The sequence below is a fragment of the Pelodiscus sinensis genome, chromosome 6 (genome assembly GCF_049634645.1).
Source record: "Pelodiscus sinensis isolate JC-2024 chromosome 6, ASM4963464v1, whole genome shotgun sequence".
Classification (NCBI taxonomy): domain Eukaryota; kingdom Metazoa; phylum Chordata; order Testudines; family Trionychidae; genus Pelodiscus; species Pelodiscus sinensis.
Window position 1 is genome coordinate 88,425,539 of NC_134716.1, and position 144,179 is coordinate 88,569,717.

Sequence of the window (144,179 nt, forward strand, 5' to 3'; positions counted from 1 at the left end):
CTGATGTCATGCTAGGAATCTACTACAGGCCACCTACCCAGGTGGAAGAAGTGGATGAGGCTTTTTTTAAACAACTAACAATATCATCCAAAGCCCAAGATTTGGTGATGATGGGGGACTTCAACTCTCCAGATATAAGTTGGGAAAATAACACAGTGGGGCACAGACTATTGAATACGTTTTTGGACAGCATTGGAGACAACTTTTTATTTCAGAAGGTTGAAAAAGCTACCAGGGGGGAAACTGTTCTAGATTTGATCCTAACAAATAGGGAGGAACTGGTTGAAAATTTGAAAGTGGAAGGCAGCTTGGGTGAAAGTGATCATGAAATCATAGAGTTCACAATTCTAAGGAAGGGTAGAAGGGAGAACAGCAAAATAGAGACAATGGATTTCAGGAAGGTGGATTTTGGTAAGCTCAGAAAGCTGATAGGTAAGGTCCCATGGGAATCGAGACTGAGGGAAAAAACAACTGAGGAGAGTTGGCAGAGAGTAGGTTAGATAAATGTCTATCAGGGATGGTCTAGAGTATTTGGTCCTGCCATGAGGGCAGGGGGCTGGACTCTATGACCTCTCGAGGTCCCTTCCAGTCCTAGTATTCTATGATTCTATGAAGAGCTGTGTTTTTGTTGTGTCAACCACAAATGCATTACAATTCTGCAAACTCTTAAATATGTTCAATAAGGAGTTCCATGAGACTCCTCAGAGGTAGATAAGTATGTGCACAAATGCCTGCAAGATTGGGGACATCTTTATAAAATGTGGATGTAGCAATGACAGACTTTGGTCATCAGTGCCAGGATCAAACTTGGAACCTGTGGAGTTTAATGCATGAGATGCAAGTGTGTGAGCTAAAAGACAGCTTTCCATTAGCCAAGGTTGTAGAAAACTCATCAATCACTAGCTGGTCTAGATGCCATTAGGAGGGTAGAGTGCCCCACCAAGCAGGAATGGGTTTAATGGACTCAGTACAACCCCAGAATTACTTATGGTATATGAGCTCACTGAAGTACCATGCTCTCACTGTAGGAGCTACTAGCAATGTCTCAGTTCTCAGAGTGGTGCAAGCTTTAAACAGCACAGTAGAAAGGCTCAGCAGAGAGCCTACTGGATTCCACAACTAACTAGCTTTCTCCATGGTCTGGGAAACAGGACCACATAGACACCTGAGTACCTACCAGTGCTGAAAAATGGAACACTCCAATGATGGGTGGTGGCAGGAGTCTAAGACCCGTTAGAAAGGGTTGTAGAATAGAGGGAAAGATCTGTTACTGTCAGAAGACTGTGTGGAGAAGGATATTTTGAAATTTTCAGAAAACAAAGCAAACATGTAGAATTTTGCTTATCCCTAATCCTAAAGCATCAAAAATGACCCTCAAGCAAATATCACAAACCCTTCTTGAATACAAGCAGGATACTGAATATTTGGCACATACAACCATGTACAGTACTATAAAGGCAACATAATAGGGAAGGGAGGAATGTTCAGATACAACCATGTCCCATACAAGTAACAAGTCCTTCCTCCAAAGAAGTTACAGTCTAAATGCGATAACTTATGATTATTCAAATATCACGATATTCTCTTGAACTATATGTCTCATTGGGGAAAGGGAACCTCTCTTATTAGGAAAAGATAAGTAATAGCAATGGGGGAATGCATTATTATATAGCTGGCTGGGTATGTGATGACTTGGGATTACTACATGTCTGCTAGGTGCAAAGGTTGCAGACCTCCAGAGACATCTAGATAGATGTATGTGCAGTGTTGGGGAGAAGCCATTGGTTGTGGTTTGTGGAGATAACAATGACAGAGGAAGAAAGATAAGTCCCAGAGGACAAATGTAGGATGCTAGTCAAGATATTAAAGTCCAGAAGCTCCTTTTTCTGATAAGCTTCCAGTTCCACAGAGAGTTAGAAAACCATGCCTACAGGGTCTCAATGTGTGGACGAGACAATGGTGTTCAGAGTAGGCATCTAAGTTTATTAGGAAATGGGAAACATTCTGCAAAAGGAGGAGCCTTTATAGGAAGGAAGAAGAATTCCACTTAAACCAAAAATGGAACCAGATTGCTGGATGTAAAATTAAACAGGTTGTAGAGGATTTTTTAAAGTAAGAGCTAGGGGAAAGCTAACATATTTAAAGAAGCACACAGTTTGAACAGAGACGCCCCTTACGGGAGGATTTATTAATGGGGATACTCTATATCATAGTAAAGAGAAGAGCATAGAAGTTGTTAATGTACACGTAGGAACCGAAGAGAAACAGTCAAAGGAAAGAGCACCCCATACAACCATATCACATGAAGGGAGAGAACTAGATCTTGACAAATTTTATACATGTTTGATAAGAATGCAACTATATAAGTAAATGATATGTCCCCACCTTGAATACAGCATGCAGTTCTGGTCACCCCAGCTCAAGATATATTTGAATTAAAAAAAGTACAAACAAGGGCAAAAATGATATATAGAGTATGGAACAGCTTTCGTATGAGGAGATACTAAGAAGGATAGGAAAGTTCAGCTTAGAAAAGAGATGCCTTAGGCCACATCTATACTTATCTGGAAGTTCAAATTAAGATACGCAAATCAAGCTATGTTATTTGTGTATTTGCAGTCGACATACCTTAATTTGATGGTTTGCATCAGCTTCACAATGCTCCCATCAACTTCCCTGCCTCCTCATGAGGAGTAGGAGTTCCAGCATCGATGGTTGAACCCTCTGAATTCAATTTAGTGAGTCTTTACTAGATCCCCTAATTCAAATACCAGAAAATTAATTGCTGTAGTGCTAATCTTCTTGCTAGTATAGATATGGCCTTATTTATGGGGTTATGAGAGAGGTCTATAAAATCATGACTAGTGTGTAAAAAGTAAATAAGGAAGTGTTGTTTACCCCGTCATATAACACAAGAATCAGGGATGACCCAATGACAATAATAGGCAGCAGGCTTAAAATTATCATAAGGAAGTATTTCTTCACACATCTCGCAGTCAATCTGTGGAACTTGTTACTAGGAGCTATTGTGACGGTCAAAAGCATAACTGGGTAAAAAAAAAAACCCTGGATAAATTCATGGAGGATAGCTCAGCACCAAGGATGGCTTAACTGTTAAGCTAATAAGACTATAGCCTTCGGCTTTTCCATTGTTAGGCCCCATTGGCACAGGATACTGGGTAAAGGGAACATTAATCTGAGTCAGTACGGCCATTTTTATGTTCTTCTTCCAAAAACGTAGGTATCCACAGCACATGTGTTCTTACTGCTTGAGAAGGTAAGAGTGAAGTGATGGGTAAAGGAACTCAAACACTAGTTTTATTTAGGTGATAACTTGAATGTACCTCCTGTTTATGAAGCAATAACTGTATCTTGTATTAAGTAAAAGGCTGAATATGGAGGAACATATTATTTATGTTGGACATGCATCCAAAAACCTATGGGGATAGTTAGTGGTCTATGAATGGTGCTCTGTGGACTGCTGCTGTTCCAATGAGCATGTAATAATATTCAGAGACCGGCAGGACAAAGGAGGCATGGTGCTCCAGAGAGAAGGGGGGCAGATTAAATGAAAGAAAGCACAATAGTGGGGTTAACTTTTTTCCCCAGAAAGCATAAATTCACCTCTCCCATTAAAAGATAGTTAAAATACATTTCCTAATCTTACTTTTCCATTTGAGCAAATGTAATCATTGCTACTGGGATGTTATGGTATCACGTATAAAAGCAAAGGTGGCCCCCTGACACTGAGAACACAAAAGCAATAGATGAGGTGAAATGGATACTTCACCTCAAGCTTCATTTTCTTTTTTTAAGTTAAATTTATGGCAGATGCCATCTCAAGATGTTACTGAACTGAAGTGTCTCACATTTTTTGAGTCAGATAATTTAGAATGGGACTTTTTTTCCTCTTCTAGATGAAATGTGAAGTGGAAGTGCCATCTTGTCTGCAGATGATGCATTCTGAGCACAGTGAAGTCACAAAATCCTGGGAATTATATACGGAAGACTTACTGAAAACTACCCTCAGTTGAGGCACTAATGGGATAGCATCCCTGTGCTTGGACTGTGACTTGAGTTAGCTACTAGCAGAGACATAACTGAAGAAGTACATGCAGTCCCCGAGTTACGCGGATCCGACTTATGTCGGATCCGCACTTACGAACGGAGCTTTCTCGCCCCGGAGCTTGCAGGCAGCGGGACCGCCCAGAGCGCAGCGGTCCTGCCACCTCGACCTCCAGGGTGAGAAAAGCTGCTCTGGGTGCCCCTGGTCTGCTGGGGACCGTCTCCAGCAGACCAGGAACACCTGGAGCAAAGCCGGGGAGGCGGAGTGGTCCCGCGCCTCTGAGGCTTTGCCAGAGCAAAGCTGGGGAGGCGCGGGACCCCTCCGTCTCCCCGGCTTTGCTCCGGGTGTCCCTGGTCTGCTGGGAACCGTCTGCTGAGAGCAAAACCTCAGAGGCGCGGCACCCCGCCGCCGCTGCCGCTTTGCTCTCGGTGCCCCTGGTCTGCTGGGGACCGTCTCCAGCAGACCAGGGACACCCGGAGCAAAGCCGCAGCGGCGGTGGGGTCCCGCGCCTCTGAGGCTTTGCCAGAGCAAAGCCTCAGAGGTGCGGGAACCCACCAGCGCTGCGGCTTTGCTTCCCGTGTCCCTGGTCTGCTGGGGGGGGGGCAGCTAGTGCGCCCCCCCCCCCCAGCAGACTAGGCTTTTGTTGTGGACCCTGGGGTAGAGCAGCTGGGGTGCTGCCGGGTTGGTCCTGCAGGGACCTACCTGGCAGCCCAGCTGTTCTGTCCCAGGCTCGAGATTCAGCCGCTGTTGAAACTGATCAGTGGCTGATTCCAGGAAGCTGGGGGCAGAGCAATTCTGCCTCCAGCTTCCTGTAGTCAGCCCCTGGTCAGTTTCAGCAGCAGCGGCTGAATCTGGAGCCAGTTCCGACTTACATACAAATTCAACTTAAGAACAAACCTATAGTCCTTATCTTGTACGTAACCCGGGGACTGCCTGTATACCATACTCCACATTTTCTGTTAGGGACAGATCCTGACAGGTGCTGAGCACCTCCTGGAAAATCACGATCACTCATTTCCCGCTGAAGCCAATGGGATCTGAAAGCTGCTCAGCATCCTTCAGAAGTAGTCTGGCACTTTGTAAGACCAAGTCCTCAATCTGCATGGCATAACTTACCAAAGACTAAACAGGGAACCATCTAAATGGTTTCCACTGACTGCAGTGGAAACCTTGAAACTGAAGCTTACACACCACTTCAAAATAGAGTGACTTTTCATTTTATTTATCTACCTGAACGGCCATCAAGCTATATTTTTAGTAAGTGTTTTGCTTTGTTTTTTGCAAGTATGAGACAGGAGGTTAGGATTGGCATCCCTAGAACTGGAGAGGAGAGTGTAAGCATATAGCATTCACAGCAGGACCCTGCCACAGTATATACAGCCTGTGTATGATTAAATTCAGAGATTTCCCATTATGATTTTTCTTAAACAACACCACAAAATAATCCTTAGCTTACTCCTGATTGTGTGTAGAGTTTTTCCCTGCAGCATCCCTCTGTCTCTGTATCTGACAGCATCCCTGTGCCTTAGAGGCCCTGTCTTAACAGGGAAAAGTTCTGAGTCCTGAGTCATGTTAGCTCAAGTGAATTAGCTGGCTGTGACTGAAAAGCCCCCAATCAAGGTATAAGCAGGCCAACATGTTCAAAGGGATATTAGCTGTGAGTTCACGTAGTGGTGTGTTCACTTAGTGGTAAGTCTAGGCTTTAACACCACTAGCTAACATGCCCCTTGAAATGTATCTTTGTTCTCTACACAACATTAATATACAAGGAATGTACATAAACTTTGTTGGGGTCCAAATAATGTTCACTAACTATATATAAATATACAAGGCCTAGCTCCCTATAGACAGGGTTACAGCTTCTCTCCAGTTTTCTGGTGCCTTCTGAAGTAGAAGATTAAGGAGCCCACTAGAGATCTCTGCTCCCAAGCTACTGAAAGCAATACTGTCCGATTCCTATGTACTACCTGTGTGTGCTGACTGTGTCTGGGGAATCTTCCATCATGCTAAACTGAACTAAGATGACCAACAAGTGCGTTGTTTTCACCCACTGAAAGAGGATTACTGACACTCATTCCACCCCCTTTGGTGACCTGGACTAGTCTAGCAGAATAGCTCTGTGTAAGTTGAATGTGTGTGCGGAAGGAATGCATCTCCCTATTATTCCATGTGTTCAGTACATTGCTGTTTGCCACAATTAACTATGTGCAAGCTCCTATCCCCAGATATTCTATTACAAGATTCTAAGTACTGGTTCAGATCTACTTCAGATTTTCAGAAGGTAGGGTTGACATACAGCAACTTTCTAAATCAGATCGTGGTTTCTTTGAAGTACAAGTGTATTTAGATATTGATTGTACTGCCAGCCCATCTCTACTTCCCATGCCTAAAGCAGAATGGTGTTTTTTTGGTTTTTTTTGCTTCTTCAACCTCTTAGGCAGGGGAGAGGATTCCATGCTCCCCTTCTCCACCTGTGGTTTAATTTTCATCTGCAGCAAAGTGCAATGTATGTCAGTAATGCAAATAATATTGGACTGAAGCAAGAGAGATCCCAATTCCAGCCTGTGAGTTACCCTTTCCAGCTTAAGATGTTACCATTTTGTTGACACTCACTGCTTCCAATGTTTGAGCCTGTTGTTTGTCCTTATTATACCTAGTACCCTGTGATGCCTCCCTTGGCAACAAGGAATCTTATCAAATGCTTTATAAAAATCTAGCTACAGAACATCCTCTACATTCCCCATGTCTCCCATAGCACTCACTTAAAAAAAAAAGCCAAACAATTTAGTTCAAGCCAGTCCATCTCATAATTTCATGTTTTTAATCAAGTTATGCTTCAGCTGGCTTTCTTTCAGTAATCCTTGCAAAATTGTTTCTTAGCTAAGCTGATTTGTAACAAATTCTCCTCCATGGGATCAGTTCTGGGGCCAGAGCACTCGGACCTTCCACTCCAATTCTGGGTTTTTGACCATCTCAACCCCTTCCTTGTGACAGGGCAGGGGAAGGCATGTGACCAACATTAGACAGGCGTTAGTTGTGCCATGTTACTAAGTAAGTCCATCTGTGAAACCTACTTCATGCGGTTTTGTTGTCAGCTTTACAATAGTACTTGGTTTTTATTTGATTCCGAAGGTCCCCAGTAAGTAACAAGTCAGGCCTTCCCTGTCTGGGACTGAATACGTGGCTGCCACATAGCCCAGGGAACAAGGGACCAGAAATAAGATTCAAATCCAGGTCTCCATATGGTACTACAGAACACTGTCATTTGGGTGATGCAATGGTCTTCGCTTTGTGGGTTTTTTTTTAATGGTTCCTTCAGTCAAGGCAAAGGAAGGGATCACCATGCCTGATTGAGGTGGGGTTTGGCAGTATGGTGGTTTGCTGAGCTTTGCAGTCATGGCTGCTGCTCTGCTGTTCTTCTACAAGTGCCGTAATTCTGGGCATGCCCCTCTTGACTCTTGGGACCCCTCTAGCTGAAGCTGATGTTTTAGAATCATCGGAGTCTGTAGGAGCCGCTCCCACTAACTTCCTTGTTCTCAGTTTCCCATTATGTGCAGACGGAGCATTTCCCTCCTCAAATCAGCCTGTGGCAGTGAGCTGAGGAGATAAGACTTTGCTGAGACGGCAAAAAAGAAGGCATGTGACCAATTGCACTGGGTGATTTATCAGATGAATTCCCTGCCCACAGCACTAGGCAGCTGTTGCAGCTGTTCTTGAACCCACAGAAAAATTCTGGGGATGGAAAAACCCTTCAGTAGCCTCAAGTTTCTATACAACAAACAAAAATAGGCCAAATTCACCACAGCTGTAAGCAGACCCAACTCCATTCTGCAGATGAATTGTGTCCAGTTTTGCCAGTGGTGAATTTATTCCAGGATTTGTGTCAAAATGAGTTGTAGGTATCTCCCTTTTGGTCAGTCTGGACATGACTGTTCAAATTATTATATTAAGCCCAGGAGCATGCCCAGTGTAAAAAATGTTTTCTAGAAATACATGAAGAATTCTCAGTTCTCAGATGTTTAACAAAATGTCTGCACCGTCTCATTAATTAACACTCTTGAGTCATTATCAAATATTATATCAACTATTTTCTCGCTCTTCAAAATTGTTTCCTAGCTAAGCTGATTTGTAACAAATTCTCCTCCATGGGATCAGTTCTGGGGCAAAATGGTTTGAGATTGTCAAATAAAATTCAGATATCAGAGTGGAATATGGAGTTTATCAAATGAAATTAAATTGAAACACTCCCTTTTGGACAGTCTCAGCTGATAGCTTGAATTAGCTGCTGCTTCTGCTCTCCCCATTCACCATTAAGTGGACCCTGAAATATTTTATGTAGGATTTGTCCACACAAGCATTTTATTAGCTGCCACCCTGATTTGAAATGGGACTAGATTAAAGCAAACAATCAAAACTATTAACACATCAGCAGAGTGCACATGGACAGGTAGCTCACAACAGACTATGGAGTAAATTCACACCTCAGTTTGCCATGAACTAAATGTTTGTGTAGACCCTTAGAAATTACCCAAAATGGTTTTGATTGGGTCTGGAGTGTATTCAGTTTATGCCCAATTCAAGTCTGAAACAAACGATTAGGTAATGCCTAGAAGCTCCAGCACAGCATGAGCCTAGTAAGTGAGCTAGGTGCTGGATGCCTAGTAAGACACAGCCCATGCCCCAAAGACCTTAACATCTGAAGACAAGACAGAAAAAGGATGGGAGAAAGTAGTTTGCAGATGAAGAAATGAAATTCAGGGGATTAAATGATTTGCTCCCTAATATCTAGCAGGAAATTTGAGACAGAACTGAGCTCTGTCTGCATCCAATGGTCTAACCGCCAAATTAAACTTCCATCAATGCCAGTCATTTTTCAAGAGGACCACTACCCTCTTTTCTGTTCCCTCCAGATAGTAATTTGTGCTCTTCTTGAATTAAAAGGACGATCCTCTTGAAGTCACTGGAGCTTTAAGGACTGCAGGCTCAGGACTATAATAATTTTGAGAGACTGTGAGTTCCTTCCATTTTGAGCCTTGCATACATGGGTAGACAATTACCCGTCTATTATAGGCTTCCACAGACTGGATGACAGTTACTGAACTTTTGGCTTCAGATTGTTTAGATAGAGCAATACCTTAATTCTTCTCCCCCATTCTGTTAATGGGAAGAACAGCAGCTGGGAGGAACATTTGCTGTGGGTAGTGTGTAGGCTGCAATAGGGATCAAGCATTTAAGCACACCATTTCAACATTTGATGCAGAACCCATTTAGATTTCAGCTGTGAACAAGTTTAATCTTGTTTAAAACTGAGCCTCTGAGAATGCAGCTGCAAAAGCTGAGAAATACAAGAAATTAAGCTTGCCTTTACCTTTGAAACAAAAGGTCACTGAAACTCAGTAAAAAAACCAAAAACCTTGTCTGTTTTTGTTGACTAACAGTGCATTCCCAGCGTGGATAGCTATGGTTGAGTTGGTACTTTTATTGTATACTCTTGCTCTCAAAAACTTGTATTTTCCAGGAAAAAAAAAGAGATTGAAATTGCTCATGAGCCAGAGATGGAATTTAGCCAAATAAAAAAAGTGTATTTTTAATTTTATTTATTTGTTTCTTTTGTTTGTTTTATTGAAAGAATGAAAGAATGATGGGTTTGAACCTATATTCTAAAACAAACAAAACCCAAACAAACAAACTCTGGAGCTTTCAAAGTCTAATAAAAACATGGATTTGAGCTGATCCTACACACAGAATGGACAGAACCCAAAATCCACTGGACTCAGAACTCGTTCAAAATCTAGGTGTGAATTTTGCTGCTTAGATTCACCTCTAGTTTGCCAGAAGCTAGAAGTATACAGCAGAGAATGGATCACCTGACAATTGCCTGCTCTGTTCATTCCCTGTGAAGCTCCTGGCATTGGCCACTGTCAGAAGACAGGATACTAGAGTAGACAGACTAATGGTTTACCCAGTGTGGCTGTTCTTCTGTTGTTAGTTGTCACCAAGTAGTCCTGTGGTACCTTAGGGTATGTCTACACTACCAACCTAGTTCGAACTAGGGTGGTTAATGTAGGCAACCGGAGTTGCAAATGAAGCCCGGGATTTGAATTTCCCAGGCTTCATTTGCATGTTGCCAGGCGCCGCCATTTTTAAATGTCCGCTAGTTCAGACTCCGTGCCCACGGCTACACGCGGCACGAACTAGGTAGTTTGGATTAGGCTTCCTATTCCGAACTACCGTTACTCCTCATGGAACGAGGTGTACAGATAGTTCGGAATAGAAAGCCTAATCCGAACTACCTAGTTCGTGCCGTGTGTAGCCGCGGGCACAGAGTCCGAACTAGTGGACATTTAAAAATGGCGGCGCCCGGCAACATGCAAATGAAGCCGGGAAATTCAAATCCCGGGCTTCATTTGCAACTCTGGTTGCCTACATTAACCACCCTAGTTCGAACTAGGGTGGTAGTGTAGACATACCCTTAGAGACTAACAAATATATTGCTCATTAAAGCTCTAAGGTGCCACAAGACTACTCATTTTTAGTTAGGGTATGTCTATATTTGCTCCCTAGTTCGGTCTAGGGATGCAAATGTAGCCAACCGAAATTGCTAATGAAGTGGGGATTTAAATATCCCACGCTTCATTAGCATAATCTCTCCTGTGCACTATTCCAATAACCAGCTGATTCGAACCAGGAAGTGCGCTCACGGACACATTAGTTCGAATCAAACCCCTTGGTTCGCACTGAAGTTACTCCTCATTTTTTGATGTCAAACCAAGGGGTTTGATTCAAACTAATGCGTCCCAGAGCGCACTTCCTGGTTAGGATCAGCTGTTGAGCAGAATAACGTGCTGGCGAGATTATGCTAATGAAGCGCAGGATATTTAAATCCCCGCTTCATTAGCACTTTCGGTCGCCTACATTTGGATCCCTAGTTCGAACTAGGGAGCAAGTGTATATGTACCCTTACAGACTAACACTGCTACCCCTCTGAAACTTAAGTTGTCGCCAGTTATGTGTTTTATTTTTAAACTACCTATGAACTTAACTTTCAATGAGCACAAGGGCCTTAGTTATATTTGAAGATGTTTGAAACCCCTGAAAAATCTTAGTAGCTTCTGAACCAAACTGGGTACCACCTATACGCACACACTTCGGGGCTAGGAACAGGTTTTGGTTTTGATAAAACAAACCCAGCAAGCCTGCTTTTCAGATCCTTGGAGGCTGTGAAGCAGTGACTATGCAATTTTAAGTATTTCTATATACAAAATAGATGTTCAGCTGCATGGATTTCAATTATTTATTGACTTATAAAATACATCCTAGCTACATGAAAGAATCTACAATTTGCTCCTTTTCAAGGAAATGGAGACCTCTCTCTGCCCTGACTATCAACAAACCACTTCCTCTACCCATGTGATTCCTCTAGAAAGAGAGAACCTTCAGTTGGGAGAAACATCAGCCAACCTTGATTCCTTTAGGAAAATATAATTTGGTCACATGGCAGTAGGGCACATAAATTTAAAAACATGCATTGAATTAATACTGAATAGTGCACGTGAGAAAGAAACATAAATAACATTTGAATGAGCCCCATAAGTTACATTTCCTTACTTCCATTCATGTGAAATTTCAAATATAGAGTATGAATACATTAACTAGAGCTAGCTGAAATACAGAAACACTTGAAAGCTTGTCTCTCAACAACAGAAGTTGGTTCAGTAAAAGATATTACCTCATCCACCTTGACTGTACAATACAGAATATGTGTCTTTTGAATTAAATTCAACACTTTACACTTAAACTTGAATAAAGACTCTAATTATCTTACCAATTACAAAGATAGCTTCCCCAATTATCACCTCTAATATCATTAGCTCACAGACATTTACCTCCCCCTCCCCATCCCCCTTCTGTTCTGAAATTTGATTTGTCCTTTTCATATGTGTTCATTTTTTTAATTGTATCCTTTGGTATATATGGTTGTGACAATTTTCTTCCACTATTTGATCTGAGGAAGTGGGTCTGGCCCATGAAAGCTCATCACCTAATAAACCATCTTGTTAGTCTTTAAAGTGCTACATAGTCCTGTTTTTTGTTGAATTAATATTATTGTTACTTGGCAAATACTTTTGTTGTGTGAATAGTGTTTGAACAGCTGTTGTTAAAATATACTAAAAAAAGTATTAACTGAATAAAGCATTAATCTAAAAATTCATCCACTGAACACTTTATCCAACAAATACTCTTCAAACAATTCAACCATCAACACAGGTTTCTGCATTTACAGTTTCCATTCAAACAAATGTGAATCGGATTGAGCTCTTAACATACTGTATATTTCTTTAAGCCTAGAAGGAAAATTGTTGGTTTCTATTACTTACCAATTAAAAATTGAAAATGACAAGCAAAAAACAAAACAAAAATAAAAACCCAGAAACCAACAGTAAATATATTTACCCAGCAAGTAGTCAGGTAGATAAATCACTTTATTTTAATAATAAAAACCTTTTGAAACCTGGCTGACATCCAGCCTGCACTATTGGGACTGAAAATAACTCTTATTAGATTGTTGTACAGGGATTAAGGTGGATGAAATAATCCCAGAGCAATTCCCAGCTCTCTCTCCCTCCACTTATAATGCATATTAATCCATTGCCAGAGCATATGTTCATACCAGTGCATATATGATGGGGCAGTAGGAATTTGGCATTTTGAGTATTCCAACTAGCACCACTAAAGGACTTTTGTTTTTAGTCCTGGCATCCTTAAATCAGTTTACTACAATCATGTTTCCACACCACAAAATCCACAATTCCTGGAGCCACACAGACCGGCAGGATGGTTCAGAGGCTAGGGTGCCAACTTAGGCCTGTTTATTCAGTGGCCTGTTTATTACTGCTGAATTCACATGCTTTTTATTTCTGATCTAAGAAATCTAGATTCATAGAATCATAGGTCTGGAAGAGACCTCAGGAGGTCATCAAGTCCAGCCTCCTTCCCAATGCAGGACCAATCCCAATTAAATCAACCCAGCCAGGGCTTTGTCAAGCTGAGACTTAAAAACCTCTAGGGATGGAGATTTCACCACCTCCCTAGGTAACCCATTTCAGTGCTTCACCACCCTCCTAGTGAAATAGTTTTTCCTAATATCCAACCTAGACCTCCCCCACTGCAACTTGAGACCACTGCTCCTTGTTCTGCCATCTGTCACTACTGAGAAAAGCCTCTCTCCATCCTCTCTGGAACCTCCCTTCAGGAAGTTGAAGGCTGCTATCAAATCCGCCCTCACTCTTCTCTTCTGCAGACTAAACAAACCCAAATCCCTCAGTCTCTCCTCATAGGCCATGCGCTCCAGCCCCCTAATCATTTTGGTTGGCCCTCTCCAATGCGTCCACATCCTTTCTAAAGCCGGGGGCCCAGAACTGGACACAGTATTCCAGATGTGGCCTCACCAGAGCCGAATAAAGGGGAATAATCACTTATCTAGATCTGCTACCAATGCTCCTCCTAATGCAACCTGATATGCCATTAGCCGTCTTGGCTACAAGGGTACAATGTTGACTCTCATCCAGCTTCTCATCTACTGTAATCCCCAGGTCTTTTCCTGCAGAACTGCTACTTAGCCATTTGGACCCCAGCCTGTAACAATGTTTGGGATTCTTCCATCCCAAGTGCAGGACTCTACACTTGTCCTTGTAGAACCTCATCAGATTGCTTTTGGCCCAATCCTCTAATCTGTCTAGGTAACTCTGGATCCTATCCCCCTATCTTAGTGTCATCTGCAAACTTGCTGAGAGTGCAGTACATCCCTTCATCCAGGTCATTAATAAAGATGTTGAACAAAACCGGTCCTAGAACAGATTCTTGGGGCACTCCTCTAGAAACTGACAGCCAACCTGACATTGAGCCATTGATCACTACCTTTTGGGCCCAACAGTCTAGCCAGCTTTCTATCCATCTTATAGTCCATTTATCCAATCCATACTCCCTTAACTTGCTGGCAAGAATATTTTGGGAGACCGTATCAAAAGCTTTGCTAAAGTCAAGGTATATCACATCCACTGACTTTCCCATATCCTCAGACAGGGGTGGATGAGAATTTTGCGGGGCCCAGAGCAGCACAATTTTGCAGACCCCCCCCCCCCCCCTTTGGAGAAAAAATAGAAAAAAGGCATCAAATGAGCAAATTGAAGGCTATTTTCATATTAAATGTGAATTGGGTAAATTTGATAGAAACTTAATTTAGTTGGATCATTTTTATTTTAACTATTTTGTAAGTCATTCAAACAAAATTCTGCATTAATAATTAAAATTTTTCATTCGTATTTAAGTCTATTATAGCTGTCTAGCTCTTTGGACAGCACATTCTTCAATTATGTCATTAAAGTCCATTTCTTTAAACAGATCATTTTCAATTGATATAATTGAAAGACCTACAAAACGCTCCTGGCTCATAGTAGATCTTAAGTAATTCTTTATTAGTTTCAATTTTTCCGTAGTACCTTTTAGACTGAGATTACATTCTTCAGGTTTTCTTTTTTTCTTTAATTTCTGGCTTCCCGACAAATATTTTCTACCTGTGTCTCTCGCTCTGCTAGTCATTTTATAATTTGGAGTTGTCGGCGAATTTACACTTATAAAATTGTTATTTATCTGTAAAAAATGGAGCGAGTGACATGGCGCATGCACCTTGGCCACAGCTGACAGGTAGTAGTGCATGTGCAAATCAGTTTCAATCCGTCGCCCATTACATATTCACATTACTTCATTACACATTTCACATATCAATATTGGGTGTTTGTTATTAGAAAAACTAGCCAATAGCCCGTCATAATATGGGATTTTCAGGTCTCTCCTCCATTTCTGTCTCTCTCTCTCTCTCTCTCTCCTCCTCCTCCTACTGTCTCCCCCCTCTCTCTCTCAGTTCTCCTCCGCCTCCTGCCTCGCTCTCCATCTCTCTCTTTCTCTTCTCCCCCTCCTGCCTCTCACACTCTCTTTCTCTGCATTGGAGAGGGTCCAGCGGAGGGCAACCAAAATGATTAGGGGGCTGGAGCATATGACTTATGAGGAGAGGCTGAGGGACTTGGGTCTGTTTAGTCTGCAGAAGCGAAGAGTGAGGGGGGATTTGATAGCAGCCTTCAACTTCCTGAAGGGAGGTTCCAAAGAGGATGGAGAGAGGCTGTTTTCAGTAGTGACAGATGGCAGAACAAGGAGCAGAACTATTTCACTAGGAGGGTGGTGAAGCACTGGAATGGGTTACCTAGGGAAGTAGTGGAGTCTCCATCCCTAGAGGTGTTTAAGTCTCGGCTTGACAAAGCCCTGGCCGGGTTGATTTAGTTGGAATTGGTCCTGCCTAGAGCAGGGGGCTGGACTTGATGACCTTCTGAGGTCTCTTCCAGTTCTATGATTCTCCTCCTGCCTCACTCTCTCTTTCTCTTCTCCTCCCCCTCCTGCCTCTCACTCACAGAGCCCAAACAGCCATTTGCACCACTTGCTCTTGTGCGGCGGTCCAGCTGAATGGCACAGAACTCAGCCGAGCACCACGGCGGGAGGCGAAGGGGGGCAGGGTGGTGACATACATGGCCAGGGGGTGGGACCTAGATCCTCTGTCCCTAGATCCTAGAGCTCACCAAATGTGTCCTTCCTCATTCTGAAGTTCTGGAGCCATTTCTGGTCTCCCAATCACTCCATGACAATCCAATCCCACCCGTCTGTATTGGTGTCCAGACACCAGAGATGGCGGGGCATGGTGAATGGGGGGGGGGGGAGAGGGACGGGGTAGAGGAGGCAGGATCCAGATGCATGAGCTGAGCCCATGGAGATCCAAGGAGGGCCTCCCAGAAGAGCTTGGGGTTGGGTTCCTGCGGAGCATGGGAGGCAGCATGCAGAAACTGAGGCATGACTTGCAGCACAAGCTGCAATAGCTGAAGACTGTCCAGAGGCAGCCCTAGCTCCATAGTAGAGAGTGCTGCAGTGTCCAGAAGAAGGGAAACCAAAGCACACAGTGGAAATGCTTTGTTGTCCCTCAGAGAGATTGGAAGGAAGCAGAAAAACCTGAGAAACGGCTATCCAGGGGGGTCCCTTTAAGCACACATCTCAGATAGCCTCAAGAAGCAGCCACACAAAGTAACTATTGACCTGATGCCCTGCCTGACCTGGTTCTGGGTGGCCTTAAATGTGATTCACATCCAATCAGTATAATCGCTCTATTTTGAAATAGCTAAGCGTAATTTTGATGCACATTTTGTGTGTAGACGCGCTATTTCGAAATAAACTATTCTGGAAAATCTCTTTCAGAACAGCTCATTCTGAAATAAATGTTCAGTGTAGACATACCCTTCTAGTCCTATCTTTCTATGACTTATGAAATAGAAAGTACCAAGCAAGCATTGGAAAGTTAACTAGATTGTTTAAGTATTTTCAGTTCTAATAACATAAGGTGTTATTAATAACATAGCTCTGGACATTTAAAGTGTCAACACAATGTAGCATTCCACTTATTAAGCCAATCTGGATTCTTTTCCTGTTTACCCTGGCTTCCTCTAACACTTCCCCCTCCATGACTTGCCCCCACAGAGTTTTTTGAATTTATCCACCTGTTGTTCTCTTGTCCTATACAGTGTGTAAACTTCTAGCACAAAAGACTGGTAGCTCTAGGCACTACTGTAATAAAAATAAAAACCTGACTTTTGGAGTCCCTCTTTTTATTTTTTTTAAACCATAGTATAGTCTCTTTTCAATGTTCAAGTATCTTCTAGGATATAGGATTGCTTTTATTTCAAAATGTACATGTTGCCTAGCACAAAACAATGGCAAATACCACAATTCAAGGATCTTCCACTTCAGAGAGTTCAATTTTTTTCCTGCATATACTACCTCCTTATGGCTGTGTCTAGACTGGCCAGTTTTCCCGGAAAATCAGCCATTTTTCTGGAAAAACTTGCCAGCTGTCTACACTGGCCGCTTGAATTTCCGCAAAAGCACTGACTTCCTACTGTAAGAAATCAGTGCTTCTTGCGGAAATACTATTCTGCTCCCTTTCAGGCAAAAGTCCCTTTGTTTTCTGCATAAAAGCCCCATTCGCGAAAAGCAAAAAGTGCTTTTGTGGAAAAGCGTCCATGCCAATCTAGATGCTCTATTCCGAAAATGCTTTTAACGGAAAACTTTTCCGTTAAAAGCATTTCTGGAAAATCATGCCACTCTAGACTCAGCCTATCAGTATAAGCAACGGATGTGTGTGAAATAGGAAGGCTTATGACAAACAGGCCAAAGCTAAGGATCTTCATAGAGTTTTTGCAGGTACCACCCCAGACCTGTAATTCACTATACCTGCACAACAGTCTGTTGAAGTAAATGAGGCACTACATGGCCACAACAGTTAATTTCAGGACTGGGGACTTAGCTTTCATTTAACCAGCAGTTTCTTGCACAGTGACGCTCTTGAATAATGCAGCTGAAAGAGTTTTCTCTTATAGAGTCCTGCAGTGGGACTGGGATCTTGTGGGTCTTGCAGGACCCACTGTCGTAATTAAAAATAGCTCTGTGCAGGACTTTGCTACAAAGTTCACTATAATGGTAGAATGTGTGCAGGGCCATATTCAGAAAATGCTACAGGACCTCCTGTATTCTTGCATCTTCTGGGTAATGGGTGCATGGGGAATCTCACATGATCCCCACCAAAAAGCATGCAGGGCCCAAGGCGGCTTGCTGAGCCACACAGCTTCTGGCCAGGTGGGCGGGGCCGGGAGCTGGGCAGCGTGGTGCTCTGAATGCACAGGGCCCAAGGCAAAAGCCTTGCTTGCCTTGCCCAAAGGCCAGGCTTTGATCTCACGTAATCTTGCTGTCCAAACTAGAGAACAATCAGAACAGATGTAGTGAGTAGCAAACTGACTTAACTAGAGAAATTCAGCAGTGCATTGTGTCATTCCACCATCTTTTCTTGGCTGACCAGTAATCTCATGATTTGGGAAGAGGCTGTATTATTACTTACAGATAGGCGTGGAAGGATTAGCTGTTTAATCAGTAATTGTTACTAAATGTCAATTTCACTGTACACACACACACACACACAAATATTTCCATTGTTAATAACTGAATTTTGCTTGAGTACTTAGTTTGACTGAAGGCTACTTCCTTTAGATGTTTTGCCATATCACATTGACAATTTGTGTTTTGGCAGTTATAAAGCTTTTAACTTTTTTAATTTCAATGTCTACTGTTATAAAATGTCAAACTCCCCAGATTACCTCCCCCAACCATCATTTCCGATAACTATGAAAATTTCAATTAAAAAATTTAAACATGTTTAAAATACGTATATAGTATCCATCAGTTATAAAGATACAATTGAATTCCACGAAGCCTATTTATAGGGCACCACAGATGTGCATGTACACTACACAATGGACAATGATAGAATCACTGCACCTAAAAATGTAAAGTCCAAAGCCCTGATCAGACATGCCCCAGTTAATTCCCTGCTTGTTTTGGAATCAAGAATAGAAACAGAGCAGCAAATTCTCCCCTTACTGTTTATCTCCATTAACTTTAATGGAGTCACAGAGACAGAACTAGGAGAAAAGTGTGGTCTTGAAAGTTTCAGTAATTATCTCCTTCCTCATTGAAAAACATAAGAAACAATATGACAAGAAATGGGCTGACCTTCATGTCACAAACAAACAATGTTTTATGCTATATTCTTTAATATATTCTATATTCTTTATTTATAATGATATCAAACAACATTTGAGAGAGTTAGAAAGAAGTTAGTTTGCTCTCCATCACCTATGTGCCTGAAATTATCCAAGTCAACTGTCTTATTGAAACAAGAGAGGGGGAGAAATTTGTAGAAGATTAGATGAACATGACGGCATTTAATTCAGACTTTACATACGCAGGTGTTTAATACCCCATGTGGCTTTAAGAAGGAACCATTACTAACCATTATAATAAACAATCTTAATTTGCATTTGCATTTTCATCTGAGGACCTGTATGTTTTTTATAATCATTAAGCCTCATAGAATCATAGAATACTAGGACTGGAAGGGACCTCGAGAGGTCATCGAGTCCAGTCCCCTGCTCTCATGGCAGGACCAAATACTGTCTAGACCATCCCTGATAGACACTTATCTAACCTACTCTTAAATATCTCCAGAGATGGAGATTCCACAACCTCCCTGGGCAATTTATTCCAGTGTTTGACTACCCTGACAGTTCGGAACTTTTTCCTAATGTCCACCCTAAACCTCCCTTGCTGCAGTTTAAGCCCATTGCTTCTTGTTCTATTCTGAGGCCAAGATGAACAAGTTTTCTCCTTTCTCCTTATGACACCCTTTTAGATATCTGAAAACTGCTATCATGTCCCCCCTCAATCTTCTCTTTTCTAAACTAAACAAACCTAATTCCTTCAGCCTTCCCTCATAGGTCATGTTCTCTAGACCTTTAACCATTCTTGTTGCTCTTCTCTGGATCCTCTCCAATTTCTCCACATCATTCTTGAAATGCGGTGCCCAGAACGGAACACAATACTCCAATTGAGGCCTAACTAGTGCAGAGTAGAGCAGAAGAATGACTTCTCATGTCTTGCTCACAACACACCTGTTAATGCATCCCAGAATCATGTTTGCTTTCTTTGCAACGGCATCACACTGCTGACTCATATTCAACTTATGGTCCACTATAACCCCTAGATCCCTTTCTGCCATGCTCCTTCCCGGACATTAGCTTCCCATTCTGTAGGAGTGAAACTGATTGTTCCTGCCTAAGTGGAGCACTTTGCATTTGCCTTTATTAAACTTCATCCTATTTACCACAGACAATTTCTCCAGTTTGTCCAGCTTATTTTGAATTATGACCAGATCCTCCAGATTAGTCGCAGCCCCTCCCAGCTTGGTATCATCTGCAAATTTAATAAGCGTACTTTCCATACCAATATCTAAATCATTGATGAAGATATTAAACAGAGCCGGTCCCAAAACAGACCCCTGCGGAACCCCATTTGTTATGCCTTTCCAGCAGGATTGTGAACCATTAATAACTACTCTCTGAGTACGGTTATCCAGCCAGTTATGCACCCACCTTATAGTAGCCCCATCTAAGTTGTATTTACCTTGTTTATTGATAAGAATATCATGCGAGAGCGTATTAAATGCCTTACTAAAGTCTAGGTATACCACATCCATCGCTTCTCCCTTATCCACAAGACTCGTTATCCTATCAAAGAAAGCTATCAGATTGGTTTGACATGATTTGTTCTTTACAAATCCATGCTGGCTGTTCCCTATCACCTTTCCACTTTCCAAGTGTTTACAGACGATTTCCTTAATTACTTGCTCCATTATCTTCCCTGGCACAGAAGTTAAACTAACTGGTCTATAGTTTCCTGGGTTGTTCTTATTTCCTTTTTTATAGATGGGCACTATATTTGCCCTTTTCCAGTCCTCTGGAATCTCTCCTGTCTCCCATGATTTTCCAAAGATGATAGCTAGAGGCTCAGATACCTCCTCTATCAGCTCCTTGAGTAATCTAGGATGCATTTCATCAGGCCCTGGTGACTCGCAGGCATCTAAGTTTTCTAGGTGATTTTTCACTTTTTTTTTTATTTTACCTTCTAAAACTATCCCCTTCCCACTAGCATTCACTATGTTAGGCATTCCTTCAGACTTCTCAGTGAAGACCAAAACAAAGAAGTCAATTGTCCATCTCTGCCATTTCCAAGTTTCCGGTTGATAGAAATGTAGCCGTGTTAGTCTGGTGTAGCTGAAACAAAATATAGGACTATGTTGCACTTTAAAGACTAACAAGATGGTTTATTAGATGATGAGCTTTCGTGGGCCAGACCCACTTCCTCAGATCAAATAGTGGAAGAAAATAGTCACAGCCATATATACCAAAGGATACAATTAAAAAAATGAACACATATGAAAAGGACAAATCACATTTCAGAACAGAAGGGGGATGCAGGGCAGGGGGCGGAAGGAAGGTAAATGTCTGTGAGTTAATGATATTAGAGGTGGGGAAAGGTTGATGTCTGTGAGCTAATGGTATTAGAGGTGATAATTGGGGAAGCTATCTTTGTAATGGGTAAGGTAGTTGGTGTCTTTGTTGAGCCCCCCGCGGTGAGTGTCAAATTTTAGCATGAATGACAGTTCAGAGGATTCCCTTTCAAGTGCAGATTTGAAAGTCTTCTGGAGTAGGAAGCAGGTGATTAGGTCGTTGAAACAGTGTCCTTTCTGGTTGAAATGGCAAGAAACTGTTTTTTCTTTGTGATCCTGTCTAATATCTGTTTTGTGGGCATTGATCCTTTGGCGAAGTGTCTGAGATGTTTCTCCAATGTACATAGCAGACGGACACTTTCAGCACATGATAGCATAAATTATATTTCTGGATGCGCAGGATCTTATAACTCACTTGGTTAGGCCCAATAATGGTATCAGCAGAGTGAATATGTGGACAAAGCTGGCAACGGGGTTTGTTGCAAGGGAAAGTACTAGGGTTGGTATTAGTGTGGTATGTTCTGTGGTTGTTGGTAAGAATCATCTTGAGGTTAGGTGGTTGTCTATAGGAGACTATGGGTCTGTCTCCCAGATGGACATCATACCCAAAGGACTGAAAGTGAACAATCCATTAAGATCAACATACTATACTGACTACAGTGAAAGACTCTGCCTCACACTATCCAAGAAATTAAGGAATCACCTGATAAGTATTTTATACAAGAAACAGAAAAACATCAAGATTGACATTTCTAACTTAGAGAGTCTCATCTCAAGACAAACATTCACACCGACTAACACCTTGCAAGACTTCTGTTCCACCAGACAAGAAATCTACTATACACACTTCTATTCCCTACAACAAAGAAAAGACAATAAATTTTCCAAACTGCTCCACACCATAGGCTACAACAGCAACAACCTCAACCCACCGGATAATATTGTTAACCTCTCCACCTACAAACTCAATCCAGCAGAAGAATCTGTCTTATCCCGGGGTCTCTCTTTCTGCCCCACGTCCCCCCCAAACTGGATACAATTTTGTGGTGACCTTGAAGCCTTTTTTCGCCGCCTCCGCCTCCAAGAATATTTCCAAACCACCAATGAACATCAATCTGACCTACCAGATCCCCCCTATCAACACAAAAGGAAGAATAATTCTATATGGACTCCCCCTGACGGTCGGAATTACAATCTGGATTTCTATATACAAAGCTTCCGCAACAACGCACAGACTGACATTATTTGCAAACAACAACAAGCGACACACAATCTCAGCCACGCTGAACACCATGCCATCCATAGTCTGAAAAACAACCTGGACATTATAATCAAACCAGCTGACAAAGGTGGTGCTGTGATCATTATGAATAAGGCCGACTATAATCAAGAGGCAACCAGACAACTCTCCAACACCACAATTTACAAACCTCTCTCCTCTGATCCCACGTTGGAATACCAAAAGAAATTACTCTGTCTCCTTAAAAGCCTCCCTACAGCTACTCGGGAACAAATCCACACAGAAACACCTTCTGACCCCCGACCAGGATTGTTCTATCTGCTTCCCAAGATCCATAAACCTGGACACCCCGGACGCCCCTTGGAAAGGGTTCAGAAAAGGGCAACTAAAATGATTAGGGGTTTGGAATGGGTCCCATATGAGGAGAGGTTAAAGCGACTGGGACTTTTCAGTTTAGAAAAGAGGAGACTGAGGGGGGATATGATAGAGGTATATAAAATCATGAGTGGTGTGGAGAGGGCCGATAAAGAAAAGTTATTTATTAGTTCCCTAAACAGAAGAACTAGAGGACACCAAATGAAATTAATGGGTAGCAGGTTTAAAACTAATACAAGAAAGTTCTTCTTCACACAACGTGTCGTCAACCTGTGGAACTCCTTGTCAGAGGAGGCTGTGAAGGCTAGAACTATAACCGGGTATGTCTACACTACCACCCTAGTTCGAACTAGGGTGGTAATGTAGGCATACCGCACTTGCAAATGAAGCCCAGGATTTGAATTTCCCGGGCTTCATTTGCATAAGCCGGCTGGCGCCATTTTTAAATGCCGGCTCGTTCGAACCCCGTGCCGCGCGGCTACACGCGGCACGGGCTAGATAGTTCGAACTAGCAAGCCATTCCGCCTCGTTCCATGATGTCCATAAAAGGCTATTAGCCAGGGGATAGAAATAGTGTCCTTGGCCTATGTTTGGCAGAGGCTGGAGAGGGATGGCAGGAGACAAATTGCTTGATCATTGTCTTCGGTCCACCCTCTGACCCAGTACGGCCGTTCTTATGTTCTTATGGTACGGGGCTTCTCCTTCTCTAGTAGGGGGTGATTGCTTATCTCCTGTATAAAGAAGATCATAACGGTTTCCTAGTACCATGGTGGGAGGGTTTGGAGCAGGGGTAGAGCAGTGCCTGCTGCCAGAAGTAACCAGCTGCCACTGTCCACCCTGAGCCGTCTCCTCCTCCATCAGTGGTGTGTCCACAGTCCTGTGTACTGGGACAGCTACCTCAGGTGTCTCCTCATGAACACGGTCCAGGAATTTCTCATGGATGTGGGTGCTCCTCAACCTAGCCACCACCTCCTGTAGCTCTTCCACCTGCTGCCTGAGAGATTCCACCAGCAGGCACCTTTCGCATTGGATGATCTCCCCAGCCTGGATATCAATAAGTGGGAATTGCAAGCCACAGTCCCTGCAAAACCACACCAGGGCTGTGTCTAGACTACATGCCTCTGTCGGCAGAGGCATGTAGATTAGACAGATAGGCAAAGGCAAATGAAGCCGCGATTTAAATGATCACGGCTTCATTTACATTTACATGGCTGCCGCGCTGAGCCGACAAACAGCTGATCAGCTGTTTGTCGGCTCGCGCGCTAGTCTGGACGTTCCCCCTGTCGACATCAAAGCCCTTTGTCGGCAGACCCGTTATTCCTCGTGAAATGAGGATTACCGGGGCTGCCGACAAAGGGCTTTGATGTCGACAGGGGGAACGTCCAGACTAGTGCGCGAGCCGACAAACAGCTGATCAGCTGTTTGTCGGCTCAGCGTGGCAGCCATGTAAATGTAAATGAAGCCGCGATCATTTAAATCGCGGCTTCATTTGCCTTTGCTGAACAAACAAATCTACATGCCTCTGCCGACAGAGGCATGTAGTTTAGACGTACCCCAGGATCTGGGTCGAGGCATCCATACTCAGGTGCTCTGTCTGGTTACAGGTGCTGGTGGAGGAGACAGAAGCAGTGCTGGCACAGATGTTGCGGGTCTTCCTGACCATCGTAGGCCTCCCTCTGTCAAACTCCCCTGTCTGCAGCTCCTGTCCGCTTCACTCCCTGGTCACTCTGCCTCTGACTTTTAAAGCCTGCTTGCCTAGGCTAGGCCTGCCCCATCGTGAGTCACACAGGGGAAGGCTCACCAGATGCAATCAAGGGAACAAAAGGTCAGGCACTCAGTCCCAACTGCCACAGCAGCTGAAACTGAAACTGCTGGACTTTATGGCAGTTGAGTGTTGCTATATGCTTCTTTAGCTGGATAATAGTTAGGCCTCTATGATGTGTGACATGTCCAAGATCACGCAGCAACTCAGTATTTTTAGTCAGGTACAGACTCCGAGAAGGCCTGATTTCTCATTTCTTGCTTTGACTGTTAAACATTACTCCCTTCGGACATGTGACTGAAACACATGATTCTTCAATGATTGAGTTGCACTATTTTCACATGACTTCAGCTGCAAAAAATATTGGAGGGCTTGTATTGCAAAATATATCTTGACAGATGTGATGAACAAACACAAAGTTTACTGCTGTCAGGATCATGACAAGGGCCATCAGGAGTAAGAGTCAGAAAAGGGTTAAACCTGAGACAGAGTAGCAGAGTCAAGCTCCAAGCTGGGGTTGATTCCAAGGATCTAAGTTTGAGTTAAGATTCAGAGCCCAGGAGAGGAGCAAGCTCAAAGTCAGGCTTTAAAGAGCAGAAATAATTCTTCTGAATGCTAGATAACATCTGTGCTGTGGCCTGGACATCTCCTGGAGCACCCATTGGATATATATATAGATCAGAGAGCCAATCAGAAGCCATGAGGTTGCTGCATAACAAACCCATTGAGGAAGGCCAGTCTGCAATTTGTGTTTGCAGCAGATAATGGAAAGTGGAGCACAAGCTAATTACAGTGGCTGCTGGGCAGCAGCATGCAACTGTTTGCTGCCTACCTATGTTATAGAACCAGGTTTGAGTTTCCCCAATCCTTATAGTTACTGTCCTTTCCTGAGCTCCCGTTATTGATCTGGGCTTGCCTAGATAGATGACTGTCATAAAATCATCAAGGCCATAGACTTTGAACAGTCGGTCCCAGGATCACTTTCCTGAGCCATATCCTACAAGGTACCAGAGGGAGGTATTTTTGAGTCCAGCATCTTATAGACCTCATAGTTGTCAAGTTCTTGGATCCACATTGGAGGGGGCAGTGGCTGAGCCTAATGAGCAAATGGTTTCAGCAAAGATATATGGAACAATATGTGGATTTGGAGGGATCTGAAAAATTAATCCCTATAACGTGTTGATTACCAGGCTAATGAAACATGGCCCAAGGTATCGGTAATACAGTTTACAGCACAGCCAGCTGATGCAGAGGTGTTTGGCTGAGAGCCACACTTTGCTCAATAGTGAATGCCTTGTCTTCTCAGCACTGGCAATCAACAGGCTGCTTGTAATTTCCCTTGGCCGTGTTCAGCTGTGCTTTGAGTTCTTCTTGGACCTCATGGATCTGGTGCACCTAGTTGGTGGCCAAGGATTGGTGGAGTTCACAGGTACAGATAGGTGGAGTTGGAGGTGGAAGCCAGAGCTTGAACGGAACAGGCTCTGCTTGGTGCACAATCAGTGTAATTAGCAAACTTTGCATGGGGAAGGACTCGACCTGATGGAAATTCATGAAGCAGCGTGAGTATTTTCTAACACTCAATTTACTTATTTGTATTAAGAATCAGTTTGTGGCTAAGCACGGACCCTGAGCAATTGTAAGGATTTTGCATGAACACTGTAACAAACTGCAGACCCCAATCAGTTATGATTCACTTTAGGAATCAATGGAAACACCAGCAGCTGTAGGTGCACACTGGGGACAAAATGGGCCATTTCTGTCAATTAATTTGATCATAGCGAGGACTATAATGTGCCTGTTACACAGGGGGCTTGATTATAAAGTCCAGGATATTGACTCACCAGGGTCCGGATGGAGACTCAGAAGGCATTAGGATACTGAGGGGTTTTGAGAACAACATCTTGGTGCAGACACATGTCTCACGGGAACCAGCATAGGAGTGGACTGCTGTGCACAGTCAGGGCCACCAGAAGGAGCAGGTGGTGACATGGAGGGTCCTGAGGTGACCCAGATATCCTACTAATGGTGAGTCGTGACAGAGCCAAAGGATCTTTAACTGAGGGGGTCCTGTCAGAACATACAAACAGCCCTTGACAAAATCACCCTGGGTGTTGGGCCTGTCTTGCTGACTCAAGTGCCTTGGGAGGCTGCTCCGTCTCTGTAGCTGAGCAGATCAGGGACATGAGGTCTTGCGTAATCACAGCAGGGAGTTCCAGGACTTAAGAATGCCTGGGGGCTCAGCATGTCTTGGCTGGAGAAGCATTTCCCCTGGTTCAGTGCCTTGGCTCGATGGAGGCATTTCATTTTTGTGATCCATGCAAACCTGTGCTGGGTACCAAGCACCCTGCAAATAGTGGCACTGGTGGTGCCATTCTCAAAGACTACACTGATAGCTAGAAAATGAGGAATTAAAGGGGCGTTATCTTGTGGCCAGCCCCTACTAGGCCTGAGTTTGGTTTCTTCCTGAATTGAGTCATGCCAGAGCTCATGATGGGAAGTTGGTGAGAGTGTGGCTAGATACACCACAGTCTGTGGCAACCACATTGCTCTTTGTCCTCAGGAGTCACACACCAGTGGGCAACATCCAGGTTCATCGATTCAAGATCCAGGTCAGAGATGGGACCCAAGAGGCACCAACCAGGCGATGGCCTGGACATATTCCATTCTGCACATCACTCATGGTGGGTCAGAACCTTCACATGCATTAGCTCATTCTTAATCTCCTTGTGGAGTTCCTACCGGAACTTGCTGAGTAGGGCTACTTTGTTCCATTCAGTATCAAAGACTAATTGCTGAAAGTAGATGGTGTAGGAGGAGGATGGTCCCTGACTGGCTAGAATTTGCTCAGGGTTGTTTCTGCTGTGTTGGCATGGGGAGAGAGTCATCAAACATGGCACAAAAACGGCTGGAGGAAGTCATCCCAGTCAGAGAGAATCTGGCTCCCTCATTTGAGGCGGGGCAAGGCCCAGTCCAATTCACTTCTTCTTAGGAGGCTAGTACTGAGTACTACTTTTGCTTTGTCGGTGGGATAGGACTTGGAATTGGAGCAGAAACAATTGAAAGCTTTGGTTAATAACCCCCTGAATTTTTGGCAGTCTCTCATAAAACATTCTTGGAGGGGGCTGGATCTTAGACCAGATAGGCTACGTCTAGACTGCAGGTTTTTGTCAGAAAAAGATACGCAAATTGTGAACTGTAACTTGCGTATTTTTTTCCACTTTTTTTTTCTGAAGAGGCTTTTCTGAAATTTGGCATCTCTACACAGGGACAAATTTTGGAAAAACCTCCTCTTTCAGACCATCCCTTATTCCTCTCACTGAGAGGAATACGGGGATCCCGAAAGAACACCCCCGCTTTTTCGGAAACTGTTCCAAAAAAGCGGACGTGTTCCCTGGAACCGCTGGTATCCCAGAAAAACTCTGCAATCTAGACATAACCATAGTTGCAGTGTGTGCCGATTGCAGTGCTCTTATTCAGCAGCTGGGCCACCTGCTCTCCTAGTGCCAGGTTATTTGCTGCATACTGTGCCAGTTGAGCCCACAGGCCCACCTTTTTATCATGGAGCTGGATGGACTGCCAGCAAAGAGCCTGGTTTTTTGTTATGAGTGGCAATACTTGGGCTGAAAAAGTGGGGAGCTCCTCCTGGGAACAGTCAGCCTTTCACGTATCTCCAGTAGGCCTCTGGGGCATGCTGGGCAGGGAGTGGCCCACTGCCTCCCTGGTCTTCACTGTAGGCTAGGTGAATGGTCAGGAGCCTGACAGGGGCAGTCAGGACCAAAGAGAAAGCTTAGGCTGAGAGTAGCAGGGGAGTTCATAGTCAGGCTAGGGCCAATACCCAGGATGTAAAGTCCAAGTGAGGAGATTAGGAGCAGGAATGGTCACAACAGGTACAGGAGAATCATAGTGTTACCTGGACACTTGCTCAAACCTCTCTTGGATTTATAGATGCTGCTGCCTATCAGCCCCTTGAGGTGGGACTTCCTGTGGTCTATGGCTACGTCTATACTGGCAGGTTCTTGCGCAAGAACCCACAGAGCGTCCAAACTGCCTGCTCGCTCTTGCGCAAGAAGATTTATAGTATGGTGTCGGAAGACAGGGCTTCTTGCGCAAGAGCTACACTCTTTTCTAACAAGTGTAAGCACTCGTGTGCAAGAGTGCAGCATGGACACGTGGCAGGGGTTTCTTGCGCAAGAAAGCCCTAAGGCTAAAATGGCCATCAGAGTATTCTTGCGCAAGAGAGCGTCCACACTGTCATGGATGCTCTTGTGCAAAAGCACATGGCAGTGTTGACGTGTTCTTGCGCAAGAGTTCTTGCACAAGAACCCGCCAGTGTAGACATAGTCTAAGTGTGTAGTGGGTCATGAGTAGTGGAGAGGGAGCATCTTTTAGAGCTGTCTAAGAAAGAGCAGCAGGCAGGTGTTTGCTACCTGCTAGCTCTGTAGGCCTGTGTTTGAGACCTGCTCAATTTTCCAGCTGCCCTGGAACTAGAAACCTGTCAAGAGCACAGCTTTTGTAGTGGGAGCAGAATGATCAGGGAAAAGAAAGTTTCTGGATAAAATAGGGGGACCAGCTGGTTGATATTTGACCAACCTGGGCAGTTTTTACGAGTTTTCCAGTTGCCAGAAATATAATTTAATCTGCTTGTTTTTTTCATGCGAGTTCAAAGATTTGGATTATCATCACAATACTCTGGGATAGCTAATACTAACAGTTTCTGTGTCCAGCGAAAGATGCTGCAGCCTTCCCATGTTTGCAGTTTAAGTTATAACAGTTGAAAATGCAACAGCTGTCTGCCCTCCATCATGCAAGTGTGCCATGCACATGTGAGAGGATTTGAGTCATGTGAGTGAGGAGCATTGCAATGCTATCAATCTCATCTATGTGTTATCTCTCTAGATACTAGAAGTGGCTGTTGAAGGGGGTGTTGCAGAGTTATCTTGTGGTTGGGGGGTTGGGATTGTGATGGGTTTGCCCTCTGGTTAGGGGTCCTGTTTTTTTTTTTTTTTGCATTTCAAAAGTAGTAATCCTAAAAGAAAACAATAGGCATTTTATCAGCTTTTAATACGTTATCTGTTTTTTTCCCCATGATCCTGCAGTTTCAGACTAAAATTATTGCTAGGAAAAGGTACATATTCTAATTAAACCTCTCATTTTAATTAGCTGAATTGATGTCCCTTATTGTCATTAGCTGGTGAGTATATGTTCAAATGACTAAGGGGCAGGCGGTTTTAGCGTGCTGCTGTGTGTTATCTATCAGGTCTTTCTTCTGTAACTATTTGCATGTGCTTAAATTAGTGGCCTAAATTCCATCTTAACTAATAGGACAGCTGTCAGCTCTCCAAAATATCAGGAATGAGTGGTAAGGAGTTGGAGGTTCACATAGTGCTATTCTGAAATAGACATGGCTGGGCACAGGCATGGTTAATATTACTAATTTTTCACAGAAACCTCTGTGCCTTTCTGATCAGCTGGTTGATGACATCAATACCCACTAGGAGGTTAAAGTGCTAGTTTCCACAAAGATAATCCAAAGTTTGAATAGTGGCTGATCAATCACTACAGGTGTTTACATACTGTAAGATGTGCCCCTGCACAGCTTCCTTTTTTTGGCACTTCACATATCTGAGGGCATAGGTCCTTTCAAAGATCAAAATACAGGACTTTTCTATTCAAGAATGTTATCCTCATCAGAACTCAATGAATTTTTTTCTGTGTGTCGTTAGACAGGTCTCACTTCTCTCGTGTGTTTCAAGTTGGATCAGGACCATGATTAAACTTGTTCTCCTTAATCTGAGGGAATGGATATTTATTGTCTTACTTTTAGCCAAGGAACCAGACAGCACCTTCTTGTATTTACTGACTTCCTTTTCTAGTACTGTATCTGAGATTCTAAGTAAGCCTCATTTTTGGATGGGCTGGTGGCTATGGCAGAGCACTGAAAATCAGGACAGGTGATTCTAGTTCTGGCTGCATCACTGACATCTCCCCAGCCTTAGGGAAAGCATCCAGCATCAGAGATTTAAATTCACTCTGTTCAGTAAAGCAGCTGTTTGGCTTTAAGGCAACATCTACACTAGGAGATTAGTCCAAAATTTTAAGTTTGACTTCTGGCACCCGATTTACAAATTAGAAGTTCCATGTTCTCACGCCAGGGAAGAACTGACTGTAGTCCAAGGCAGGCTCCATTAATGGGGACACGCTACCTTGGATTCAGAGACCCAGGAAGCACTCTGGGGAGCTGTAGGAGGCCACCTGGAGGCCAATAATTTCAAATTAGCAGCATCAGAGCATTCACACTGTTATTTTGGCCTTACAAGTTCGGGAATAGCATTTCTCGTGAAAAGCAGGACTACAGAGTTCATATTCCACAGCCCCTTATTCTGGAATAATGGGCTTGGTAGTGTGGACGTATTGCTTGCAAAGTCAAGCTTGGTGGGGCTAATTTTGGACAAAGGACCTAATGTAGACCAGGCCTATAAAGATTTTATATTAGGATGTACTAGCATACTGTACTGTAGAAGGGATCATTTTGATAGTAGTCTGAAGATCCGTGAATCCTGTAAAGGAAAGCCCTGCAGTATGGCAAACAATCCTAATCCTCACAAAATAGAGGGACCAGGGCAAAAGAGAAAAAGTAAAGCAGTATCTCTGGCTAGGACAACTATTTGGCAGCTGCAGCTGTATGACTGGCAGCTGCAGTTGAGCTTCCTTAGGGTTGTTCAGTTTAGAACCAGGTAGCTCTGGCTGTAGGTTTAACCAGCAGTGACTCGAAGAACCAAAACAATCAGGGAGCTAGAAAGATGAGGCAGATTAGCCACAGAAAGAATGAAATTACTGTTAAAGTTGAGCAAGAGACTCTTTTCTAACGGGCAAGGAGAGCACAGTCAGTGCCTCAGTCCACCTCATTTTAGTGAACTGTGTCTTGACAAGTGTTTAAAACTGCTCAAAAAATAGAGCAATAGCATAAAACGCAAGCTGCCACTGCTGCTATCTTTTATTGCTTCCTAGCCATTGATTTCACATCACCAGTTGGCAGCAGCGTGAGAATGAGTCATACTTACCTTCAGTCTGGGGGCTGGATGACTGACCAGGTCAGACTGACTGGTGATTACTATTCTTGAGGAAAGGTGGTTGAGGCTTGCTGTTGTGCACATGTAGTACACCCACACTTTCTCACGTAGTTTCTACCTCTTCTTTGGTGCTTTGGATCCTGTTGCTTAGTGTGAAGTGTTGGTATTTATCTGCTCCTTGTCTAGTTGCACAGACTGCATGATGCCTACCAATGACATGGTGCATAATGTCCAACTAATGTTGGCACTTATTGGCCCTCTGATTTTATTGACTTAGAGAAATGTACTCCAGTCCCCTGATTTTATGAACATTGGTGGCAGGAAAATGGCTCATTCAACTAGTCTTCATAAGATCAGTCACCTTTCTTCCATTTAAGTGACTTCAGTCCTCCAGCCAACATTCAAACAGTTGTACAGGTTTGAAAAGAGAGAGATTTAACAACAAAGAAAAGATGCAGGCAGATTATATATAACTTTGTTACCATTTGCTATGTACACTTCCACTGAACTATAAATTAATGACTGCATACATCTATTGTAATTCTGAACAGTTTAATTTTATGATTTTTTTTTATTTTATGAAGTCCTCAATCCCCAATTGGTTCCTATACAGATGTTCTACTGTCTAGATGGCAAATGAAATGTTTACCATTTCTGTCTTTTCTGGGTTCATAAACTCAGGTAAAGAGACTTGGTCATGTACCATATGTTGCACAAGTTAGATTTATTTTGTAGGGAAGATGGGGTTGGAATTACACTAAAATGCATGTGGGTGTGTGAGAGAGAGATATCAAAATGAAACAGCACTAATTTTGTAAATATCTATTGTCTGCCAAGGACCACATCTACATAAATATAATGCAGTCCAGAAATATGTTTAACCAAAGTAATTCCAGTGGCTGACAATAAAATATTCTGTGGTGCAAGATCACACCATTTACGGTCTTATCTTTAAGCTGTATCTGGTGGATCTTAGAAGAGACGCTTGTGTTAACATGTTCTGACAGAAGACATTAGAGAAGTTTGCTATCGTCCGTTTTAGCAGAAGTGAACTGCAGTGTGCATAAACAATCTAAAGACCCAACCAGACAATATTAGGTGGGATAATACTTTAATAGTAGCCCATAGTTAATATTTTAAATAAGAATTTCCGATACATGTTTGCAATGATTTGGGGAATCCATCTAGATAAAGTGTAGATTTCCCATTGATTTTATTATGCTGTATAACTAACTGCTTCACTGGATGGAGAATCAACCATATGATGCTGTAACTTCCCACCCAGACCAAAGATAATGGAGATTCATTAACATGAATAGTTTCCATTTAAATGAGAGCACCCTAGGATATTGGGATGGACACAACTTAAGTGAAATATTTTTATTTTATTTTTTTTTTTACTGACAGCAAAGTTCAGGTTTAAAAGAGTGGAAAATCCCCAACCAATGAGAAAATCCCCAACTCCGGTCATCTGAAGAAGTGGGCTGTGCCCACGAAAGCTCATGATACCATCTACATGTTTTATTAGTCTTCAAAGTGTTACCAGACCATTTGTTGCTTTTTTCATGAGAATAAAAGGAGGACGGTGGCAGAGCAGTGGTTTAAAAAAGTCTAAGGAGTCTTGGGGCAAAGGAGAGGATGGAGAAGCATGACTTTGTCCTGATGGTAAGACCAGCTGAGAGAAGGAAACTGGCTGTAGGAAAGTGACAGAGTCCCTAATTCAGAGGAGAAACAATGTGTGAGATGGGGATCCTGAATACTCTAGGGGACTCTGATTAAATCCCAAATAACATTCAAGTGTGGGAAGGTAATTGGGGCAGGAGATGGCATAGAGGTGTTTTATTATTTTGTCTAGAGCTTCTGCTAACAAAGTGTGTGTTAGAAACCCTCTACAAATCCAGTGTGTTATATGCTTCAACTATTATGTCGCTGGAGAAACTGTTAACGAGAGTGCCCACAAGGTTGGAGCTCTGTTTTAGATAATGGGAGTGTTTTGGGGACATCATCTTTGGTCCTCAGTGCCATGGGCAAGCTGTGAGTTCAGCAGAGGAGTAGCAGTGTCCATGCCCAGGCAGTATTCCAGAGAGGCCAAAGAAAGAGATGGTTTGAGTAGGCTCTAGGACTAAGGGAAGGTTAGGAACACATGGTTCCATCACCAGGGGACCCAAACCCAGTGGCCTGGTTGGTAAGTGTCCAGCAAGGGGCACTCTACTAGGACTGTGAAGAGTAAGTACTTACTATTTTCATGCTGTGATTTCTGTGGGCACCAGTACACAATTACCATTTGCACTATTAGTGCAAATTCTGGAATGGAACATTTTCTATGGATAGAACTGTTACCTCACCTTCCCAGACTCTGGCTTTTGTTCTTGTCAATAGGGGAGATAGAAAGGGAAATCTTGATCACTTTTCCCAAGTCTACCCTCTTTTACCAAGTGGAGACAATAAGACGTTCCCCTGATTCCCCACTAGCAATGTCTGGAAGAAAACAATTTTGCCTTTTTTTATCCCCTTTTCTCGTCATTGTTTTTTGCAGATGATTGTGTCCACGCTGCTAAGTTAAATTTGGATAGAGAGTGACATACTGGCCCCACTGAAATCAATGGCAAAACTCCCATTGATATCTGTGGAGCCAGGATTACAACCTGGAGTCTGAAGGTATTAGGGAACAGGCTTATAACTCATTTAACATTACATTGATTTTGCAGTGTTTACTGATTTAAGACAACTACCATTCTCAATGTCATTATGTGTATGAGACTTCTTCAGAGCTCTTCAGTGGCAACTGTCACTAGACTAAGTTAAAAGAATAACTAAGAATGAGTACAAATCACAAGTTAACTACTGGTAGCTCCCTTGACCAATATGCACCTTCAATTTTCGTTTATAAAGTAGAGAACAAACCCATTGTAGGAGTCAGCAATGTAACTTCTCAAAGTCCTTATTGAGGCCTCGACAAGTAAAATGCAATTTCAAAACAACCTTTATTCTGTTTGAAGACCTAGTACAATTTTTAAAGCAACTTAAAAACAAGACACAGCTCCATCAAATCTATAGCTTGAACAAAATTTCAAGGAGGCACATTTTTATTATTGCCCTGTAAAGGCAATTTACAACCCATCCTATCCTCCATCTCCTCCAAGACGAGTTTTAAAACAAAGCAATTTTAATGTTTTAAAAGACATTTAACAGAACAGAGCTTAATTTTTTAAAAACAAGAATACAAAAAATAGCAGCATCTTGGGCAGCTAATGCAGTCTCATAGGGACAAGTGCAATGTAACTATCAACTCACATAGCCAGTCCAGTTTAGTCTTCCATGCTATTAGCAGATGAGATCCGTCGATTGACGGCTCAGTCTATAAAGTTCATTAATTTTGTACAGAATGTTGCATTTTGGAACCTTGTCCCATGGGAGGCATTGTGCGTCGAGCTGCCCATTTCTAAAGCGACCCCGAAGAGAAACAATATCAGGATTCACTTTCCCAACTGAATACCATGCATAGCAAAAGCACTGTGTTATAACTGGCAGAAGTTTCCCAATTAAAAGCACTGGAAGGCTTTCCCAAGCATTATAGTTCATTGCCAGTTACAAGATAAAGCCACTCCTTTTCTACAGAACAGCTGGCATTAAACAGAAGGTTTGGCTTTACAGATTTTTGATAGTTAAGTGAACCATTCAGATGATTTGTTTCTAAAAACAGAACTACACAATCTTCTCACTTTATTTAGAAACAACTTTCATCGAAAAAGATAGGTATGGATGAGTGTGTGTGTGTGCGTATTTATTTTTAAACAAAGAAATGAGTGAGAGCATGTGCTTCATTGGTGTTTGGTGAAAGATGCACCTGGATTATGATTCATTCACACACACAAACACACCCCAAATCAAAGCTTCAGTTTAAAGAAACAATAAATTGCTTTCTCTCACTTTTCTTATGGTCACGCATACAGCTACCTTTCAGCAGCCTTGTAAAAAGTACTGCTGCTACTCAGAGACTTAAGTATTCAAAACACTTTAATCATAGTAGATGCAAAAATTACAGCTGAGTAGAAATGACATTAAAAGCACCGTATTTTGTCAGTTATATCCACATACCTTTGTTTCATGTTCATATGAAGTTTGAGTTTCCAGAGATATTAAAGCTGGCTTAGTTCAAGGTCATACAATATATGAAGGGCATAAAACTCAGGAATAAAAAATGTTTTTTGGCAAAGCTGCAGTACTGTACCATTCACTAAGGAGAGAGCCCACATATAATCTAAGCACTACATGAAACCAACTAAAGCCGTATTTTGTGGGTTTAAATGACCTTTAAGTAGTGCATAGACCTTGTGTAAGCTAAATTTCACTTTAAGATGCCTCAATGAAAAAAAATCTCAGCTTTGCGCTTGTTTGCCCTTGTTTGTGCAAGCAAAGCCAGGGCCCTGATTCTCACATAAACTAGCTTTTCTCCAGGATAAGCACAGGTCCTCAGGTGGTGTAAATCGACCTAGCATCACCAATGGCAATAGTAGAACAACACAATGTATCCCAGCTGAGAACTGAGCCCATTGACTTCTGTGGAAATCAGGGGAAAGTCAGGTCCCGGATTTGTAACCACTACATGCTTCCTGAAAATGTGACACTTCAATTCAGGCTGTACACATTTTGCCCAAAGAAAATAAATGTAATATTTTTCCTTCACTATGATTAACACATTATTTTAATTTTTGTTTATACTTAGAAGCATATTTTGATATACTATGAAGGTTGCTTAATTGCTGTTTACCAGATTAATTTGAAATTTGAGCTCTGCTAATGACTTAAAACCATAATAATTGGGAACAAATTCAGATGGTCTCACTTGCCACTGTAGGCTTGTGTAACTGGAAAAAAGTTCAACATGCTTTTGAAAGTGATAATTGTCCTCATACATTAATGATGATTGAGCTTTGCTCCCTGATATGTAAAAAATTAGGTTCTGGTAGGAGAAAATATATTCCACAGAAAAGCAGAATCAACAGCCTGAAAAACAACCCCCCCCCCCCCCCAAAAAAAAACTTCTCAGCATCAGAAATGAAGAGGTAATATAGAAATAAACCACAGGTGGCAAACTAATTGCCTAACAAAGTACTTAATACTTCATTTTAAGAGTGAGAAATTTCAGAAGGGGGGATAATCAGGGGATTCAATGGGACTTATTTCTTCCATGGTGAATGCAACTAACTCTCTTTAACAATAAAGGGTGTTCCACTTGTACTTCAAGGGAAAAACAATTAAAATCTTCACCTGGACTAAAAAAATCTTCAAGATTTCTCTGACATCATTGCCCTATTAATCTGTAAAATGTGAAATAGCAGCATGAATTTATCTGATGCTGGGAGTGGATAACCATTCCAGAAACCCATAGTAAATAACCCTTTACAATTTTGGTAAACAGGACACTGTCTTCCTTTGTTTCTTTAACTAAATTTAACAGAAATCTTCTAACTGTTTGGTACCTGAAATTTTAAATTTGCTCTTTTAGGTGACATTATATTTCAGTAAGTAAATTTATGAAATAACAAAAGTTAGTTATGGACATTCTAATGTTAAAAAGCAAGGTTTTACCATCTAAATTTACTTTATCTTGTACCTGATTCATCAGAAAACAACAAACAAACCTCAGGGGCCTTTTTCTAGTAACACAGAAAAACAAGCACACATTTTAGATAAATTGCCTTCATATGAAATGAAAGGTATCTTGACATGCTGACAAAACATCTACTATGGTAGGTCAAGATGCTGGATTTATTTTTTACTATGAAAAGTCTATATGGATTAAGCTTGAAATCCAAACTGACTATTCTAGTATCCAGTTTTCATTTGTTCTTCCACAGCAACACTCCGAAGGGGATGCACATTTTTTTCTTTTTCCAAATACAAAGACAATCGGGACAGAAGTCCAAAATGCTTTAAGAAGCAAATATAGTGTGGTACCATATTCTAACGTTATCCTTGAAACAATATTGTTAGACTCAGTGATACTTTGTAATGCTCATATATTTTTTATTGAATAAAGCAGCTTTGAAGCTTATCAGGCACTGCCCAACAAAATATTTAGTCTAAAAAAAAAAGGAACCTTTAAACCTTCTATACAAGGACAACTGTAAAATGTTCATAGTTTTAATTCTGAAGCCAACTTTTACTGGCATCCTGTACATTTCTTAAAAAACAAAACAAAACAAAAATCCCCGAACAACAAAATTAATATTAACAAAAATAATACTCAGGAAAAACATTTTCAGGCAACACAAAACAGAAAAAAAGCTTATCCCGTGGGTATACCTGAAAGAGAAATACAACCAAAAGAAAATTCAGTATTGCATAGCACTGTGTAAGGAATCAGCTTTCAGCAAACAGAAAAGAGAAAATAGAAGCAGTTTGGTATTGATAGTTTCCACTGATGATAGTTAGTCATCCGTTATGTACATTTTTATATACTGTATGCCATTGACAGTCCCATGTTCTTCAGTCTTAAATATGTTCTTAACATGGGATTTTAAATGTCTGAACAAAACACTTCCTGGCACTTTGCTACTACCTCATTTCCTCTGAACAACATACTGTAACCGAAGTCTTTTTAAAGTGTCTCTTATAAGTGAAAGTGCCATTCTGCTACATATCATTCATCAGGAAACGAAAATCCACAATGCTCTGTGTCTGGATCCACTGAGTACAGCAACACCAAATCTGAAACTTGTCATGACAGAGAAATTCCATTAACAGAATTAACACAGACCTGTTGCACCTTGGGTCTGCAGAATCCCACATTCTAGCTGGTAAAGCTTCAAAGAGATCGTAAACAAGCACCATGGTTAAAGGCCTCCATGTCCCTGCAGGGAGATATAGGTATAGCATTTCTCTCTCTCGTGTTTTCCTTTTCTCAAAAAAAAAAAAAAAAGTACTTTAGATTAGAAACTGACATTCACAGCTTAATACTGCGATCTCTCCCACTGCAGTTGTTAAGAAAGCTCTAGTCCCCATCAGAAGACAAGACAGTTTTGATACTGCAGCTGAAATTCACGAGTCAGGCTGAAAGGAACCTTCTCTCTCCAGAGGCCTCAGTATAGTTGGTTTTTTTTTGTTTTAAAACAAAGAATTAAGGTCTTCATCGCCTCTGCTGTGCATATACTGGGTAGGCTAGTGTGACATTGAGAGAGTCATTGTGCTGCACGAGTGATGTGTGTTGGTAATGTAGCACCAGTTCTTTAAGTGAGCTGTACAAGTTATATGGCTCTGCAAATCCATACCCAGTGGGGGTTTTGTTTATGACACAGTGCTTTACTTCTCCATCCACCCTAAAGGGGGAAAAAATAAAAAGGTTTTCAATTGGCAAAGTTTTCATTTTAAAAAGCAGACTAGAGAATATTAAAATGTTGATATTACACAGAATAGCAGTATTCTATATCAGAATAATTCAATACATCTGACATCTAACCAGAATTCTCAACAAGTCATGCTTTATACCCTGCTTTAACAGGGAGAAGGTACAAAGATTTTAGAGAATCCACAGCTAGTGTTCTATGCTGTTTTAAGTGGAAACTTCCCAGGAGGGAAGTTTCCCATTTTGCAGGAGGGAAAAAAAGAAGCAAGAAGGGTAGCTGATCATATGCATGACAGCCCAATACAAAGCCTGCTAAAGTCAATGGCATCAGGCCCATATCTGCTCATCACCCAGTAAAACTGCTTATTAGCAATGATTTTTCTAATTCATTGTAACCTCTATTCTTTAAAATATCTGGATACATACACAACAGAGCAGGCATAGCAGCCCTGTTTGCTGCTCTCCCGAACAAGGAATGTTCCATCCCGTTTTCCCCGCAGAAGATTTTCAGCTTGGCTTCTGTTGATATTTCCCACATTCCACGTTCTCTCATCATGATGGGGCAAGTCTTCATCATCTTCCACCATAGAGTATTGGCTGCACAAATTTGAAAAGGATAATAATAGAAATGTAGCACTCATAGGGACCAGTTACCAAGTCCAGCCCTCAATCACAACCTTTGCAAGGGCTTATCAAATATTTTTTTGAACCTGGGATCTCTCACTCCCCAAGCAAGAATAATAAACCTACAAAGACAAGCCACATTCATCAGTGTGACAGAGAAGCAACTAGGTATTTGAAAAGACAACTAGTAGGAAGGTGAGTTCAAGGGCCCAAACTATATAATTCTTCTAACTTTTCATGTAAAAATGTTATTTCTATTAATATTGTGCAGATACCTTTATAAATATGAAAGAAATGGAGTCTTCAGAGACTGTTTTCAGGGCTTCTAATTTTGGCAAGCAACAGGCCCAGTAATCTAAACTGCCCTCTGGGTCAGTTTCATTGCTGATCGTTAGAACTCTATGGTAAAATGGTCAAGAATTATGTCCATTTTATGCGGCTGATATGCATAACTGAATTACTAACTTTGGGAAAGCGATCTTAAAAATAAAAGGTGTATAGAAAGGACAGATTAATAGACTTCTCTCTCTTCTCTGCTGCAGAGTGGGTTATAAGGAAGGTAAGGGACAGATGTTCTTCCCTCCCTATGCCTTTCTGCTACTCAGATACAGAAAGCCCTTCTCTTGTCCATCATCCACATGAGATGAAATTTTATAGTTATTCAAAATACTCTGCCTCAAACCAGGCTCACAGGCAAGCACCTTGATAGAAAACAAGCAGCTGGAGACTATGGAAAAGTGGAATAGAGTACTCTCCCTCCCCCACACACCAAGATGTGGCTGACAGCCTGCACTAATAGGTGCCTCCCAATCTTTCTATAAGTAAGATTTTGGCTAGTTGCCTTCTGGCTAGCAGGTACCTGGCCAGGCACTGAGTAAATATGGCTTCCCATTCATCCCTGTGCAACAGTGTCCACTATTGAAAGTCAATTTCTTTGAAAGATTCTGTTTTCTCTCACAAATAAACACCAGCTACCATCCTTATCCCGCAACACCTCATTGCTCTTCTTTGTACTCCTACAACCCTAACTCAAGCCATCTCCTCAACAGGGATCCCAGTTGTCTATGCTCATTTTCAATGTTAAGTTTGGCTACATTATAACGTCAGTAAACAAACAACCTGAATGGTGTCAATATAAATCTGAGCAGAAATCAGATGGCTCATTAGCAAGGAAAGACACAAAAGGAAAAATAAGAAAAGCTATTTTTTAAAAGTTTTATTTACTATTTTGGATCCTATGCTCCCTCACCTGCAGCCTTGGCTACACTAGCGTTATTGGCTCTAGCACTGAGAATAAAATCCTAGAACCATAGGGTAAGAAGGAACTGCAAGGGTCCTCTTATCTAACCTCTGCGAAGATGCAGTACTTGTTGTGTCTAAATCATCCAGGATAGATGGTCTTCTAGCCTCTTCTTGAAAACCTCCAGTGACAGAGCTTCCATGAGTTCCCTAGTTCCATTTTCCAACTGTTCTTACATTTCAGGAGTATATCCCGAGATTTAACCGACATCTGCTTGCTATACTGCAGTTTGATCCCACTGCCTCTTGTCCAGCCCTTTGGTGCAAGAGAACATCTTCTCCATCTTTTTTTTATGACAGCCTTTCAAGTTTTTGAAGACCTCTCCTTTTCCAAAACATACCCAATTCCTTTACCCTTTGCCCATATAGCTTGCATTCCACCATTTGACCACTTTGTCACTTGCATCTGGATCATTTCCAGTTTCTTGACATCCCTTCTACAGTATATAGCAGTGACCAATACTGGACACAGTACTTCAGCTGAGGCCTAACTAGCATCAAGCAGCACTATTACCTCCAGTGATGTGCATTCTATGTTTCTGTTAATGCAACTCAACACTTCATTTGCTTTTTTTTTTTTTTTTTTAATAATTTCATGTTGTTGTCTAAAGCCCAGTTCTCCAATTTAAAGAGATCCCTTTGAATTCTAATTACCTGTGGAACCCCACTTGAGCCCTCCCTCCAATCTGACATCATTCCATTCACAGTTTCGCTTTGTTTATGGTTGTTTAAACCTATTACACTTCAGTGCAGAATTCTCATCACAGCAATGATATGAAGGCTAATGGAAACTAGCTGCTTATATTTTTACTGCCTCATCTGCCTCAACTGCACTCAACAAAGTAAAACAACGGGATTATAAAAATGCATGTGCCTGGTCTATTCAATACTTCCACAATTGCCAATGCCAGTGGAGCTCCATCAGTTTTAGAGCAATAGAAGACAACTAAGAAAGCCAAACCGCTATTTTGGACAAAGCTAGAGTGCAACCATACAAAACACACACACATAGAATCATAGAATAATAGGACTGGAAGGGACCTCGAGAGGTCATCGAGTCCAGCCCCCCGCCCTCAAGGCAGGATCAAGCTCCGTCTACACCATCCCTGACAGATGTCTATCTAACCTGTTCTTAAATATCTCCAGAGAGGGAAATTCCACCACCTCCCTTGGCAATTTATTCCAATATTTGACCACCCTGACAGTTAGGAATTTTTTCCTAATGTCCAATCTAAACCTCCCCTGCTGCACTTTAAGCCCATTACTCCTTGTCCTGTCCTCAGAAACCAAGAGGAACAAATTTTCTCCTTCCTCCTTGTGACACCCTTTTAGATATTTGAAAACCGCTATCATGTCCCCCCTTAATCTTCTTTTTTCCAAACTAAACAAGCCCAGTTCATGAAGCCTGGCTTCATAGGTCATGTTCTCTAAACCTTTAATCATTCTTGTCGCTCTTCTCTGTACCCTTTCCAATTTCTCCACATCTTTCTTGAAATGTGGCGCCCAGAACTGGACACAGTACTCCAGCTGAGGCCTAACTAGTGCAGAGTAGAGCGGCAGAATGACTTCACGAGTTTTGCTTACAACACACCTGTTGATACAACACTAACCCTGCTGCTACCATTGACCAAGAAAGGCAAGGACAGGAAGCAATACAAGTTGATATTGTAGACAAGAGACAAATTCCACTGACTCCCCTTTTCATATTTGTTTTTTTCTTGTAAACTATTGATTCGTGAAGGTATTCTTTGCATTCTTCTATTGCTTAGTTTTGACTTAAAGGGGAAACTAGAATCCCTCACTATATCCACCTCATGTAGCCTGGAATATTCAGCAGTTACATGATCAACACTTTTCACCCATGGTCTATGTACGATATTCCAATGGCGAAAACAAATTAAAAATCTGGTCCAAACTAATTTGCTTTAATGCCAGAACAGTACCTTCCTCCACTCAGAAAAGTCATATACTGGAATATGAAGACAGAGCAGATCCAGCCTTTGGATGAACTATTCCGTTCTGTCCAACTCTGCTGGTGGTTGATTCTATACTACCAATATTTTGCGCTTTAAAGGAACCTGTCATCAGAAATTCTCAGTGTTTTATAAATGTTGATTCAGATATATAATGCCCCTCTGAGGTAGTTATATTGCATGATCCCCATTTTATAGACAGGAAGAGCAAGGTTAGAGGTTAAGTAGCATATGAAAGTTCAAGTCTCTAAAAAGGTTAGTGATGGGCAAGGCTCGACAAGTTATACAATATACTCGCCCGTGGCGAGTAGATTGTAACCCGGAAGAGCCGGGTTTGGGCGATCTGCGCATGCACAGAACAATCTGCGCATGCGCAGATCCCTGGACAGCACGGCTGGCGAGCAGGGCTCGCCGCGGTTCGGCGAGCCCTGGTGATGGGAGTCATGAGAAGAACCCAGAATCCTCTCTATAACTGATTGACTATATACCTCTCTGAGACGTTTCTAGAAGAGCAAAGGATAAGACTGGTGCTCTTGCTAATATTCTCAGTAAAACAGGTTGTCACATCCAAACCAGTGTCAGCTATGTCCAGATAGACAGTATTGTGCCTAAGAGTATTCCTACAGTCATTGAACTACACGTGCTTAAACTCATTACTGTGTAAAATTATTTGATTTCAGGAATATTCATTTCCTTAAATACTTACTCTTCTGTATTTTCATTGCCCAGCCATTCATTTAATTTCTTTTGCCGAACACCTTTTTGAGTCAACCACCTGGAAAATAATTAAGAACAGGTTTATACATTTTTTTAACTGGCAAAAGTTGGACATTGTGGGAAAACGAATTTTTTTGTAATTCATACATGAACTCACATCAAATACTGGTCTCTTGTCTTTCTCAGCTGTATAAGGTCTGGTTTAATGCTATTCATACGTTTGTCAATCTCTCTATATTCGGCTGCTTGCTTCTTTAAATCCTCTTCTAGTCTACGTCTGCTGTCCACAATTTCACTTATTCGAGACTTCAGCTTCTCATAGTTGTGCATAATTCTAAAGAAAAGAATTAGGCTTATTATACTTGTTAGAACCTGATACATAATCCAGGTTTCCTATTTTCACTTGTATACATCTAAGACAAGATTTATTTCTTATGATTTAATTGCAAAATTTGCAAGCTTTCACCCACTTCATTACAGATTTATTCCATTGATGTTCTCTCTTACGTAATGACTTTGTATTTTTTTATATTTTCTATGGTACCAACCTTTGAATTTCTTTTTCATTTCCTTCCCGTTTAAACTTTTCAATATATTCTTTGCTGTATCTTTCTTGTGTCTGGCACTGTTCTTCAAATATTTTTATTGTTTCATTAAATGCTTCAATAGCCGTTCTTTTCATTTGTATTTCCTGAAAAAAAAGTAATCATCATTACAGTCCCTTTAAAACAGAAGGGATAGTTTAGTCACCTAGATCTCTGGAAAGGTTTGTTATCTTGTAGCAAAATAATTGTACTTCTATATCCCTGAAGCAACATGTGTATTTTCTGTAGATTCTTACAATATATGAAAATCAACCCTTGTTCCACTTGCTGCTTTCCAGGAAAGGCAATGACCACACATAGAATTATCTACTATGTTTGTTTTATATATGACTTTTATTTTTGCACTGGTAGCCTTTTGACACTGCCCTCACTATACCCTGAGTACTCCTAGAGATATAGTTGGGACTCTCAAGATACTAAGTCAGGCCTGGGCAAAATACAGTCACTGGATCTAGCCTGCAGACACTGCAGGAAGTCCCAACCAGGTTCCCCACTTGCCTCGCCCCTCCCTCACGCCGCTTAGAAACTTCTCTGCAGAGTGATTTTTCTTTAAAAACTGTGAGTTTGGAAGGGCAGGGGAAGCTTTAGGAGCGGTTCCCACCCCCAGCACAATCCCACTGGCTAGCTTCTACTCATAAACTGGCCAATGGGAATGCCTATTTCAAAACAGGCAGCCATGAAGCACAAGGGACTTCAGAGCACATGGCTGCTGCCTGTGCAGGGACAGGGCAGACATCAATGTTCCCTCCATTAATACCATGGAAGAGTGCGGCCCTCAACCACATTCCAAATTTTATAGTGCCCCCCCCATCAAAAATTACTGTCCACCTCTGTACTAAGTTGATTTGAGTGATTACTTGAGGTTTCACCCACACCTCCAGAAGGCTTCAAAATTCCTATCTTTTAGGTATATTTCCTGCAGGTACAAGAAGGCACAATATTCATTCTGCAACTATAAAACAGTACCAATTTCCCTGGCAGTCCCAGCTAAGCTAATTACCGGTTAATATGAAGGAGTGGGTTGCTGTTCATTCCTGCACTTTATCTAGTTGTCACACCCACACGCCATGCATTTTGTACATGATACCTTACTCTGGAAAAAGAAAATCTAAGGTATTGTGGTAGTTTGCATTTGCACATACAAGGGATGGGTGGGCACTACAAATGGTCAGTATATAGACTTGCAGCCAAGCCAACAGGAATTCTGCATATGGAATGTTTGTTGAGAGTGGGTCCCAACCTATGGTTACGTTATATGGAAGGTAACAGCTCATATATGAGTAAATTATTCTAACTTACTGAACTATCACATCAAGCACTGTTTGTCTTTTAAAAGAAGAAAAGAAAAAAGTACCTCAAAATCAACATTAGCAATTTATATCTTTGTTCTTCTAAAACCAAATAAGTTGTCTTGAAAGCTAGAAGCCCTGCCTCAAAGATAACTCACCTGAGATGTTCTGGTGTAATCTTCATAGAGTCTGTCATATTCTCGACTCTTTTCTTGGAACTGAGTGTTATATTCATGTAATTTCTTTCCCACTGCTTCAATACTGTCTTCCTTCACAACTTGATCCTGGGAGGATAAGCAGAAAGAAATATATCCAATAAAGAAACAAATTTTTGAAATAAAAAGGGTTAAGAAAAAAATGACAATCATAGAGAAATGTATTATAACGTTACCATGAAATACCCTCCCCTGGGATATTCATCTGGCGCCAATGCAGACATTGTTTTAGCACCAGGCTAAAGCAACCCTTTCCACCCATGCTTTTACTGGTGTTTGAGTTTGTGTGTGTGCATGTGTGTGTGTTGCCCTTCTTAATAGGTTTTATGCCTCCCTCTTGGGGTCTTTTATTCTACTTTTTAATATATTGCATTTTAAAATTTTGAAAGCTACCTCAAATATTTTAAATGCAGAGGTGGGGTAAAAAAATAGATAAATAAATAAATAAATATGAAGGAGAAATGAACTGAAGGCACATAATATGCATATCAGAAATGAAATTATGCACAAAAGACAATTTTGCACTGCAAGCATGCAGCAGTAAGATGAAAATGATATATTTCATCATTAACATTATCTTATTTAATCTGGGGAATTTATTCCCTAATGTGTTGTTTACAGTATTTAAGGTTTGTATTATTTAATGTGCAATTTTATGGATTGCTTTTTATTTAAAAAAAACAACAACTTTAGATCCACTTTATTCTTATCTCAAATATTAACTGAGATGAGTTTCTCCATATTGAATTTGTCTCCCTCTAATAACTTTTCTGTACATAAGCAGAATAAAAAGAAAATAAAAAATGTTACCTGCTGGTACTTGGATACTGGATAAAGTAATTTTACATCCAGTTTAGGATTATACTGGGCTAGCGACTCATTCCGGTAGTGGTTTATTAGCTCAACCACAGAGTTGAAAGTTAATGGGTCAGAAAAGCCATACTTTCCATCTCGGTGAAATATTTTGATTAATTTGTTATTTCCTCCTTTCCTGTAAATAACATTTGGAAGATAGTCAACCATATTTCAGATGCTTTTGCCTAAAGAAAGTAGCATTTTAAAATGTAGCTCTGTAAGAATACATTTCAGTATCAGAATCTAGCTGAGTATTTTACCTTAGTGTAAGTGTATAGTCTCCATGCTGTTTGGTAGAAGCATCTCGTACCAAAAAGGTACCATCAGCAGTGTCACGAAGTTTCTCATTTACTTCTTCCCTGATATGAAAGCAAAAGTAACCCATGACAATCCCTTACTCATATCCTCACTATAATCTATCATTTCTCCCTCTATCTTTCTAAAAACAGAAATGCATCTTTTCTTTTTTCATTGGCCTTCTCTATCTTCAGAAGAACTTTACATTCATTTCATAGTTTTACTGGTGAACAAATGGAATATAAAAATGCTGTACCCAATACCCTCCCACTGCTGGAACAGATTTATATGTATGCAAAGTTATTCCTACTTGTTCATACAAGTCTACACAACTAGAGCATCAAGTGACACTCTGCTGTACTCATATATAGTAGGGTTAAAATTTTTGCTTATATTCAGCATTTTGCCTCAGAATTCTGGTCTTGGAAGCAAGGAGGGGGAAATGATGGTTCTCAGTGTTGTCCTTTCATGCTAGTGTTTCATATAGAGGTCTTAAAATAATATAACAGCTTTCAAAGAATGATATTTGTGGACATACTGCATTCTAACTGACTGTCATGTTTTAATTACCTTTGGAACAAAGCCGTGTATGCTATACTTGTGTTGGAAAATGTTCTAAACAGCTCTTACAACTATAATAGTACTATTATAATAATTTTTTTGTAGTTAAGTAGAATGGGAAGAGAATATAGCAAATAAACACATGCCTTTTGCTGTCTTACCTTGAGATATCTCCCCAATACCATTCAGCATCTTGTAAAGACATGTTGTTATTCATACCGTTGTTAATTACAGTATTAGGTTTTGGTGGCTTAGGAGGCAGTGCTGCAGAGAAGAGGGAAAAAGTTGTTTGTAGCAAATTAAACAGAACATGCCTCATAATTCTAATTTATGCCATCAATCATTACGTCAAAGGAAAATGAAAATGATTACAAAATACAGGTTTCCGTTATTGGCAATCACTGTAAGATAACAAACAAGTCTAGATATTTTTTCTGGAAACAAACTTAATTATACCATAAGGGTTTACTATTCCAAAAGATGTATGTTAGTTGTTGAAGAATACATTTCAAGGAAAACACAACCAAAAAAAGGAGTTTGGGGCAAAAGTATCTATACTAAAGTTTGTTTTCACCTTATGCCACCTTCTACAGAAAATCTCCATCTTGAGATCATTACAAATTACAAAGCATGTCAAGTTTCATTTTTATTTTTCCTCCCAATTAATTGTCCAGGAGGAATTTTGTCCCTTCTTGTATAAGAGGTGCTGTGGGTAATAAAATCAGCAAACCACAGCAATACTATATGTTTTAGGAGAAGGAATTGAGTTTCTCTGATCCTCAGCATTTTGTACAATGATCTGCCAAAAACCACTTTAAGGAACCCATCTGTGACCCAAATATCCCTAGTGTTAATCTTAGTACTTGACAGGATAAATTGTGTTCCAAATGCCAAGACTGATTAAAAACCACATCCCCTTTTCTCAATGTCAAAGCTGCATACGTACACCAATGAGTGCCAAAAAACATACTGCAGTATTTTTGTCTAACTAGCTAGGAGGACAACGTTGGAATCAGGATTAAAAATGAAAAAAGGTTTGAGTTTTATAATACATTTTAAATTGTCTATGTACATGGTTGTTTGTATAATATATGTCTGGCTGCAAAAGACAATGTTTTTATAATAATAGTGGTGTCCAGATCTCATGACAATTCCAAGATCATATGACTAACTGATACAAAGTCAGGAATTAAGCTATTTCTAGATTTTAACATGTTTTCTCCAAGACTATTATGCATACTGATGTGTAATCACTGTATCAGGAAATACAAGTGTTTTTATAATATCTTGTCAGGCATAACGTAGAGCAGAAATAGCAAAAATAAAAATAAAAAATGATGCAACATTTTAGTATACACTATCCAAAACTAGGATTACACGAGAATAAAATCAAAACTAAAACACCTGAATTCAATTCTAATTAAAGAACAAACAAAGCATTTACTTCAGGCTATGATTCTAATTGCTACTTCTATGCATGACTACCACGGGTTAATTTCTATTTCTGAAAAAATAAATTTGCATCAACAACAAAGTAAATAAATCCTACACATTGAATGAGGATTTTGCAGCAGCTATCATCAAGACAAAAATGAAGTAGGCTTGTACAATAAGACTGCAGTATTACCTGGTGGGTCCATTTCTATGTAAAACATCAAATCTGTGCCACAATTTATATCTGTTTTAGGATATTCTATATCCAATTCTTCCATATTCCAAACAGTGTTGTGCATTTGTATGAGTTTCACTGAGTAAAGCTCAGTTAGAAGAAAAAAGAATCAGGCTCTCTTTGTAATGGTGTCTTGGAATTCATTTTAAAACCTATAAGGGGCTGCACTGTAACCTATTACATCATAATCCTCAGCCAATCATGTCAAAATCATGTCACCAGACCACTCCTGTTTTATCATTTTGTTCTATACTAACCTTAACACAATTTCTGTTTCCGAAACAATCTACATTTAAACAGAATTGCAATATAGGAATGTTATACACAAGCAGATTGAGTATGATGCTCTTATGCTGATTTTTCCATTTTATTTTTCTGACTCTTTGCAGCATGGTACATTCCACTGCTGGCAGGTTGACAAAGGCTGATATGCTGCAGCCCACAGCTTTTTTCTTAAAAAAATATCTATCTATCTATCTATCTTTCTATCTAGGATCTGGGTTTATGGATAGGCAGGTAATTCCAGTTTTAACAGCCCACTCAGCTATCTCAAGATTACAATTAAAGATCCCTTTAAAGCCTTTTCTATGCAGTTTACATATAAAAAAAGGAGTGTGTGGGGGGGGGGGGGGGGAGGGGAGGAGAGAATCATGCATTCCAAGTATGTATGAAATAAAAACTGCTTTTCTAAACAGTCCAGAGTTTTAAACTTTTAAATAGCCACAATGCCCTGATACATTTTATATAATATCAAGTATATTTACAGGAATACCTGTTTCCTTATTCTGTAGTGCAATACAAATCACTAAACATTTTCACTTCACTTGGAAAGCTGGAAATAAGGTATTGCAATCTTATTCTAATGATATTAATGAGTTTTTTAAACCAGTGCAGTGAACCAAACTAAGCAAAATCTTGAAAAATGTCTCTTCTGAACATGTGGAGTTCTGCCACACTACATAATTCAGCTCTCCTTCTCCCATTGTTTCTCTACCCTGTTTTCATCATTTACCGTGCTCATTATTTTCTGAAAGCAAGAGCCACTGTCGTTTTCTTTTTTATATATTCTGACTTTATATCAGCAGAAACCTCCTGCTATTGTGAAATATACCATCTGAATCAAACTGAACATGGAAAAAGATTCTTTGACTATTACTCTCTCAGCCTCCTCTAAAGAATACAATTAACCCAGCAGTAGATTTCTATGCACAGTACTTATGAATACTTTAATATAACTACCCTCCTCTTAGGCAGAAAACTAGATATAAAAAATGTAAGTAACTGGAGCAATTAGCAATGTAGTCATCTTAAGTAATACTTTTGACTGTATTGCTAAAATCTGCACATATTACACAAATGCTTGTTATATACTTTCCTGACCCCAATTATGCAGTTTTAGTTTTAAACTTTTAGACAAGTATTAACATGTGAGGCTATGGCTACACTACAAACATCATCAATAGTTGTATATGTTGGTTTGCCTACACATGATCTTGTCTATGCTCCTCTTGGAGTGCCTTCCTCTCTTCACCATTTAGGAACACTAGACAAGCACCAAAAATTCATTCCATTTGCATAGGCTAACAGGATATTTGAGATGCTCCCAGACACGAGTCTAAGCACTGAACTTGAGGGTTTAGCACACCTGCTACTCCAACATTTAAGATGCCACAGTATATTACTTAAATTAGTTATGAGAGATTTTATACAAAGAAGATATTGCTGCATTTAGTCCGGTTAGTCTGATTTTTAATTTTTAAAACTTCCATCAAAGACTGCTGTCAGAAAAATATTTCTTTCCACTTTTTTTTTTACACAACTGGCCAAATTCTAGACAGCCACACTTGTACAATCAGGTTCCTGCTCAGCCCAAACTAGTCTAGCTTGCTGTGATACCATATGGCAAACCAGAACAGGCAGGATACACACAGACAGGTGATTTTCCACTGCCCCTGCTTAACCCACATAGGTATTGACTTTTAGGCACATTCTGATTAGTGATCACTTATAATAAAGTACTGAAAATACATACACCCGTATTTCTGTAAAGACTTGGGGGAAATGTGTACACATTCAAAACCACTTACTTTGTAAATTATGCATCGCAAATGCTTGCCTCTGTAACACTTGTATCCAAGAATCTGAAAAGTTCAGATAGTAATTCTTTCACATAGAAAGTTTTTTTTTTAAAGAAATCCCTTTGTTAGGACAATTCTCTGAAGGAATTAGGTGAACAGTTCTAAAAAGATACTCTGTTCTTTCCAATTAGCACTCCATAAAATCCATTCGCAAGAGTTGTAATGTGAAGTCAGAAAGTCCAAACCCTCTTTTCCTTTCTAAAGGAATTAAACTTCTTTGCAGTGCAACGAGTATCCACACATTTCTGGTTCATCATTAAAAAGTGAACAGGATTTTAGCACCGTAAAAGAAAAACCTCAGTAGCTTGCACGGCTCTCTCAGATAAAGATCTCAGTTTCATGATTAACTTGGGCAGGTTCAAATATTTGCTGAGCTAGGGATTTCACACAGGGGCGGGGGAGAGTGGGGGCAGCCAGAGTCAAAGTAAAAGTTGTCATCAGCTAACAAATGGCCAATGCAGGAGTAACTTTCTCATTTTGCCAAGTAAATGAGAAGACTATTGTAACTGGCTTTAAAATAGACTCTGCAACAGGCTGTTCAATGCAGTATTAAAGTAAGCGAATGTCAAGAAAAGCACTAAGAGCAGCCAAATACAGGAAGTGGCTGAGCTAGTTCAGAAAACAAAAAATAGAATCAAAGGCTTCTTGTAAAGTTCTGTATCTTTCAGAGCAGCCTAGCGCAAAAGTAGCTTGTTTGCATGCACTACACCACCTCCTACATTACTTACAGGACCACAACTACAGGTGTTGCTTGAAGACCCTTTGAATGAAGTTCTAAACTGTTTAGTTAGAATAAGAGAGACATGGTGGGCGAGTTAATATATTTTATTGGACCAACTTTTGTTGGTGAGACACTCTCAAGCTCTGTGCAAGCTCAAAAACTTTTCTCTCTTAACAGAAGTTGGTCCAATAAAAGACATTACCTTACCCAGCTTGCATCTTCAATATCTTGGGGCCAGCATGGCTACAACAACACTGCATAGTCAGATTAGTATCAATGTAAGCACTAGACACAAGGAATATTGATTTGTTCCAGTCACCTTCCTGCACCATGTGTCCATGAGCCATCTTTGTATCACCAAATAATGAAGAGAACACATGTCCATAACTGGAAACAACTATGGACATAGACATGTACCTACGTGTTTATGTCCATAGTTGTTTCCAATACTGGACATGTGTTCTCTTCATTACTTGTTGATACAAAGGTGGCTCATGGACACATGGTGCAGGAAGGTGACTGGAACAAATCAATATTCCTTGTTTTAGTGTCAGATGAAGTATGCATGCTTGATGTGGGAAGGGACAGGGAATTAAAGGGTCAGTTTCCCCCTTCACCTACATGGATTCACTGCTATACCTTTAACGTGAAGACAATTAAGTAACCACTTTAGTTGTTACACTGAAGGAAATCCGGAGTAAGTGAAAGAGAAACAGGCCTGAAGAGATGGGGCTTAAAACTTACTGTTTCCTTTTCCATGCCATAACTAATATTTCTTCTAATTAACTGAATTCCTTGTCATCAATTTGGGTTCCTCTTAGTTTGTAAAAAATGCTATTGCAAACCCAACTCGTCCCCCAAAGCAAAATTAAAAAACATACACATATACCCAAACATAGAAAAAACATCCTATAGGTGATTATCCAATTAAGTTGTTTCACCTACAATAGTTCTTTGCTTTTGTTGTTTTTCCCCCTTTGCCTATTAAACAATTGCCATTTTTTACTCGCCCTTTGAAGCAGTCCTGTTTGGAAATAACACAGCATATTTCACACTTGAAATATGGAAGGAGGTGTACCAGTAGTTCGAATTAGAGAGCCTAATTCAAACTACCTACTCCGTGCTGCGTGTAGCCGCGGGCACGGAGTCCGCACTAAGGGGGATTTAAAAATGGCGGTGCCCGGCAAGATGCAAATGAAGCCCGAGAGATTTAAATCCTGGGCTTCATTTGCAACTTCGAATGCCTACATTAGCCACCCTAGTTCGAACTAGGGTGGCAGTGTAGACATACCCTGATTTATTAAACAGTGCTGTGGAAGGCTCAGTCATCAGAGAAATCCTGATATTAGAGCTGGCACAGACTGTATACCTGCTGGAGATGACACTTTTCCTTTTCAAGAGGGGAAGGTACAACATGCACGCACAACCCTCACCAACCAGCCACAGTACACTATGGTATTCCCACAGGAGATCTGAGGGGGAGGAACAACAGTCAAACCAGCACTGTAATTAACATACAACCAAGACATGACTGTTGACATATCACTGCAGAAAGACATTACTAAGTCCCATGTTTGTTTAGGCTCTAAGGACCTGTGCAGAAATGAATTCCCACACATCACATTCAGGTATGTGAGTGTCAACATGAATATGTTTACATATATGCATTTGAGCACTACTGCTGCATCTGAGACATTACTTAGCTTTACAAGTTATATCACCTCCACTGATGTGTGTTTTTTGTCAACAAACCTATAGCTTATACAGCTGTTGAAAGATCAGATTTTATACTAATGCTTATTACACTATGGCTGCAACTGAAAAGTGGTTTGCATCTAAGACATACAATGTAGGAACCAGGATGTAAAATTGGGCATGCAGCTGAATGGTGTATAGTTAATTTCTATATACTTATTATAGTCCAATACCTGTGATTTTACCAATACTTACAAGGCACTGAGAAACCTAAGCTCCGCATACTGTCAAAATTGAAACAGGACAATCTTGTGTTGCTGAGGCTAGAGATTAGGTTACAGTGTACTTTGATTGTTAAGTAGTTTTGAGTGTAAACTGATTTTTATTCGCTTAGAAGGGGAGCCCTCTGCTGGATGGAAAAATGAATGTACAACAGTTCTATGAAAAGTCAAAACATTTTTCGCATAGGCCACAATGTTCACAGGGCATTGACAAAATAGAGTTTAATTATGAGAAACATTTAGACTAAATCTATGACTATGCATGTAAAGTCCTGACAACTGATAATAATCTTACTGTTTTTTTTTTTGTTGTACTACAACACGCTGCAATAAAATTATGAACTAAGGGACAGATTCTGCACCAGTGAAGTCAGTGGGAGCTTGGACACATATTTCAATGAGAACAGGAGTAAGCCATATATTTTCCTGCTCTGTTACTTCACTAAACTCATCTGAAACAACTAGAATCAGTTACAGACTGTATATTTCATGACATTTAAACTGGAAAGCTCTCTAACGCATTTACAGCTAAAAAAAGAAACCCATTTGTCTTTCACCTTGGCCACTGACATTTATGACTATACCACCAAAGATTTCAACAAGTGACAGTTTGTGTAAGATAATCGTATCACTTCATATATAACCTTTGACCCACAAAAACTGTAAAATCTGACATTTCATACCAAAGTTTGTAACATTTATCACAAATGTTATTTACAAGCCTGGAACAAATTGGCATAGCAGCCTGTACAGAAAAGCCAATGTCACTGGCAAAGTAATATCTTTTATTGGATGAAAATTTCCTCACCTGCCTTGTCTTTTTTAATATCCTGGGAGCACCATGACCATGCTATACTGAGAACATCACTCATGACCTGAACAATTAGCTGGCTTCTTACACCTGGAGGAGCTTATTGCCTCAATTCCCAAATACTCTTTTAAAATATATTCATGTAAAAGGGCATGCACTTTGATTTTTAATCTGTAATATAGTTACTTTTCTATTTGCACTTTATTTCACATGGTATTAACATTCCCTATAAAATTTTTCCATCCATGTGCATAATACATTTTGTTATGTGCACAGAGACATGTGTGGACGTGCCCATGCTGCTGGCTGTGGGCAACTGTGGGCGCTCTGATAATCAGCTGGGTGGCATTTGAATCTCTCTTGGGTGGGCTCCTAAGTGCACAGTTTATAGGGAATACTGCATGGCATATATAAAGAACACCCACTTTCTTGCCACCTATCAATTTAATGTCAAAATTTCCAGTGACTTGAACAGGATTAGAAGAAATCTCTTACACCCTTACCTGTTCCACACCTTTATATTTTTATTTAGCTGATCAAGTTTGGAAGTAAAAAAAAATAGACTGACAAAATCTGACTTATGTACTAATTCCAGTCAAAAGACTGAATAGTTATACAGAACTAGCAAGGAACAAAGTAATACTGAAAATGGAATTGGTTAATCATTATTTCATACACCAGCGTAGGCCTTGGGACAAGCTCTATTTTTGCCTTAGAGTACTCATTATATGAATACAGCTGAAAAGCTGCACATGGCTCTATTTAACATACAGGGGCCTATTTTTCTCACTTCCTATGGCTACATGGAGAGAAAAAAATGTGGATTAAAAAAACCTAATCCACGCAATTAAAACATCTCTATCCTGTATATGATACCACTAAAATTCATACACAACTCATATTAGACAAACATATTTCTTTCCAGATTAAAGGGTAACTGGAAAAAAAGACAAACACAAAGGCAAAAAGAAATAACTTTATTAAGAAGTCTTAATCAAGAAGTCTTAATCTAAGTCCTTCCATTTCTCATCTTTGACATTCCTTTTAATCGGAGTTGTCAAAGACTGCTCAAGTCCAGAAAAAGATCGCTGAAAGTTACCTTTCACTTTTTTAGGAAACTTACTTTATTCTAGTATCTGGCAACATCCCTGACTGAAGGTCAAGCCAGAGTTGTCAAAGAGCCTGATTAACAACATTTCAGCACATGAATATTCTGCAGCATACCAGATATAAGAAATTAATTTTGTCAGTGAATTTTGCATAGGCTTAAGGGTGTGCTATTTTTAGACTTTCAGGGTATGTCTAGACTACAAGCCTCTTTTGAAAGAGGCTTTTGTCAAATAATCTTTCGAAAAAGCCTCTTTTGAAAGAGAGAGTCTAGACTGCAACCACTTCTTTCGAAAAAGCATGCCACTTTTTCAAAAGAGAGCACCCAGGCAGTTTGGGTACTCTTTTTCAAAAAAGCCCTGTTTGCGTTCAATAGCGCTTTTTTTCGAAAAAGCACTTTCAAAAAAAGGCGTTATTCCTTGTAAAATTAGGTTTTCTGCTGTCGAACAAACTGCCACATTCTTTCGATTTAATTTCGAAAGAACGCGGCAGAAGTCTAGACGCAGGTGAAGTTTTTTGGAAAAAAGCCCACTTTAAAAAAACAAACTGTAGTCTAGACACACCCTCAGTTATGGTGCAATATACCTCTGAACTATCTAGAAATGACAGATTTTCCATTCAGAAGGGAAAATGTTCAGCAAATTAAAGCCATACAAGAGAAGGAGACACTTTCTTAGAGACAGTCAGAAGCCCACTGATGCATTTTTGTGTCATCTTAAAATATAACATACACAAACCACAGTTTATTGTACTTTTGTCTGATAGAACATTTACATTGTGTGTGGTTTATAGGGCATTGGGAGACAGCTTTGCATCCCTGCCTTCGTAAATTGCAAATTTCTCTTCCCTATTCATAGCTATTACAATTCAGTTAGGATTGTAAAGCAATAAAGTCAAAAGTTCTAGTTTAGCTACCTAAATGATATGAGGGGGCAAATTTTCATGAGAGCACAATTTCCATTTAGGAACAGTAAGGAGCTGCTGGTGGCTGAACACTTTTAAAAATGTGTCCTTAAATCTTCTATGGGAGCTATGGCAACTCTGTCCTTCTAAATAAATGACTTAGTTTCTCAGGAGAGCAAGCAGAAATTTGGATCCTAAACCTGCAAAGATTTACTCACATGCTCAACTTGTCAAAAAAAATATATATATTCAGGCATGCAAAGTTAAGCACAAGCAAAAGTCTTTTCAGAAGCAGGATTGAAAGGAAGTAATCAGAGGCTGCCAAGTTTGACATTTTGGCCGAAACCTTCTGGCTTACACGTTAATGGATGTGAAGATGTTATACTGAACTGAAAAATTATGTATAGTATGGCAATTACTACACAGAATGCCCTTTTGCCATGTATGCATTTTGAAATATATTGATAACAGTGGAAATTTTTATAACAGATCCTATCAAAATGCAGAGTTAAACCTAGTAGTCAGGACTGGATTAACACAGAGGCCAAATAGGCATGTGCCTAGGGCTCTCAGTCACGGGGAAACCCAAAATCATAGCCCACAGTCCTCCTCCTGTTTGTCCTACCAAGGGCATGCAGAGTCCCTGCAAAGCGCACACTGCCCTGGCACTGCAATCATGGACCAGAGTTGAAAGGAAACACAGGAAGGATGTTAGAAAGCAAGCCCGTCCCATTTTCACCCTGCTGCAGAAGCTCCTGCACCTGGGGGCTCAGCTGGCTCCCCACTCCTGGCATGTAGGGTCACAGCATGGCTTCAGTTTGGCCTGGCTGCCCCTCAAGCATAAAGGTACTATGACACTCTGTGCTAGGTTGCAACATCATAAATCAACTAGTGATGGGCCAAACTCAACAGGCACTATGGCTTTGTCTGCTAGGCCACAGCAAGTGGAGTGGGGAGCTGGGTGAAGACCCATGGAACAGAAGCTGCCACTGTGAGGCGAGTTCTTCATTCCTCTCCCAGCCTCCCTTCTTCAATGGCCCTGGAACAGTGCATATCTGTCTAAGGTCCAGTGATAGGTTAAAACGGCCGTGCAAGTAGAATCTCCAAAATGTGTATATCCATCCCAAAGTTACCTCAAAAGAATTTGTAAAAAATAACTATCTAGTAATTCAATGAAAATCATTGTAGCATCAATTCCTCAGAGTATGGCAGACACACCTGTGCTCTGTCCTAACCTAAATATACGATTATTTCAGAATAATTGGTTTCCACATCCCCAGTCTGTTCTCCTAGCATTGACACCTTTTCTATCAACATTTTCGAGAGCATCATAGCTAATCACTCAGTGCAGCAAAGTGGTCTGAATAACTGCCATTTAAGATACTTCCACTAGCATATTGAACATCCACCAACCTTCCAGTCTCTGGAGCTGCATAAGTTTCAATTTCTAAATTGTGTGCACAACTATTAACCTTTTCGTGCCAATCCATGCTATCTGCACTTACAATTCTTTGCAATACCATGGGATTTAATGTTTATTTTAATTTTCAAAGCTAATAACATATGGCAAGAACAAAAATGTTCTTTAATCCATTATGTGCAAGTTACATACAGATGTTCAATGCAATATGAAAAGCCATTCTTATATTTTTGATCCCTTCCACTTGAAGAACCTTTTTCTCTACTCAATTGAGGACTCAGTTTCTTCTAAATGTACCCCCCTGGCTTCTCCAAACACATTTTTATAAGACGCTATGGAAAAATGTACAGTAGCTTTGGAAGATATTTTGTTCCAATGCCTTAAGAAGTCTGCACTAGTTCTTCCAATTCTTACCCAATCCTTCAAGACCTTACTGCAGTGATCTCTTTACAGTATTTTGGAAGCAGAGAGGGAGGAACATAAAAACAAAGTTCTGTTCATGTTGGCCATTTCTTTGTTAAAGTACCTTTTGCTAATATGTAGTAAAGTGAATTACTGTAAGCCATCGCTTTCAGCTTCTCTAGATTAAAATGTGCTTGCTTTTCTGAAGTGAGAAAGTCGCGTTACACAGCAACAAGTTTCTTTGCAGATGTTTAGCACCACTGCCTCACCCATTCTAAGAAAAAGAGGAACACTTGATTCCAAATACAATCTATTACATAAAGTAGCACTAACCTTTGCTTGCATGAACTGAGTGCTAGCACATACAGTGAAAATGTGTCAACTAGCTATCCTGAACCACTTTTGATTGTAAGTGCCCTAATAAGAACGTAGGTTTTGACAGAAAAATCCTTCCACACATGGGGGTTGAAAAATACACATAGCTAAACAGAGGACCAAATATGAGTTCTTTAATTAATCCTCACTGGGCACATTTCTTTTGAAGAAATATGCTTAGAAAGGCGTGAGCAAAAGCTGACTTCAGAATTTGTCCGCTTTTAATAGCAAGGAATATAAAAAGTACATGCTTCACATGTATCTCACATTCTTGATTTTTCATACTGTGTTCAATAATAAACAATACAAATTCTACAGCTATGAAATAATCTGCACAAATTATTCAGTGAAAAACTATTTCAGAGTAAAAGACAGTTCCTTGAAAACAAAAGTTAACTTCTATTGCATATCAGCTTACACCCATAATTTTATTACTTTAAATGCATTTTACATTGAATTTACTTAATTTGAAGAAAATAATAATGAATCTATAATGGCCACCAAACTGCTTTCTGAACATTTTAAATATCATCCATGGATAATTACTTTTTAAAATGCAAACTATGATTTTTTTTTTTTACCTGGTACAGGCTGTCTCTCATTCCATTCACTTGTGATTAAAACTTCTAGGATTTTTATGAAGTGTTCAGCATTATCAGAGCTGAAAGACATTGATTACATAATAAGAGTAGAAAAATATAAACGCTTACATTAATGCTTTTAAAAAGTCATAACAGCATGAGCACTACTCCTACACATTAACTTATTCACTATTCTGTAAAACAAAGCCACATTATCATGTTTACAAATTAATTAAGATGTCTCACATACCTTCCTAACTGGAATTTGAATAGCAGAGGGCTGAAAATTTCAGCTAAGGATCTTGCATTCAAGAGGCTTTTGCTGGAGGTTTGACAAAGTCTGAAGAAATGCTTGAGTAAATATTGAAGAGTGAGCCAATACTGGTGAGGTATATTTGGAGACCTGACAAGTTTCTTCAGCAATTGAGCATATTCGTCTGAGCTCGGAACTTCTGCAAGCAAATAGACAAAAGTCTTTTGATATCAGAGCAGCAACATTCAACAAGTAAACTGAAACCTTTACATAGTCCCCTGGGGTAAATATCAATTTTACAGAAAAAAATAGTCTGTCTTTCACTAGAACCTGGACTCTTTGTTTCTTCTTCTGCAAAAGTGAAAAACTCAAGTAACAGAAGAAAACAACTATATAAAAGTAAAATGGAAACAGAACATTTGTTTGGTAAAAACCACAATATGTGCAGTGCATACTGGTAGAAGTCTGTCTTGTGTTTAGTGTAATACGTGATTGGGTAATTCTGAGATGCAGTAGATAAGAATCCACAGGTGCTTTCCTAATTTTGAAGGTTACCAGCCACAATGTCCTGCCCCTAGCACATGTGATAGGCCCACATACTGAGAGTTATCAACTGTACTCTCTGAAATGACCATTACTGAAGATGAACCTTATATTCACATACTTATTGGTTTGTATTCCATAACTGCCAATGGACTTCAGAACACTGTGTTCTCTAATACATTTACTTTGCCAGCACTGATAAAAGGTTAACAATTAGCTCTTTCTGCACACAGAAAGTCCTTCTGCACACAAGTCCTTGATTTTTTTTAACCAGTGCATGCACAGTTATTCTTACTTACTGAACACAGCAAACATTATAGTAGCTTACAATTTTCATTATATTTATTATTAAGTAATTTCAGAAGATTTTATCAAAACATATAGTATGTGATTAAAAGACATTTTGTTTCTTTTATGAGCACCACTTATTGTGGTGTGCAAAAATCTTCTGCAATATAGGCCAAGACAGTATCAGCCACTTTATGCTGGCTACTAATGACCCCAACATACTTTTTTTCCCCCTGTGAGTGGAAATACTTTCACATTCCTACCTTGAGCTCCTGAAATCATTTCACTGTAAACAGATGCTGGAATGACAGGATTTGGCAGGTCCAGGAGATACCTCTTGAGAGCATCTGATAAGATCTGTACATCAGTTTGCTCAAAATCCACTGACGCATCTGAAGAAAAATTCCAGACATATACAATTTAAAAATTTCAGAAGACCTTACAATTGTCATTTCATATTAAACCAGCACAGAAAACCTAACTCTGATTTATGCAGAACAATTTGTAAGAAATTTCTGAAGGCATCTAAATGAGTCTTTGCTGAAAAGTATTAAAGATTGGACCATTCTGGCCCGGCACCATTGGGACCTGAAAGAGGGAGTTTGCCAGACTAGGGGAGATCAATTGCCACCCCTCTCCAGAGCTCTGGGCTCTGCTGGGAGACCAACAGCCTCCCTGCTGACGTCCCATCCTGGCTGCTGCCCCCTGACACCAGACAGGCTCCACTCCTGGCCCAGGCCATATTCACAGCTCCCCCTAGCCACTGGACTGGCTCTGCTCTCTGCTCCAGTTGGGCTCCGGATGCCAACTCCTTGCTGCTCGCCCCACCGCCTGGTTCTGTTCCTGGCCATTGGCCCCCAGTCACTGGACTAGCTCTGCTCCCATCCCCAGCTGGGCTCCTGGCAGCCAGACTGGCTCTGCTTCCAGTCAAACTCCCATATGACTTCCACTCCCAGCCGCCAGAGCTCTCTGGTCCAGCCCACAGATGTTGCCAGATCAGAGAGTCCCAGATCAGAGGTGCTCAGTCTGTATTTACAACGTACAGTGAATTCTCACAGCAGATACCAAAATTGTTCAATATACTGTATTAAGTGACAGGGTTCGGCGCCTTCAATCATTAAGAGATTCTGACTAATAAATGATAAGTTGTAAACGATGCACAGGAGTTAATATCCAATGCAGGAAAATATCCATGTAAATGGTATAAGAACACATAGTAAATGGTATAAAAATACCATGAAAATGGTATAAGAACACAAATTCTCCTACTGAAGAAATGGTTTTGTAACATGCTGTCTCATGTCCCCTCTACAGGTAATCTACACAGAGACTGGCAATGTACTCTATCTGCTACCTGATAGAATTACTACTGAAAGTGGTAGTGCTATATGTACTGGCAATGAAGGTCCTGAATTCAAATTCTGCAGATGGCCCATAGTGAAGGTTATTATACCCTCACTGGTATTATTTCTGAAGTAAGTACAGTGTTTAAAAACACCTTATTTTCTTTATAAACCAATCTTTTAAATTATATAAAGAAGACCTGGGGTCTACCTACTTTTCAAATGTTACTACAAAAAGTTACAAATGATGCTTGTGGCAATATTTGTAATATATAGGGCTGCAAGTTATTAAGACACCAGGATATTTTTAATGGGTCTGTTTTACATGTAAATATTTTGTGTAAACACTACTATAGTAAGAAGGAATCCACAGTTAGGGATGGGTCCAGATACAGTATTTTTATTGGTAGCTTGATTAGTGAATCAAGTTCCGAACCTACAAACACTTATGTGAATAAACTGAAGCATGTATAGATATATTTGAAGAACTGAGTGCTTGGTTTCATGATCAGCTATCTGAATTTGCACAGTTTCAATGGCTTGTGGTGTGTTAGTGTAATTACGACTTGGGATAAAGGTCAAGAAGTCAAAATCATCATATTACAATTTTAGAAGTGTTTTTACAAGCCTGACAGATTTCCTGTCTGACCTGAAGCTCTCACAAATGTTCCTAAATCCAAAAAGTTCTAAAGGGCCCAATAATTTGGGTTGGAGAATAGGGGACAACAGGGAAATAATTCTTTAAAAAGCACCTTTATTTGATGCAAAAACTCACACTACACTAATCACTAATAATAGCTTTAATTATCTATGCTGGATCAAGCTGGATCAAGTCTGGGTTCCATTGGACATTGGTCCAGCGTCTCTAAGAAATATCGCAGACTACTGAAACTAGAGAATTAGTGAGAAAGGGACCTATTTGATGTAGAGCAAGCTATTTGTTGTTGCTGTTGTTGTGAGCTTAATTTTTTGATCACCTTTACTGGTTTACTGGAATAATGTCAGCACTGTTCAAGAAGAATGAAGGACAATCAGTTCCTCAAAGGTTAAAGCCACATTTTTCAGTTTTCCAACCCAATTAAATTTTGAACTTCCGATGTTAAGCAGTGAGTAAATCATTAACTGTGTAGTTGACAAAAATTTGTCGACTACAGGATTAATCGATAAGGGTTAGCACTGCAAGGACTCAGTCCTGGCTTGAGCGGAGTCCCAGCAATAACCCCCACTGCAGCTCTGCATTATTACTGGGAGCCGGCATGTGGGCAGGCTGTCTCAGTTCCACTCGCACTGGATGCCAACAGCAACCCCCACTGAGGCTGTGCATTAGACACACTTTAAGAGCCGGCACATGAGCAGGCTGCCTGAATCCTGGCTCGAGGTGGGTCCCGGCAAATACACCCATTGAGGCTCTGTACTAAAAGCACTTTAGGAGCTCAGTTCCCTAATAACGCAGAACTGTAGCAGGGGTAGTTGCCAGGACCCGGCTTGAGCTGGAACTGAGCCATCCTGCCTGTGCACTGACTCTCCAGTCCCCTAATAATGCAGGGACCGCAGAAGGGATTGATGCTAGGACCAGTGTAAGCTGGGAGTGAGCCAACCTGTTGGCCAGCCTTCTAAAATATTTACTTGCAGAGCTGAGGGGGGAGGGAGTGGAAATTTTTTATGTTCTTATGTTCTTATGAATTGCATGTAGCCAGTAAAGTTAACAGATAATCACCCGCTTAATTGACTACTCTATTACATCCCTATTTGACCAAGAATATAGATAAATCCCAGATTTACAGTGGTCTCAGGACGCAGGTGGATTTTTCCTAAAAGTATATTTCATATGTGAGATGCTATATGGATTTTCAATAAATTAAGAGTTTCAAGTATTTGTGGTTTGGAAAGTCAGTATTTAATCTGCGCTGAAGAACAGAACTTCTATTACTAACCCCACAATTGCATACTTTTCTCTCCCATCACTCAAGATGATGCCAGCTAGATTTAAAACATAGTGAACTAAAAAATAATTTCCTCCTCAATTTTTAACCTTTAACTACTTGTAAATTACTAAAATTGAAAGAGTAGAGAAATTACTTCCCTTTTTAGAGTTTGCCAATTTTGTGCCTTTGACACTACCATGTGTGATCAGTTTCACTTCTTAGCCTCATGCGGTGACATGATGCCTTGCACCCTCATGTTCTGCTCTGAAAGGGGACATTTATATGCATGCTCTCTCCCACAGCTCGCAGAAGCCCGGATAATGCTCAAAAAGCTCTTTCACAATTTGACAGGATGTGGCTCTTCTCCATTAGAGAATTAGGTTTTATATTTTTAACAATCACAATTTACCAGTGCTAAAGGAGATAGAGGCACAGGGGTGCTAGAACAATTTGTATGAGGAGGTGCTGAGAGCCACTGAAAAACTGTAAACCCTGAATATCATGGAAACCACTTCATGCCAAGGAGTGCTGCAGCACCCCTAATTCTAGTACCCATGACTGGAGGTGAGAGGACAAATAGCCACATGGGTATCTGCCCACCCCACTAGGGCTACTGCAGGGGCCAGAGAAGAGAGATACCAGGTGCATGTCCCAGGATTTCATTACAGAGAAGGTGGAAAGAGACACAGGAATTGGGGGCACATTTTGTACATGTGAGGTGGAGGAATTCTACTGCGTAAATCCCTGCTCATTTTAGCATCATCATGTAGGTCCTCTTCCTTCAGCAACACCACAGAACCAGGCAGAGAACATGCAACAGAGCCAGAAGCATCTCCTTCAACTCCTTCCCCCAAGTCAAGTGAAGCAGCAGGCTGACTCTATTAATGTATGCACAAAACTGTATGCAGCTGTACATGTATAAATAAAATTTAGCCCACAGCATTATTGGGACAGTGCATCTTTATCTTGCTGCTGAATGCAACTCCTTTCCTCTCCCAGAGCCCTGTTTTGTTTTGTTTTTGTCCTCAAAGAGTTAAGTTACTAATATACATTAAAGTGATTATTCTCAGATAAAATACCGGTATAATGAGGGACCTGGAGAAAAATATTTATTCCATGAGACTAGACAAATTAATATTATGGCAAATGCATGAGGTTCAACTTCAAAGCTATTTTTTCAATAATGGAATAAAAACCATACCAACTACATATCAAAATTATAAAGCTTGAATGGAGGGCACAGAAAAAATGTTCAATTTAAATACAAAATCTATTTTTAAGAACAATTGTACCTACCACACTCAAACATTTGTCTTAATTCTGCAATACTGCTTGACCCTTGTATTCTGTACAGCGTTGAACATTCCAGACCTTAAAAACACAATAGATTGGATAAATGAAACAACCTATTTCTATTGTCCTTATTTACACTATAAGTTAGTATAATTCTTATATATTATGACAAAGAACTGCATGCTATTGTTTTATAGGGCAATAACATACCAAACAGGAAAATATCTCATTCCTGGCATGCATGCCAGCAAACTACTGGGACAGCAGAAACTGCCAGCCAAGAAACAGCAGAAATCCAGCCAATCCCTAACTCTCTCACCCACCCTCAAACAAGTCACCAAGCTCTAGCTTTAGGAGTCTAACACCAGCAGAAGGAGGAGTGGGTACTAGCCAAGGTAAAGGTCTGCCTGCAGTGGAGCAGAGCTCAGTTCAGTAGTAAACACCTAGACTTTCCCTGCCACTTTACACACCTTTACAGCTAAGGAACAGCTGGCCTAAGCCCTCTAGGAAATACTGCTCCCTTGTGTGTGTCCTATTGCTCCTGTCTCTCCCAAGTGCCTTCATAAAATGAGAAGAGACGGGATGCAAGGAGGAGGCAGAGAAAATGAAGTAGAAGCAAGTGTCCCACCAAAAGGAAGGGGATGTTCAGGGCCTGCCACCCTAGAAATACAACTTGAGCAAGATGACAATACTGTCTGCCTCAAAGGGAAAGGAACAGTTGAAAAACTGTTTGGAAATACATAATTCATTAAACTATGACAGAGCATGTTACCCAAAGCTGAAGGAGCTATTTTTCCTTTGGGGGGATACTTTACTGTTCTTACCCAAAACCAATCAGTAACTGTTTTCTACATATTCACTTTATTGACTACAGAGATACTGATCACATACTCGTACACGCAGTACACAAGTTGTCAGTGTTAGGGGTTGTTGCAGTTATGTTTTAGCAGTTGCCCTGTATTTGCCCCATTTCAGTGGGGGAGGGAGTGACCCCTATGTATACTTTGTAAAATGCAGACATCCTTCCAAATGAAAGGATAAAATGTAAGATTTAATTAAATGAAATAAAATGTATGATTTTTTCCTCCATATTTTAAATTAAAGAGCATGCCAAGGGATACAGGCTTCATCCAGCGAGGCCTCCTAGAAACAGTGACTGAGGATGTTGCCTACCATTAGTCTATGGCTCTCAGTACTGGCATCAGCAGCCCCAATCCATCCGTTAAACTTTTGTGCCTTCCCAATCCTCAAAGTGTTGATGCTGATTAATAGCCAGCCCACAAATCTTGTGTTGTCCAGCTACGTGGCCTCTAAGAGAGCAGGATACAGTGGGTATCACCTGACCACCTAAGGTTGATGAAGGTGACATCAGGAGAGAAGCTCGAGAAAGATGAGGGTAAGAAGGCAAGAGATGGATAAAGTGTTACTTAAACAGGTGAGGAACAAGAGACTGAGAAGCCAGTAGAAGGGGAGAATGGTATAGGGAAGAAGGTACCAGGGCAGAGAGGGACATCTAGGAGTATGGAAAGGGAGAAAAGTCAAAGGGCATAAAACAAATACTGGCTGATTGAACAGACAGTAGCAACAAAGGACTGTCTCTTCGAGAGGAAATTGCACCTCCCAAAACTTAGTGTTTTGAGCTGTTTTTCTCTGTTCTCTCATAGCAAAGCGTTTCTGCAATTACTCTTGTTGTGTTGGATACTTATAGTATATTATTCAAAACCTGAAATGTTGGGATAATCTCTGTTTTAGCTCTGTGGCAGGTTACTAGGTGTCAAGTGGTGTAAGCTGCATTATTCCTGTGTAACCCAAGTAAATTTTGTTGAGCACATATCTTGACAAGATAAGGCTATGACTAGATTTGCTTGAACACCAACTGAGCAATGTGATACATCACAAACCCTTGGTAGGGAAGTTTACAAACTCTAGACCTGATCCTGTGATTCCTGTTCATAAACATAATTAAAACACTAGGAGACTATTCAGCAGCATACCTTTATTTTCAATAGCCTCCACTATCTTGATAAGGATTGGTGGAGCAACGTCAGGAGGCAAAAACTGTTCGGTAAGATCTGGAAGTGTAAAAGCTGTTAAAAAAAATCAGATAAAAAACAGTTAAATACAATTTCAGTTTATGAAAGTCATGCAATATAATGCAACTAGTTAATTTTTAAACACTGAACAAATTCATTTTATCAGCTATGAAAGTCTATGTAGACATTTTGCTCATCAGTTCTACATCCAAGGTAGAACACTACACAACTACCTAATTTTTAAAAAAACCTAACCTAAATATCATTGCTATATTTAAACTAAAGATAAACCTCCAGTACATAATTAGCACAATATTAATAAATATTCCCCTAAATTATCTTATTTTATTTTTTTCTTCTTTTTTAATTAAGCACAGCCATCCACTTCATGCCATATTGTTCCTCCACGTATTCCAGACCACCACTTCTTGTACTTACATAAATCCATTTTCCAAGATTGAAAAGTGATGATAAACAGTGAAGAAAATACATTTTATGGCACCTTCATTCAGAGAATATCAAAAGGGTTTATAAATCATTAATGAATTTTAAAAATTCCTGGAAAGTAAAATAAAGTATAGAATTCGTACAGAAGCCATATACAATTCTCAATGGTGGATAAAAAATAACACTTTTTTGGAAGTAAAATGTTTTCTCCTATGGTGCACCAGATGAGGGAGCTATATATATGTCCTTGGAAATGCTAATCTACTGAATGAAATAGCTTTCTATTTGTATGCCCTCTCTGCAGGAACAATCAACATGTCACATTAATGTGAAAGCTCAAAAACAGTTGCAGTTTAATTTTTATAGGTTCACAATAATGACAACACATGTCCCTTGATGCAGAGACCCTCCTGTTTTGTACAATGATCAATAAACAAAGAAAAATAAGATACTCTAAAAGGAAGCCTTTGCAAAGTGAAGCAAAGCTGCAAACTGATTTATTTAAAGTTAGTTCACACACAATGCAATTTCTTTACTGTAAGAACAAACTGGATAAAAGAATATTCTAGCTCTGTGATAACTGCATTATTGTTTGCCAAAAAGAGTAATTTCAAAGTTTAAAAACAATTTTGTTTAATTTTTTGAAAGCAAGGACGTTTACAGAAAGATATTCAAACTAAACAGCTGCCAGCAACATCTGGCATGATTGACAGATTATGACGGATAAAGACAAATTACTCAGTGGACTGGAAGTTTGAGGTTGCATAGGAACCAGTAATCATGACTTTCTTACATTCAATACTGGCAAACAGAGAACAGTCCCACACACAGTAATATACAAACCTGGTTCTCAAAAAGGGCTACTTTTACACTGCTGAAGAATATTATGAACAAAACTTATTGGGAAGAAATATGTAGACAGAATGTGAATGAATGTTAAGAATTGTTTCTGAAGAGTTTATTAGATGGCTAAAAAGCCACAATTCTCCAATCAAGGAAAGAACTATTTTGGCAAAAAGCTCATCCTGGTTCAGTGGAGAAGTGAAGACAGCAATTAGAATTAAATAATAATATATAACAAACGGAGAAAGGGAAAACAGATATCCATTGATAGAAATTAGATGTTATGTAGTGTAGAAAATTGATATGAGAGGCTAAAGGCATCAGAGAAAAATTCATGGTTGGAGGGCTAAAGAAATTGGAAGGATTTTTTTAACATATATTAGGAATAAATATCCTAGCAATGGCATAGGCATGAAACAAGGCTCAGTGCTCAAGTTCCAGTCCAGAAGCTCCTTTTTAGGCCAATTAAGAAGGTGGGGCATCATGTGGGGAGCTATAACAGGCCCGGTGAGAAAGAGACCCAGACGAGATAGGTTCAGTCAGGAACAGCAAGAAATATATGAGAGAGAGAGAGATTCCTGAGAGAGGGCAGCAGAGCAGCAAGATGGTTTTGCTGGCTGGTGTCAGAGAGCCAGGGCTGGATGGTTGTAGCCAGGAGAATTAGGAGAGGGAGATATCTGCTGGCTCTCCACTGGGGCCAAGGGACAGCAAGGGCTGAAGGAGAGGGGAATAGCAGAGGGCTTACCTGCTGGCATCGCCTTACTGGAGAACTGCATCCCAGAGGAACCTTGAAAGGTTCAGGGATAATGTTCCTCTGACAAGGATTCTCCCAGCAGAGAGGCTGTGGGAATTCCCACTGGGAAAAGCAGGACTGCACCCTAGAAGGAAAGGCTGTATTGCTGTCCTGACAGTGGGACAGAGCTCTGATGAAGAGTCCAGGTGTGGCAGAAGACAGAAGGGGCATGTGTGAGGAGGCAACTTGTTTACACGGCCCAATGCTAGATGGAAATAGTTAAAATGTTAATAACGATTCAGAGAAAGTGGCAATGTTTACTAATTGGCTGTATTATGTATTTAGAAAAAAAATATGATGATATGTTTGAATCACATGAGGATGATGATGTACTTTCCAGTCCAGGATGTTAAGACATCATCTAGGAGGGATAAACATTTTTAAATTAGGAAGCCTAACTAGCTTGCACCCAAAGTCTTCGAAGAGTTGTCTGAAGTTATCTCAAGCTTGCTAATGTTAATTTTTAATTAATCTTAGACTACCAAGGAATTCCAGAAGACTAAAGTTGTATCACAATTCAAGAAGGCAAGCAGAAAACTAAAGTCCAGTTACTTTGACATCCATCCCAGGCAAAATAATGAAAAAGCTAATAATAGAATCAGCTGATACATGAGGTCCCATTGTGTTGCTATGGCATAAAGAGCCAACACAGTCCTTAGATATACACAAACTGTAGGAATAGTGGATAGAAGGGAGGTAGTTTAACTACTGTTCTTTACAATGCTGGAGGTAGTTCTGGTAGCTACATTTTAAAAAAATGTTGAAAAACTGGGAAAAGTGGGAAAAAAAGCCATAACAATGATTTGAAGGCTGGAGAAAATGACATATGAAGAGACTTAAAGAGTTTCCTCTGTTGAGCTTATCAAGAAGACGATAGAGACATGGTGGCTTGATTGCAGTGGTGCAAGTACCTTCACAGGAAGAAAATACCAGGTACTAATATGATGTTTAATGCAGTAGAAAAAGGCACGTAGGAACCAGATTAGAAACTAGGCACAACTTTTAACAGTGAGAGCAGATAAACGCTGCAACAAACTACCAAAGGAAGTGGTGGAATCTCCATTTCTTGATATCTTCATATCAAGATTGCATATCTTTTTGGAAAATGTTATTTAGCCAGACAAGTAACTGGGCTGAGTGCAGGGGTGGGTGAGTAAAATGTAATGATCTGTATATAGCAGAAGTCAGACGATGATCTAATGGTCACGTCTGGCCTTATAATTTATGTATCTGCCATAATGTATATTTATTCAAAGAATATGACAGTGTCAAACCAAAGGCTCTGCCAAGAAAATCCTCAAATTACAAAATATCAATTGCAAGATATAATTTAACACTACTACGCCTATTAATAAACCTCATTCTGATGTTTGGAAAGGCAAAGGCATAAAATCCCTCTGAACATCAAGGTGAGAATATGTTTTAAAAATAGAAAGTACCTTTTCCCATGACACAAGTAACCTTTTGCTTGGTTAGGCAGTTAATTGCATTAATTACTCTCCCACTTTCCACCTGCCAAGTCACAAAATGGCATGTGTTTTGAGCAGAGATGCTCACCTCATTCTTTGAATTAAAGGCAAGATGCAGAGCTATGACAAAACTGAAAGGGGAAGGCAGGGTTAAATGACATCCAGGATGATAGAGGGTTGGAGAGAAAGCAGGAGAGGGAGGGTCCAGATACTGATCTTAATTCACTGTATCCTCTTTGGTTCATACAATAGAAGGAACTTGAGAGCTACACTAGGTCACATTAAGTGAGCAGTGCCTAGAGATGGGGTAGGAAAATATGGCCCACGGGCTGCATCTGGCCAGTGGGAGTCGCTCCCAGAAGTGGCCAGCTGCTGTTAGGAAGCGTGTTTCTACCTGCCTTTTGGGGCAGGGAGAGGCAGTGGTACTCAGTGCACTGCACCTGCCCCCAGTGCCATCTTCACAATTTCCATTGTCTGGAAACTGACCAATAGGAGCTGCAGGGACAGTGCTTGCAGACATGGGCAATGTGTAGCAGCCCACTTTCCCCCTCTCCCCAAGAAGTACACCCATGCAAGCAGGCAGCCTGCTTGCCTGAGTGCTCTCCTGCACCGCCAGCTAGGAGCTGCCTATGATAAGCACCCTCCAGATAGGGCCAGAGCCTGCGCCTGGCACCTTAGCCTCCTGTCCCGGTCAGCACCCATTCCTGGATGCAAACTCCCTCCCAGACTCTGCACCCTCTCCTGCACCCCAATCTCTACTCAGAGCTCCCTCCTGCACACACATTTCATTTCAGACCCCAGAACCCCCTCATTAATATAAAAGAAAAGTTCAGCCCATGACCACTTACCAAAATTTTGGAGCAGCCCCCATGCAAAAATGATTGCCCACCCTGGCCTAGATATTCTGATAACGGACACATTGCAAATGCCTACTTAGAAAAATTAAACTGTCTCTAGGAAAAGGGATATCCTTCAACTAATTTCTAACTTGACTTTTATTTGTAAGTTCAATAAAATACTTTGTGTAGTCCAGGCAGACCAAAAATGAAAAAATATGCTTCTGGTGTCTCCAAAGGATTCATGTAATTGGAGGAAGCCACGAGGAAGGCAGAGAAGAATCTCTGAAGACATGTTTTCTTCTCAAAAGGGCAAAGATAGAGGGACACAAATAGCATCTGCTCTACTCCAATACGGAAAGCTTATTTTCCTTTGCTTTTCATATATATTTTAAACAGGATAAGCAACTGTGAGGAAAAAAACAAAATGCAAATAGATTCTTCGTCATGTCATGCTTCTGGAAACAGAAGCAGAAGTTAGCTCTAGGACCCTGTGATGCTAAAGACTATATGTCAATGTTGTAAAAACCCACCTAAGCACAGAACCACTCTTCTTTAAAAAAAAAAAAAACAGTCACCCCTCTTCCGTGCCCTGTCTTTTGACCCTGAAATCTGTCCTGCTAGAACAGAGATGATTTTTCGATGGGACTTATGTTCCCAACTCATTTAGACACTTTTGAAAATTCCACCCAAAACCGTGGACATACAAATCCATCTTTAGTCACTTATGTAGCCAATTTTTCTTCCTTAGGTCCTAGCAGCTGGTGTTCTTCTCAATCAATGAGAAGTGTTGGTGCCTAACACTTTTCAAAACTAGGCCATGTTTTTAAAAAATGAACTCTAGGGAGCCACGTTTAAAAATGTCACTCACTCATACCACTCTCATACACGCCGATGCCTAATTTAAAAGCTATTTAACCTGTGCACGAATCCTCTTTTGACATATCAGTCTTGGATTATAAAGGCTTTAGTGAAAAGAAAGCACTCTCTGAAGTATATATTTGCATATAAATATACACAGAGCACTTTAATCTTGTTTTAAAAAATTAACCCCTCCTTTACTGTTTCTCAAAAGAAAAAGTTTGTTTCAGAGGGAAAAAAAAGAGAGTTGGAGAATTTTGGTTTCATTTTTTCTCCACAGCCACAAATAACATTATTCCATCAAAGAAATTATTATTTTTGCAAGTATTTAGAATGCTTTTGAAACCACAATAATATTGTTTTATAATTCCATAAGTGATAAAATATTGTGGAATTCGTGACTATTTGGGCTATAAATCTCCATTTCACAATAATACACAACAGAAATAAAGAGTTTACAAGGGCTATAAAATTTTTACAAAAAGATTTTTACAAAACAAAATAATCTTTTAATATGCTAATAAAAGGACAATGCAACTGAATAACATAGATGCACAAAATTGACTAAATGTCACAATGTAAGTTTAGGTGATACTATTTAAAAATCAATTTTTTAAACAATTCTACAATTTTCTATTCTCTGCTGGTACTTACACTATTCAACATATTTCCTTTATAAAATTCCCATAGCATTATACAGTCAATGGGAGTTTAGAGCATAAACTTTCCACCTTTGGCAAAGTCTGAAAATTATAGACATTTCAAGATGAAAGACCTCAGAAAACACATGTCTGCCAGAATAGAGACTATACGCTGCTCTTAGAACTAAATGCCAGTTCATAACATTTACACAGAAGAAAGCCAGATTTTGCACAGTGCCCTTCACTTTTAAAGTACTGAAAGGAAATGGCAGCAACTGAATTGGAAAAAGTATGACCAACTCTGGAAAAAGTCTCTGTTTTAACTTCTGAAGCTGTAAAACAAGTACATCCTGCACACGGATTAGATGTTCTAGAGCAAAAGACAGCATACATCAGGAGAGCTTCTGTGGGAAGGAAAAAACCCCTTTAAAGCATGCCATTTTTAGTGAAAGCACAAAGAATCAAACCCTACATGCAGCCTGCATTAAGTACCTGATTTTAAAATTATCTTTTGCTTTGAAGCATGCTGTAGCACAGCACACAGGTTTGGAGAACCAAATCCATTCTTAAGAATCTGAGCAACTTTGTAGATTCCTTTGCTACAATCCAGAATCAGTTTTTCACTTAAAGTAATCATTTCACTTTTTCACAAAACAAATTCTGAAACTTTTTTTGAAAAAAATCCAACTGTCTCCAAACTATGAAAATTCTGAGTTGTTAGATGCTACTAATGCCTTCTGTGCCAGTCATTATGCCTGGGAGTAGTATGTATCTCAGATAGTAGAAAGCCATCTGATGACACATCATAAATGCTGAATTTTCCACTACTTCTATTTTTACCTTGCCACAGTGGTAACCAATCAGATGAAACAGAAGTCAGGATTCCCTCCAATCTGAGAGCTCTTCTCTCACTAATACAGGCAGGCCTGAACAGCTCTAAGGCAACAGCAATGGGTGGGAGACCACAGCATACCTTATGTTTAAGCGCTGCCAACAGCGCTAAAGTGCAAGATGAAACCAGCACACAGCTGCACCTTTTGGAGGAGTTCTCAGTAAAAAGAGATATTTCAGAGTTAGTACCTGGCAAAGCCAAATGGAAATTTAAAGGTGGAATACTGGATCCACACGTTTCTGTGCCAAATCTTTCATTACTTCTGGAAGAAGCATGAAAGTGGATAGAATTAAAAGCCTGCTCTTTAAAATGTAATAAGATACACTTATGGAAAAAAAGTTCATTTACAAGGCTTTCATAGAAGAGATCATACATAAATAACTGAATCTGCATGGGAACCAAAATAATTCCACACATTTTTTTTTGAGATTTTTAGACATGGGTATGTGTAACTGTGAAGACTTAAACTGCATGTGCAAATACCAGAGCGGTGCATGCAAGTCTGATATATGAAAGCGTATAGGTCCTACTATGTTCAGAGCTTGTTGTATTTGTGCAAAAATACTTATTTTGTCCACTCAACTTTATAATTCTTCATATGTATATCATGCACACATCATATTTGAGCAAGTAAATCCTGAGGAGCATTATATTTAAATATATAATAGTATATGTGGATTGGGTAATGCATTCAACACAATTAACTACGAAATTGATTAAGAAGCAATGTATGTCAGGAACCACTCAGCACATTATTTTCAAACAATAACCTCAAATACAAAGGATGCCCTCAGTATAATTTATTACATTGGAAAAGAACCTCCAGATAATTTAGCACTCATATTAAGTATTGAAAATTGATGGGAAATAAATGATCGTTCTTGGCTGTTTGCACATTTAGTTAAATACAGGAAATAAACAGATATGTACAACTCTGGTAGGGGAAAATGAAAAAAAAAACATTTTAGCATCCCTATTCCCAAAAGTAGCTTCTGCATTTAAATTTATAATTCATAATGACTGAGTTTAAATCCCTGAGCAGTTTATTATTTAAAAGTTAAATGAACACACAAATTAGAGATGAGGCAATCTTTGCACACCTGTTAAAGGCGACAAAATAAACTGCTTGGCAGCTTAGAAAACAAATGATCACCACAATCCAACCACAATCAATGAAATAAAACAATCCCATCACCACACTACTTGAAGTTGAGATAAACCAGTCTACACATACTTGTGCACAAATCTGGACTCTAAAATACAGAGCAAGTGAGATTCAGGAAGGCAAAAGTGCTATATTTTCTCTACTGATACAAAGGTACAGTTTTACAAAGCCTGATGGGTAAGCACAAAGTAGCTCTAAGTCTTATCCCAAAAACTTCCCTTTTTTCAGACCATCAGTTGGCAGTTTCCATTAACGAGAGAGAGTCTGTATCCTAGTTACTACCTTCAAACTGGCTTTCATCAATTACAGGCAAACATCCTTGGAGACACTGAAACTCTTAATTCATGCAAATGATGTTTTATCAACACAAAATATGGAGGTTACTTACCTGTGACTGAGGGTTCTTCAAGATGTGTGGTCCCTATCTGTATTCTACATATGGGTTTGTTTGCACATCATGTACCTGTTTAGTAAGCAGTTATTTTAAAATAACTATTTTGAAATAAGATATTTTGAAATAACACTGTAGTGCAGACATACCCCTCTGAGTGCTCCAGCCCCAGTCCACGGATGCCAGACCAGGGATGTTGCTGGATAAGGGAAGTCCAGTTTATAGAGGTCCAACCTGTAGTGAGAGACTTAGTAGCTCAATCTATTTAGCTTAGAGAAAAGGTGGAGAGTGACTTGATTATAGTCTGTAGGTACTTTACTAATGGGCTCTTCAATATAACAGAGAAAGGTGCAACATGATTCAATGGCTGGAAACTGAAGCTAGACAAATGCAGACTGGAAATAAGGAGTAAATTTTTAACTGCGAAAATAACTAATTGTTTGAACAAAGATTCTCCATCTCTGGCAATTTTTAAAATCAAGATTGACTATTTTTCTAAAAGGTATTTTCTAGGGATGTTAAAATGTGTTTATTAAGGTAAATGTATAACCGATGAAATTTTCATCGGCTACAGTTTATATGCTAGGGGAAAGGGAGAGCTCCCGGGAACTGTGCATATGGGGAGCTGGTATGTGCAGGAGCTAGCTTAAAAAACAGCTCTCTGTGAATACTGGCTCCTGACTGCTTCCACAATCGGGGAGGGGCTGCATGTAACCATGGATGTTAACCAACAAGCCCAGGTTCATCGGTTAACTGTGTACACGTTTGAACTTTCACATCCCTAGTATGTTCTAGTAATTGTGTTAAGGAAGATCTATGTGAGTTTAGACTACATGGTCAAAAAGGTCCCTTTTGGCCTTGGAAACTATGATCACAAGTTCGCTTCAGAATTAGTAATGTTAAGGAATGCAATGGTATTAGACAAAGGGGAAAGCAAGGCAGGGTCTTTTAACCAAAGCTTTAACTGGATTATATATATAAAGAAAGAAGTTGTGGGTAGAGAGAGAGACTAAGTAACAATGCACAGTCTGTCATAAATTAGTCAACTATTGTAACTGCGAACAGAGAGTCAAGCTGTTGGGAGGGAAGAAGGAGGCTCTTCCTTAAGGCCTTCATTATCCAAGAAGGCTAGGTTGGCTATGTAAGGGTGAAAGTGCCGCACAGCACAGGAGAGAGATCTGTTCAGGGCTCTGCAGCCTATTAGAACAGAGCTATCCAGCACTTCATTAAGAAGATACTTTAAAAGTCAACATGGTTCCTGGAAAAAAGAGAGGGCTCAAGCATCTCTAATCTTGACATGTGTGATTGCAGGTGGCTTAATAGGCCTGTCTACTATATTTGGATTTTTATTTTTAACTGATGTTGTCAACCTGGCACATGGTACAGACTCAGGTCACCCCGAAAACCTTGGCAGTCTGGGAGAAATGTAGCATGTCTCTGAGCTAGACACAGAAGCAATTTGGCCTACCTAGGGTTGTCAGGTGTCCAGTTTTGAACCAGACAGTCCAGTATTTGAGCTTTCTGTTCGGGAAACAGATTGAGAAAATATAATTGAGAAAATATAAATGTCTGGTATTTTCTAAATAAGACATAATATAATGTCGATTTTGATGTAATGTCAAGTGTGTCCAGGTTTCAACAAAAATACATCTGGCAACCCTATGCCTATCTGGTCTAAAACTAATGGGAGACTCATTTTTGTCTGAGCAGAGGGGTTTGCTAGTCAAGATTTATCCACCTGTGAGCAGTCCCAAAGTCACGAGCAATTCTAACAGGAAAAGGAATGGGAGAAAGAAACAATGCCATTCACCTGATGTGAGGCAAAGTACAAATGGGAAACTTGGGGATTATGCCTAGAGTCACATCAGAAATTTCTTCATGCTATGTTGCTAATTAAAGATTTATTTCAAAGTTGGCCCCTAGTACAATCAAAACAAGGGGCTGTGATTATGATTTGGAAGATGAGGATGACAATACCATTTAGATGTTCCTTTTCAATGCTACTGCAGAATATTTAGCCACATTTAGAGGATTTTTATTGGTAGGAGTATTTACCAAAGCAGCCCATGTCAGGCCTCTCCTTTCCCAAATGGAAGGAAGAGAGAGCGAATTGACCCAGCATTACCTTTCCTATGACTTCTCTCTCAACAATGCCAATGACGTATGATACAGAACACTCTGTTACATATCTCTTTGTTTTTTAAGAAAAATGTTAATAAAAAAAACCCCAACCTATTTTGATCCTATACCAGTGCATAGAATAATGGCAAGAACTCCTCTTGCCATTATTCTATGCACTGGTGTAGGATCAAAAACTTTTTTGTTCTTTCCTAAGAGGGACTGGGAAGTCAAGGGGAGGGTCAACCTTATTAACCTGAACATCTGAACGTCAATCAATCCATAACGTTGCTCAGAATGCTTAGTGAACATCTGTAGAATTCCATAAATGAGATAAGTACTTCTGACAAAAATATTCAAGTCAAAAAGGTAACCTGCAAAAATATTTTTGCATGGTGGTTGAGACACAGTAATTTGCTTGCTACAGTAATGCCTATAAATGCACATAAACACACAAAACCCCAACAATATAGCAGATTTTCAAATGGGTAAATACAAGTACAATCCAATTGGACCATCCATCTGATCAACAAAATATACGAGAGACATAGCAAAAACTGAATGTACCCTCTTTTTTACCCTGTCTACTCATTACAAAGGGAAATAAGTTTTACAAGTCAGTCATACACTCACTTGTAGAAATTAATGTGATAAGTGAGCTGAGTCACATACTTTGCCTGGATCTTTTCAGGCCATACCAGTACAGCTATGCAAGCAAAGATCTGGTTAAGCAAATGTCAAGTTTCATGTGATGGGTGGAGGGCATGAGGTGAGAGAAAGAGAACGATCCCTGATGCAGTCAGTACGTACAACACTGAACAATCGACTTGGGGCAAAGTGTGTGGGAGGAGGCAGGGAGGCACTTAAAGAGGTAGTGTAAGGGTGAAAGTTAGCTTGTTATAAAAATAATGTAGTAGTCACTGCTAAGCTGAGTGATAGGCTGCAGAATTACACAGACCAATTTTCTGAGCTGGCATAGTAAGTCATATGTTACTATATATTGATCTTCTGACCACCCCATCCCCCAAAAAAGAGAGGAAGGCAAAGAAAGGGATCACTATTTATCTGTCTTCCTCCCACAGGTACATTTTTGCGTCAGACAATGCAGCATGCTAGAGCTCCAGCACTACTTGTGGAAAAATCCCGCCATAACAAACTTTGGGGGGTGGGAGGGAAGCATCTGACAAAAAAGCTTGGTGTAAATGTGCAACAAAATACATTTTAGTGACACTGTGCCATTGGCTTACAGCCAATAGGTGATATTTTTAGGATACTATTTTCCTTCATTAAGAATACTTACAAGCTACAAATAGGTTCTGCACCTATTAATTTAATGTTTCGTAAAGCCCTGTTTCTGTCATCTGTTGAAAAGGAAGTGATATTGTCTATGGTGGGGAGGAGTCGTGTACATAATGTTCTATCAGATTAGGCCTCAGTAACTTTATGAATTATGAGCTGTCATCCACTTTTTCATCTGCTATAGAGTATACTTCTTAGAAATAGGCGCTATAAATAATCCAACAGATGTTTTTTGTTGGCTTCAATTGGAGCATAGATAATTTTTTAAAAGCAGCACCCTGAAGTTAAGAGTACATTATAAAGACTGTATTCTGCTTCCCCCTATGGGTCAATTTTTGCAGTTTTCCTTAAATGTCCGATTGTATATACCTAAGTAAGGTTGTAGCCGTGTTGATCTCTCTCACCCATAGAAGCTCACCCAATAATATTGACTTATCTATCTTGTCTTTCTAATTGCATTTAGTTATTGAAATCAGTATGTTATATTATTAATCGGCACCTTCTACAAAAATACATGTACATAATACAATTAAAGAAAAAAGAAGTCTCATTCTGGAAGGGTGGGGTTGGGTAACACATAGAAAGCTAACAAGAAAGTAACCAGATCTACAAAACATATAGTCCATCACAAAGCTGTATATGTTGTTTGTATGAAATTTTAATCTGTATTGTAAAAAGCATAAAAATGGGTGAAGAAAGTTAAATGAAAAAAACAGTTGTCAATCAAAACTGAAGTGCAACAAGGAGAAACACTAAAATAAAAATTAATTCCTGCTTTTACCTCACTCTGGTTTTCAAACTACTTGTCTGACTTCAAGGATGGGAAAGCACCCAGGAAGAGCTGGGAAGAACAGGAACAACCTCTAACAGGACATTTTCAACCCTACAATGGGAGCAGAATTGGGCTCAGGATGTATACTACCGCCTGTCTGGATCAAAGGTGGGTCTTATCCTTTCATTCCTATTGTTAGGAGCATGTATGTATCAAACTGGAAGCTCAGTAGTTCACACACTTTTCTAACTGATACTGCAGCATGAGCCAATGCACATTTCCATCTAGGTTAGTATATCACGTCCCTCCCCCTAAGTATCCGAGTAACTCTGCAAGAGCACAGTACTGTATATACTAAGCCTTTCCCGAGTCAATCTTTTATTTAAATGACTAAATCGGGAGCACTGCTCTCTAAGCTAAAGCAGCCCACATGATCACCAGGGTGAAAATGTATCCCATATTTTGTGGAGGACTGTCTGGTGGCCTCCCCACTCCTTTGATTTGTTTTATTAATTATTAATTATTATTTATTTATACAGAAGCTTCCTTCTTCAGTTGCTGTTGTCATGTGCATGTTCTGAGGCATACTCTCCCCTTCTCTTTCTTGTTGAGGGCAGTTCCCGAATTACAGCAGTGCTGTGCCCCTCGGTGTGAGTAATCCTATCTAACTTCCTTCACAGCAAGCACTGTGGTTAAGAACTTTAGTGCAGCAGAGTGGCTATAATTTAATGTTCCTGCCTGTAGCAGTGGTTTCATAGCTAAAAGAAGGCGGGGGGAGGGAAGGTGCTTCCCTGAATATTAGAGTGGATAGGGTGTAAGGATAGGGTGTAAGCACTACCGGTGTGTTGTAGTGAGGGCAATGTCTTGTGATCTACTGCCCAGATCCTAACAAATGTATACTGCACCAATCCCGAACCAAAGCACTACTGTGGAAGACACAATTTAATCCCTGGCCTAATGATCTTACAGTTAAGTGTCTGCCCTGTCAGAACATTAGCAGTACTTAAATTTATTACCGTGCAACTATTTCCAACACTACTTCTGCATTTCATAGTCCCATTTAAAAATATACTGCTCAACTTTAATAAGTCTCAGTAGGGTAGCTGGTTTAGTTTCTAAAGTGCCACAGAACTACTCATTTTTTTAAAACGTTAATAAAAACATACTTTATTTTAAACATACCAGGTGCAGAGAGAGAATACCATTTTAGTTATCTACATAGGAGTTCACATATCTTACTATACACTTTAGAAACTTTGTGTGTGTGTCTGTCTGTCCATCTGCTCAAGAACTCCTCTTAAATGGTAAGATTTAGGATCACCAAATTTATCATAAGCAAGGTAATGGTTTGGTTGTGCCAGAACAATGGGATGTGCCTGGAATCTGACTGGGAGCGGTCTGAGGTCTGATAGCAGGAACAATTATGCTCTTAAATGATCATATGGGCAGCAAACACTGGCGACAGTTATACTGCAGAGCGATCACAAGGGAGTGGCCACACATATAATAGAGTGGCCACCTGGTGACAGGGCTCTGCATGTTGCCATCCACTGGTTATGAGTAAATGGTCCCCTCATCACAAAGCTGTAACCCAACCCCCTACCCCATCCTTGGTCTTAACACCGGACCCCAGGGAAGAGCCCTATCACCACGGCCCGCCTGGGGAGCAGCCACCAACCAGGCAGTGGAGTTGCTGCCAGCTCGGGCAGCACAACCCCTGCTACCACAGCTTCTCAGGGCACCAACCACCAGCTGTTGGCTGGGCAGTGCAGTTAGTCACCCCAACCAGCCTGGGGAAGAAGCTGCTGGCCATTCGGCCTGGACAAGTAGCCACCAGCTGGCCTTGGGCTGCCTTGAGCCCTCTTCCCCCCGAACCTCCTCTACCCTGTGCCCTGACTCCAGCATCCCCACACGCTACTCTAAACCCCACCCCCTATAGTTCCTAACCTCTTTTCCAGACTCCTGCATCCTACACTTCCCAAGCCCTTGACCTGAGCCTCCACAAGGACCCATGCCACAACCAAGTTATGAACATATTGAAGGGACTGTTAGGAGCAGCATGGCTCCCTCTGGTTGACATGTGGGATGCAACAAAAACAAATGACTCTCACACACAAGAATATCCCACCATAAAAGAACATTAAGATTGTCAAGCTAAGCACTCAGAAGTGAGGAAATACCAGAATTAGGGTTGCCTGTGAAACCTTAATTTGCCCACTTTGTGCACATATGCATTATAATAAGCCTTTAATTACATAGGCTATTTCCCCCCACGGGATCCCTGCCCCCTTCATAGCATAGAAAGGAGAGTGCTCTGGGGATCAAATGGGGCTAAGAAGCAGAAGAGACTGTTTTCTTGGGTTTAATTCAGGTTCTGGAAAAGGAGTATTCTCTAGTGGGCTCAGACCCTTCTGCATCTGTGCCCTTTCAAGCCTATCTTGTTAGGCCTGACATTCCTCCACACAGCTCTTCACACTGGAGGTGTTGGGAGAACTTTGTTGTATAATTTGTTTTGGATCTCTATTTTTAGCCATACCCTGGTAAGTGGGGAAATACTAGCTCTCTTGTTTGTAGAGATTGCGAATGCTGTTCTAAGAGAGGGAACTTTAGTTTGAACTTTAGAAGCTACCGCAAAGTAGTTGAGTACATGCATGCATCTGATGAAGTGGTTTTTAACTCATAAAATATGCACAAGCAAATCATTAGTCAGTAGTAAGGAGGTGAAAAGCCTAGAACAATTGATGCTACAGATAAGTGATTCAATACAGTTTTTTTTTTTTTTTAATCAGACTTGTTTTAAAGTAAGCTTGTTCTGAAACCTGCTCAGTTACACAGATGTGTAACAATGCTATCTGGACAAAGTAGCAAATAGGGATAGTGATATGATATAAAATAAAATTGCAACTGAACTTTGATTCTGTGACTAGATCTTCAACTTTAAGATTACCATTTAATCTTGAGTATAATGTACACTTTGTTTCCGAGTTTTTTTGGGTCAAAGTCGGGGTGCACATTATATATAGTAGTTATTGTTTAATGTTTTATTTTGGAAGTTCCGTGTCAGAAGACAACCTCCGCTATGCCAACGCCACACTAAGACAGAAGTAACCTTGAAATTAACATCAACTGAATTGGCAGAGATTCCTAGAATGCTTTAAAATATTTTAAAACAATAAATAATATGAAATGTATGTCTTACTTGTTGTATGAAATAGTTTGTAGTTAATTAATTGCTGACATTTATGAAAATAAGTTATAAACATTACTAAAATCAACTGAATTTAAAGGTAATAGAGCATCGAAACGCTGCGTAGTCTATAGTCGTACGCTCACGTGCAATCAACCGGCAATACAAAAAGGCAGGAAATACGACGCGCCGGTATACCATAGACTTGCAATATAATAGACTATATTTAACGACGCCTTCGTATCTATGACGACGGGTATCATAAAATACATGTACAATAGGAAGTCGGGGTGCGCATTATATATAGGAGTATAGATTTTTTCATATGATAAAATTCAAAAGTCAGTTAAACAGTGCATTATAAATCGGTGCGCATTATATTTGAGATTTTACGGGTAAATATTGCTACAGTGCTTTAATAGTTTGCCGCAAATTCCTTGGCTTTAAGGTCCTCATCAGAGTCATCGAGTTTAAGGACAAGAGGGACTACCTGCTTGATGTACATTTTTTCAAGAGACTTTTTTTAAATGACTCTGTTTATTCAATAATTTGAGTGAAAATATACAACTTTGAGGCAATAAGGTTTTGTTCAGAAAGAAGGATTTTTTTAAATGAAATGACTGTGCACGGATGTGGAAGTGAAGGGGGAAAAAAATCAAATCACTGTCATGGCATCCAACCAGGTGAATTAGGGAAGTAGGACAAAATCTTCACCATTGCAGTAGAAAAGTACTATGTGCTTGTTGAGTTTGAAATGTTAAATTGTTTAGATTTGGAAGATTTACATAAAAATCCTGGCAGAAGCTTATGACAGACAAAAGCCAAAAGAACTACTTCATCTTGGGAATTATGGAAAGCATTTATAAGTATTCTTTCAGAGCAATGAGAAAGCTAAAAATAATGAGTGTGCAAGTCACCCACCAACAAAAGTTAACAATGGCAACAAAATTCCAGCATTAGGATGATTTTCTTTATTCTGCAAGTCAATATGTTTCACCTCAGGTCTCTTTCTCTTCCGTACCCTGAAAGGCAAGGGGAATTGCAGCTCTTACTCTAGGAATCTGAAATAACAGAACAATGCTGAAAGTATGATGGCAAATCTGCTAAATGTGAAATAAATGTTTATTAATCCATATTACGGTAAACTCACAGTAAACGAAATCTATGCTTATTATACCTTAGAGTCATTTAACTACGGTTTGATGTCTCATTAATACATTACTGGTAAGGAACAACAGAAGTCCGTATTGGAGACTTCCGTAAGTCAGATTGTCTCAAATTCACAAACAAGTTGTAGAACAGCTATGGCAAATTTAATCTACACTATTAAAAAAGGAGAGGTGTCCATCACGCCATCCGTCACACAGAACATTTGAGAAGACTTGAAAGTTTCTAGGGAGAGGCAGGCCTTCAGTCCCACCCTTGCAGCCCCACCCCCACCATAGGGAGGAGAGGAGTGTATTGCCTGTGCGCATACCCCTTCCCCCTCTCAGCACAGGGAAGGGAAAAGCATGCACCCGCCCCAGCATCCCCGGAGCAGCAGGGAGGGAACAGGCTATACAGCCCCAACCCCAACTCCAACCCCACCCCCATGAGCAGTGGGGAGGGAGGAGTCCCCATAGCCCAAGCTGGCCCATGCCTTCCCACTCCTGGGAACAGCAGGGAGAGAGGTGGCCATGTGCACATCTACTATCACAACGGGATGGGTAATGCTCGTAATTATAGCATTTTATTTAAGATGCAGAAGGTGATTCTTACTCTGGCTATAAGAAGACGCTTGAACACTTCTCCCCCTGCCCCCAGCCACTTAGATTCCTTTATGCACCAGTATCAGGGTATGTCTGCACTGCAATTAAGAGTCCGTGACTGGCCTATACCAGCTGAATTAGGCTCACGTTGCTTGGGCTAAGGTACTGTTTAACTGACATTCAGTCTCAGGCTGAGGCCCTAGCTCTAAAATCCTGCAAGTTGGTAGGGTCCCAGAGCTCAGAGCAATTAAGTCAGAGTCTCTTAGCCTGAGACTCTTAACCTGAGTCAAATGGCACAGGCCAGCTGTGAGTTTTTAACTGCAGTGCAGACATATGTTTGGTTTCTCATTTTAATGTGCTTCACATTCATCACATACCAAGCAAGGTGCTGTCCAAATGTCCTTCTGAAGAACAGGAAGTACTGGCAGGTATTACGCAGAAGTTCAAAGTAATATACGCTAGTGCCTTCACAATCCATTGTAAATTTGTTCAGACTTTATTGTCTGAGTGACTTCTAGGAGCTTGTCTTTTTTATTCAGGGCTTATTTGCTAAGTTAGCAATTAGTCTAACTCAGAGCAGTAAGTCTCTGAACTGTACTACCCATTTAATCTAAACTGGGACAACAACAACTTGTCTTTCTCTCCATGATGCAGAGCAGTGCACAGTGTAAACACTCAAACAAAAAAAAGTCTTATTTTTTGGTAAGAGAAAGAAGATGGAGAACTGGAAAGTACAGCCAGGTTGGAGCTAGTGAAAATCTGGAAGTTACACTAATATCAGCTAAAGCATTAATGTCTATGCCCATGGGTGAAATCCTGACCATATTGAATTTTTCCATAGATTTTAATGAGGCCAAAATATTACCCTGTATGTTTTGGTGGTGGTAAGTTGAAGAGACAAGGGAAATAGCATGCAGATGTTTTCTCTTTAAGGAAATCCAAGTTTAATTTTAACCAACTGAGCTGCTGGGACAGGGTTTGACTTCCACTTCATGCAACACTGATGTGATCAATGGGATTGCATTGGGATATAAATTGAGACAGGATTTGGCTCCCTAGAGTAATGTAGTATGTTAAAGATCAGATTATAAATCAAACATAACGGCTGTGTCTACACTGGCGCGATCTCGAACAAAAGCGGCCGCTCTTGCACAAAAACTTGCTGCCTGTCTACACTGGCCGTGTGTTCTTGCGCAAGTAAACTGACGTTCTAATGTATGAAATCAGGGCTTCTTGCACCAGAACTCTGATGCTCCCGCCCAGGAATAAGCCCTTTTGCACAACTGTTCTTGCACAAGAGGCCAGTGTAGACAGGCAACATGAATTTCTTGCACTAGACAGCCCTATGGTTAAAATGGCTATCAGAGCTTTCTTGCGCAAGACAGTGTCTACACTGGTATGGATGCTCTTGCGCAAAAGCACATGCCAGTGTAGACGCTCTCTTCTGGAAGAGTTTTTGCACAAGAACTCTTCCGCAAAAGAGTTCTTGCACAAGAAGTTGCCAGTGTAGACATAGCCAACATGCGAAGCAAAAAGCAGCATGTCCAATAGAGAGAGTGCGATAGAATATTTCATTCTCCTTTCAACCACTTATGAACACAAATGAGCCTGGTGGTGCTTAAAGGTGGCTGTGCTTTAAAAAACACCACCACCACCAACACCACATGTATTTAATTAGAAACTGAAGCGGTGTCCCCTGCAAAGTTGATCGCAAATGTTTGAATCAGCGTCATTGCTACAGAGAGGAGGTAGGGGGCACGGCTTCTCACTGTTACTCCTACATTGCTAGGATAGGTGTTACTGGGATAGGGAAGCACTCTGAGCATCTGTTGTCCTTTTCCTGCTGCAGCTTCTCCGCTAGACACCTGCCATGTTATCAGTCTGAGCAGAGGGAATAGCTACTGTGCATCCTTACCAAGCTGCGAGAATCTTAGAAGAGCAGAATAGGAGCTTGAGTCAACTGGCTCTGTCTGAGCCTATGGGCGCACTAAGCATACAACTCAGTATGACAAAAAATACAAAATCTGCCATATATTTGTTAAAAGTATTCCAAGTGAAAGGCAAGGTCCTTCCCCATCTCCATAGATCATTCTGCAAAATGTGACAGCTGTCTCTCCCCTTAAGTTACCCACTATCTTGACAAGCCCACTTGTCTCTTCAAAACATTTTGTTTTTAAAAGTAACCCTCTCCAGCTAATTCATAGAGAAAGGGAAAAATATTCTAGCTGTGCCCTTCAAATATATGATTAATGACTAGTAAAATATCCACAGTTGCACAAGCTATGATAAAATTGTACACGAAAAGGTCTTCCAGCTATGACTCATCAAGATTCAGCCATAAAATGGGTGGAGGTTTGCTGAGCTGAGAAGCTTCTGGCTAGAGAGAGCTTGCTTTCTTCTATGCTGGCTAGTGAGGGCTTGGAACTGGCTGCCCTTACGTTAAGAGACCAGACACTTTCTACTTGTTTTTTGCTACCCTGTGAAAAATGGAACATTTTTTTGTTTTGCTATTATGCTCAAAAGGAAATCCCTTGGTTTTCTTCTTGCCAAAAGACAGAACCAGAGTTGCCTTTTTGATGTCCCTGCTAAAAGGGGACCTTCAATTTTCCCAACTTAAAATGAGGAATAAAGATAGTTGCTTATTTGGACCCTGCTGAGGCAGGAATAGAACTTCCTTCTTGCTTGCCAAAAGGGGAATCCTGTAGAACTGTTTCCTGCCCAAAGAAGAGGAAGAACCTATCTTAAGTAGACTTCGTTTTGATTTAATGGGCTAATAATCCCCTATTCCTGATGATGCTATAGATGTTCCCATGCAGCTCCAGAACACTGTACAGGCAGTCCCCTACTTACGCAGATCCGACTAATGTCGGATCCGCAGATACGAACGGGGCTGCCACAGAGTACACGGACTGCGGGACCTCGCGGTCCTGCCGCCCGTGTACTCTGGGGCTTTCTCTGCGTCTCCCTGGTCTGCAGACCAGGAAGACGCAGAGCAAAGCCGCGGAGGGGCTCGGGCAGCGGGGCATCCCTGCTGCCCGAGCCCCGCCCCCCACCCCCCCATTTCCCCCGCGCTGCTTTGCAAAGCCACGGGGAAGCCGGCGGCGGGGCAGCCCAGGTGCGCCTGAGGTGCCCCGCTGCCCGAGGCCCCCCCCCCCCCGCAGCTTTGCAAAACCGCGGGGAAGCCGGCAGCGGAGCAGTCCAGGCGCGCCTGGGCTGCCTCGCTGCCCGAGCTCCCCCCCCCCCCCAGCTTTGCAAAACCGCGGGAGGGGGGCTCGGGCAGCGAGGCAGCCCAGGCGCGCCTGGACTGCTCCACTGCTGGCTTCCCCGCGGCTTTGCAAAGCCGAGGGGGGGGGGGCTCGGGCAGCGGTGCACCCCAGGCGCGCCTGGACTGCTCCGCTGCCGGCTTCCCCGCAGTTTTGCAAAGCTGCGGGGGGGGGGGGGGGGGGGGGGGGGACTCGGGCAGCGGGGCACCTCAGGCGCACCTGGACTGCTCCGCTGCCGGCTTCCCCGAGGCTTTGCAAAGCCGTGGGGGAAGCTGGCAGCGGGACAGCCCAGCCACCCCGCGGCTGTCCCGCTGCCGGTGTCCTCAGAGGCTTTGCTCCCCGTCTCCCTGGTCTGCTGGTCTCCAGCAGATCAGGGAGACTGGGAGCAAAGCCGTGGAGGACCCAGGCGGCGGGACCGCAGTGCGTCTCGGTCCGCCGCCTGTGTCTTCCTGGTCTGCTGGGGTGGGGGGGGGGGGGGCGCAGCTAGTACGCCCCCCCCCCCCCCCCCCCCAGCAGACTAGGCTTTTCTCCGGACGCCTGTGGCAGAGCAGCTGGGGTGCTGCCGGTTGGTCCCGCAGCGCCGCTCTGGGCGCTACTGGTCCAACCCAGCAGCACCCCAGCTGCTCTGGTCCTGATTCAGCCGCTGCTGGTCAGTTTCAGCAGCGGCTGAATCAGGACACCTGGGGCAGAGCAGATGGGGTGCTGCTGGGTTGGTCCAGTAGTGCCGAGGAGCAGCGCTACTGGAGCAACCCAGCAGCACCCCAGCTGCTCTGCCCCAGGCGTCCTGATTTAGCCGCTGCTGAAACTGACCAGCGCTGACTACAGGAAGCCCGAGGCAGAGTTGCTCTGCCCCGGGCTTCCTGGAATCAGCTGCTGATCAGTTTCAGCTGACTTGGGGATGCTTGGGGTTCTTAAGTTGATTCTGTATGTAAGTCAGAACTGGCGGTCAGTTTCAGCAGCGGCTGAATCTGGACGCCAGTTCCGACTTACATACAAATTCAACTTAAGAACAAACCTACAGTCCCTATCTTGTACGTAACCCGGGGACTGCCTGTAATGCTTATCCATGTCCATTTAATTTCACCTTACTGGATCTGAATGCGCCACTGGAACTAACTTGCTTTAAATTTTAGAAACTTAATATATAATATTACAATGGAGATTGCCTATCTCCTAGAACTGGAAGGGACCTTGAAAGGTGATTGAGTCCAGTCCCCTGCCTTCACAGCAGGACCAAATACCATCCCTGACAAATTTTTGCCTCTACAAGGATTGAACTCACAACCCTGGGTTTAGCAGGCCAATGCTCAAACCACTGAGCTATCCCTCTCCCTTTTCTATAAAGTTGTATGAAGATGATCTAGTTTAAAGCTGTTGATGCTTCAAATAGCCACATATTACAACCAAAGTACCTTATCCACATATTACAAACAACAAAGCTGTAGTTCTTTCAGGACTCAAGTCACTTTTTGTAACATAGTACCTTGCCTCCTCACAAAAATGGGGGAGGGAATTGTTCTAGTATTTCATTCTAAACTTACTATTTATTGACTGTCTCAGTGAGGTCACAAGAAGGAACTCACAGGCTTGTTTTTAAAGCCTGGATTTCCTATATCAAGAAAATTAGATTATTTCTCAGAGGAGTCATCTAGCTCTTTTGCTTCTTTTCTCTCACACTGCAGTCAGCTTTGCACATCATCTCTACAACACCTAAATCAGAGAACACTTGGGAGACAAAGCCTAAGGCAGGTATGCAGGACTGTTTGTTAAGGTTGCAGGTTAATATAACATCGCACATTATGGTTTGTACTTAGTGGGAAAATAATGGTGGTATTCATGACATTTAGCTAAGAGAGCATAGTGAAACAGAATACTATGTTCTTGCCTACACTATGTGAAGTTGTTGCAAAGTTTTATAGGAGCAGACCAGAATGAGAAAATGCTAGGTAAAAGGTGGAGATACAGAAATTCACCTTGTTTGGCATCTCTCTCCAAGTCAGCCTAAGAGGGAATCAAGCCGGTTTTAACCTGGTGTGTTGGAATAGGTTACCAATTTACCTGTATAAATTTAAGACTTATTGGGAGTTGTCATTATCACGTCTTACGAACCAATACAAGAGAACAAAACTTACAAGATGTTCCAGAGTCCATTTAAGTCAACGATGGCCTTTCCACTGATTGCAGTGGGTTTGAATCAGGCCCAAAATAAGTTTACTCTTCGTTTATTCTTACAGAAGAGAAGAACACATAGGCTTCTTTGCAGTCTCCAACAAGTAGTAATATCATATTAATAGTTAGTAGAAAAGAGAGTTCTAGATTTTCCAATATATTAACTTGATCTTGAAATAAAGTTTCATTGTTTAATGCTGAACTGCTATTATCTCTAACAATAAAACAGACTGGAACCATATTTAATTATATTTTCCCTGTTCACTTTATAGAATCATAGAATACTAGGACTGGAAGGGACCTCGAGAGGTCAGAGTCCAGTCCCCTGCCCCCATGGCAGGACCAAATACTGTCTAGACCTGTGTTTCCCAAATGGTGTTCCGTGGATCTCTGGGGGTTCCCCGAAGTAAAAAGAAGAGTTCCTTGAGAAAATTCCATTACAATAGCATTGTATGATTTTAAAAATAATAATAATTAATATTATGTGATTTTTGTTTTTAAATATGTGCAATTCAACATTTAGTTTCTCATAACCTTGTTTAGCATTTGTTTATTATTATCCTTACTTATTTGTGGTCTACTTTTTCAGCTCCATATATTAGACTGTTATTAAGGGTTCCGCGGCTAAATAAAATTGGGAAACACTGGTCTAGACTATTCCTGATAGACATTTATCTAACCTAACTCTTAAATATATCTAGAGATGGGGATTCCACAACCTCCCTGGGCAATTTATTCCAGTGTTTGACTACCTTGACAGTTAGGAACTTTTTCCTAATGTCCAACCTAAACCTCCCTTGCTGCAGTTTAAACCCATTGTTTTTTGTTCTATCCTCAGAGGCCAAGGTGAACATGTTTTCTCCCTCCTCATTATGACACCCTTTTAGATACCTGAAAACGGCTATCATGTCTTCTCTTTTCTAAACTAACCAAACCCAATTCTTTCAGACTTCCTTCATAGGTCATGTTCTCTAGACCTTTAATCATTCTTGTTACTGAACTGCTTCCCCATGCTCTAAACACACTTTCCCTCCGCCCACAGAATATGGTTCATTTTTTTTTTCTTTTTGGTATTCCATAATTTTGCCAGCAGACAAGCTTTGCTTTTAATAAGTAGATTTGCCAATTTAAACACCAGTCTCCTAGAGCAATCAAATAATGAAACACACATGTATGTACTCGCACGTAATCTGTCCAATGTCTTTACAGCCTAACACAAGGATTCCTATAATTTTATAAGAATGTATATTCAAACTCCCTTGGTTTTCAAAAGTGGAAATACTGGGGTTTTCCATGAGTCCTGGGTCCATGCTGTCCCTTGTCTCCACCCCTACCCCTCAGACATTTTCATTTGCATGTACCCTTTCTTTACACATGTCAAAGATCCAGGAATGACAGCTAGTTGAATTCCACAAACACCTCAAAAACAGAATATGCACATAGTACTTTCCTGTGCCTTGTGCCTGCAGGGATCAGGTGTCACCAGTCCCATTTCTCACTCAACAGCCAGAAGCGTGGGAGTCATTCCCAGGGAGGAATTGTTCAGGAGCAGGGTGACCTCCCCAACAGCCAGTCTTCTTCCTTGCAGTTCAGGGGGCAGGGGAGGATTAAAGCCTCCTGGGCACCTGATCAAGTGTCACCAGTCCCATAGCTATGAGGGAGCCCTCTGCAGCTCAGCTGTCACAGCCCTGCTCCTGCAACACTGGGGCTGCAGAGGAGGGCTTGGTGCAGTCACAGGGCTGGCGACACCAATCCCTGGTGGCATAAAGTGCAGGGAAGGTTAGATTTCTAGCACTGAAGAGCAGAGGAGAGAGAGAGGGTGTGCTAAGAATGGCCATACTGGGCCAGACCAAAGATCCATCTAGCCAGCAGTGTCTGCCAACAGTGGCCAATGCCAGATGCCCTAGAGGGAGTGAACACAATAGGTAATCACCACGTGATCCCTCTCCTGTCATCCATTTGCAGACAAACGGAAGCTAAGGACACCGTTCCTGCCTATCCTGGCTAATAGCCATTGATAGACCTAACCTCTATGAATTTATCTCGTTTTTTTTTAAACCCTGATAATATCCCAGTCTTCACAATGTCCTCTGGCAAGGAGTTCCATAGGTTGACTGTATGCTGCATGAAAAAAAAATCTTCCGTTTGTTTGTTTGTTTGTTTTAAACCTGCTATTAATTTCATTTGGTGACCCCTAATTCTTATACTATGGGAACAAGTAAATAACTTTTCCTTAATCACTTTTTCCATACCAGTCATGATTTTATAGACCTCTATCATATCCCCCCTTAGTCTCTTCTTTTCTAAGCTCTAAAGTCCAAGTTTTTTTAATCCCTCTTCATATGGGACTTGTTCCAAATCTCTAATCATTACTGTTACCCTTCTCTGAACCCTTTCCAATGCCAAGATCTCTTTTTTGAGATGAGGCGACCAAATATGTACGCAGTATTCAATGTGGGCATACCATGGTTTTAAATAGAGGCAATAAGATATTCTCTGTCTTATTCTCTATCAAACATTTTGTTTGCTTTTTTGACTTCCGCTGCACACTGAGTGGATGTTTTCAGAGGACTATCCACAATGACTCCAAGATATCTCTCTCGAGTAGTTGTAGCTAAATTAGTTCCCATCGTATTGTATGTATAGTTGAGATTATTTTTTCCAATGTGCATTACTTTACATTTATCAACATTAAACTGTATTTGCCATTTTATTGCCCAATCCTTAGTTTGGTCAGATGCAAAGAACTCACTGCACTGACACCAGAGCGCCACAGACAGATCAGCTCACTCAGTCCTGTAATAGCGGGGCTGCAGGAGCTTTTTCTGTGCTACTGAAAGGGTGGTAATACCACCCAGTTTCTCTCGTATGCAAGCCAACTGGTACCAATAAATATTTTTTCCATTGACTTCTGCGTCAGCCGAAATCAACATTTACCCACACCTATTGATTAATTCTGAATCCGGACAAGCTGAAGCACAATGAAAACACAAAACAAGGCTAACTTAAGATTGTACAGGATAAACTTAAAAAAAAAAATAGTCTGGTAGCACTTTAAAGACTAACGAAACATGTAGGTGGTAACGTGAGCTTTCGTGGGCATAGCCCACTTCTTCAGATGACCCTTTGCTTAGTTGATGGATTTCCATTCCATACGGCTAAATGTAGTGCCTTGCTTGTTCAAAAGCTTCATGGGGCAGCCGAGTTAGTCTGTACAGTTTTGTTAGTCTTTATTAGGTGATGAGATTTCGTGGGCCAGACCCACTTCCTCAGATCAAATTGTGGAAGAAAATTGGCATGACCATATATACCAAAGGGATACAATAAAAAAAAAAAGTGAACACATATAAAAATGACATCAGATTTTACAACAGAGGGGGATAAGGCGGGGGAGGTTAGTGAGTTAGCTTCCTCAGTCATCACCCCAGTATCATTATCTCATAGACACTAACTCCCCCCCCCCCCCACTCCTCCTCTGTTCTAAAATCTGATTTGTCAATTTTATATGTGTTCACTTTTTTTTTTATTATTGTATCCCTTTGGTATAGATGGTCATGCCAATTTTCTTCCACAATTTGATCTGAGGAAGTGGGTCTGGCCCACAAAAACTCATTATCAAATAAACCATCTTGTTTTAAAGTGATGCATAGTCCTGTCTTTTGTTTCAGCAAGACCAGACTAACACGGCTACATCTCTATTACTACTCAGCTACTCCCTGAAGCTTTTAAGATTGTACAGGCAGTTTGAGTTCTGACATTAACTTTTGAGCACTTACTTTGCAACCTTATTCTTTTAAATAATTTTCTGTGTATCATACATTCTATGTATGCAAATACATCCAAACTATAAAACAGCATGTTTACTCTTGTACAGTAATATGTTATTGCTTCAGAATATTACATTTAGATGGAGGCCATTTCATTTCCTCGCTTATGAGAAACCATAGTTACTGCCATACTAATTACTTGATTGTCAATGAGACCTCTGAAACCAAGTGTGCTTGCCAGATTATCTAGCCTTATGGATGTCTTTTATTTACATTAATTAGTGCAGATACTAGACAACAAAGTGACAGCAATTTGGCTAAACAGAATCTACTTATGAAGTGACATGTTTTAGGCATCAGTTGTAATTAAGAACTTAAGTTTGTGGCAATTATATTATGACTCCAGAAAATATTTGTTTGTACAGGATAGATGCATGGTGTAAACGTTAAACCAACTCCATTAAATGTGCATCAGAAAAAGGAGATAGATGATTAAGAATAGGTCTACACTGCAAATAAAAACCCATGCCAACTGGCTTGGGCTCACAAGGTGGTGTAAGGAGCTGTTTCATTGCAATGTAGACATTCAGGCTCAGGCTGGTCTTCGGGCTCCAGGATCCTGCAAATAGGGAGGGACCAGAACTCTGGCTGAGGTTCAAGCCCAAACATCTACACCAAATTTAATTAGCCGGGCAGATGGCTCCTTGGGCCAGGCTGGGCCCACTGTACAATAGGGGGAGGGAGTGGAGGTCTGCTGTAGTCGAGCCAGGCCCACTGTGCTGCACCGTGGGGGAGAGCTGCTCCAGGCTATCAGTTACCCAGTAAGCACTTACTGGTTAAGTGGTTAACCCTTCACATCCCTATTTTGAATAAAACATTTTATTTCTTTATTTAGAAGAGAACTGCTCACATCTTTTTAACAAGCACATGCAGGTTCCATCTGAAAGTTTTGACATATTGTGATAAACAATGTGTTTGACTGACTGGATATTTAGAACAGCAAGATAACAATCTTCTTTGCTTTCCATTATTTGGTTGGTGTGCTCTTACTGTGTCATAATAAAACTCTAGATATTTGTCTTAGAGGAAACATCTGGAGAAAAACCATACCAGCCTATAACTGCCTTCCCCTTTTCACTAAGTTTATTTCACTATGTTTATTATTTCACAAAGTTTATTTTTTTTTATCATCGAGATACTAATTTATTACTTGCTGTCAGATTTCACATAAGTTTGAAAAACACATTTGAGATTTGCAGATCAGATTGTTACACTAACATAGTTCAGGACGATAATTAACATTCTATACATTAGATGGACATAAAATGGCTCCTTTAGCTCTGAAGAGCCACAGAATGTCCTCTAATAATTGCTATTAGTTCAGTGATTTACTTCATCAAAAAGAAAGTATCTTGATAAGAATAAAATTATGAAAATTTAGCTATTTAAAATGTGGGACTGCAAATTACATAGATTAAACAATGATAGGGTTATATGCCAGCCCTAAATTTGAACTCCAGAGGAAGTTAGAAACACATAAAAGCAGTAGGGAATGCAGGCTAATCCTTCAACTAATAAATTACAAATACAGCAGAGCAAAAAGAATTCAACAACCCCCAGTGCCCTCAAGGACCCCTTACTAAATGAACAGAGGTCCTTTATTTCCAGATATTTGATACAAAGCAAGCTTTTACTACTTACCATTGTGTAACAGAATGTGTGTTCCTAAACACTTTCTCTGGCTAACAAGCCAGAAAGTGAAGACTACAAAGACAATTTAAGTTTCAGAACAGGCTTATTCTGGAAAAAAAAAACTCGCTTAGCCTTGCTTTTCATAAGAAAATTGCTTATGTAGGCTAATGAGTAACTATGTTATCTTGGCTTTAGAACAATTGAGTAGATTTGGATTGGCAGGAACATAGTTTAAACTGAATTCAAACCATTGAACAGAATCCATTCCAAACTACCCAAAATAACTTGCCTCAAAAATGTCAAGAGATGACATTTTCTAGAGTTTCTCTCAAGGGAAAAAGTACATTGCAAACAAGTAAAATAAACATGAAGTGAAAAAGGAGGGGACAGATCTTGCCAGTGCTGCTATGAGAGGGCAGGAAAGCAACCAGATCTGACTACTGAGAATTTCCCCAGTGTGGTGGAACTCTCAACTGCAGCAAAGTAAGCATAACTGACCCTGGCATCACCCCCTCATAACTAGCTTGCGTATGGGGGTGGGGAATTGAGGCAGGGAGAGGATATGGCTGCAGCACAGTGCATTCTGCCCCTCACCAGACAGTTAGTTCACAGTTCCTAGGAATCCAGTGCCTGATTTATAGGTCGGAGAAACCTATAGGGCAGGGGGTGGACAATAATTTTTTTACAGGGGGTGTGTGTGTGAAGAAGGTAGTTATAACCTGGCGCATGGGACTGGGGTGCAGGAGGGGGTTCAGGGACTTGGGCTGTGACCAAGGGCAGGAAGGGGTTGTGACCTGGGGCAAGGGATTGGGGTGCAGGGGTTTGGGTTGTGACCTAAAGCAGGAGGGGATTGTGATTTAAGGCAGGGGACTGAGGTGCAGGAGGGGGCACAGGGGCTTGGTTTGTGAACTATGGTGGGGACTGGGGTGCAGGATCTGGGAGGGGATATGGGTACAGAAGGGGGCAGAGGGTTTGGGTTATGTAGAGTAAGGGGGCAGGAGTGGGAAGGCAGAGGGTTGGGGGAAGGGAAGGGCGGGATTGGGGTGCCAGTAGTCCAGCATGTTTCTCAGGCAGGCTCCCTGCCTACTCTACCCCCGCACAGGCTGCAGGGGCCATATGCGTCTGTGAATAAGGGCCAGAGAGGAGGGAGAGTGGTGCTTTTCACACTGCCTGTTCTTGAAACAGGCAGTTACCATTCGCGGGAAACCAGCAAGTGGGATTGTGCTAGGGGCAGGGACAGCGCATGAAGCCTTTCTCCCTGCCCCAGCTGTGAAACACAAATGACCCACCAGCTGCTTTTCTGAGTGGTGTGCAGGAGGGGGCAGGGCAAGCTGGGAGTCTGCTCAAGGCTCCCTGTTGCGTCCACAGGCCGGATCCAGTGGCTTGGCAGGCCGCATTCGGCCTGCCACCCTTAATTTGCTCAAGCCTACTATAGGGCCAGCCCCAACCAACTCAGGAAATAGGGAGCTATAATGGACTTCCCAATAGCCCTTCGCAAGCTGGAGGCTATTTGGGCCTAATTCTTTAAATAGTGTAGATATTTGTATTCCTGCATTCAACACCATGAGGTGGCAACAGAAACCAAAACCTAGCAATGGCGCATTGGGTTGCACTATTGCTAGTGCTGGAGGGCCTATCATCACTAGAACTATTAAAAAAGTCAATTTCCTTCAGAAAATGTTGAGTTTTTACCAAAACATAAATCCCCTGCTCCCAACATTTCCACTAAAAGTGGGAAAGGATGGCTTGTGTTGTGGCTTTTACTTCCATTCTTCTCTATGGGCTACACTCTTCGACAAAGCCATAAATCCTGTGATTTGCCATCTTTTCCCTTTGTGGTGAGACGTGTCTCACAGAGGTGCTGCCAGAAGGATGCATAAGGCATAGAAATTACGAGTCCCACGAGGCACTGCATACCATTTTCAATTAAAATATTTGGTTTTCAGCCATGCAGTTTGACAAAACTATCAGAATTTTCCGTAAAGAAGGAACTTTCCATTATTTTTTAATGTCAAAAACCCAATTTAACGTCCAAACAAATTTTTGTCCAAAAAATTTCAGCCAGTACAAGTCATCAATCCATTATCCATCAGACATGTGAATCCTGGATGCGGGCAGAAGATGACATACGTGCATCCCATTCTAACTTCTGTCCCTAGGAAGCATCTCTCTCAACATGTCACATGTGGAGACCACCATAAAAAACTGAATCAGGGAGCCCCAGAGCTAAAAGGATTTTTGTACAGTTTGTGCTGAAGAGTCTCTCTCTCACATTAAGGAGCTGTCACAAATTCATATAATCTGTGGATTGAATGAGCACCAAAAAGGAGACGCAACACACAATAATGGTTAATTTACACAAGTAGAATGCTTGACAAATTACTGAAATGTGAAACACATTTTAGTGATTCACACTAGTTTACAAGATGAGTTTGGATGTACCAAATAGAAAGGTTCTTTCACTGTGTCAATCATATGTAGTCATGTCATCCCACACCATAGGTCAACAATAGGTTTTGAACACCAGCATTTTTAACCCTTTAGTTTAGACTTTTACTCCTCGAATTACACTATTCACTGTTAGACATGGGAGCTGGAATTCACACATGTTTTTTGGGAGTTGCACAACTATTAGTCAGCAGTAGACTATTGGTTATCAGGAATCCTGGATTCTACCCTTATTTCTCACTGTGGTTAAAGATTGTATCAATTTTGGGCATCCTATTGCATTGACAGCTGCTTTGGTACAGTGGCTAAAATTGAGGTTTGTCACAGACACCTGCCTGGGTTCTGTTCCTAATTTTATTAACTGACTTAGCATAAGTTCTTTGCTAACAATTTAAAAGATGGGGATCCAGTAGCTCTTTGCCAGGACTTTCCAGGGTTATAATTTGTGACCTTAGGCAATACAGGCAGTCCCCGGGTTACGTACAAGATAGGGACTGTAGGTTTGTTCTTAAGTTGAATTTGTATGCAAGTTGGAACTGGTACATATTGTAGGGGAAACTCTAGCCAAACATTTCTCCAGAGCTCAGTTTTATTCCCCCACACCTCACTTCCCTCAGTCCTTTATTCTCAAGCTGAGGTGTCTGCTGAGAAAAGCCGCTCTATATCTCCCTGGTCTGCTGGGGGGAGCGCTAGCTTCACGTCTCCCTGGTCTTCTGGGGGGAAGCCGCTAGTGCGGGGTTGCCTCACCCCGTTTGTAAGTAGGGATTCGATGTAAGTCGGATCCATGTAACCCGGGGACTGTCTGTAGTCAGGGAAATGCATGAAAATGGACAGCAGCTAGAAAAGATGAGATTTGAACTCCAGGAGGCAACTTTCCTAGTGCATGGAACTTCTATATTAGATAATATTGGAGATTGCCTATCTCCTAGAAGTGGAAGGGACCTTGAAAGGTCATTGAGTCCAGTCCCCTGCCTTCACAGCAGGACAAAGTACCATCCCTGACAAATTTTTGCCCCAAATCCCTAGATGGCCTCCGCAAGGATTGAACTCACAACCCTGGGTTTAGCAGGCCAATGCTCAAACCACTGAGCTATCCCTCCCCCCCTTTTTAATAATGGAGATTGCCTATCTCCTAGAACTGGAAGAATATTACAGAGGTAGGCGTTTTATCTTTTTCCTTCTCTCTAAAGTGAGTCAGAGATAGTATCCACATGCTAAAGAGAGAGAAATAATTAACTGTGTAGACAAATGCTGTATTTACTTGATACTGGCATAACTGAAACCAGAAGGCACAACAATGGAGACAAAAAGACAGATCCCAAAGTGTTTAGAGTTCTTGTAAAAGACGTAATCCAATAACAATCATCCGATAAGAAACTGCCAAAGGAGTTGATTTTAAAACTCATATTATTCTCCCTCGATCAGTTAATTTTTCCATCAAGCTTTCACTCACTCAAATTGCTCTCAAAGTTTACATTTCTATGTCTCTGTTTGTCATTTCAGGTTTTTTATTTAATAAAGATTTAAGTCTTCAGTAAAGGTGACATTTCAGTTTAACTATTCAAGAACTTAAATACTTATATCAAGCACATGTTCTTATTTATATTAAACACTTATTGCCCCCATTGGAATGACTAGCTTCTGATGCCATCCAACTGTAATAGATTTTATAATACAAGTCCAAAGGTGAAACTGCAGACTAACACAAGTGCTATTACTCCAGACTTCAATGGGGAATCCAAACATCGGTTGTGACAAAGGGAAATTGAGTTGGTACAAGCAGTTGCACCTCCTTGTAAGTCAGTGCAAGACTTCAGGTAATTTAATTATAGAGATATCACCCTTCCTTGACTATGCCAATTAAAGGGAAAATGTATTTTAATTATAATATGCCTTCCTGTATCATTACTGTTGTATTCAAATATATACATATGAAGTTGCAGTTAAAAAAGAAATTTTGTCATTTAAGATAGTTTTGATAGGTCTTTTTAAAGTAATGTGCAAACAAGCAAGTCTTAATAACCAAACTGTGGGTTATTAATTTCAATTACATTACTAAATAAAACCTAACGTTACATTTTTATTCTCTTAAATACAAATATATAAGGCCCCTCGTTATTCATAAGTATTTATCATGCAATTTTCCTTCTCATTCTTAGCTATTAAAATAATGCAATTCTTCAGATTTCAGTCTTCAGGCTGATTTCATGGTAGCTTATCACAGAAAGCAGCTTGGGAGAAAGATACACATGTGAAAGTTTTGATGACCAGCTGTATTGCTAACATCTGTGTTCTTTCATACAAGAAAAATTAGATGTGTAATTGGCACCATACAACTATTTAAGTTGATATGGTGGTTAGCTGGTGGTACAGAGTTCTTCTTTCTTGGCAAGTAGTCAACAGCTGTACCACACTATATGTTGCTGAAACTCAACATTTTAATTTTCTCATGTACAAATCTGAATGAAAAGCATTTACCAGTCTAGTTTAATACAGTTTAAGACAGCCATGAGTTATAGATGATAGAACAGATTAAGATGATCCTGATTAAGATGAGAAGTCCACTTGGTATTTGCCAGCTTAAATCTGCGGTGCTTGTGCTTCAGAGGTACCAAGAGTAGTGAACAGGTAGTACAAAAGGCTGATGGTCATTTAAGGATTAGTATTTTGTACTTTTAGAACAATTATAATTAGCTAAATAATGCTACAGATTGAGGAGGTAAAAAGATTAGAGAGGTAAAAAGGTTAACCAAGTAAGCCTCACCATTAACTGAAATTGATAAGCCTCACCTGCTAACTGGTAGTGGCTGGAGCTGCTCCCCACCTGCCCTGGGCAGGGAGCTGCTCCAGTCCTGCGGAGCCCACCTCAGGCCTGCCCCCTCCACAAGTTACATACTGTGGCTCTGTGGAAGTGGGACCAGAAGGGGCTGCCAGTTGCTACCAGGAAGCTGGCTACAAAGCCCACAGCAAAGCCTCCTCCCCAGGAGTGGGGCTGGCAAAGTAAGCTTTATACTGCAGCACGTGTAACTGCTAAGATTTTTAGCGGTTACACAATTACCTTTTAAAATGACTTTTTTAATATATCCCTAGTACAGATTAGGGATGTTAAATTGTGGTTAATGACTAGTCAAGTAGTCAATTTCCATCGACTACGCGATAGGCCCATCAACATTCCTCCTTTGAAACGTATTTCAAAGGAGGAATGCAGAACTCCGCATATAACCCAGGGCCAGCAGGAAGTCCCGCTGACTCCGGGCTGCATGCAGGTGCCTACTTTGAAATGCACAAGAGTCCCCAGCAGGCGCTGTTGTGTATTTCAAAGCCATGATGTCATGGAGTCCAGGTTCCAGCTGACCCTGGTTCCGTGGGGCATTTCTCCAGAAGCTCAGAACTGGGGGTTAGCTCGGGAGTCCCCAGTTAACCCCGGGCTCCATGGCGCTTCAGCATTTTAAAGGGGCAGTGCCTCTCTGAAACGCCGCCTTGGGGTTTCAAAGCAGCAGCCCTGCACAGCTGATCCCCAGCTCAGCTGTGTGGTGCTGCCGCTTTGAAGTACCTCTTTCCCCGCCTGTCGTGGGGTGCCCCATCCCGCACTGCTCGGCCTTGGGGTCGAGCCATTACACTCCCAGGCCCGGAGGCCTAGTCCACGGCAAACGCAGGCCCAGAGGCCTAGTCCAGGTTCTGGGTAGATGTGGTAGGGGGGTCCGGGCCCTCCCTCTCCATCGGACCCCAACCCAGGGCCCTATTAGTGGTGGGTGGCTCCCACCACTGGCTCAGCAGGGAGTTCTCCCCAAAATGCACCAAGCACACCGGAGGGTTCCCTGCCCCAGCCTTGGGTTGCTTCCTACCCCAGCCCCGTGGCCGACGGAGACCCCACCTGTAGGCACTGGGCTGGTGGTGACCGTGACGTTGGCAGGTCCAGCGTCTGGGGAAGCAGTGATGGGGTTGTCCACCGTGGCGGGGCGGGCTGCCCACTGGAGTCAGTGTTGCAGTCACGCTCCAGGTGGCAGGCCCGGCGGCTCTTGCTCCAGCGGCAGGTCTGGCTGTGGCTCTGGAGGGTGGGCAGGAGTTCCTCCATCCCCGAAGGCCACCCGCAACTGAGCTGTCTACATGGCCTTGTTCCTGGCCTGCAGTTGGAGCATGCCCAGCACTGCTGCGGGGGCGAGGCTCCCCCCTTAGCCAGTGTGGGGCTGGACGGCCCCATCACACCCCTTCTATGCTGCCTCTTATCTTACAGGCTATCCAAATGCTTATCAGAGTCGACTAGTCCTTAACATCCCTAGTACAGATATGATTAAAATAGCAACATTAAAATAACTGCACAGCCAATCTAACAGGCGAGTATTCCTTATAGCATAAAATAGGTAGTTTTTGTTAATTTGAGATTTTTCAGTATTAGCATGTTCACGTCCCTCTATCAGCCTGCGCAGTCAGGCAACAATCATGAGCCTTGCCATGCCTTATGTTTAACAAACACTTTAAGATAAATTGTACAAATATCTCAGTATACTTTCTGTAATGGAAGAAATTTGATTGGAAAACTAGCCAGTCCCATATAAAGTTCTCTCTGATCATTGAACTACCACCAGTTACAGGCAGTCCCCGGGTTACATGGATCCGACTTACATCGGATCCCTACTTACAAACGGGGTGAGGCAACCCCGCACTAGTTACTTCCCCCCAGCAGACCAGGGAGACGCGAAGCTAGCACCGCCCCCCCAGCAGACCAGGGAGACGCGGAGCGGCTTTTCTCAGCAGACACCTCAGCTTGAGAATAAAGGACTGAGGGAAGTGAGGTGTGGGAGAATAAAACTGAGCTCTGGAGAAATGTTTGGCTAGAGTTTCCCCTACAATATGTACCAGTTCCGACTTACATACAAATTCAACTTAAGAACAAACCTACAGTCCCTATCTTGTATGTAACCCGGGGACTGCCTGTACATTAGCATAAACGAATAAAAATATTTATAGAGCCATTCTCTAGTTTTGAATAAAGAAGAACACTGTTAGGATTTTTCCTTTACAATTCTAAGGACAATTTCCATATTCTTTTATAAAAAACATATAGGCTGCTTGTTCAAAGTGAAGCATGATTACTCTCTTAGATAACTAAAAAAGGACATATGAAGATAATGTCCTTTTGACAACTATTTGTTCAGTATTTCCCATTAACTGCTAGAATAGGTCACAGACTAGAGCTTCCTTCATGCTAGACATTTATTTTTTATGGTTTTTATTACATTACAGAGCTCATGGCATATGAAATAGAGGGCAATTATTCAACAGTATTCACAAAGAAATTCATTAAGAAAAATCTGACCCAACTTACACCCAATGCACACACAGTGTAAGCCATAATTTGACACAAGAGGTCATTTAGATCTTCGTTTGGGCCAAATGGCTTACTCCTATGTAGAAAAGGCTCACAAAAATGCCTATAGCTATAGAAGATTTGACATTTTCTCCAGTATTTTTTGTTTTAAAACATTTTGCATGGTGGGCACCATATTTTTGGGGAAACAAAATAAATAAGATTCACAAAAGTACTTCAGACTTGGAGGTGGGGAAAAAAAACCCACCCTGCACCCTAAAGAGCCTTTGAGACCAGAAGCCAGGAATACAATATGAAAAGTGACTTTTCAGAAGTTGAATGTTGGTGCTTATCTTTTTAAATATTTACCATAACAGACAATTGTTTGTCCTTGTTGCTATTCTGCAAGGACCAGACAACTACACTAGTCTGCTAACTTGCAGATTATCCAGACCAAAAACAAATAAATAACTAAAACATCTAAAACACTCCTTGCACAATTTTCAGGGAAATGTATTGCAAATATATAGCTATTTTGTATACCTGGTTTGCATATTTTGTACATTTTGTTTTTAGCAACTTGAACTAAAAATCAATGGCCCGACAAGTGTGTCACAACCGAGCTCTCCTCTTAAATATTTTATATAATGATGAGAATATTTTCCCTTTGCTTCTTCCTCTGATTAAAAAAAAGGCAAAAAGATCTAAAAGACACCTTACTCTTAAGCTTCAAGAGTCCATATAATTGAATACAGTAGCTCAAATACTAGGCACTTGGCAAGACAACTTTCTTCGACTATTAAATGCAGTTTTAGAAGTGTTAAACTACACCTAACCAAATCTAAACCTAAAATCAATAGCCCTGGTCACTCAAGTGACACCTTCCTACTCAGGGCAATCCATTTCTTGTTCAACTAATGCTTGCACTAGCATCACTGTATCTGTGAAAGTAAGTCATGCTCTGTTCTGCCTCATCTAAATGTAGACTGCAGAATATTCATTCCTGTTAATCACATAACTGTTAGTAAACTTTATTTTCAGAGACATTGGCTGATCTGGCAGATAGAAAAATGTTTAGATTTGTAAAAAAACTAAATATGAATAATGAAGTCCCCGATATACTATATTTCCTAGTGTAGACATGGCCTGGGAGAGAGAATGATGTGGCTGGAAGACAGAGTCATAAAAAAGGAGCACTCTGAGTCAAGAAATCAGAATAAGTAATCAATAGAAGACAGCACCACACCAGGCAGATCCCCAGAGGAAGGCAGAAGGAGTAATCGCTGTAATGAGCATTGCTCGACAAATTGCTGTTTTCTACTTGCCCATGGCGAATAGATTTCAGCCGGTTGTCCCGTTCACCGGCAGCGTGCGCATGTGCAATGCGGATCTTGAGCATGCACAGTGCGGGGCTGGCAAATAGATTTCGCCACCGTTTGTCAAGCCCTGGTAATGAGCGTACCCGAGGGGTGGGTAAAAGGGCCTCCGCGGGCTGGATCCGGCCCACCAAGCAGGTTGATGCAGGCCATGGAGGACCTGCCGCTCCCCCGCCCCCAGACCAATTAGGGCTTGGGGGTGGAGGGAAGCGCACGAAGTTTCCTCCACCCTGCCAGGAGCATGCCACACTTAGAAGTGCCACAAGCTCCTGACAGGGCGGGAGGAGACTTTGAGAGCTCACCCCACCCCCAGGCCATGATTGGGCAGAAGGGGGAGTGTGCAAAGTCTCCTCCCACCGCCAAGTGCATGAACACCTAGGGGGGCCCTGGGATGGAGGGGAGGGGGGCAAAGACTTCATGCATTCTCTGACCAATCATGTCTACATTAGGAAACTATTTTGAAATTACTAAATTTGACTTATGTGAACTAGTGCATCTTCACTACAGGGAAGCATTGAGATTAGTCTGAGACAGACTCCAGTAATGTAGACACACTACTTCAGACTTAGAGCCCCAGGAAGCACTGGGGAGTAATTATTTTGCAATAGCAGCACTAGAGTGTCCACATTGCCGTTATTTCAAAATGACTATTTCAGAATTAGCATTACCCCTAATAAAAAGCAGGAGTATAGATTTCTAATTCTGCCACCTGTTACTTCGAAATAACGGGCTTGATAGTGTGGACACTTCACTTATAAATTCAACTGGGGTAGGAGTGTTATTTCAAAATAAAGTACTAGTGTAGACCAGGGTGAGGAAGCAAGGAAGTGTCACGGCCTCGCCCCTTAAAGTGTGGCCCAGTGCCACTTCAAAAATTTCTGAAGTGGCCTCCGGCAAAAAATTATTGCCCAGCCCGGCGTACCCCATCACAACCATTATTGGTTTAATTTGTTGATTTGTACTTTTATAGCCAGAGAAAGAAGCGTTTACTCAAAAAAAAGTCAATGATGAATCTCTGATGACGCTCACTGGCCTCTACTCCATGACTACTAATTCTTTGCATCTCCTTTGAGCAAGTTCATTGTTAACAGATGTGATACTTCCTGTACAGTTTTTAACTAACCAAGCTTTTCGCAACAGTAAAAGTGAAACAAATGGCTAATGTGAAATTCTGGTCGAACTATCCCCCTCATTCTGTAAACTGAAATTTTAAAAACCGAGGACAGCTTAGCATATAAATTTATATCTGAAACCCTTTCTGTAAATTCACACCACAGAGTCTAAGATCCACCACCAAACTGATTCAGACATGCATAAATTATATTCTAAATCAATTAATACAACATTTGATCATAAGAGAGCTAAGCCAAAAAAAATGCAGGGAACCTAACAAGGCTACAAGTAATCTGTTAATTTCAGCTTTAGAAAATTATTTGCAGGGCAGAGGAAACTAATCTATAAAATATGAACTTATGTCCTTTAACATCATAGGGATGATTCTCCAGCCTGCTAATCCTACTTTGAAATGTGTAAATTTCAAGAGGCTATACAAGACTAAGAGAATTCCTGCTGTGCTAGACAGCAGCTCTCCTGGTGGAAGTGGCTCTGCTATCTACAGTGCCAGCATTCTTATGTTCTGTTTTCCTCTGTTCACCAGGTTCACATCAGGGTCAGGAAGTCTGGACCAGTGGCACAAGGCAAAGCTGGCTCTGTGCAGCGCAGCCCTGACCAGCACCGAATCAACATCCTGTAGCTCAGTGGTGGGCAACCTGCAGAACATCAGGGTCATTTTGTTTTCCTACCAGTATTACTAAAGTGACATGCAAGTGAACCGAGGTCTGTGCCAACTGCACAGAACATTGTCTAAGAGAGCTGTGTGCTCCCTCTGTGTCCAGTCAAAGAGCTGTGACAGTTCAATCAGCACACCCCACAAAATCTAGGGATTCAAAATCAGCTAGCAAAACTACTCTATCCTGGAAAACCGTCTTGGTTATGACAATCTTGCAGTCTTCTCACTGGCCTGGGTTGCCCATCGCTTTGCGGCTCCTCTCCTCCCACCTGAATTATGATCCTCTCATATGCAGTAGAACAATCAACCTCATCCAGACCAGATGTTTTCTGAATTCAGAGAATCGGGGAGCAAGGGGGAAGATGGATGAATTTCAGGCCTTCTCATTTTGCCTAAACAACCAGAATTCTAGCCCTCTGCATTCCCCTATAAATAACTTAAATAGGACACTGTCAGTTCAAATGGTGCCCGAAACTTTAGTTTAATAAAAACTGCCTTTAGAGAATTTAAGATTTATTATTCAGATGTACAAGATATTAGAAATAGTAAAGATTTCTATGCAGTTTAATCAATAAACACTTGGATTTTGAAAAGTAATTTTATGCATATTAGTATTCCTATGAAACTTAATAAGAATACTAACATGTGCAGTTATTCATATGGGCCAAACACTGTAGCTCTAGTCAAGTGGAGGAAAGCTGAAAGTAAAGTTGACTATAAAGTGATTAGTCTGAGAAAATGCAAAAACAACAAAATCCAAACAATGTCATTAGTGAAGCATTACCTTATTCAAATTCTCAACTTTAGAAAGATTAAAATTATTTTTAAAGGTACTGGCATGGTATAGAAACATTAAAAATCCCATTTATCTTTCTGATAAGCTCCCTAAAATTACTATCATCGTGCGCACGCGCGCATGCACGCGTGCGCGCGCACACACACACACACACACACACACACACACACACACACAGAGAGAGAGAGAGAGAGAGAGAGATGGCTCAAATTACAACAAAAAGCTCACACACTTAGCCAGTTTGTAATCCTAAAGAAAGAGATGTCATTCTTTTCAATTCCCCCACTAGTCTATCCCTTTGATATACAGCAGTTTCAAATTGTTAAGCACTGAAAATATAAACTTGACCAAATACAGTCAAGCAAGTTTCTCAGTAGGAATTAGTACATTCAAAATGAATTGTAGGGGTGTGCAGAGCAATACTTTATCATCCTGGGAAGAATCTTGTTGGCCTGCCGCCATGTTAATTTGGCCTGTAGACAATACTAACTCTTCCATTCCCTACAGCAATTTTTAAAGCAGAACTACCCATCTAAAAATCAAATACTTTTCAACTTCTCTTTTTCATCTCATACTGTAACTGAACTATATTTCTCTTTTCACCTACAGGTCTCATTGCAGTGACTCCCTCTTAACTTTTTTTTTTTTGTTCAAATGACTTGTATTTTGTGTGTTCAATATCTAACAGTTTCTATTCCTTTCTTTCATTTTGATTTTCTCCCTCCCCCTAACCCATCCTCTTTTGACTCCAGCATTTGTGCACATACTCTTGTGCCCTAATTTTTTTTAAAAAAGATGTTTGAACAGTATTTTATTTAACTAAGGTACACGTACCTTTTCAACATTTAGTTTTTTCTAATTTCTCTCAAGTGAACATACAAGCCTTCAAAAATAAATTAACTCCTCATGATTCCACTTGCAGTTCAAAGTATTATGTTTCCCTTACAACTGTGCAGAGACCTCCATTCAGTCATTTATGTGCCAACCGTGTAGTCAACTGTTACAAGCTATAAAGACACACCTGAATTCAAATAAGTCTTGGTGAAGTAAAAGATTTTTTTTTATAAGGAAGTCACAGGTATAGGACTGCAAAAGTGATTTTAATAGCTTCTGGCCAACAGCCAAAGTGAGTTTTCAATCTCCTTTCAAATTATTAAATTCTCTGTTAAATTTGGCTTGTTTTGCAGTAGTAAGTCACCAAAGCTGCAAGGTAACAAAAGAATGCTAATCTTGCATTTCATTAATACTGTAGATTGAGACAATATACTGCAAACTTGGGGAGATTCTGACATTGGAGTTCTAGGCACTATCCCACTCAAAAGAGAGATACTTATTTTCATCTCGGATTTTTAGCAATAGTACATGCAGACACAAGCCAACAATGGGCTCTTAGGCTACAGTAGAATTTTACTGATCAGCCAGAGCCAAAGTATGCATAAGCGCCCTTAATGAACACATTCCATAAGGGGCTCCAGAGCATCAATATTAGCCAGATGACTTCTCTGAACAATCTGACACTCACTAAACAGCTCTGGATATAACTTTCTAAAATGCCCTAAAGTAAATGAGGAATCATGTGGAGCTCAGAGAAGTTACCATGAATCACCTACAACTCTGACTCACCCATCATTGCCTGTTAAAGGTGGCTGCCAGACTAAAATTACATCTGCGAAGCGCCATGAACACCTAAGGCAATAAATATATTCCACTCCTTGCTTGCTGTATTTCAAAACTAACACTGTCTGCTACCTGTGTTTACACTGCTTACGTCTTGTTCTTACTGCCCACCCACGTAATTTATTCTGTGGGTAATAACTTTAGGACAGAAATAACCAATTTTTACCAGACTTGAAGTTGAACCAAAAAGACAGTTGAAGGTTAGGACTTTTGAAAAGTATCTAGTTGAGTTACATTTGAAAATGGAAGTTAAGTTAAGTTCGGCACTTCAGAGCTTAATTCCCATTGAAAGCCAATGGGATTTAAAGAGCCTCTGGCAGGCAAGATTAAATATTTAGATGCCTAAAGATACAGAAAGGTACCTAGTGGGGTTTTAAAAAATGTTTACACTATGTAGGCAGTAGGGTTGTCTCTGGTTAACCTGTGGCCTGGCCCGTTGCACAATGCTGGACTGGAGCAGCTCCCCCACCTGGGGATACCATCTAAGTGGTTAACTAGTTAACTCAATGTTTAACCGGTTGACTGATTAAATGGGATTTTACATCCCTATTAGGTACCATGACATTTTCATGGACCTATGTAAACCCACCTAAGTGCTGACATTGTGCCACAGCTAAAGAGATGTGTCAAGCCCTAGCTTAAGTCCAAGCCCAGGAGGCACCAATGTAGGATTTTTAAACCAGCCAAGGAACACTTACATCACCAGCGGGGGCCAATCCTACAGGTAATAGGCCTGCCAACCTCTGTATCACGAGTCTCAGAGGTAGACTACCAATAGGTGCATGCAGAAAAGGCAGTGAGGGTACAAGGAGTCATAAGACAGGTTTCAAGAATAAGGAGGAGAGATTGTTCTGGCTGCTAAAGCATGAGCTACCTAAGAGGCTGACCAATCTTAGGTGCATAACCCCAGAAAATTCACAGCTTTAATGGAGACAGGTAGCTATTTCTGGCCCAGTCAACCATTTCAATGCCTTAGCCTTTCTTCCCTCCACTTCACTTATGAGTAGCTTAGGCAGCTTCTGAAAATCCCTTCTTACATATGTAAGCTCTCTTCATGTAGTGTTTGGGGAGGTGGGTACCTAATATGGGGCAGGCCGGGTAGGGATTAGGCATTACAACAACAGACAGAACACAGCATAAGTACTTTGAAAGACATGGGCCAAAATACTTCTGAAAATCCCACTAGGCAAGTGAATACTTTTTATGAATAATGTAGGCACTTAGAACTAGAATTTTAAAAATAGCAAACGCTTTTAGAATTTTTATCCAGGGTTTAAGTCCCCATGATCAAAACAGAGAAAGAGTTACAAATAACTCAAATATTTGAGGAAGAGTGACTAGAATAGGTCTCATGAGTTTTTTTATTAAGCCTCTATCACATTTTAAAAGTGTGTTTTAGAAATTTCCATTTAGTTATATATGATTTTCTGTATTCTCCTTCCTGTCACTGTAGATTATTAAAGCAGCTATGTACAAAGAGAATCTCTTATCACCAGCTTCCATCCCTCTGTAGCTGATTGACCAATGTCACGATTCTGGATGACAATACCACCAGGTCCATGGTATACAATGTGATGTCATTATATCTGACAGTTGTGCCACCATACAAATCAGGGAGCCTTAAAAATACTACTACCTGTAGTTAATACCTGGCAAAACAAACAACAAAAACTGTTACAGAAAAATTACTTAAGTGATTCTTTGTGTAATTATTTCTGCACCTGAAATAAGGAAGAATGCAAAAAAAATTTTTTTAAATTTAAATATCAAAATACTGCCTGCAGGGTTTGACTGGTTTCTTTTGGTTTAAGGCAAATATCTGAGGCTATGTCTACGCTACTGACCTGACCATGCATGGCACAGAAGTATCGCTATAACCACTATGCTGTAAGGTCTCCTGTGTAGCTGCTCTACAACAGGAGTGGGCTCTCCTGCTAGTATGATTAACCCTCCAATGAGTATTGGTAGCTATGTCAGCAGGAGATGCTCTTCTCCTGACAGAATACTGTCCACACAGACACTTTTGTGAGTGAAATTTTGCCAGTCAAGGTTATTGGTTTTTACCACATCCCTGCTCAACAAAAATGTTTTGCTAACAAAAGCGCTACTGCAAACACAACCTAAAGGTCTGAATTTTAGTAGATAGGTTAGACAAATCACTTTTAAAACTCCTTCCACTGTCAGCTGCGGGCCATAGGCCAAATCCTACCTTCATTCTGACCACCATGTTGCAGAAGTTAGTGAAGAATGTACTTATAGGAAGTTGTTTCTCCTTTATACAGAACTAAACTCGACAGTTTGTGGACAGGAGACATAGTAAAAGAACTAGAGTTTCTTCTATGATCATTCTATTATTTATTTTATAGATATTTGATCTTACGTAAGAGAAAATGTTAGCAATGTTTTCACTTAGGGTTATATCTCTCTTGTTAAGCCATTAAGAACTGAATAGTGGGAATATAATATTTGCAGAGAATTCCTGCTAGTGAACTGGATGCACCAAAATGGAAAAACTTCCAGAAGCTTTTAAAAACTTATATCTACTCACTCTCCATATGAAATTTTTATAGGATTTCTATAAATTGCTGACTTCAGTACATTTGCCAGGTTGCCTTATAAACAAACTTGTAGTTAAATGAAAACTGTAGAAAAGAGAAAAAAAAATCTGAAAAGAGCAAAAAGTCACACACAAAAATGTTTGAACTACCACCACTAACCTTGCTGTTCACTGTCTGTTTCAACTTTTGCAGAGCTTGGTGCTACAGGAAGGGGTCGAGGAGGACGAGGCTTTGGAGTTGGGGGAGAAATTTTTTTTCTTCCAATATACTCTACATAAGTTCCTGGAAAGTCACCCTTCTCCCCTGTGGTTTCATTACAGCCATTCAACCAACCAATTTCCTCAGGCTTTGCTTCTTCCCCATCACTAAATCCAAGTGCTACTAAGGTACCTTTATTCACCGTTAATATATCCCCTTTGTGCAAGTCAATGTCGTCTTCTCGCTCTTTTTTGTAGTCATATAAAGCTCTGTACTGGTATCCTTCTGCACTCATCTTGGCAAATATTTTAATGTTCAATAATGTAATTAAACAATAACAAATCTCAAGTTGTCCAGATTAATCTTTATGTACAAAGAGATTAAAAATGTACTAAATGGGATAGTTAAAAAGTCAATAGCAATTTCTAAAGAATACAATCCTCCAAAGATTCATAAAGCACCAGGATCTGGAATTGGTTTGCTGATGTTTTACTTAATGTATCTGTTTATTTAGAATAAGAAGAACGTGTTCCACTTCTTCTATGTCTAGATCAATATTCTTCCAATTAATTCCTTTTCTGAGTTTCCTGGCTCTCCTGGGACCAAGAATTCAAGTGTAGCTGAAATTTGCAGACTGTTACACCTTCTTCTGATGTACTTGCCATAGAACATCCATGTGTCTCAAGTCTTTTGTTATTGAGCTCTGTGCACATGCTGTACCTAGAAAAAGAAAGAGATTCATGACCTTGTTTCAGACTTCATTAAGTTTAAGTTTGCAACACTTAAACTATGTTACATTTAAGCTATATTCAGGACACACTTTTCAAACCATGGGACAGGTCATACATTCACATGGAAAGGCCCAAAAGCTATAGACCAAAACTATGGCCATTTACAACTGTTAATTTTCTGTCAGAAGAAGCTAATTTAAATCCTTCAGTCAAATAGGTGGTTTGTTCCTCTGAACCTCTGTATCTCAAGACACCGGGGCATGCGTTATGGATATTAGCGTACCTGCAGAGGACTAGCTCCACCACACTTCTTCCTTCAGCACACTATTTAACCTGGCAGCAGTGATCTATCTAATGCCTTTCTTCTCAGGAGATTTGCCAAGACAGAATGGGAACCCACTAGTGGAAGTGATGACATGGTCAGAATTCACATCCAGAGTATTCCTTTGAGGGTTTAGCAGAGAATAAAGATGCCCAGAAATGTTTTCCTGTAGCCCCATGGACCTCCATACAACTTTGCAGAGAGTAGCTCACTTGCTTGTTTGTGTTGGAGAAATAGGCAGAGGAGTGGAGGGTTGTTTGAGCAATTTTACCACACTTGCCTTCAATTTTCACGCTCTGCTCAACAGAAGTCAGAAGTGATTCTACTCTGGCTCTCTGTTTCTTAAATTAAGCTACTTTGTGTTTTGGTTAGGTGAGGGTCTTCCCCCTCAATTATTAATTTGTTTTTTTAGATAAGATATATTATGCAGCAACTGAAACTGACACACCCAGACCACCTAAGAAGGAGCAACTGAGCAGGGTTGGGAGGGTGGGAGTTTAAAATAACTTAATGCAAAGACTATAGGTCTGAAAGTTAAATCAAATCTAAAGAGAAAACAATAAGTTAAACACTGTTGAAAAAGAACCTTTAGATATACTATATAGAACTACAGAATCTTTTTAACACTTTATTATTTCAACTATTATCCCTTTGCATTCACTTATGTCCCGTCATAATTTGAACTGCTTTGTTGGGATATCAAAGACTGCAAAGTATTCAATGTCACACTGAAAAACTTTTAAATTGCAGCATAATAAAAGTCCTAAGAGTGTTATGTAATATGAGCAGGCAACAATTTTACTGTATATTGAAGTGCTGTGCAAATGTTTATAAACTAGCTTACAGTAGTAGAACAAACAAACAAGTCTGAATAATCCTATATCAGAAGAATAAAAGGAGAACAAAGGGCCCAATTCACTGGTATGTTAGAAAACCTTTGTTCTGCTCAAGTAGCATGAAGTTGCCCTAAGCCCAATTTAGCTGGACACTGTTGGATTCATCCTGCATTGTAGAATCCTCAAAAGAAACAGTTGCCATAATGGCTGCTACATCACCTTCCATACCATCTTCCCAAGCAGGGAGAGTATACAATCCCTGCTTCTAGTTAATTTCTGGCAGCTATAATGGGACCAGGAGATGCACACCGCTGTAGTTGGATCAGGAAGGAGTTATTGGGGCCTCACTTACACACAGCTAATGCCGCAAACAATGACACTGAGATTGCAGATAGCATGCAGCAATAGAGGTGGTTGTCAGGCAGTAATAAGGGTTTCTGAAAGATTAGACCATGATATCAGACGAGTCAGTTTTTAGTGGGTTGACAGCAGCCATTTTGTCCATCCTCCCAAAGTTCTTCACATAAAGACCAGTCAGTTTTTGTACACTGATGGGCAAATATGATCTTAAATAAAGAGTTTTAAATGCAGCAATAAACTAGAGCCTTACATATTAGTTCAGATGCATGGCAATACACTTTTTAGAAAAATCAATGGTGTCACCAGTTGCTTATTTAACACCTGTTAAGGTGTTAAATAGACAATCATTATTCCAAATGGAGTTATATGGTCTCCATCTTCCGATATTTGAGTTAAAAATAAATATCTAAGAGGTTGTCTTAAGTATTATTCATCAAATGGAGCTTAAAAAGGAGGAAAAATGACGCAGCAATGGCAAGAAACATAGCTATATTTAGGGAGGAAATATGAATGAATAGCTAGGTGCCCAAGAGAGCTGAATAGGGCATGATGTGTTCTATTGCAGTCTAAGGGTTTGAGCTTAATGAGATAGGGATTGATAAGGGTTACAAGTACTCCTAAGTCTGGGCAGAATTCCAGCTCTGAGTTGTGCTAAAACTCCTTACTAAAAATTCAGCATTAGATTGCTAGGGGTTCCTACAAATCATTCTTCACTCTGATTTGTTTTAAGCATTTTTCCCTGTTTCCAAAAAATAATGTTCTGGCACCCACACCTGTGGTACCAAAGCATTTCCTCCCACAGCAGCATTCCTCTGTTGACTAACTGAAAAAGAATATGGTTCTGCCTTCCACCCTCATGAATACATGTTGCTTTCAATCTTTGTCAGACTAGAGGGAGACTTGTTTCAATCTTCTCATGCTCACATGTATCCTCAAAATACTTATTATCAGGGTAACAACAATCCACCCCCTCCCCACTCTCGACAGACTATGCACAAGATACTATTGTTCCTACCATACATGCATTCATATGACCTAACGATTCCCCTAATCTGCTGCAGGGAAAAAGAAAATTCCTAGAAAATCTGTATAGCATAGGAACTTTCCTTCTTTAATTATCACATGAGTTGTCAGCAAAAGAACAGATCAACAAATTTAGAGCTGCAGTGGATATTTGCTGGACTAACTTCTCCCCACTAGGTGTCTACAAGGTGCAACTCAAAATTTTAGTTATCTCTACAGTGAAAGTGTGATGCTACTATTCTCTAAATAGAAGTAAGCAAGGTAAATAGCTTGTTTAGATGCTATTTTTCTAAAGAAAGTTAATATAATACTCAATACATTTTATGATAAATAATAAACCAATGAAATATCGCACCACTTTAAACTGCTTCATTTAAGAATAAAGCATTATAAGTAACTGTGGTTTTCTGTAGAGAATTAATTCAAATTTTCTACACAGACAAACTACATTGATCAATCCCAGATTCCAGCAAGGAATGAATGCCCTTCTGAAACGTAAGCAGACATACCATAAAAATTATATATACACTGACTGCAGGGCCATACTGGAGATAAGTGACAGCATCTTGATTTTTTTTTTTTTTTTTTTTTTGGTATTTGTACCATCTTATATTGCAGCCAGACCTAAGTATCTTTCCATCCTATTAAGGAGGAGGAGAAGTAATCCCATTTGGAATCCTCTTCTGACAGGCAATTAAGGGGTCACTCATAGACTGAAATAACTTCTGCAAAGAAGTTAGCTTTCCATCAGTCAGAAGGCCAGAATTCTGTCCCCACAGGTGTAAGATTGGGGGACAAGCTAACAGCTGACAGCACAACATACTGCAAGTACAGTCAATCCATTGCTTGGAGGAAGGTATTTGGCAACCAATTGTACTTTTTTCTCCCACTTCAGGACCAGAATCCTTGAACTATTAGATTGTATCTACAAAAGCAGACAGGAAAGTTGCAATACTCTTAATAAAAGCTATTCTTCCTTCAACTATTATTATTAAGGCTCAGAAAGAAATGCAGTTTCTCAAAGCAGTATGAAATATTCCATATCAAGCTGCCATCTCCCAAGGAAAGTTTGTTGTATAAATCTGTATAAAAGCTGGCTAACTAAGGACACTGGTTATATTGCTAAATAATCTCTCTAAAAGTTTTTTGTTTTATTTTTTAAATATATGGGGCAAGTTTTTAGAGATCACTGAGAAAGAAAGGCAAGACAAAGCCTAGTTCTCTCCATAATCCTCACAACATAAAGGCAAGTAAAGATTCATTGATTTTAAAAAGTTTCTAAGCACAGTCCATAAGAAAGAGGGAACACGAGCATTATGTACATACATCTGAGTTGTAAGGAGCACGTGAAAAACTGCCCCATTTCTTTGTTAAACTCATATTGGTCACGAATAAGAGAGTGAACGCTGAGAGAGTTAAATCTAAAATTGCAATGCTATGAATGCTTTTACTCAACAGTTACCCATCTAACATCTTGCTATGCTCATACACTACACACTGCACAACTGCCTTGGGAAGTGCCATCCACTCTTTGGTGTGTCAAGCCAGCCCATTCCTTTATTAAAAAATAATCGGCAGGCCAGCTGGGGGACTTCAAGCTCGCTTCGGTTCCCGCCGGGCAGTCAATAAGCTCTGGAGCTTCAAAGTTGGAAGCTTCCCGGAGTCGCTCTGCCTCCCGCAAGGCCGGGGGCAGCAAAAACGCTGCACACAAAGGGGGACGCGACTCCTGCACAGAGCCTGCCTGCACAGGGCAAACCCGCCGCGCTCTCCCTCGCCAGCTCGGCCCGGGGCAGGGCTCCGCGAGGTTCTGTACAGCCCAGCGCTTGCCCCGCCGCCACGGGCTTGCTGCAGCTCGGTCCCGTGGCGCCGCGCAGGGCAGCGCTTCCTGCCACCACCCCACGGGCGCTGGGCTCAGAGCTGCCCCGGCGCGAGAGGCCCCGGCCGCGTCGGGAGGAGCCCGGCTGGCTCGGGCAGCTCCTCCCCGGGCCGGGCACAGCCCTTACCGTCCGCTGCCGCTCCGCGCCGTCCCTCGCTCCTTCCCCGCGGCCGGGAGCCCGCGCCTGGTACCGCCACCGCCGCGTCCCGCTCGGCTCCTGCAGCTCCGCCCGGTGCCCCCTCCCGGCCCGGCCCCGCCTCCCCGCTCGCGCCCGACCAACCCGCGCCCGGCTGCGAGGGCAGAGCGCCGCCCCCCCCCCGCTCGCGCCGTCATGCAGCGGGCAGCTCGTGCTGCTGACCCGGGCGCCGCCGCCGGCCTTGCACCCCGGGGGCCGGGTACCGCCCTGGAGCCGCTCTGCCGCCTGCACCGAGCCCCCCCCCGCCCTGCCAGGGCGGAATTGGGGCCCTGCGTTGTCGTCCCCAGTGGCTGCGCAGAAGGAAGTCCGGGCCCGCAGCGGCCACTTGGTTCCCCCGCGGGGCCCTTTGGCTTTTGCTGGCCGTAGGGGCAACACGGGTCGGGGTGCTGGGCTCCGGCGGGGTAGCCCGGTTGTGAGCGTTCTGCCTGTCTCCCCGCAGCGTGCCCAGCCGCATCCCCAGGGCTGGCCAGTGGCTGTGGGAACGCACTCAGTGCAGCAAAGGAGGAAGAAGAGTAAGAGAGGCCGGGTGTTGGGACAACGAGACATCACGTCTTCTCTGCATTCTGATCCTCCTAGGGTGGCTTTTTAAAAATATTGTAATATATGAATGTTCAGACGGGGCTGGTTGTGCCGCTCTGTATGTGTATGGGTACCCAGTGCAACCCAGTGTCATCTTCGTTGCTGCCTGCCCCATCAGCATGATGCAACAGGGTGGCATTGTGTCAAAAAATCATCCTGTCACAATTTCGTGGCATTTTCCAAGTCCTGAAACCTGACTATGGGACAGTCCAATTTAAAAAATAAGGCTAGACTGCAAAATCAGAGACAGATGATAATGAACCCTTGTGCACTGCTCACTTCCATCCAGTGGTACATAATCTAAGATAAGATGTCATGGACCCAAAGCAGTAGGCAAAGAGGGGGTTAAAGCAAGAAGCACAGTAAATGAAAGGCAGTGGGGGCCAAGATACTAGACAGGTAAAATTAGTTAACATTTTACAGTGCCAAAGTATTCTAGAAACCATGCAGTAAAGATTTAAATGGCATAGACCCTGCTCCCAAAGAATTTACACTCTAAATTGTATGTGACAGCAACAGGTGTGACCGAAGTACATGGGTTGCAGCAACAGGATCATGCAGTTAAAACATGTTCACATCAAGCAAGAACAGGTATTTGGTTGTCTAAATAAATATGTGTACAAATGTTGTTCACTTGTGGGTGTCAGTGTGCAAGTTGGTTTTGAGGGATTTCAGAGAGAGAGTGGCTTGGCAAATCAGTTCTGAGAGGACATAATGCATAGAGACCAGCAGCATGGAAAATATGCAGACAGCAATGCAATATGCAAATGGGTAATCAAGGCCATGTCATTGCTGGGTGAGTGTGAGTGGACAGAGTCACTGGACAAGACACTAGGCTGGGTGTGTAGGCACAAGTGGAGGTGTGTAGAACTTTGAAAGCAAGGATAAGGAATTTAAGCTTGTGGTGGAACAGGGAGAGCCTGGAGAGATTCAGAAGGGCAGGATATAGTCAGACTGACTAGCCAAGATTATTTTAGCAGCTGTGCTTTGTGTGAATTGGAGAAAGGTGATGTGAGTGTCAAGGAGGTCAGAGAAAAAGAGGTTGCAGTAATTAAGACAGGACATAAGGCCTTGCACAAAAGCTTTGCTTGTCTGGACAGTGGGAAGGGATCAGAGCCATGAAATGCTGTAGAAGAAACAGAGAAACTTAGACTGATAAAGTGATTCAGATGCCCAAAAAGGTATCTGATGTGGAGCCTAATGATTAAAACAAAAGTACATTTTTATAGGGAACTGCCCTGCTTTCAGTGCTTCACTACTGAAAAAGTAAATCTGTTAATCAACTGATTGTAGCCACTTTTGGTAGGGAGCAAAACAGATTCACGCTAATTAGTTTTCACTACTGAAAGGTTAGTTGATAGTGGGCATGAAGGAAGCTAAATATTTTTTGGAGTTCTGAGTTAATTTTGACCATATATTTTTATTTTTTATCAAGGAATTTTTAATCAAAACTCTGAAAAATCCTGAACTCTATCATTAACTTCACATTTCTTTTTAGAATGTTAAATTAGCAACCACTGTTATTTAGGCCCACTATTAAACAAATGAGTTTCACTCTAGGGTGTATTTTGCAGCAGAAGCGTTTTTTTTCTTACTCCACAAGTTTTTAATTAGAACACAAAATCAAACTATTTTTGTTTTCAAAGATGTCTTCCTTAAGAAAGTTTCCCCATGCTTTCAAACTGGGGACCATTTGAATCCTCTCTGAATCCTTCAGCTTTATTGAAACAACTAGTTTTGTATCCAAGGGGAAATGAATGGATTCTCTTTGAATCCTATGAACACTACTTCTTCACTGGTTCTTTAGGATGACTTACCTATGCACTGGTGCTTTCTGCTTCTGTGTACATTAATAAGTGCAACTGGGCCCCAGTCATGATATGGACATTCTGGAGTGGACATAACTGTAATTTATATATTAAGTACAATAAATTGAGGGAACTGCCAGGCCTACCATCTTTGCTGAAGGCTTGAAAATGCAGGACTGAAGACAATGGTAGAGTAAAGTTACCTTTTCTGTCCAAACTTCTAACTCTGGTAGTGCTTCTCTGCTGAACAGCTGCTTGGAAAGAGATACATGACCCAGTCCTGCAAGTTCCCTGCATGTAAAGCTTGCATGTAATTCCATTGGTGTTATATTTGTGGAGGACTGGCCTGATCCTGCTCAGTATCTCCTGAAAAATTTCATTGACCAACTGAAAGGTAAAGCTACACTGTCACCTAAAAAGCAAGGAAAATTGTCAAATCAGGCAATTAAGAAAAAAAAGAAAAGACAGAAGTGGGGGAAGGGTGAAATAAAAGAGGTCTCAATTCACAAAAACTGGATTAGCAAGGTGAAAGCCACAATCACATGAGGTGTTTGCTGTAAAGGACAGCTTTAATCTTCATTCATCAGGTGCTCCACAGAAGCCCTGCTGGCAGAGGTTGCCTAAGGGGTGCAATAAATCAGCAGAACTTCCATCTGCCTAAGCATGCCATTTTCCTGAGCTGCAGCTACTCACTTTGAGGTTTGTCCTTGCTGTCTGTTAGCGACCAAATGATTTGACCCATTACAACTCATATTTGGGTAGACTTTCTGCTTACAAAGGCTCTCCTAATGCAATACTTGAGTGAAATTAGTCTCGGGAGTATACTTGAAGCAAAGAGGTTCTGCCTGATCTCAAATTGGAAATTCAAAAAAGCAAAAAATTCGGTGAGAGAAAGGAAACTATTTCTATTTGTTTAAAAGATCTGACATGAGGGGCTTTGCACCTACCAAACAGGATCCAGGGGGAAGCCAGAGTTCCTGCAGAATCAGTTCCTTTAATTCAATTTCACCCTTTTGTGCATTCACAGGTTACTTTTTGGGGCCAGGGAGGTTTCAAAAGCCTTCTGCTACTTTCAAAATCTGTTATATCTTAAGTCAAATTCATCCCATGGTAATTTCATTGACTTCAGTGAATTTGCAGTTGGATGAATATGGTCCATTGGGGCAGAGTTAAAGGAGTGGCATTGTATGTAGGGAAGTTTTATTAGAAAGTGCTTAGAGAGGAGTGAAGTGTCTGGATCATGTGTCATCAACTGACTGAGGTTGGAGCAGAGTCCTGTGGATGCTTGAGAGGAACAGATGGATTTCAACCAGCAGATTTAAATGCAGTTGAAAAGATTTGGTTGAAAGTGAGTCCAGCATTGTTCGCATTGTCTTTCCGAACTTATGTAAAACCCCAAGGCTGTGTCTAGACTGGCCAGTTTTTCCAGAAAATCAGCCGCTTTTCCAGAAAAACTTGCCAGCTGTCTACACTGGCTGCTTGAATTTCTGCAAAAGCACTGACTTCCTACTGTAAGAAATCAGTGCTTTTTGTGGAAATACTATGCTGCACCCGTTCGGGCAAAAGTCCATTTTGCGCAAAAGGGCCAGTGTAGACAGCTGAGATTTGTTTTCCGCAAAAAAGCCCCGATTGCGAAAATGGCGATCGGGGCTTTTTTGCGCAAAAGCGCGTCTAGATTGGCCACAGACGCTTTTCCGCAAAAAGTGCTTTTGCGGAAAAGCGTCCGTGCCAGTCTAGACGCTCTGTTCCAAAAATGCTTTTAACGGAAAACTTTTCCGTTAAAAATATTTCCGGAAAATCATGCCAGTCTAGACGTAGCCCAAAAGATTAAGCAGAAGTATGTGGAATCAGGATTAACATAGAAAAACAAGCCAAGTTCATTGCAAACATGAAAGAAGGTAGAAAAAATGACAGAAAAGGGAAAGAATTAAAGGCTATGAACTGTGATGTATTCTTGTCACAGCTAGGACAAAGGGCATATGGAATTTCAAAGAACCAAGCTTTTGGAAGGCAGATCAGTAACATGAAAAGCAAGCTGCTTCTTTTCTTAAAAGTGTTTTTAACATCAATACATTGTCAGTCACGACATACAAAGTTTTGGAGGGGATGCTAAAAATTATAGGAGTGTATAAAAGGAAAAACTCAAGCTTGCTATTATATAGAGATGCATGGAAGCAAACCCAGCCAAATACATACTAAATAGACTGTAAAAAAGCTGAACAGACACATGAGTCATGCTGCAAATAAAAGAGGGAAAGAATGGACTCCTTTTATGACTAATATTGATATTAAAGAGCAAAGGCTAGTTGCTAGTTATGTATCTTTACAATACCATGGAAGATAACAAAATCATATGTACTTACAGTCTCTACTTATCACAAATGGAAAGCTTTTGCAAAACTTATTAGCTTTGATGCAAGAATATTTAGAGAAGTAAGTGTGAGACTTTTGTTCTCCAGTCCACAAAATATGGCTGTTATGACAATGTCTCAGAAGCTCTCAAGATATTTCTACAATCCACCAAGAACACTCCAACCTGCCCAAGCACATATAAAAAGCACATGTATATCACTCCTTTGAAGGAGACAGAAATCCTGATCAGTCATACTTCTAGACCTTCCTCTTTGGTTAAACTTTTCCACAATAACTAGAATAATTCAGAATGACTCTTAGCAATTACCCAACCTCTATATACCCCAAAAAATCCTTACCCCATAAATAGTTTTTTTACAGTCAATACAAGGAGGAAAGCCAAAGATTTTTTTACATTCAGTAGGGGACCCTAATATGCTAGTCTATTAGCTAGAAATTGTTCCAATATTGTGATGAAAAACAAACTTACAAAACACTGCAAAACTATTTTGTTCCTGCAGTGGGCTGCAAAACTATTTTGTTCCTGTAGAAAATGTCAAATTGGAAATGAATTATTTTGTTTTTGTCAGAAAATTTCTTTAACACTGATTTTTATTTTTTTTTCCTACAAAACTCCAGAAATTTCCAACAAAAGCATTTTTTGCAAAAATTTCATTTTGTCAAAAAACCATATTCTGTTAAAAACAAAACTTCAGTGGATTTTTTTTACCAGCACTACAACACACTAGTTTTTCTTAACTGCAACATTGTAGAAAGGGGTAAAATAATGTATATGCAAATGTGAGATCTGTATTTATTTTTCAGTCAAATAAAATGATATAAACATGCCTCTTATGAAATATGAATAACTATTTTTCTGTTGATGAAATTCTTTTACAATAGCTCTTACTGTCCTGTATAGATTATTTCATGTTCATGAAAAGTATAGATTAGGGACCTCTGCAGACTAAATTGTTCTGTGTAGATAACAAATACATCATAAATAAGGCTATGATTTAGTCACGGGTGTTTTTAGTAAAAGTCATAGACAGATCATGGGCAATAAACAAAAATTCATGACCTCTAACCTGTCCATGACTTACACTAAAAATACCTGTGATTAAATCTTGGGGGGGAGGCATGCTGCAGGGCCACACCTGCCAAGGGCCTTGGACCATGGCTTCTCCCAACTGGCTGGCAGGAGCACTGCCCATGGTTGTGGAACATGGCTGCTCCATCTAGTTGGGAACCATTCCCAGAGGCTGCTGGAGTAGTAGCTGGTGTGTCTGTCCCGGGGCCACTTGAACAGCTGGCCCCAAAGCCAACTGTTTGGGCCAGGCTCAGTCACATTGGCCCCTGCAGAAGTCACAGAGGTTGCGGAAAGTCGTGGAATCAGTGATTCTGTGACCTCCGCGACAGACAGAGTCCTAATCATGAATAATAGTCTTACCAGGCTTTCACAACTACCACCTCACTGATGCACCCTATGAAAGTCAACACTGTCTTATAGGGACCACCTAGGAATTCAAGAATGTAATTAAATTTCAATAGCTGTGAAATTTATGTCTTTTGAGGCTTAATAAAAGTGAGAGTTGTGAAATGGGTTTTAATATGGACATCTGACCTTGGGGGGATTCAGGTTCCATGATGATAAATTTGGATAACGGTGGTGTGTCCTCTTTAATAAATGGGCGAAAAGGCCAGTCAACCCTAGTTCCATGACCTAAGACTATTTAAGAAAACAAGTTCAAAGGAGCAGGAGACAAGATGGAAGATGGGGTCCAGGTCTTAGTCAAGTAGTCATCCCTTGAACAGGGCCGACTCGAGCCATTCCTGCGCCTCAGGCAGCGGGTGCGCGACGCATGAATGGCTCCACACACGGCACATGCACGGCTCCACCCCCCAGCGCGCTGCGCACCTTACAGCTGCCATCGGGCGCGCGGCGCCTGATTGCAGCTCTATGGGGTGCCACGCGGCCCCAGGCGCACAGCGCCTGATGGCAGCTCTAAGGGGCGCCATGCAGGTGGGCACACAGAACCCCTTACAGCTGCCATTAGGCGCTCCCCATAGGTTGGTGCCCCAGGCAGCTGCCCAGCAAGCCCCCACCTTAATCCAGCCCTGCTCTTGAATATGATAAAACCCATCTAGGTGATTCTCAGGAGGGGAAAGAGGGACAGATAGTCTAGAGAAGAGAATTGCAGGGGCATAGTGAGACGACAGAGAGGTTCCTTGGAACAGGAACTAGAACCAGAAAGACTGGTAACCTGGGGAAGTCATCTGGCATCACAGTACAGCCCCAAGAAAGACAGCTGTGGGGCCTCTGGACCAAGGGGAAGAGCCAGCAGGGAACAGAGCAGAAGGAAATCTGTGGAAAAGACTTCAGCAAGGCCAGGGGCTGTAGTATGACTGACAGAGCTTCCTGATTCAGGGAACTGGGAACCTGTAGCCCTGGAATAAGTATAATATGTAATCATCAGGAGACAATGGTTGGGCCTGAAAGGGCCAAAGGTGACAGACTTTTGTAAAGACATAATACATTAGGCCCCCCCAAAAATGGTCACTTGAAGTACTCATGGATGTGAATAAGTTACTTGGAGATCCAGAAGGGAAAAGAGGACAGGTGCCTGCAGGGCCACATTGGACCATGAGAGGTTGTACTCTGAGATGTCACTCTGCCACAGTTAGATTTAAACAAACTGCAATGCATTTTGTATAAACTCTTAATATGGTAAAGGCTCTGCAGTTTATTCCATGGACTCCATTCACCTGAGGTATATACTTCCCCTCAAAACAGTTATCATAGCAGTCAGTGATCACTTTATAGTAGGGAGGGCAATAATTGGGCTGCGGCTTACCAGGGCTAGCCCCGGGCAGGCCCCTGGTGATTTATTTACCTGCGCTTCTACAGGCATAGCTTCTTGAAGCTCCCATCAGCTACAGATTGCCGTTCCTGGCCAATCAGAACTGCGGGAAGTGGTGTCCTGGTCCTTCACCTCTCCCTGCACCTCCCTGTCTCTTTTTTGAGTGATAGCAGCAGAAGCTTGAAACTAACATGAAATTAGGATGCCATCTTGTGAAATCAATGGGAATTTAATGTTCACAAGGCATGCAGGATCTAATAATTTTAATTCTGCTGCTTGGGCTGTGGAAATACCACTAGACAAGAACGATTTTTTGCTGCTTATTCTGGACTAAAGTTGTTGAGTTTTAAAACAGTCCTTTGGGATAGTTTTCAAATGGTGAATTTGTGTGAAATTGACACTGTAACTGACAAAATTAGGGTTATTTCATAAAACTGAGAGTCCTGGATGTGAGGGAGTGGAAGATGAATGACAAAACATTTGTCTCTAGCCTTCATGTATGATAAATTACAAAAGCAGTGCTTCTATTATTCCTGCACGTAATATTTTTCTGATGGGAGTAGCAGAATGAAACTTACAATGGTTGTGTTAGTTCCACCTCCACTGTTACATCAGAGCCATAGGACAAGTGCCATATTCAGGAGAATCATCACTGGTAGTTTTTTATTGATATAAATGAAAATAACCAAACATCCTCTGACATAAGCATTTTCATGTCCAACATTGCACACCTACATTTGAGATACCATTAGCAGATACTTTTGAGAAATGGGACTACAATACAGTATAAACATATATAACACTGTTCTTATTGCAATTATCCTTTGTGTAGTGTGTTGTTTATAGTTGCTATAAAAATTCTGTATGATGAAACAGTATGCGTTACAGTAAAGGCCAGTGTAAAACAAATATAATAAAATGTGAGGTTGCTGTATTGATACACAACCCTTTTGGGAAACAATCATTTCAGTTAGCATTGGCAGATATAATAAGTTGTTACTGAACAATTTTTTTTTGTAGTACAGTAATAATTTTTTAATAAAAAAAGTAATCAAATGCATTTTAGTTAATGTTTTTAAATATAAACTGAATTGTCTAAGGTTATTTTCTTACAAAAGTAGAAGAGGAGAAGGTGTCAGCTATCCAACATAAAGGAATACTGTATAGGAGTGTTGTTTTGAAAAATCAGTTATGGGTAGCTGTTTAAGGACAACATAGCAAAACAAGTATACCCAAGACTTTGCTAAATTGGAAACAAAATCCATCTGTTACTAATAGAATGAGAGCAATATTATCCACATGCTTCAGTTGTCATCTTCCTATTATCAGGGAGCCTCAGAATAACAGAATAATATAATGTGCAACTCCCTCCCTCTTCTCTCTTTAACTGTTAAACCACATAAAAAAAACCCCTATACTAAAGTAAAATTTAGAGTTCAGAGGAAAACATGTAAGTTCACAGATAAGGCTGCAGATACGCAACCCCTTACTGTTGGAATTGTTCTTTGTTATTGCATATCGCATGTGAACTGATGATCCTGAGCTTTTGTACAACTCCAATAATTACAAAGCTTATTTTAAATGTTGTGGAATATAGGATATCTCCCTGTAATGTTTCAGGTAGGGAAAGAATGGCCAGAATAGAGGTAATTAATCACTTCAAGTAATATTTGTTACAAATTTAATCCTTTTTTTTTATAGCAAAGAAGGGTGGGGTTTGGCTAATAGATATCTACAGCATCATGCCCTCAAAGCTATGTGAAAAATACCAAAGTGAGTTAATGCAGCCTGGAACTGCATTAGTTGTTCTGCAGCCTTCTACATCTGTGCATAGACATCCTGAAATAAAAGCATTAAGAGTTGTGAATTGTCCCATCCAACTTAATTCCTCAATCTGTAGCCCCAGAAAGTCTTCTTCATGATCATTATCCCAGCAGAGAACTCTATGGGGGTATGTTACTATTGTGGCTACCACCTCATCATAATTCTCATAGGAAAGCCAAATCCTTTAGGAGAAGGTGTTACCAGATAGCTTGATATCAACGCTTCACTTGCTGGGAATTGTAGCTCCTCAGGAAGAGTCTTGTGTCTCAGGGATCACGACTGCCTGCAGGGGAGTCCTATAGGAAGTAGCCTATGCTCAACATAGACAAGGACTGGAAAGGGACCTTACTATGGCTGTGTGACACTGGCCCTACGGAAAGTCTGGGATAAAAGACCTGGATGGAGAAGAGTGTTTGTGAGTCTTTAGAGGGAGCAGCAACTGATGGAGTCTAGTCTTCTTCATAGTCATTAGTTTTAGATGTCCAAGTCTAGATAGGTGACTTAGTTGATTGCCTCAGGTGATGTAGATTGCGTAGAAGAAATAACACCCGGATATGACTGAATGAGACATTGGTTGATTACATGTTTCAAGATTTGAAATCACAAATATGAGGATAGTGTCCAGTCTTCATTTATGAAGGAAGTAGGTGCATCTGCCTTTTAATGTGGAGAGGTGGTTCAAAGTGAACCAATTTTTTCTATGAGAATTAAAAGTTACTGGGCTGTGTGGTTGGATCCTTGATCAGGTGTTTTGGATATTGCCATCCTTCCATCTTGCTGTACATTGATCTTTGAGGGAAAACCCTGAGTTTTCAAGTTCTTGACCTTGAAGCTAAAGTTTTTCTAGATTTGTGTCAGAATCTTGAAGTTATTTAGGTCTTCACATTGCGTGGGATGGGTGGAGGTGTGCTAATACAGGTGCCAAGGTTGTGGCATTGATTTTACTATGGAGGTAATGATTTTGTCATGGTGGGATCATATCTTATCTGCCATCACAGAAGTCTATATGCAGTTCCGTTCTAGCCTTAAGATGTTTAGATGAAATGCTGCCACAACCATCTTGGTGTGATTTGGTTTTAGTCACAAATATAAGTTGTTAAGGTTCTTGATTAGGATTTGTTCTATGGTAGATAAAGCTCATGCCAGTGTAGTCAGAGCAATGTCATCAGCATAGACCAATTTCCACAATGAAGTAAACGGAAGATCACTGGTGTAGCTATTAAACAGGATCAGTGCTAGGACTGATTCTTGTGTTACACTGTCATTGGCCATCTGGCCTGGTCATCAAGGAAAGTGTGTAACCTCTATTATATTATAACATTGCAAAATAAAGTAATCATTCCATTGCATGGAATAATTTTGTTGGCTTTCAGGAGAATGCCATTCTTCTATACAAGGCCATAGGTGGCAGATAAGATTGGGGCAGCTTTGACTTAAGAGTTTTGACAGGAATCCCTCCTCAATGTGTGTTGTTAAGGCTAATACTTGGTCAGTGCAGCTGTGGCCCAGTCAGAAACCTGCTTGTTCATTTAGTAGTATTTTGCTCTATAACCATGTTATTCTTGCCAGTAATAGTCTCTCCATGAGCTTATACAATGTTCAGTGGAGAGATGAGGGCTAGTGAGATGAGGGATTACTGTTTATATTCCAGAGGTTGGCGTTGGCAATGGCAATGGGCATAGCCTTGTGCCAGATCTTCGGGATGAACCATTTGTGTCCATTGGCTCTGAGGTTTTAAAGAAATTCTGGAAAGAGGTCACTAGGTCCAGCAGTGGCGGCCCGTCAATACAGGTGAATGAGGTGGTCACCTACGGTGCCAAGATAAATGGCCGTTGAGGGCTTTGGAGGCGGGGGTGCCGATCGCGCGCCAATCGCGTGTTTCACCTAGGGTGCCAGTTGCCAGCAGCTCATCTAGGGCTGCTCCTGAGGCCCAGCAGCTTTTCTGATTTTCATGAGTGAGAGGGCCTTATTTACCTCCTTATCTGTAAAGGCAAAGGTAGGGAATGCAGCAAGTAATAAACTCTCTCTGCACACTTTGTGTTTGCCCGTTGGTGCTTTTGAGTTCATAAGACACTTTCTTGTGGTCACATCAGCAGAGACATCTGTGTTTTGAAGTTTTATTGTATTTGCATCTTCATGCAAATGCAATAATAGCTAAGTTTTGTGGATGGAGCAAAAAAAGTCCAAAACATTAACCATTTTGCGTCTTCTTTGACAGAACATTACATTCAGTGACTCTAGTAGGATGTGGCAGCAAGGAGTGTGGGGAAGGGGCAGCAACCATGCGATCCAGGACGTGGCTTGCTTTTCGTCCCATTCCCAGGGCACTAACGGAGTAAGGGGAAAGTGGTTACATTCCGTGCATCCTCTCACGCCTGTCTGGTGAAATGACAAATGATTGATCACTCCAATCCCAAATTGGTGATTTTGAGGGATTCCAAGCTGATGTTCAGTGAGGAACAGAGATCTGGGCTTAGGTTCTGTTTCACCAGGAGGACGAAAAGTGCCTCATTCTTTCACATTGAAAAGAAGCTATGTGTCTGATGACCATTTCACAAATGCCCTATCCACAGTATTGTTGTTGTTACAACCCTATCTTGTGTGGAGCTTATTGAGAACTCCAATGTATATAACTGGTTGGACAACTATGGAGAATGGGGAAGAAGGCCAATCTGTGTTCAGTAGTTTATAGACATTAACGACCGTTACCGATTCTTATTGAAAGAGTAAAAATTCCAAGGTTGCTCCAGATACATATCACATCTTTATCCTTAATGCCATGCTTGTGTTGTGTGCACAAAGGTTATGTTTTTGAGGTGATGAGATTGTAGCCAGCAACATGGTAGTATGATTTTTAAGTGCCATCTTTGATATCAGTTTGTTGCAGGATGATGAGATCCATCATATCATGATTCATAATGTGAGCTAGATAGTTGCATGGAACATAATAATAGAGGTCAATATGTAGGCTGGAGAAAGACCCCAGGAAGGTGCAAATGATGACTGAACTAACCCTTTGGTAAGGCTTAGACATGGTGGGAGCAAACTGATCTGATAAGATGAGCTCTACTTAAAGCCAAGCTCCAGGGGAAGGCTCAGGATGGTGGAAGGATCTCTGCTGTAGATTTTTTTCAGTATTATGTTAGACCCAGAAGGGGTGGTTCTGTTAACATCTAGAATGACTAGTTTTAAAACTCTAGTATCTTTGGTTGTAATTTAAAGTCAAACCTCTACTTGAAGAGAAAGAGACTGGAAACTGGATTCTAGGAAGGGCATAAGACAACCCCTTTGCACCACCCCGCATATACACTCAGGAAGAAGACTGAGTCCTCCCTTACCTGTGGCACACCCCAACCTGCCAAACAATAGAAGTGATGTTCCCGGAGGCCCAGTCTGCCAATATGTACCCTTTATGGCAAAGACAATCTTCGATTTTTGATAGCACCCAGGACAATAGGACTCCAGTCCCAAATGGGTGATTCGTAACAGAGTGTGTGGCTCTGGGTGATTGTAACAGGGTATGTGGACTCAGGAGCTAGCTCAGCACCATGTCACTTATCTCACCACACCAGTTTGTATCAACTCTGCACTGATTGAAAGACCAGCAGTTGGCAGAAGCACATTAACTGAGTGGAGATACAGTGAAGATCTGGGCGTAAGTATCCCAGCAGCTAGGTCTATATAAGTAAACAGGAAGCGATTGCTGGGAAGAGGGTTAGGAGCCGGAAAACAAGGCAGATATTGACAAGCCTGGACGATGCTATTGTACGCTTCCTCAGATCTAAATGGGGAAGCTGGCTACTGAGAGGAAATATAATATACACTAAAGCACGGTGGTGGATATGAAGACCTCGAGTGGTTTTGGTATATGATTAATATCTGAAAGGACTCTCAAGGGACAAGCTCAGTGAGTCTGTAATATATTAACCACAAGTACAAGAAGTGGTGGCAGGTTCTCCAGCTCTTGTCTGGGTGGGCCCCTTCCCTTTCTGAGCCATATTGGGGTGGGCATTTGAGGGGCTCCATGTGAGTTGTGTCTAGTACTCTAGATTTCTTAATCCAGTTTTATTATGGCTAGTTATCTGAATGCCCCAAAAGTGAGAACATTTAGGCCTGGTTTACACTAGACCCGGCAGCTCGGCTTACAGTATGTAACTCCAGCTATGTACAATATGTAACTGGGGTCATCTTATTTTAAGCCAAACTTGTTGGTGTCTCGACAGCAGGAGGCTGTCAGCTTCCCTTACTCCTCACAAAAGGAGGCGTACTGGACACCAGCATGGGCACCCTTTGAGTTCAATTTAGTGAGTGGTAGTAGACTCCAGAAGATCAGTTGTGGTGGCGATCTTCCTTTTAGTGTAGACAAGTCCTGAGGAATAGCATTTTAGACAACTGATCTATTGAGTTCTGACTTGGAAAACATGCTTTTTAGGGTACAGACTATTAAAAAAGAAGGTCTATACTTTGTGAAGATTCTGCACTATTGGCTAAAACTCTTACACTATTGTCATTTTTTAGAGGACCATCTACGCTGCACTTTTTAATAAGGGATGATGTCTTTCATTAATTCTTAGAAGTAGACTTGGATAGCAATCCTTTCAAAAGTAACTGCTTTCAACAATTTATTGTGGGAACAGGATCAGAAGGGCACCATTTATCCACAGGTTGGATAGACATCCATTCTGTGCAGTTAGGCAGTGCAAAGGTGAGATTTTAGTGAGGTATTGGCTTGTTGCTAGTTTCCTGAACAGGGGTAAATTTTATCTTGTATCTGGGGTACCATCGTAAGTTTTAAAAACAAACAGCTGCCTTTTTTTAGGGTGTATAAACAAAGGCTATTTTGCACCCAAATCTCCTTCCTGAGACTTTAATATGCATTGAAGATCCCTTCCCCAAGTAACATAGTGTGCATCTACACTAAGGATGTTAAATAGCAAGTAATTTGCTAGTCAAGTAGTCAATTGAATTTACTAGCCAATAGGCACGTCCACATTCCTCCTTTGAAATGTACAAGAGCCTCAGTGAGGGCTCTGCACATTTCAAAGGAGGAATGTGCAACTCCATGTGCAGCCCAGAGCCAGAGGGAAGTCCGGGGGGGAGGGGGGTTCTTGTGCATTTCAAAGCAGAAGTGCCCTCATGGAGCCTGGGGCCAGCAGGGGAGTCAGAGTCCCCCACTGACCCCAGGCTCCATGCAGCATTGCTGCTTTGAAATGCCACATGGTCCCTGGGGTCAGGGGCTCTGTGTGGCATTTCTGCGGAACCCGGGACCAGCTGGGGAGTCCCCAGCTGATTCTGGGTTCCACAGAAATGGAACCTGGGATCAGCTGGAGAGTCCCCAGCTGACTCCAGGTTCCACGCGGTGCTGATGCTTTGAAACGCTGTGGTGGCATTTCAAATGGGCAGCACCACACAGCTGATCTGGGCTGTGTGGCGCTGCCCCTTTGAAATTCCGCCATGGTGTTTCAAAGTGACTGCTGCTTTGAAGTATCCCCTTCTCCCCCCTTCCCTTTGCTGCCTCTACTAATAGAGGCAGCAAGAGGGTGGGGTATCGACTAGTCAACTGGACCAACTGATAAGCCTTTTTTTTTTAATCTAGCCTTTTTTTCTTGACTAGTCCTTACCATCCTTAATCTACACTACAAGCCTTTATTTTGAAATAATGTCAAGCTGGAGGTCTTCTTACTCACGGTAACCCTCATTTCACAAGGAATAAGGGAAGTCAAAGGAAGAGTGTTCTTCCTTTGACTTTCTGCTGTGTAGACAGTGCCTAAAGGTGAATTAAACTATTTCGACTTCAACTACACAATGGACAAAATTCAACTTTAGCCATGCTGTGTAGATGTACCCTTGAGAGCTACTGATAGAAAATGCTATAGAAGAGCTAAGTGTCTTTACTCTGGTAAGTGGGTCTCTCTCTTTCTCACCACCCCAACTGTAAGCATGTGAGGGGCAGAGTAGGATTCTTAAGCCAGGTCTATATTACCTGAGAAAGTCAACCTAAGATACACAACTCCAGCTATGAGAAAACATAGCTGGAATCAATGTACATTACATCACATTTCTGCAGTGTCCCCACTGCGGGAGATTGACAAAAGAAACTGTCCCATTGACTTGTCTTATTCCTTGTGATCCCAAGGAGTGCCGCGGTCAGCCGAGGCACTATCAGCAGTCGGTTTAGCTTTCATTAGTCACTGGGTGATTGATACTAATTCCAGGCAACTCCAGACCAATCAGATAGGGCCTTCATTTCCCCAAATGAAACCTTTTAAAGTTACACCACTCTTTTTAAAAATATATTTCCTGTCTGACTCTTTCAGCCACCCAAAGAAGAAGCCACCCATGTTAATACATCATGAAGGATGCATGCGTGTGGCATTCAGTAGGGGCATATAGTTTTCTTTCTTGTTAATTTATAGCTGATTAAGAGGGAAGCATAGTTCCATATGTATTGTTGTAGAGTTGCCTAGTAGTATTTCATTGAAATACTGAGACTAGTTTTGTTCCTAATATTAGATAAGATATTCTACTAAACTTTTTTTATAGCTTCAAGACCCACATATGTCTATTTATACCATCTTAAGATCTAGGTTCAGTGCATGTACAAAGGTCTGCACTGGGCAATCTCTTTTGTAGAACTGGGCCTTAACATTGCTCTGTCCTGATATATTATGAATACAAAGTATTAATTGTAATAGATAAGATTTCATTGAATTCTACTATCAGGTACCAAGCAGGATTGTTAAACACTTGAAAAATAATATCATTATACCTCCTCATGTGTGCTATCAAGTCTCTAAATATAGGGAAAATAAAAATATACTTTTAGCTGATGAGTCTTGTATAATGCAGAAACATTCTCTCGGTCGTTCTTACTCAATATTTGCTGAAATTCAGTATTCTTAGCAAACTTATGGCTAAATCTGCATACTAAGAACTAATATTATGCTTGCTGAAATCCACCTTTGATTTCAAAATAACTAAATGTACAGTACACTTTCATTTTCTTTTAAGTCACGCTCAAACTAGCAACTAACTAAAACAGTTGCTTTAGTAAAGAATACAAGAATAGTAAATAATTTATGTTCTTCTGAGTCTGAAGTGCAACAGTGTGAACATGAATGAGTAATCTGTTGGTATGGAATGGAATTTTAATCTTTTATGAGAACATCTTGGCTGTGTGTATGTTTATTACTGAAGAAAGGAGCTGTAGTTCTGCACTGAGCAATGGATGAATGTTATCTAATGCAGTGTTAGAAAGTAAAAATAATTAGTAAGGAGCCAGTAAGAAACGTCTTTCCTGGATCTAGGATTTTGATAATCATCTTTCCAAAAGAACAGTTTCCCCATAAGGGACACAGGTATTGTGCCAGATGCTTGGCTGTTCATTTCATAATCTATTACCATTATAAGATTCAAAATGGGAAAGGAAAAATGGGAATTTGGCTCAATCCTTTCTAAATACTTAGTGAATTTAGTCTCTAAAAGGACTAAGGAAGAGCTTTTGTAATCAATACACAGTCCTTTGTCTCACCAGTATTGAGACCTTGTATAAGAATTGTAAAGGACACAGTTCCCAGGACAGAGTTTAAAATGGGCAAAATATGCTCTTCCATTCTAGTGTGTGTGTGGGGGGGAGGGGGGGAGGCGGAACAACAGTAACCTCTACTTGCACCTGCTTTTGACTTTATGCTCCCTTTTAAATGTCAGCAGGATGATTAAGGATGTAAATCTGGTAGCTGATGGTATGAGTACTCTAATTTACGTTTACAGTTCATTTTGCAGGAGCTAATATGCCTGTTCCAAAGAGAGATTGATTGAGTGATTGATTGATTGATTGATTGATTGATTGATTGATTGAATAAGCCTCTCTTATTGGTGTGTGCCATTAGAACATATAAAACTGGAAATGTAATGCTTCAGATGACTTGGGAGTTCATTAGTCAGCAGTGCATCCCAGAACACATCCTATCACATGCCTTTATCAGTTTTCCAAGTAAGCCAAAATAAACCATCTTGATATGGGACCTACAGACAAACCTGACAGTTAGATCACATCCTGAGGCAGTAAACAGAGACTCTATGTTGACTCTATTGAGTTTGCACTTACATGTTACCCATAAAGCCTTGAGATATTATCCCTGATGAACTGCTGATCAGTACAGATGGTTAATGGTTAGCAAAGGCCGCTTCCCAACACCACAGTGTACTAGGTTTTTTTTCTTGGCTTGTGGACAGGCTCTTTGGCTGTGCCCATAAAGACTATTTTAACATCTGAGGTACATATTAATTAATGCATTGCATCTTAATTTGTCAGGTGAAGCAATAACATTAGACTTTAATTAAGTCTTCATAATAAAAACAAGATCAACACTACCATACAAATATAGAACAAACTTCCCTCAAAAAGTGAGATGCACCCTCTTAGTCAGAAAGACATTCCAAACCTCTGTTCCGATGTTAGCTCTTCTGACATGTGAGAGATCCAGCCAGCTTTCCTTATGATTCTGGAATTTCGCAATCCAGATTATCTCCCTGCTCCTAAGTCAAAGCTATTATTTGACTGAGCAGATGGCCAATATTGATTTCTGTTATGAAATATTCCATATGTATTTACATCATAAATAAAAAAGGACTTGAAACCTGCTAATTCTGTGCATTGTCTAGTCTATATAACATGTATTTCTGTTGCTCATTCTCCTTCCCTGAGCCCTTCCAGTTGTCAGTTACTAGATCCTTTAGTTTAAAACCTTTATCTCGTCTTAGGGCAGCGATGGGCAACCAAAAATAATGAGCCACATCTCATGTCCTCTCAGTGACCACTGCAGCTCATGGCCCACTGGGGCTCCATCTCCAGCCTGCAGACCCCTGACTGTCCTCTTCCCCCATGCGCCTCTCGTGCTGTGGGGCACCTGAGTCCCACACTTCCTACTTCTCCCCCTCCCTCCCAGCACTTTTGGAGTGCCACAAATCAACTGATTTGCACTCCATTCCCACTGCTTCCCCTCCCTCCCAGAGCTTGAACAACTTGAGGGGAGGAGTGGGGACAGAGTGCAAATCAGGTGATTTGTGGAGTTCCTGGGAGGGAGGGGAAGGAGTAAGAAGTGTGGGGCTCCAGTGCCCCAGTGCATGTGAGGCACATGGACGGGCAGACAGGGGGTCCACATGTTGTATGTTGCCTGCTGGCCACATGTTGCCTACCACTGTCTTGAGTATGACAAAAGTGTGACAGCAACGAGCACAGACAAACGTGAGTTAGACTTGATCTAGTACCTTGTGTAATAATAGCAGTAAGCCATGGCAGCACAGGGTAGGTGCTGAAGTACATACACATGGTTCCAAGCAGACTTGTACAGCCTCTGCCTCTATGGTTGTTGTTTGAGCTAGATACATCAAAGCTAGTTTGGGTATGTCTAGACAGTCTACCGTCACTCTTCTGATTGCAGTGGAGACATACCTTTGACTGTAAACTCTTTAGAGCATGGATTGTATATTACGATGTGTTTTTCTAGTACCCAGGACAATAGTACTTAGTCCAGGTAGGGACCTCAGTGCAATTGTGATACAAATAAACAATCACTGCTACCTTGTTTTGTTATTGAACTTACTCTAATCCTTGAGGCAGGCTTGTTTGTCTACTCTGCATTCCTGCTACAGTGATAAAACCAAGCCTAGGCTGGTTACGTTGAGATCCTAACATTGGATCTCATGGCCCACAGTAACTATGAAAAGTCATTTCTGGCCCCTAGTCCTCACAATCTGTGAAACTTGCCAATAACAAGACAATGGGTTAGATGCTCAGCAAAATATTACTGAAATAAAGGGACTCATGACAATTGACCGCCTCTGGGGACCTGTCCCAATGTGTACATATGTGGCTTTCTGTGCAACACCCATTTGAATAAGTTACTTTCATTGTTGCAAATGTGTGTTACTGATGCAGATTCTAAGACTGAGCCTGCAGTTTTGTAGACACATCCATTGCAGCAGGACCTATCATATGAGTGGAGGTAAATTCACGGTACAAATTTCTAGCTGCATTGCTCCACTAGGAATCATTTGCAAAAATCCTCTGTAACACTTTGAATATGCAGAGATTAGCAGGCTCTCATTTTTTCAAGTTAGACTTTCCCTCTCACCTCAGGGCTTTGGTTACTGCCCCCCAATGGACCTAATTTAAAGCCCTCCTCACTAGGTTTGCAAGCCTGCTCTCAAAGATGCTCCTTCCTCTCTTGGTTAGGTGGGTCCCATCTCTTCCTAACAATCCTTTTGCCTGGAACAGAGTCCCATGGTCGAAGAAACCAAAGCCCTCTCTCCGATACCACCTGCACAACCACGCATTTACTTCTTCAATTCGACGATACCTACCCTGACCTTTCCCTTCAACAGGGAGGATGGATGAGAACACCACTTGTGCTTCGAATTCTTTGATCCTTCTTCCCAGCGCTACATAATCTGCAATAACCCACTCAAGGTCATTCTTGGTCGTATCATTAGTTCCCACATGGAGAAGCAGGAAGGGGTAGCAATCCGAAGGTTTGATCAGTTTTGTAAGACTCTCAGTCACATCCTGAATTCGAGCTCCTGGTAAGCATCACACCTCTCGAGATTCTAGGTCTGGATGGCAGATGGATGACTCAGTGTCTCTTAGGAGGGAATCCCCGACCACCACCACCTGTCTTTTTCTTTTGGTGGTGGTGGTCATGGAACCCCCATTCCTAGGGCTACTCATCCCATGCCATCCAGTAGATGATGTTCCCTTCCAATTTCTTCCTTGAGATGGCCCTCCCAAAGCATTCTTCATTGCAAAGCCTGTGGAGAAAGCCTGAAAGTGATTACTTACCTCTATAGCAATGGGGGATATATAGAGCAAAAGAAACACACACACACACACACACACACACACACACACACACACACACACACACACACACACACACACACACACACACACACACACACACACACACACACACACACACAAAAGGTTGCCTGCCCCTTTAAGGACAGCTATTTTTAACTCTGTTCTCCACTGCACACTACCAACTGCCTCGCGGCACAACTGTGTGCCATGGAACACAGTTTAAGAAACATCGCTATAAACAATTTCCCAATACTCTTGGGGTGCGTCTACACATCAGGCCTTAACTGGAAATAAACTATGCAAATTGAGCTATGTCAATTGCGTAGCTTATTTTGAAATTGAAATTGGGAGCATCTACGCAGCACTTATTTCAAAACAGAGCACTCTTCCTCCGAAGTCAGGAGTCGGAGTAGGAAGTCCTCCAGCTTGAAATAACTGTCTGATGTGTACATGCAGACTAAGTTATTTCAGAATAAAGCTAGTTATTTCGAAATAATGTTGCTGTGTAGATGTACCCTTGTTAAAAGAAAACATTCTTGTGATTAGTTTAGCTGGTGCTTAATATTGTGACAAACAAATGCATAAAGATAGCTGTCAATTCGACATCTGTGATCCGAAGTAGATGTGAATTCAGATATTAAAAAATTCCAGGAAAATCAGCTATGGAAGAATAACCAGCTATTCATTCAGCAACATAGCCCTAGAGACTTGAGAGGTCACTGAAGAGTTTTTGCAAGACGTGATCTCAGTAATTTCTTTCTTCTTATCATCTCTTCCTAACTGGACTTTCAGAATGCGAGAGAGAGAAAAAAAAATAGGGGAAAGATGTGATGCAAGTGAAGGGGAGAAAAGATTCAGGAAAAGTTTTCTGTATAATGAATAATAACTGTTTCCTCCTCTTCTCTCCCATCCCATCTCCTCTCCCTCCTTTAATTTCATTTTCAAATGAGGCTGTTTCAGAATATTGAAGGGTTCCTCCCTCAAGTACAGATAGGAGCCTTACACTTTATTTGTTCTTATTCTACTGTGGTGGCCATTCCATTGGAAATCTCAAAGTGTTAAATTTCACTTGTGACATCTACCTGAGAGGCAGCTGTGTACATGTACAATATTCAGTTTTCTTGGTCTTGTGGCATATAAATTAACATCATTACTTTCCTTGCTTGGTTTGTATTTCTTGAGTGTGTGCTATTGTTGGCTATTCATTCAAATATCACCTGGATTTTGAGTCTTCCGGTTTATGATGTCATCTTTGCAAACACTGTATTTCAGAACTCTGTTTGGGCTCTCTGTAACTGAAATACTCAGTCAAAAATATTTCCAGGTGCTAAATTATAATCAGACTATCAAATGGTTGAATTATGCAGGGTTCTACATTTATGAACAAGTCTGATTTAGGCTAAGAATATTAATATTTGATTTAATATAATCCTTTTCTACTGGACCCAGACTAGCCAACCACATTCAGGGACCAGAGACTCAGAACAGTGAAGATACACACACTACTTTTTCTGGAAAAAGAGAAATGAAATTATACTATTGGCTGTTGCCATTTGCCTGATAGGCTTAAATCTAGGGAATTTGTAAGTTTACTTATTAATTTAAATTGCCATCAAAATTTTTGTAATCCCTTGAGAGATCATGTGATGAGGATTTTGTAAATCTTAAAATAAGTTAAATTGTTTATGATTACACCATAGTGAGGAGTAATGGTGGTCAGCCTCCTACTGAAGTGGATTAATGGAAGGAACAGGTAACACAGCGAAGCATTTCTGTCCTGTTGGGGACCTATCCAACTCCTACTGAGGTGAATGGAAATAACTCCATTGACTTAATAGGGAACTGGATTGGCTCTAGCTTTCAATAAAATCAAAAGCATCTCTCAGTACATCAGCCCATTTGGCACACTGAAAAAAAACTATTATAAATTTTGAAAACGAGTCCTCTTGCAAAGTAGGCCAATTGGTCAGCTGCAAATTTGGCACAGCTATGAAGAATGTGTCCTGGGCAGGCCGCAGGAACACGATGTTCTTTTTCATTCCTGAGAGTTGTGGTGACTGAATTAAGGGCTCAACCCAAGACAGAGACGGCTCAGCGCTGAAATGAAGGAGCTAAATAAAAAACAAAGAAATAAACAAATACTATTGAAAAGTGAAGTTCAGCTTGGTGGGGGAGGGGGAGGGCGAGGGGGAGAAAAACACCACCACCACCACAATTTAAAAAGTTAAACATTTTTAGAACAAATGTTCTGGTTTATTGTGTGTCTTGGAACAAAACCCAGCAAAATTCAGAGAATTCTCTGGCAGAAGCTTATGGAACTTGACCTTTATCTCAGTGCAGTGCAGAATTGATGCAAAATTCCAGAAAAAAAATACTGTTAAGTATGTGATTTTTATGCTGTAATCATGTGAAGGGTGTAAAACTAACCTGAAAAAAGGAGAGCCTACTAATCTCTGCATATTCAGTGTTACAGAGGATTTTTGCAAATGATTCCTAGTGGAGCAACACAGCAAGAAATTTGTACCGTGAATTTACCTCTATTCATATCATAGGTCCTGCTGCAGTGGATGTGTCTACAAAACTGCAGGCTCAGTCTTAGAATCTGCATCAGTAACACACATTTGCAACAATGAAAGTAACTTATTCGAATGGGAGTTGCTGACAAGCATAGAAAGCCACATATGTACACATTGGGACAGGTCCCCAGAGGAGGTCAATTGTCATGAATCCGTTTATTTCAGTAATATTTTGCTGAGCATCTAACCCATTGTCTTGATAGTGGCAAGTTTCACAGAGTACTCTATGATTTTGCACAGTACATATCTAGCCAACTCTAGGGATACATCTGGAAGGTGTAAAGTTCAGCTCCAGAACAGATAATGCATTAGTTCTGTTCAAGTTAGTGGACTAAAAATGGAAGTGTAGCCACTGTTGCATGAGCAGTGACAGGATAGCTGCCCTGAGTGCATCCCTAGGGTCTGAAATGGAATCACACCTGGGGAGACTCGCCCCTTCTGCAGCTCCTGCCACTGTGGCTCATTTTTAGTGCAGAAGCACAGTCAGAATTGGTGCAGGTATGCCTTCTGGAGCTGGTATTTACAGCTATCTTGCTCTGCTCCCTCATTATGGCAAGTATGTTGATAGGAATATTGCCTCTGCTTTTTTCTTCTCTTCAGGATGTGTGTTTCCAACTTCCATAAAGTGAAACTGCATGATCAGCAAGACCAGTATAAAATGGATTCATTGTATGTTTATAGCACTTGGAAAAATAGCTCAAAACAAGGCTTTCATTTCTCTGGTTTCTTACAAAGGAAACTCCTCGCACTTATAAAAATAAGGAGTAACATAATTAAAATCAGTGGAACCACACCAGTGTACAAGTAACAGGAGGGGAGAGTGACGCTGTGTTTGCAAATATTGAAGCCAAAAATTCAGGGCCAATGCCCTTGAGTTCTCTTAACTCAATATTCTAGAATTAAATAGCAAGAGCCACTTTAGAGTTGCATCTATTGGACAGAAGGGATGGGCTGCAGCGAGAAAGTACACCAAATGCCATGGAGGCTTTTCACAACCAAAGAAGTGCAGCAATCTAACCTAAATGCATTTCTTGAAGCTTGTTGTTATCTTTATAAAATGGCTCCCAGAGCATGTTTTTAAAAATAGATATAAAAAAGTCATTGTCTTAAAGAATTTTTAACACATTTTAATTAACATTTTTATTCAAGCTTAAAAATATTACAGACTTCAGGAGCCCAGAGCTTCAGCTGCTTTTCATAAACCAGCACTTACATATTTCTGCTGAAATCTGCAAGTGAAAGTTCTCATTCTCAGCTGCTGGCTCCCTGCTGGCCTCCCTTACTCTGGTTCCATGGAGACTGAGCTGGGGTCAGTAAAAATAAGTTAAAAGATATTTCTAGACAGACAGCATTTAAAAACTCTGTTTCACTGATCCAAGGTCCTTTTTCAGAGGTGGAAATCGACCAATAGTAGCTAAAATTGATTCACAGAGGTTAGTGGCAAACTTCTACTTCTATTTCTGTGTAGATAGAGTGTAGATAGGGGGAAGGGCAGATGGTTTTAAATACTGTATAAAAATTGTTACCTATCTGATCTTTCTTTCTCCTAAAACCTGATTGAAGAAACTGCTGCAGGTAGCTGTCAGTTGAAGCCTTAGTTTGCAAACAAAAAAACAAAAACACCTGAGTCCACTGGGTCTACAGCATGATTTGCCATTGTCCTGCACCTTGTGTAGTTATTTACAATAGTACAAAAGGATGTAAACTGTTAACAAAGAATAACGGAATTGTTGTATTTTTGTCACTTTTGTCACTTTGCGTACTATTGTAAGTACCTATGCCAGGTGTGGGACAATGGTGGAGTGGACTGTTAATGACTCATGGACTTTGTCAGTCAGGGCTGATCTGCACTGGAAACTTACACTGGCATAGCTATGGGTCTCAAGGAGGATGTCTAGACTGCATCCCTCTCTCAGCAGAGACCTGCTAATTTGAACGGAGTGGGTGTTTCTATCGGCTCTGGTGGTCCTGCTCCTCATGAGGAGTAATGGAAGTCAACAAGACCGTGTGCTTCTGTTGCTCTCCAGTTGTGTGAACAGCCACCAAAACACGATTTAAGATACTTTGACTCGAGCTACGTAATTAATGTAGCCAGAGTTGTGTATCTTAAGTTGATTTTCCTCTTTAATATTTATCAGGCCTCAGAGAGATGGATTAACGACAGTGACTGGAGAACCCACCCTTTTGCTGTAGTGAGTGCCTACACTGATGTGTGATAGCAGTGTAGCTGCATCACTGTAGCAATCTCACTGTAGCATTTTAAATGTAGACATAGCCTCAGGCTATCCCTCAAAATACATCTTAATAGAAAGTACAATCCAGTGCAGCATTCCCAGCAAATGGGTGTGCAAGTGTGGGATTTGCAGCAGCAGTTGGTTAGTGGGACTAATTCTGAGCTCTGTACATGGGTACAACTAACTTTGACTTACAGGGAAGTTATGCCCTGAACTGAGAATAGAATTTGGCCCAGTGTATGTGGCTAAAGATCAGAAGACATTCTAAATTCTCACTCTAAATTTCTATTAAATTAATCTGACTTCCCTTCTGTGATAACATTTAAGCCTTGCATACAGCCTACATGTGTTCAGTATAGAGCCTGAGGAAAGAGGGCAAAGATGACATTATGTCAGTGGTCCCCAATGCAGTGCCCGTGGGCACCATGGCACCCGCCGGGGCATTTATGTGAGCCCGCCAAGTGATCAGGGCCGGCCCAAGCTATTCTTGTGCCCCAGGTGCATGGCGCATGCGCAGCCCCCACCCCCGGACATGTGGCGCACACGCAGCCCCACCCCTGGATGCTCAGCAGCCCCAAAAGGTTAGGGACCACTGCATTATGTCCTCTGCTTTCAGAAAAGCACTTGAGAGCCCACAGAGGTTTGGTCAATTCTGTTGCTTCAGTTGCACATGGAAAACACTTCATCTGCTGTCACTTCTGGAATAATTATCTAAGATTGAAAATGATGGCGTTTCCAATGCATTCTATGGAAATGCTGGCAATTCTATAACAGTAAGGAAAAAATAGACCATTAGATGAATCAAGTCCTGTGGCATATGTCTAGACTTCTCTCTTTCATGCTGGACTGCAGAATTGTTGAGAAGTCTGCTTTTCATAGCTGCAACACACTTATGTGAGCTGTACAATGTAAAAGCCAAGATGTTATTTTTAGTGAAGTGGGCAGTCACTATTTAATCACATGTTCTGAAAAAGGTAATAGGTTTGTAGACATAAAGTATATTTAATCCATGCTGGAATGGCAGCTTATTTCAAAACACTCTATGGTAACTTTAATCTTGTACTTTTTATGTAAGATATCTTCTCATCCAAACACTGGGTGAATTTTGTTTGAATTTCTGATTAAACATAGTGACTACTCAATATCGATTCTTTCAGTCCATTTATCACTGAGAATAGATTTCTCAGTGGCTATGTCTAGACTGCAAGCCTCTTTCGAAAGAGCGTCTAGACTGCAAGCAGTACTTTCGAAAAAGCAAGCTGCTTTTTCGAAAGAAAGCATCGAGTGAATCTGGATGCTCTCTTTCTAAAAAGCCCTGTTGGCATTCAAGAACGCCTTTTTTCAAAAGAGCACTTTCGAAAAAAGGCGTTCTTCCTCGTGAAATGAGGTTTACCGCCGTCGAAAGAAAAGCTGCGTTCTTTCGATTTAATTTCGAAAGAACGCGGCTGCAGTCTAGACGCACGTGAAGTTTTTTCGAAAAAAGGCTACTTTTTTCGAAAAAACCCCTGATTCTGGACACTGCCAGTAGGAAAAGCCAAGCTTGATGTAAAATATGTTGGGCCAGATTCTCAGTTGGTATAAATGAGCATAGTTTCATTGACTTTTATACTGGAGATTCAATATATATAATACTCATACCAAAAAAATTGTTTTAATTGGGACACTACACTGTAACTTAGTTATTACCTAGGTAGATGCACATCTTTATCAAGTAGGCTACAAATTTCTTAATGGAACATGGTTCAAATGTCATTGTTAAAAGTCTTATTTTAACACTACCTCAGCTTTAATGAGGGCAGAGAAGGAGTAAAGTTACAGTTTGATTTATTACAAGGAACATCAGTTCCTGGAATAGTACGACTCGGATGAATAACATATGATGGAGAAATTCCCTTTTGTCTGACGGCTTTTATGTAGTAGTTTATATTTCAGTGTAAAATGCTGTTTTAGTAAATAGCCTTTTATCTGTCCAAGAGCATCGCATGTAATACCTTCTGAATGTAATGTGAAATTGTATGAATGGAACATATTACTTTCAATTTTAACTACATTAATTATTTACATTCAGACTTGCTTCAAAGTTCTTGGCCCTTTCTAACTACTCAGTTTGCTGTGAATTATCTACTCAGTTGCCAGCTGTATGACACTGTTTGTGTTAACAAAGGTG

General features: G+C 41.1%; 1 protein-coding gene across 5 annotated transcripts; it reads right to left on the minus strand.

Moving 5' to 3' along the window:
- Positions 1–34,471: 34,471 nt before the first annotated feature.
- On the minus strand, positions 34,472–116,995 carry PIK3R1 (phosphoinositide-3-kinase regulatory subunit 1). 5 transcript variants are annotated; one of them, XM_006119162.4, is made up of 16 exons: positions 116,849–116,995; positions 111,535–112,293; positions 67,032–67,124; positions 65,041–65,115; positions 60,740–60,868; positions 59,643–59,844; positions 59,393–59,472; positions 47,451–47,553; positions 46,692–46,790; positions 46,387–46,567; positions 45,520–45,645; positions 44,016–44,158; positions 43,625–43,801; positions 43,457–43,525; positions 39,281–39,451; positions 34,472–38,828 (listed from the first exon to the last, which is right to left on the minus strand). In XM_006119162.4, the coding sequence occupies exons 2-16, from the start codon at positions 111,866–111,868 to the stop codon at positions 38,639–38,641; spliced, it is 2,172 nt and encodes a 723-aa protein (XP_006119224.1). In that variant the 5' UTR covers positions 111,869–112,293; positions 116,849–116,995; the 3' UTR covers positions 34,472–38,638. The 5 variants fall into 5 exon arrangements, with proteins under 5 accessions (XP_006119224.1, XP_075788467.1, XP_014427034.1 ...); XM_075932352.1 differs by lacking the exon at positions 116,849–116,995 and adding an exon at positions 113,815–113,899; XM_014571548.2 differs by lacking the exons at positions 111,535–112,293; positions 116,849–116,995 and adding an exon at positions 73,453–73,914.
- Between the last annotated feature and the right edge of the window lie 27,184 nt (positions 116,996–144,179).

Bases quoted from the DNA above. Each gene is read 5' to 3' on its own strand.
- PIK3R1 (XM_006119162.4), bottom strand. From the start codon at position 111,868: ATGAGTGCAGAAGGATACCAGTACAGAGCTTTATATGACTACAAAAAA. The intron at 46,791-47,450 runs GTAAGACAGCAA...CTTTCATATCAG, and splicing joins TATTGGGGAGATATCTCAAG to GGAAGAAGTAAATGAGAAAC. The intron at 43,526-43,624 runs GTGAGTTCATGT...ATTATTTTCCAG, and splicing joins ACAAGAGACCAGTATTTGAT to GTGGTTGACTCAAAAAGGTG.